General features: G+C 22.3%; 1 protein-coding gene across 6 annotated transcripts; it reads left to right on the top strand.

The window, feature by feature from the left end:
* The first annotated feature begins 44,051 nt into the window (after window positions 1-44,051).
* LOC129612868 (protein still life, isoform SIF type 1) lies at window positions 44,052-117,637 on the top strand. Of its 6 annotated transcripts, none has more exons than XM_055526669.1 (14): window positions 82,983-83,097; window positions 83,746-83,881; window positions 88,747-88,940; window positions 89,953-90,071; window positions 100,630-100,801; window positions 101,455-101,589; window positions 106,652-106,905; window positions 109,033-109,382; window positions 109,454-109,920; window positions 112,408-112,464; window positions 114,494-114,656; window positions 114,779-115,048; window positions 115,154-115,283; window positions 117,414-117,632. In XM_055526669.1, the coding sequence occupies exons 2-14, from the start codon at window positions 83,775-83,777 to the stop codon at window positions 117,423-117,425; spliced, it is 2,430 nt and encodes an 809-aa protein (XP_055382644.1). In that variant the 5' UTR covers window positions 82,983-83,097; window positions 83,746-83,774; the 3' UTR covers window positions 117,426-117,632. The 6 variants fall into 6 exon arrangements, with proteins under 6 accessions (XP_055382648.1, XP_055382644.1, XP_055382643.1 ...); XM_055526668.1 differs by having other exon boundaries at window positions 100,603-100,801; XM_055526667.1 differs by having other exon boundaries at window positions 88,756-88,940; window positions 100,588-100,801; window positions 117,414-117,574.
* The last annotated feature ends 26,542 nt before the right edge of the window (window positions 117,638-144,179 follow it).

Here is a 144,179-nt window from a genome sequence, read left to right as displayed (position 1 = left end):
TCGAAAACTGATCTGCGGGCTAATTTTACATTTTTCACCATATTTACGGAACGAATTGATGGAATTTCTTGAAATTTGAAATTTGAGTTCTGGAATTTCTTGAAATTTGATATTTGTTCTGGTTGATTCTGATGTTCTAAAAATTGGAAAGAAGTATTTAACAGACATCTTATAAAAAACGTAAAAAACCCCTTATTTTACATAAAAACGTAAACAACTCTATATTTTTGTCATAGAACCTAATATCCTCAAACCTTTTCTACACAACATAGAATACTTAAAAGTACTCTGGTATCCTCCGCTAAAAATATATAAATCCCGGAATTTTCCATATCAAAGGAAAAAAACTCCATATATATTATAAAACGTAAAAAACCCCTTATTTTACATAAAAACGTAAACAACTCTATATTTTTTTTTCATAGAACCTAATATCCTCAAACCTTTTATACACAACATAGAATACTTAAAAGTACTCTGGTATCCTCCGCTAAAAATATATAAATCCCGGAATTTTCCATATCAAAGGAAAAAAAACTCCATATATATTAAAAAACGTAAAAAACCCCTTATTTTACATAAAAACGTAAACAACTCTATATTTTTGTCACAGAACCTAATATCCTCAATCCTTTTATACACAACATAGACTACTTGATAGTAATCTAGTATCCTCCGTTAAAAATATATAAACTCCGGAATTTTCCATATCAAAGGAAAAAAACTCCATAAATATTAAAAAACGTAAAAAATCCCTTATTTTACATAAAAACGTAAACAACTCTATATTTTTGTCATAGAACCTAATATCCTCAAACCTTTTATACACAACATAGAATACTTGATAGTAATCTGGTATCCTCCGCTAAAAATATATAAACTCCGGAATTTTCCATATCAAAGGAAAAAAACTCCATAAATATTAAAAAACGTAAAAAACCCCTTATTTTACATAAAAACGTAAGCAACTCTATATTTTTGTCATAGAACCTAATATCCTCAAACCTTTTATACACAATGAAAAAGAATAATCTTTTAAAATTGTATACATTTGTAAATAAGTATTTAGAACAAGGACTGCAATCTGAACCACTACAATCAAAATTAAGAGTAGAATATTTACCGACCGTATTGTGTATACAATAGGTAGGTTATGTGATGGCAAAAAATTTTGCATATCGAGTTTTCGGTGGGAATGCACTTCTCCATAGTAGGGAAGTGTAAGTAAACTATTTTATAGCAACCTGTCGGTCTGTCGGTCTGCCGGTGTGTCGATCTGTGTGTGCACGCGTGTATCTCAAGTTCTGAACCGATTTTGATGAAATTTTATATGTAAGTTTATTTCCACCATGGCACGAATTGATCAACTTTTGGGATATATCAGGACTCGGGAAGTGCACTTTTTAGCGGGGCTGTTTTATATTTTTGACCATTTTAAAGAAACTGTTCAACCGATTTGCTTATAATTTCATATATAAGCTTCGCTCGATCATCCGCGAAACCTCCTAACTTTTGGAAGAAATTAGGCATCAGCAACTAGACGTTTACTACGGGCCAAATATACATTTTTGCGTATATAAAGAAAAATAATCAACCGATTTCATTGAAATTTAATATTTGAATTCTTCGTATTCAAACAATGAATATATAAATGTTTTGGAAAGATCAGGAGTCGAAAACTGATCTGCGGGCCGATTTTATATTTTTCACCATATCTACAGAACGAATTGATGGAATTTCTTGAAATTTGATATTTGAGGTCTGGTTTTGACCGAAACTAACTGGCGAGCATTTCAGGGAATTCGGGTAGCGCAAAGCAAAATTCTACTAAGAGCCAAATTTACATTTTTCTAGGTATGTTAACTATAAGCTTACTAATGTTCTAAAAATTGGAAAGAAGTATTTAACAGACATTCTTATAATATTCTCTTACATTTTCACTTAACTACACAATACACATTGCGGTCGGTTATGTGCTGACCACATCAGATTTTTTTCTCTTATTTTACTTTTATAATGAAAATAACGAACAACGACCGATAATGTGAATATTTTGTACGTGTATGTGAATTAAATTGTGTTTATATTGCTTAAAAATAAAGGAGATTTTACATAACATAAGAGATCTACCTACATAACATCATATATACATTTAATATTATTAAAGGGAATGAATGTGACTCACATACTTATTTAATTCTGATTTCCGTTGGGAATTATAAGTAAATTTTCTTCATCATTTATTTTCTACGCTCCTTTTTTTTTTGGTTATATACAAGGTTAAAAAGAATAACTCTGCTATTATGTACACCTATATGTTCTGTATATTTATATTATTTTCGTATTAAGTCGTTTATCTAATGCATTGAATTTCAAAATAAATGTAGAAAATAAAAAAAAAATTAAAAAAGTTTAGAATTAAATAGCGTTAAATAAAAACGTTTTTCACTGTTTATACGCGAAAATTTTCGCATATTACACACACATTATATTACGTACTTAATTTTAACCATTTATACGTACGTGATTAATAATAAAGAAAAATTTTAAAGTACAATGTGGGTAAAAAATTTTTTTTTCCTAATATGAAAACATTATTTGAATTGAAAACTGGCAACGAGATCCTATTTTGTTATTCGTGTATTTTTTAATTTTTTTTCAAGCTTGTTTGTTAATTTATAATGCTTCAGTACTGTTCATCTTTAATGTTTCAGTACTGTCGAAGAAAGAATATTAATGATATTTAAAAATCGTTTTATCATTTAAGCAATTAAGTGCATAGTATGTAAAGTGGTTAAAATTTTTTCATTTTGAATACAAAACTCTAGAAAAATATTTTATAAATTAAATTTTCATTTTACACAAAAATTTTAAATTCCCACTTTTTCGGCAAAACATTGCCGATTTTGAGTCTTAAATACCGGATACAATAATATGTTAAAGGGTAACCGGTAGTATATCAAGTATATTTCTATTTGTTTTTGAAAATTTTTAGTTAATGGCTCCTAATTTTACAGCTATATCCTGCTAAAAAAATTTGGCAAATTGAACAAGTTTCAAATTTTATAATTGAAAAATTAATTTAATTTCATTCCTTAAGCTTTTTAATCTCGTTTTCTCCCTTGAGGACTCAAAATAAAACTTTGAGCTTTTTAAAACAGTATAGACCTAATAATTCTATATAGAGATCAAAATTCACGTGGCTCTAATGGTAATATACCTAAATTGTAATCTCATAATATTTAATTTCAAAAATAAAACTGGTAATCTGTTTCGGAAAGGAATATTTTCCTGATTTCTTACAAGAATATTTTAGCCATTAAAATCTGAATATCAAAATGAACAAATTCAAAAATATCGTAATTCTCACATATTATCCCTTACGATTACATGCTAATTAATGACATGCTAAATACGATATTATTTTATTGAAAATTTCAGAAATTTATGATCCTTCAAAAATTTTTTTTTAATTTGTGAACAATTTGGAAAAACATTACAATTTTTAATAATATCAAAATTTTATATAATCTTCCCTTTATCACTTACATATTTTGTAATTTACCAAGTGTTATAAGCAACTTAATATTTTAAAATTTTTTTTTAATAATAAAATTGTAACCAAAATTTATTAATTTCCAATATGTTTTTTTCTTAAAATTTTCATCAGAAAATGACAAAAAACCATCACTATAAAAATGATTCTAATTCCTTTAAATGAATAAATTATCCTTAAATTCTTATACTTTTAACCTACAAAATATTATGACTTATAAAAGCTTTTCACTGAGTATTTAATAAACCATAAAAGCCTTCTTAAAATTATAAATTTTACTTGAATTTTGAATTTTTTATTTTAAACATAATTTCAATTACACATGCTTTCTTACATATGTACCTTATGTATTTGTTTAAAGGACAAAAATATCCTTAAATAAATACACAAAAAGAAAGCTCCATATGATTTACTATTATAATTCTAACGACTGCCCAATATCACATTGTCGCATAATACAAAAACAAAAAGAAAAAATTCAAATAAAAAAGAAAAATGATTAGATTTTTTTTTCACATTTCTATTTTAGATTCTTTACAGTTTCCTTTATGATACTGCTGTTTACTGTGAACATTTATATAGTCAAAAGAATAATTTAAACTTGATATTTAGGTTATGCTCTACATTTTTGATTTTGTTTGTTTTTTCTTGTCTTAAATACCTACAAAAAGAAACATGAAAAAAACACAAGAGAAAAATAATGAAAAATGGAAGAGAGAAAAATTAAAATGAGACCTTTCATATTTTTTAATACAAGATTTGTACTACGTGTACGTACATACATTGCACATATAATAATAATATGAAAAGGAGGCAGGCCCCTATGCGATAAAATATTATTTTAGAAAAAATGTAACTACTGTTCTGTTCTGTTCTTCTTCTTCTTTTCATTTTCTTATAATTTATATAAGTTGACATAATGTTGATAGTAATATGATGAGAAATTTGTTTTTTTTTTTTGTTATGGTGGTATGGCAATGATAATAATAATATAGAAAAAAACAACAATAAAAATGATGACTACAATAATGGCATGTATATAGTGTATGGCAGTGATGATTATGATTGATGAAGGTAATATTTTTATTTAAACATACTATTATTGTAATTGTACTGCTGCTATAATATTGTCATGATATTGATTAAAATTGCATAGCGGATATTATAATAATGATAATCATTTATATATATAAGAATATTGTAAGGACAATCATATAAGGACTTTAATCGATAATAGGGAAAAAAAATATAATAGTTTCTCATATTTTTTTTATAAAATAATATTCTGATGAGAAATTCAATAACTCTCATATAATAATGATGATGATGATGATCTGATGTTGATGATGATAAATGATAGTTACAATATGATGATTTTAATATTTTAAATTATGTGTATATGGAAAATTATATATGATTATAATATTATTATAATGATAATGATGAATTTTTATATTTTAAATAAATTTCAATTAAAAATTAATAAGGTTTGAAAAATAGCACATTTTCCTTTAATATAAGACTAAATAATATTATTTATTCCAGAGCTTATAAAATAGTGTTATATAACCTTTTCAAATAATTCTTGTAATTATTTTAACATAACCATTGCATAATTTTAGGATAAATCGCAGTATTAAAATTTTACAAAAATTTACGTTGGTACAAAATTGAGAATAAATTTCAATAGTTTATTGAGTTAAAGCACAATGAGGTGTATTTTACGATAAGGGAAAGACTAATCTTGCATTTTTGTACTTATTAGACATTTTGGTGAAAATTATGTACAATAGAAAAATTGACATTTTTTTAAAAATTTTTAAAAGTGCTCAGAAAAATAGCTCAAGGTGCAAAGAAATTTTGTTCTACAAAAATTAAAGTTTTCTGTTCGAGAAATTAAAAATTGGAAAAACTCGAGACTAATTCGATTTAATGCTGTGTAATAAGAAAATTATTTCAAAAATTCGTAACAAACTGGACTTGAAATTATTGCCAACTTATTAAAGACTCAATTCTACAACCTGAAATTTGTTAATTTTCCCATATTTTGAGAGGGATTTTAGTCAGAGGGAAGGTATGTCAAAATATTGTTCTAGAAAAATTTTGTTTGCATTTCTAGCTTAAAGTAAATTTGAGCTACTTGTTATATTAGCCACTTTTCGATTTAAAGTTGTAAAATTTTTTTACCTTTCTATACCTTAAACAATTTTGAAATTTTGTAAACAAATGCACAGTCATACAGAATGAAATTAGTAAGTACGTTTTATTTTTTACAAATTTTGTTGGAATAAGAAAATTTTTTTAAGATAAAAATTATTAAGAAAATGTTTTCTTAATAGAATAATGATTTATGCATAATTTTGAATTTAATGATGAAACATATACATATTAATATTTTTTGCCCTTATTATCATTACTTATGTAAGGCAGAGAAGTAAATGTGAGGCAGAATATTGTTGTCATTTAGAAATTTATTTTTTTATATGAATATATTTAATACTACCATTTAGTACTATTCTCGCATTTTAAGAATTAAGATTTTGAATTAAAAATAATTTCTGTAAATGAATATTGTTGTTGTATTTTTACTTCGGTAGAATCATAAATATTGTGTAATGTGAAATTGTAGTAATGATTATTATTGAAAATATTAAAAGTTTTTGCCTACTCCCCTAACTTTTATATAGAAAATATTATAATAAATTAAAAATAATTAAAATTTGTAATTTAAATAAGAAAATATTTAAAATTTCTTAAATAAATTTTATGAATTATGCTGATTATATTTTCTTTAACCCCTTTTCCTCTTTTATGGTAAGCATTTCGTTACTATGGGTTCAAAATATAGTTACCATATGGGTTGAAAATCAGTATGATATATTTTATATAAAATAAATTTTTTTCTGATAAATTTAATTTACGTTCAAAATATTGAGCCCCCGAATATTAAAATTGAATTTTGTTTTGATAACTCAAAATTATTGTTAAACAAGTTTTTGCTTAGACTAGTCTGTTTGATGCTTTAATGTGATGTTTCAACTTTAATTTACAATATTATACCTTGATTAACTAGAAAGCAAATAAGAAATATTTAATTTAGAATAGTTTGGTATTTCATAATAAATTGGAAATGAAAGGGTTAATTGTTTTAATAGTAATAACATTCCATTACTAATATTTTTATTTCAAATCGAAATTTTCAAATTATTTTTGAATTGAAATTCATATTGTTTTTGTTCTAGTTTGCGCTTCCAAGAATAATTTTCAAAATACTCGTCTTTCAGCATTTGTATGTTATAAGTTATTTTTTTTTGCGAACAGATATGACTCATTTCTAAAATGGGAACTTAATTTTATGATAGAGTAATGAAAAATCATTCAAAAACTTTAATAATTAAATTTGTTTTAAAATTTATATTTTCTATGAGGCTAATAAAAATCGTTCTACTTAATTTTTTTTTATTAACTTGTATTTTTAGAAAAAATACCAACTAAAAGTATGTAGTACAAATTTTTAATAAAAAATGCTTTTTAATAAATTGGAACTGTTCATCACTTTTGGATAAGCTCTTCTCCTTTCGGTAAAACAAGTGAAGCATACAAAACTTATTTAATTTTCACACTCACAAATTTTACATTGAATTAAAATTGAAGTCCAGAAAATCTTTACAAAATAAAAATTTGCATTTCAAAATTTTCAAAAGAATTAAACTAAAATTATTTTGATAGACGACTTTATTTAAAAATTTCAAAATAAAAATTAAAAATTTTTATAAATACCACCTTTTTTACCTACAAAAAACAATGCTTTGTTATGGAAAACAAAAAAAAACCATCATTATTCAACACAATTTTCTCTATTTGAATGTACCAGTGAATATTGAAAAATTTCATTTTCAGGAGGCAACAAACACACTCTAAAAAAAAAAACAAAAACATTTTGTAATGACGTAAAAATTTCTTAAACGATCAAAGACCTACAAGATGTTTAAATAAAAAAGAAAATTCTTTAAGAAATGAAAAATAAAAAAAATAAAAAATTGAAAATGAATAGGAAAAATTTACTATAGAAATGTCTTGAACAAAACAAAAGGAGAATAGCAAAAACAAATTTAAATAAACTCTCCTTGAAATGACGCACCTTTTTAAAATGAAAAATGAGAAAATGAAAACAACAATTCTAATTTTTTTTCCATTTTCTTCATTTAAATATATACAAAGAGAACATTTACAAAACAAAACAAAAAGCAGAACAAAATAAAAATCTTAAAAGACGATTTCCATTTTTTTCCTTTTCTCATTCATCCCGCATAGTTTCTTGGCTTTTCATTTTTACTTTTTCCTCTCTATCTCTTTTTCTACCACACGCTCTCTCACTATTTTCATTATTAAAAATTCTTCTATTATTTTGCTTTTCTTATTCATATTGTTTTTTATTTTTCTCTTCTATTTTTTCTCCTCCCGTTAATTTTTCTTACTAAAATTTAATAAAAAGAGAGAAAAGCGTAGGTTAAAAATGAAAGCAAATATTAAAAAAAACAAAACAAGTTGTACGTTCAAAATTTAAATTTAAAATAAAAAATTATTTGACATTTATTTTATTCTTATTAAGCGAGTGACTGAATGTTTGGTACATAAAATTTGTCAAAATTTTAAAATAAAAATGTGTCGAAGATTCACTAATTTTTTAAGCTGTTATTGTTAAACTATTATTTGAATAAAATTATTGTTGAATATATAAAAAATCTCCCCTCCTCCCCCCCAACCCCATGGAGGACGAGGGCCACTTATGTCGACATGTCGAACTATGTATAAGATCTTTTGTTATTCCTACTTATATTATCACTCTACCTAGGCCTCTGACAAATTGCAGTATTGCAGCCAGTTCAAGCCGCGAGACCTCTTTCTAGGTCAGAAGCCATTTCGAAATCATATCAGCCGTAGATGAGCCATCATTTATACAATATGTACTTCACCATTTCTTCCTCTTTCATTTTTTTCAATATCATGTCCATTGGGTATACCCACCGTAAGTTCTCGTCCCTCAAGTCTATACGATAAAGTGCTGCCAGCTTGCACCACCTCGGCTCCAAGGAGATATTATATTTTTTGGAATAAGATAGACCCGAAAAATTGCGTAAATACTGGGCCCAGGCCAGTTCCTCTCAATAATTTAAGGCGTGCAGGATCGTTCTCTTTGACACCCTAAAGCTTTCTTCCGGGTACGATTGTTATTTCTCTCATTTTTGCATATAACGTATTTTCCGGGCATCTACATTAAAGTTAATTTGTTATACCTAGACAGGATTTTGAGGATATCAACGCATTTCAGCCAGGATGTTAAGGATATGAACGCATAGCAGTAGAAGGAATCTTCAATTAATTTAAAAATTCGTTTCTAAAATTGTTTCTGATTTTCGTAGAAATTTTCTTTTTTTTTTTCGTTTTTGTTCCTTGTCAGTTCCAGAATTTTTTTTTCTTATTATTTTTGTTTCCCGTATTTGTACCTTTTGTACTATTGCAAAATAAAATTTTAATTTGCGTTATCATTATTATGAAAAAGAAAATTTATCCATAAGAAACAACATTTTTTCTTCATAAAAAAATTATAGAAAATTTTAAGTCGGAATCATTGCTTTATAATAGTTCTAATAAGATCTTCCATTTTTTAACACTTAATGAACAAGTACGATGACTATTAGAAATACTTTGCTTTTCAAATTTTCTTTTAAATTTTAACATTATTTAAAAATTAATTGCTTTGTCCTATGAGTCTTATAAATTGTTTACAAAAATACTATTTTCTTCAAGGAAGTTGACCGAACAAAAGCTCACTCCTTTCTTCTCTAAAAACACTCCCTTTTCTCAATTTATTTTTTTTTATTGCTAATTTTAATAATAAATTTCAGTAAAACAATAATTGCTTCTGCTTTTTTTCAATACTATATTGCTATAATATTGATTTGTATGAGTACATATTTTTGAATGATATCCTTAACAGGATATTGTTCTATATAAAGTTCAATAATATAACAATAAGAAAAAAAAAACACTGAGTAATTTTACTATATAAAATAAAATATATAAAAAAAGGAAATATATACGTGTATATATATTGTAGCAATACAAATTTATGTACAAATAATTTAAATACAAATTGTTTTCTCGGAATAGAAATCAGATATTCATTTGTTTCTATAGCCTTATTTGAGCGTTTCTATAAATCTTAATAAACATTACTTAATAAAGGTCCCATGCAATTATATTAAAAAATTTATTTAAAATTACCTTGGAAATTCATAACTTGTTCGTAATTCAAAACTCTTCTTATAGTTCAAAGCATTACTCAATGCCCTCATTAATTCTTTGATAAAATAATGAGGTTATTTTTTATAAATAGCTGGATGCTTTATCGATATTTTTATAATTATTGAAATTCTCGAATTTTTGAAATTTTTAAAAAATTTAGTGATTTTTACTATTGGTCATATGGTCGCATTTATTTTTTATATAGTCGCATTTCAATAACACTACTTTCATCTCTAATTTTCTCTTTCAAGGGGTATAGGCGAGCAAAATCTGTAATACTAAAAATTTTTTCTGAAATTTTTAAATTTTGTAAAATTATTCTAAATATTTCCTAATGGTGCTAATTATAAAATAATAATGTTGATTTTCATTTTTCAATTTCTAACAAAAAATTTTTAATTTATAATTTAATTTTTCGCCATCTATTGTCACAAAATATACACAAAAAAAAAATATTAGAAATAATTTTTTTGTAATTTGAGGACACTAACTATAGAATTCTAACAATTCTTAACTTTTTCATAATTGTAATTTAGAGCAAATAAAATTATAAATTCCATTTTGTTATATATAAAATTTATTTTTCCTTATTCCTCATCTTCTGTCGTCGTCGTCGTCATTTTCAACAGGATATCAAGCATTTTATTAACATGTTAATTAAAAAATAAAATTAATAATAAAGAGTAAAGTGTAATTGCGTCTTTTCTATTTATCTTTTGTTTTTGTTTTTTTTTTATATTACAATAAATGTGCAAAATGTGTAAAATGAAATGCTTTTAAAGTAATGAAATGATTGCAATGATTTTCGCTTTTTATTCGCTGTTAAATATTAAGGTTCAGTTATGAATTTTACTAATACAACATCATAGTTGCGAATTAATAAGAATGTGCTTATTACACTACTAATTTATCTTAATGGAAATTTCTTCATGCAACTGCCGAACAGATGGATGACATAATCAAAGGAACGAGTTAAAGGCAGCAAAATTCATTAAAAAAATTTTTCTCCTCGAACTGGACTCGAACCAGTGACCTACCGCTTTCTAGGCGGACGCTCTACCAACTGAGCTACAGAGGCACGTCATCCATCTGTTCTGCAGTTGCATGAAGAAATTTCCATTAAGATAAATTAGTAGTGTAATAAGCACATTCTTATTAATTCGCAACTATAATGTTGTATTAGTAAAATTCATAATTTAATTAGTGCAATAGGCACAATCCTATAAATATATATGTTCTTGTTATTGTGTGTTTCAATAGTAGATTGTATGTAGCAATCAATGTAAACAAAACAAATACTTAGTAATCATGTGAATTACAGTATAAGCAATGTAGAGAACATTTCGTCGGCAATTTCTTCATGCCTCTCAAAAATTAAATAATCGGAATTCTGAAATTTTTTGTAAATTGTATATAATAGGCTTGAAGTTTGATTTAAATTGTGTAGGATATTCGTAATTATATAAATATCGTCTCGTCATTTTTATTCTAAAATTCTCACTGTGTAGATGGTGAATTTTACAAAAAATTATCAAATATATTCCAAGGAATAGTGATTTGAAAATTTCATTGATTTGAAATTAAAAATAATTTTTCACAAATTTTGAATTATCACAATTATTATTAATCGTAGTATTAAATGAATAAAATTTTACGAGTAATATCCTTAATCGAAAAATTGGGGTGTAAATGTATATTATTTTTAAAGCATTATAATATCCTTATTATCCTTATATTAACATCACATCCATAATATTCAGCATCAGTATGATATTCAACCGATTCAACCGTTTTAAAAAAAAAATAAATCTTAGCATTAATGAAGGTGAAAAAAGTATTCTTTAAATGGTTTGTGTCTAAGCTTAAAATACTGTAGTCGCTATACAGAAAAATTTGTTTTTTTTTGGAGATAAATTTTATTGATACAGATAAATTGTGTGAAATTGTGTTTTTTTGTCATACATAAGTAAGTGTATGAAAAATTTATCTTAATTCATTTGAATTACAAATATCCTAAAATTAAATGGAATATGTAGGAAAAAGGTTGTTGTACTAGATTAAATCTTAATATTTTTTAAGAAAAAATTTAAAATTTTCATAGGATAAACATTTATTTTCTAAATTAACTAATACTGAAATGTTAAAACCTATGATTTTTAGATTTTCGTTAAGGATAACGAATTAAATTTGGTATATGACGATATAGAATTTCGTTAAGTACCATTTTTTAATAGTAAAACAAAATTATTCTATACAGCTTTTTTATATTTTATAGTTTTTGGAAAAATTTGGAGATTTAGAAAGCTTTTCTTTTCATTCTTTTAAAGTTTTGGGGTATCCATAGGAAATTGGAAATAAATATTTTTTGTTTTTTTTTTTCTTTTTTTAGTTTTAAATAATGGGATTTTGATTATTTAGAATAAGATTTTTTAAATTTTAATAAGACTGAATTTTAATGAAATTAGAAAGGAATACAATTTTGAGAATTTCAGATAATTACAACTATTACCATTAATGAATTTATTAAAAAATTTTTAAATAAAATACCATTCATCAGTATTACAAAATTCTGAATTAAGAATTTACTTAGAAAAGTTCAATGATTAATAGTAATTTTAATATGATAAAAACTTATAAAATTATTTTATCAAAATTAACAAAGGAATAAATTATTTAAATCTTTTCCTGAATTTTCTTAAAAATTTCAGCAAATGTCAAATAAATTGTAATTTTCACTCTCTATAACTGCACTTCTACAATAATTTTAAATTTTCATTAGAAAATTTTTAAATATAACGGTATAATTTCCCCTTTTATTCCGTTCAAAAATAAGAACAAAATATAGAATACTATTTTATATATAGAGAGAGAGAGAGAGGGAACACCATTTTATTATACACATATTCATGTATACACATTGATTCACACAACAAAAAAAATTTTAAACAAAAACTTAAAAAAAACAAAACAAAAAATAAAAAGTAAAAAAATTGTGTCACAACGAAATTTTATAAAAGTTTTGACCGAGAAAATGTCCTGTATAATAATATTGCAACTTTTCTACACAAACATCGCAGCCACACCCTACCTGTAACCTAAAAACAGATGAAAAAAAAAAATAGAATATAAAAAATTAAGGAAAAATAAAAATAAAAATTAAAAAATAATAATAAACAAGTCAAAACTATAAAAATCAAGATAAACAAATAAGAAAAACAAGAAGAAAAGCAAAACAAAGAAAAAGGATATAAGAAAAAAATTTTACGAAATGAAAAAATTTTTAAATTACGACGTTTGAAATTTTTTGTTTGCATTTTAATTTGTTGTTGCTATTGTTGTTTTTTTTTCGTTGCTTTTAATTTTTGTGCTCCAATTTTTTCTCTTGTTATTTTTGATATTATTATTTTTATTATTATTTTTTTTTCTCTCTCTCTCTCTCTCTCTCTATACAATTCACTTTCGTATTATTTCAATCTAAAAATTTGTTATTATAAGTGTGCGTGTGTGCATGTGTGTATTCACTAATATTTATGTATTTAAAATAGATGCAGTTTTACATTATTATAAGATCAGATGTTTTTTAAAAGAATAAAATCAAACAAAAACAATAACAACAACAGCAACAACATGAAAAACGTAGAAATAAATAAAGCAAAAGTAGAAACAAGAAAACCAAAAAATTATTCAGTCGAAAAATAAAAACGAAATTAATGCGAAAAATAAAAAATCAAAAAAAAAAAATTAAAAATGTTAAAATAAAAAACCGTTGAAATACAAGGAATTAAGGATTTAACATTACAATATTGTGTGTATGTGCATTAAAATAAACATGCAATTTTTGTATCCTTAAAAAAACTGTTTTTTTTTCTAATATGTTCCAATACATACATGAATTTATGTACGGGCACTGTATTATTTAAAATGCAAATACAGGCATATGTGTTTGTCACTTAATGTAAATTTTATAATGCACACACATTCACTTTCTCCTATATACATAATATGGAGATAAGGAAAAGAACGGGTTAAAAAAAATTAAAATTTTTTTTAATGTAGTCACTTAAAATTTAGGTATTTTTTTTATTTTTGATCTTTCTTATTTTTTGATAATAAATTTTCAAGGGGAATCGACAATAAAAAAATAAAATACTGTAGTTATACAGTAGTTGTGTTAATATAGAAGAGAATAGAGGGGTTGAGAAGAGGAAATACATGGCGGTTTGGTAAACGTAGCGTAAGGTGTAGTGTGCCTGTGGAGATGATAAAAGTAAAAAAAAAATTATAAAAACGCTGAGAGAAACAGAAAGAAGAGTAGAAAGAGTAGGAAAAAATATTGATAGGAAACGTTAAAATAATAATGAATGCGTTGTATAATTGGTAGTATTGGGTACAAGGGAGAGAAGGGTGTTAATTGAAATAAAATATTCTCATGACGTACATTATTACGTATTACGTATAATATTTTTACATACACGCATTTATATGTATATATTATTAATATACGGATTTTATGTAAAATATATAAAAATTTGCATAATTTAAATATATTTATTTTTTTTTTTTTTTCAAATTTTTATTCAATAGTTAAAAATTTTAATATAATATATAAGATCTACAATATATTAATATATAGAAATGTATATAGTAATGCATATAATGCTATTTATAACATGGATACAAATATAATGTTATATAGAGACATAAAATGTGTCGTAAATGTTAATTTATTCTTAAGAGATCATGTTATACAAATACAATATTATATAAAGAAGGAGATAGGGAGGAGGAGAGAAACAGAGAGAGTGAGATAGAGAGACAGCGATTTGAACATGAATTAATGCATCATATATATGTATAAGTGTTATACTTAAATATTTTATTATATTTATTATATACACATTATATTTTAATATATATAAATATGTAGGTATTAAAAAAATTCTTAAATAATAAATTATACATACATACACACATCATATATATTAAAATATATTTGCAAAAATCTATATATATAAATATACTTTTATATTATAATGTTATATGTTATGTATGTATGTATAATTATAATAAATGTATAGAGCATGTGAATTTTCTAAATTTTTAAAATAAAAAAGCAAAACAAAAAGAGAAAAAAACAATTTATTTATTTAGAAAAATCTTTTTTTTTTCTATTTCTTTCTTCTTGTTCTCTTTTCTATTTTATTTTAAAATTTTTTATATTGTCCCCATGTAATACATCAGCCATATAATAAAAATGCAAAAAACAAGTTAGTTTACATATGTTAATTGGAAATTCTTTAAAATGTAAATGAGAGAAATTTTATTTTATTTTTTTTTTGTTGAAAAATTTTAATTTTAAATAAATAAAAAAAAAATAAAAACAAAATAAAATAAGAAAGAAAAAGAGAAATTTTTTTTTTGTTTTAATTTTTTTTTTTTTTGCAAGGATATTAATAGTTACAATATAGAGAATTGGATTTAATATATAAATTTCTGGGTGTATATAAAAAAAAAAAATTTCTTCATATTGTAGTGGATTTTGGATTCTGAATTTAAATTAAATTTATATAAAATAGAGTTTTAATAGATTTTGAAGGTTTATTTTTCTATTGTTTTATTTATTAAATACAGGAGGAGTGGAATTTAAATTTTATATTCTTATTGCCCAGGAATTAAAATTCTAGAGGATACAAATATTAGTTTTAATTGAAAAATATATTTTCTAAACTTATTTTAGATCTGGATGCTTAAAAGTTATCTTATAGTTTGTAAGTTATTCAGAAAAGCTTAAATTACATGCAACAATTGCTGTATTTTACCCTATAAATTGACTTTTATTTATGATTTTCTCATACCAATTTTACATTTTATTTTAGTTCTGTATTTAGGTTTAGATTTAATATTCTTAATTTGTATACAGAGTAATGGAAATTTTATTATAAAAGTTACATCATTAAGCCAACAAACGTGGCTATCAGTAACTACAACTAAAAATCATCATAATTTTATAGATGGGAAGGTAAGAAGAAAGAAAATGGGGAGAAAAGCAATAGTATTAGTAGTATTAGTTCAATATTAATAAGTACTTTATAATATAAATAACTAAAACCAAACGTATGCGACTAATAAACGGCAAGCCAATAGAAAGCGTCAAATAAGCTAGGAATTAAACAAACTTAATATTATATAATATAACTATATAGTCTGGATTTAAATACTCTCCAACTTATATTTTAACAAAAAACAAACGAATACGTGTTAGTTTCTGTTCTCCTTGTAAAAAACCCAAATCAGTAAAGTCGCAAAAATCACGTTACCCACAATAAGTTGATGAATGAAAACTATGTCGGAAACCATCCTACAACAAAAAAGGGATCTTAAGTCGAAAAGATGAAGACTACTCTTATAAGGGCACAATCCATAAATATTATAAAATTCGTTTTAAAATTTGAGACTGAAAACCAAAAATTTATTACAAGCAATTTGTATCCTAAAATTCTTATTATTAATTCAAGAATTCCATTATGAAAGAGTTGTATCAGTAATCTGTCTTGAGAAAATAATTGTAACATGATACTTTTGCTTCTATTTTGCAACAAATTTCTGTTCGTGGGAAAAGATGCTGAGTTGACGATTTTGCTGAAATAATATTTACGTTAAATTTGATTACTTTTATGCACGCGCAGTTTTTAATTGAGATATTTTTCTGGAAACGAAGATATTACATGTAGTGCAAAGTAATTTTGCTACGTAGCTGTTACGTGATACCTTCGTACTTATATAATATTAATAATAAGGTATTCCAAATTTATTTTTTTTGCAATATTCAAATTAGAAGTTGGTTGAAATCACTAGGAAATTTTCCGATTTTAGGTTTAACTAGCAAGCGTTAAATTACATTTTATTATAAGAATAATAAAAGAAAACATTCTGAAAAATTTAATTTTCAGCAGAAGGCAGACTTTTGCTTTTCCTCAACATTTTCAAAAATTTTGAGAGATTTTACTAAATTGAAATATATAAATTTCTACAGCCCATATTAAATTTAAAGCAGAACCGAATAAAACATGTCAAGTAATTTTTTGTTCTCAAATCCAAAATTTTAAGCAAAATCTGGAATATTTTAAAAAAAACTCATTTTGGAGTAAATTACTGTTTAAATAAAATTTCGGGAAATTTGCTGTTTTGAGCAGTTTTTCAACAATTTTTAAACATATACCCCTAAAAATATGCAATAAATTGAATTTGAATGAAACTTAATTTATAATTATTTTAATAAAAACTTTGCAAATTATGGTGAAAATTCTGACAATTCAAAAAAAAAACCAAGTTGAAAGAAAGTTGAGCCTATAATTTTTAAGCTTATAAGAAAATGTACGTATAAGCGTCCACTTTTGCAATAATTAAAATTTAAAACAATAAAACAAATTTTTTTTTTTTTATTATAATTATTTGTCATTATAATAATATTGTTAATTTTACACATATATGGTGATGTGGTCCATAAATTTGGTTTTTATTCTTTTTCTGTTTTTTTTTTTATAAATTTTATTTATTTACGCTTCTATTTCAAATATTATTTTTCCTTATTTTTTTGTCATATTTATAAAATTTTCTTGTATACCTACGTAATTTTTACTGCAATTCATAGTCACTAACATGAATAAGGGCAAAGTTCAAATCATGAAGCAACATAAAATACAGAAAATAAGAAAAAAAATTATAATCCAAGGTAACATTTTAAGTATGGGGAACAAAAAAAAAAAAAGAAATAGAAATTCCCAGTAGTTTTTCTCTTTTTTTTTTTTTATCATTTTGTAACATGAATTTTTACTATATACTTAAATCCAAAAAAAAAAAAAAATTATTTTTATATTCTTGTTGTTGTTGTTATTATAAATTTCATTGTACTTTTCTCATTGCATTCCCATTTCATTCGAAAAATTTACGTTCATTCTAATATTGATATACATAAAATATACGGTTAACTTTAATATATAATGTTTATAAGTACGTGATAATGGTTTTATTTTTTCTCATTTATCGTTTTACAGTTATAAGTAAGAGAGAAAATTTAACATGACTGCAATCGCTGCTCGGCAACACTTATTTTTGCATTTTTATATATTTTGTTTTTTAAATCATACTCGCTCTACAACTGTTTTTATATTTGCAGTTAACGGTGTTACTTGCAGAAATGTATAAATAATACAAATAGTATTAACAACTGCGAGTAATAGAGAGTAAAAATGCGTACGGAATGTTCATAATGTTAATATTTGCTATATAAATATAAATTAAGAATAATAATTATCATAAAATGAGAATATGAAAACTGTGCCTTGACAAATTAATTTTTGTCATTAGATTTCTATCTTCCTGTTATACAAAAATGATGACACAATGATAGTTATTGGATTGGATGTTAATCTACTTCTATGTTCTCTTCTCTTTTTATTAAAAAAAAATATTTTCATTATTATAAAAATAGTATTCTGATTACAACAAAAATTATATGCTCACTATATGCGAGAAGAAAGACAGAGGAGACAAAAAGATAGTTAATTAAGAGCTTAAACTACAATATAAGCTTAGTTTTTAATATTAAATTTTATTAATGTTTGCATTATAACAGTTTGAATTCTCACTTCTCACTAAAATTTTTGTAATTTTAAATTTGTAACTTTTATACACTTTTAATATTTCACAATATTTTAGTTCTATTTTTTTTTCTGTTTCATATTTTTTCTTATTATTTTCTTTTTATATTAATATTTTTAGGATACTCTAATTATTTTTGTAATACAAAAGTATTCCAAATATACTGAATCAAATTTCAATGAGTGAATATAGAATTTGATTTATACTATTCTAATATTGAAATTTATAATGTAATATGAGAAAAGGGAATATGTAAATTTAAAAATTATAATTATACATACATTAATATAACATATCTACTTATTGGATATTATAATATAATTGTATAATATATTATATAGATATAGTGCAGGGAATATAACGCAATAATTATAATATGGATATTTTCATTGTAAGAATAGTTTTGTAAAAGGAACACTATTCTGTTATACTTATTGTTATACTATGAAAATTTTGTTAAAACTATGAAAATTCTGTTATACTATGAAAATTTTGTTATATCATTAAAATTTTGTTATACTATGAAAATTCTGTTATACTATGAAAATTCTGTTATACTATGAAAATTTTGTTATACTATGAAACTATTATACATGTATGTTTAGTTCATACACATTAGTATAAATAACATCTTTATAAGTTTAAATAGAATTTATATTATGATGTATTATAATTTCGAGTCTTATACGTTTAGAGTGTTATATTATACTCTTGAAAGGAACGCAACCAATATCTTACCGATAATTAAATAATTTTTCTGTCCAATATTCATATATGTATATACTTTTGCACATACGTACATACACAATATTATTGTGTTTTTAAAACTTCTGTATAATAGTATAAATGAAAGGACAATGCAAGACGCATAATAAAAAATAAAATATAATAATAATATGTAGGTGAATTGGTTAGTTGTGTGTAAGATTAGAAAATTATGGGCAAGAAGGAAAAAAAAAATCTTCTTTTCTTTGTGTTTTTTTTTTTTTTTTTTTCTCTTCGTAATTTTTTTCCGTGCTTTCGTTACATTTTCTTTTAAGTTATGTTATTGTTATTGTCATTTTTTTTTACTTTCAAATTGTTATATTTTTTTTCCTATAGTTAGATTGTGTTTTTGTTTTTTTTTAATTTTTTCTTTTGTTTTTTGCATGAATGAACACCTACGCAATATTAAAATTGTTTTTATGTTTGTTTTTGTTTTTTCGTATTATATGTTAATTTTATACATTAATATAATTTTTTATATAAAGAGGAAAATATATACTGACATATATACTCATATATATAAGTAGTTATAAATAAGCATGTCATGAATTTTATTTAACAACTTTTTTAAAGGTACATGTATAATTACATATACACATGTGCATAAGATGAAATATGGTATGTATATAATATGTAGGTACATATTGTATGACTTGTTTTTGTACATAAAATTAATATCAGAACTCAGGTATGTGTTCAATATTGTATGTAGTTAATGCTGTTGCAAGAGAATCGTATAATATAGAAAGATGACCTTTTATATTTTTTTTATATTTCTTATATAGGACAGTAAATTTCGAATTTTTTGAATATTCATATTAAATTCGATAAAAATAATTGGTTTCTGGTCTTCACCTAAATTGCATGTCAATTAATATATACAAGGTGTCCGAAACTCATTGGCACTCCCGAAGTAGGATGATATTGAAATTTTCCTTTTTGCGGCATTCTTCTCAAGTTATTTGGGAGTGCTATCAGTTCCTGATTACTAGTAGTAATTACTGCTTATTTTCTTTTTATATTCAAAACCGGCAGTGTATTATTTGATGGCAGTGCCATAATGCTCGTCAAGGATTTGAATTCGATATTGGAAATCAACATCTTATTTCTAATGAAATAAAGCCGGAATTCTTTGGTAAATGTTTGGTGGTTAATAATTGGGGTTGTTAATTTCCCTAAAAATATTTTAATTGTAAAACGAGTATGACTATAATATAAACTATGAAGAATAGTAATGGTATACAAAATATTTTGTAATAGTTTTTTAGTTTGTTTTATTCTTAAATTTTTCTTTCTTCTTCTTCTTTAATTTCTGTTGCTGCTGCTGTTCTTGATTGCAAAGGAGTTCTTGTTAGGTTTTTTTTTGTTTCTTGATTTTTTTTGTATAATATAAGAATCTTTGTTTCAAAAATGTTTTTATGTCCCTTTTCTCTTCTATATATATATATGTATATATATTATATATGTATACACTTATGTGTTCTAGTAAATGTTTAATGAATATTTTTTTCAGAAGTCCTTTAGAAAATATACACAAAAAAAGCAAGAACGAAATAAAAAGAAAATTAAGTTTTAACGTTTATACACTCTGCAATGAATAAAACAAAAGCAAAAAAGAACAAAAAAACAGAAAAAAAATTAAAAAAATTAAAGCAAACTAAAAGGAATGAAAACTAATTTTTATAGTTAAGGATATTTTATATGATGATTCATATACGTGCTTATTATAAGGAAAAGATAAAGAAAGAAAACAATAAAAGAATGGAAAATATACACACAATTTAATTTACATATACTTTATACATACGTACACATATTATTATATTTGTCATATTTAGTGTAACGAAATAGTTTCAACAATAAGGATTCATTAAAATTCCATTTCCTTCAATGAAAGAATTACATAATTATGGAACAGTATATAATATAAACTGATTTCTGAAAATTCTATAATGCATTATTTGGGAATTCTTTGCAGCTTTTAATAAAAACGCAAAATTTGAGAATGATTCGTGGTGAGTTTTAGGCAATAATTATTGTATATAATAATTCCAAAATTTCGCTCAAATTAATCACTTTAATTTTTAGCTTTAAGCTCTTAGTCGATTAAATTACATAACGGCAATTAATATTTCCGCTTTTGATACAGTTTTCTGCCGTTAAACGCACTCCTTTCTCATAAATGATGAGAACGTCACTTAGTATAACACTTTACTGTCTTTGAATGCAGCCCTTTCCCATAAGTGATAAGAATATCACTTAGTATAACAGTTTACAATCGTTTAATTTATTTCTTTCGTATAAATTATGAGAATGTTACTTCGTATAACTGGTTGTCACGCATTATGACCGAATAATGATTTATTTTGTGGCTCGAAAGGAATATCTTGTGTTCTAAATGTTTTATATGAGTAAATCATCTGACTATAGAAAATGCATCTTGAAAAGAGAATATTTTGGAATAATATCATACGCCATGATTAATTTTATCACTCACGAATACTTTTTTATAGAAGAGTAAAATCTTAAATTTGTTCACGATTTGATTAAGGAAAACTTATTAAGCTATAATACAACAACAATGTAAGTTCATTACTTATTCTTTTCAATTGAATTTAAAATATTGATAAAATTCTAAAAATAGTTCTTAGATAATTGAAGTCATACAGAATCAATTCAATTCAATTCAAATTAAAATTTTCATTCACAAGAGATTTAAATTTGTGAATTCTAAAAACAATAGGAACAACTTCAATTGTAAGTTCAGTAATGACAAATCAATTAGAAAATTTTTAGGGAAAAAATTATTTTCTATTTTTTCTTCTCTCAGAAAATTTCCTGTTCAGAGAATAAAAAAATATGAAAAGAAAAGAAGAAAGTTAAAACTCAAAAACTGTTTAACAAGTTTAGTTTAGCATAAAAGTGAATAAGATAGATAGAAATTCTCTTTTACGTAAAAGAGAAATGACAAAAAAAAACAAAAATAATAAGAGAGAGAGAAAAAAAAAAAATATTAACTAAATAAAAGACAAAGTAATAATGACTTATGTATGAACAATGACTTAAAGGAATAGTTGACTTTGAGAGCTATAAGAAAAAAAAAGATACACAAAATGTTTGTAATGTTATACGCTTTCGAATATGTCCTCGTATATTTACCTACATATATGCGTAATAAGAATAAAAACAAAACAATGGAATAATTGTAAGATGATAATGAAATAAACAATTTGAAAAAAACATGAAATGCAAATATAAAAATTAAATATTAAAAATATAGTAATTAAAATTTAAAAAAAAATAATAATTAATATTTAAAATATAAAAATTATTTACATATGTGAAAGGATGTGATACATCCTTTTATGTGAATGTAGTTATATAAAAGGACTGGGGTTACTCAATAGTTCAAAAAATAATACGACGTAATCGAAAATCATTTAAGTAATATAAAAATTCATAAATTTTTGTGAGATGTTTACGAAAATTCATTATTAGTCTAGGTTTGCACTATTAAATATTGCATCTTAAAATGAACACTATCAACATATTGCTTTTGTGTTGGTTTCTTTACTGAATATTTTGATTTGTAAAACTTTTGCAAATTTCGCCTATTAGAAGGTAAAAACAATAAATTTTTGTTTCTCGTTCAAAATTCTATTAAAAATATTAAAATCTTTGGTTTGGCAGAACAATATTAGCAATCTTTCAACAAAACGTATGATCATACCATTGCAATTATTAATTTAATGATATTTATAATGACGAAATTTTAAATAAGTATTACATATAATTTTTAGAATAGGACACAAATTGGTACAAAATTGATAAAAGTTGATTCAAAATTTGTTATGGGAAATAGTTCGGTTGGTACATAGTGATTTAGCTGAAAACTCACTGATACCTATCTTTGAGTGATTTATTTATTACATGCCTTTAGAGGATTCATTCCGCATTTTTATATTTAATTTGCACGTAATTACCCACACTCTCGTTTATGCCTAATTACTTTGAATTTGAGTAATTACCCGTCAGTATAATTACGATTCCACATGGTAATTTCTCGGAAATTAGTGTCTTAAATGTTCCATAATTTAGCTGCTCTCTTAAATTTTTCTCACAAAAGCATAATGTCACTTGTGCACATGTTTCATAGTCCTGTTATTGACCATTACTACTACTTCGTAGTCCTAAAGAATATTATTGAAATTAATTTCAATTAAAAATCTAATTCACATTTAAAATATTAACAAAGTTTTTTTAATAAATAAATGTATAGCAAAACAAATAATTTACGATATTGTTATACCAGTAATATTATTTAAATTGTCAAAAAAAAAGAGAAAATTAATATTTAAGGAATTTTTAAAAGTAAAATATTATACTGATTTTTAGATAAATGAGAAAGTTCATGCAATTCAAATTTTATTTAAAAATCTTCAATTTTCCTTTATAATAAACAAAAAAAACAAACTGATTAGTATTTTATTATAAGACTTGCAAGACCACAATAAAAATATATATAATAAAAATATTGTGTAAATTTTCAAAAAATTTATTAAAGGACCTTTTACGTTATACAAATAGCAATAATAGTAAATCATTTTTTTAAATGTCATCATTCTGTGTCAAATGAAACAACTCAAGAGAACATTTATTACTGGCTAAAAGATCATTTGTCTTAAGAGTTTTTTAGCTTTTTTTTTTTGTTAAATTTTTGTATATTTTATTTATTTAATATACAAGAGTTAAGTTATTAATTAAAGGACAAAACAAAAAATAATGGAAAAAAAAAGGAAGAGAATTAAAATATTTTTTTTTGTTTTTTGTTTGTTAAAGGAAGTAGATACCCGTTATTATGATAAAGAATTTGTCATCAGAAGTTAAAAGAAAAATATTTTTTTCAGAATGTGTCCGGTTTTCTATTAAAATTCGACATTAATGGTACAAGAATATTTTCTAATTTAAGGTTTAGCCCAATTGTATTTGATTGGTTTTACTTCCAATTATATTTTTATGCATTTTAATCCCTTCATTTTGAAATGTGATTGGAATTACGGCTGAAATTGGAAAGAATTGATCAAATATTCGGATTTTTACTGAACTAATGATTTGCAATTACAGAGAGACTGTAAATATTGTCCAGCATCTTTTATTGTTAAGCTTCTTAATAGAAGTATTTCGACAAAATAAGAATCGAAATTTATAACGCACCCCTATACTCAGAAAGATCTATCTTTTTATTCAAAATATTCCGAAAGATTTTTATTATAATTTTAACAATAAAAGTTTTGGTATCACCTTTGATGTAGAAAATTTTGAATAATTTTTTCTGATAGTTGTGTAAATAATAATTTTAAATTTTATTTTAATTTTATAAAAATTTTTATTTTATTTAAACGTTTCTTATTTTTGTTTTTGTTGAAATTATAATTTTCACCAATTTCTCATCATACGTACTCCTCTTATATAAGAATAAATTAAAAAAAAATTCTTTTTAAATGAATAAATTTTCTGTTTTTTGCTTTTTGGTTTGCTCTTTAAATTTTCATCATTAAAACTATTCCCGAAAGGATCTAATAAGGAGAAAGTTGATAAAAAGCATAAAATAGGAGACAGGGAAAGAGATGAAGAAATAAGTAAAATATACCACAAAATTAACTAGCAAAACTGAACTGTATATACAAGGTAAAAAAAAATAATATAGGGACAAAAATTATCTCTTTATTCATTACGTGCGTATCTCCTTATAATACAGTTTTTTTTTGTCGTATATATATTTAATTTACACACAATATTATAAACATGAGCTCAGATAATGATAATCTTATAAGTCTGAAAACATATTAATACCAGTAATGAAACATTTTTAATAGGTGCTTCTGTTACATTTCATTTGGAAAAAATATGAAATTTGGTGTACTCGGCTTCATGACATTGGCTGTATTACATAGTATCTCTCAATTTTCTACCTCACACCTTTTCCTTGTTTTAATTTGTTTCATATTCTTCTTGTATAGGTACGAAAATAATCATGCATATATTTTGCTCGGAACACCCTCCCAATTAATTCGAGGACGCTGTGTGATCGGGAAAATCGTAACTTTATCGCTGTGAGAGCATAATTCTCCATGTAAATGGGTATATCAATTTCACTGCTCATGTATACTCTTGTAATAATGGTTCCAATGTGTCTTCTATATCCGCAACTCTTGCTCGAAGCAGCTAATTCTCAACTTCCAATTTTCCAGAATTTATTCTAAGACGTTTATTTAATTCGTTTCTTAAATCATTTAATAGAAGAAAAAATCAGAAAATGCATAAATTAAAAATCTGACATTTTAAACAGGTTCACACGCCTTTTGGCGCCTAAAATTAAATTCACAGAACAGTAAAACTGGTTTGAGCTGTAAAAAGTCTTTAATTGTAATTATATGGCTTGCTAATGGGGAGAGTTTTCACCTAAATTGCTTTTATTTTACACAAACGTCTAGGACACAATTTACTTTTGAAATACTTGTAAATTTTTTCTATAAATTTGATTTTTTCTCTTCCCAGATCAATGTTCAATTATAATTTGGTGTTGGAGTCAAACCGATTCGTTTTAATTTCCCCTGACTCTTGTTATTCTTTTCTTCCTCTTTTAAAATGTACAATTGTTTCAAATTCGAAAAAAATAATAAATTTAACTTTCGTAAAATCTGGCGTCCACATATCAGGCCCTTACAATCTCTTATGAATTGATATATATATTATGTGTATTTATATGTATGTATGGATTAAATAAACGTTTATATTATTATGTACTTTATGCTCAACTATATTCTCTGATTAATACTACAATAATGTAAGTATAAATATATTTCATGTTTTTTGTTTTTCTTAATTTTATTTTTTTATGAAAATTAATTCAAATTATTTTTAGTTTTTTTTTTATTCACTTTACTTTAACAATTTTTCTTTTTCGCAAAAGCACGTACCAAAACCCCAAAATGACACAAAAAAACCCTCCATTTTGTTCGTATTTTTCATACATTTTTACCATAACAGGTTTTTTATCACCAACTTGAGTAATTTGCGCAAAATTATAAGAAGAAAAACAAAAAATGGAGAAAAAAAAATTGCAAAAATGTTAAAATGACAACACAGGAAGAGAAACTGTAAAAGAAAAAAATGTAACAAAACAACAACAACAACACGAAACACTAAAAATGAAACAACAAGAGCAGAAAAAAAATCGAATTTTTTCTTCTCTCTCTCTTTCTCCTTTTTTTTACTTTTATCATGTTTTCTTTGGTGCTTGTATCGTGTTTTTCTTGTTCTTTTGACTGGTTCGTTTTTAATTTTTCTTATTTCTCTTTTATTTGTTCTTGTTCGGTTTTATCTTGTTATTACCCGAAACATAGATATGTGGCAAGGTAAGAAAATTAACAAGGTAATAAAAATGAGAATATATAAAAAAAGTAAGCAAAAAAATATTTAAGGAAAGGCACAAAATTGTCAGCGAGAAGGAAAAAGACAGAAAAAAAAGTGTGACGATAAAATGAGTAAAGGAACAAAAAAGAAAAGAAAATTAAAAGAGCAAAAATTAAAACAAAAAAAAACCATTCTAATGAAAGGTAAACAAATTCCAATAAGCTTTTCTAATATGCAATATTTTCATTTACCACATACAAACACACACATTCATGTACACAATTAGATATACCATATAATTTGTATTGTAGCCTGTATATATATTACATTTTATCGCAAATTCATATTATACTCGTACATACATTCATACATGCTATTCACAATTACTCTGATACGATTTTTATGCAAAACTCTCAACAATATTGAAATTCGAATAGTTGATTTATTTTTAAAATTTGATATTCGTATAACATTATGCCTATACTACTCGTTATATCAAAATTTATTCAAAAATTTCCGAAATTTTTTTGCTTTTGTAAAAAGTGAAAATTTAATTAAAGTTACAAATGCTGCAATTTTAAAACAGAATATCAATAAAAATAAGTCAAAAGGCAATGTTGAGGTCCGGGTGTTATCTTCTTAGCTTTACTAAGTTGCTTTTGATTGTATTTAATCTCATTTTAAATATTAATAATTTTTGGTAGATTATATAGCTGTTTTTTATTTTGACGTTACGTTCCAATGATACCTTATTATATTGCATATAATTAGGAGGAATTTTAAAGCAATAATTTTAATTTAAAATCAAATTAATTTGTTGATTAACATGATTTAAGATATATATAAATAGCTATATTCATAAAGTAACCAACAATTTATTATTCAATAAGACGTAGAAGTAGACGATAACTGTTATACAGTTACTGTTATGGGATAGGATGATGATTTTTTGAACAAGAAATCGGTGAAGTATAGGAATAATAACAGGAATTGTATGTTGTCAAAAAAAAAACGGGTGACCGACAATTTGTAAATTTTAAGTGGTAAAAACTCAAAAATTGATTGAAATAGAACGGAAGTTTTGGTATAGAGATCAGTACTAATTCTGTATAACTTTGCCTTATAGAGAATTTTTGATAAGGACCCGATTCTGATTTAAAATTGTAATAATATATTAGTTCTTTAACTGACAAAATAATCATGTGATTCTTGATACAATATTGTAATATTAAACATATACATTGTTTTTTACACATGTATACCACTTTATTTTAAAATATGTAAATGTATGATATTATATCTGTGTATGTGAATATTATGTTTGTATAACAGTATAAATACAAATGACTTTTATGTGATTAACTTATTATTAAGAATACATGTAGGTAGAATATCTATATATCTAACACATTCATGCTTTAAAAATTTATAATGATAATGAAGAATGTGTGCATATGTTCGCATAAATTTATTATAAAATATTCTTTATTTTACGATTTTCAGTACTATATAGGTGTAATACAAATATGAAAACTTAATAATACATTCAAAATATGAAAAAAAAAAAACGAAATAATTTTTCTTTACCTTTATAACAACAGCCAGCATCTTCATTGATGGTTTGAATATTCTCAAATGGTAAATACATTTAGTATATTAATATAGGACAAAATGAGTAAGAGAAAAATTTCAATATAATGTAACAAAAAGAACAAAAATCAAATAAATTTTACAGAAAGGCGATATCGTCAAGTAAATAAACTTTAATTTTACGAAAAAAGTTATTGAAAAACAGAGAGAAAAAAAAAACAAATTCAGTGTAGGTTTTCGTACACGCTTTGCATATATAAGTAGTCATACGTGTAACCATGCGTATATATATGATATGAAATGAACTTTATAACAAATACAATGAAAAAGTTAAGTTAAAAACTTTTATACAGAACAGAATTGTATAAAAGAGAATGAACCTATTCATAATATAATAAAATAATCTATAATAATATTGTTATAATAATTATTATTGGACACAAGGATTATAACAGTCGCAGATAACGTATTCCAATATAAATGGAAAGTTTTAAATGAAAATTATAATACCATTTCTAATATTTTAATTGTTATAAAAAGCTAATTGTTTTACAAAAATCTTATATTTTAATTGTTATACAAGAATCTTAAATATAGATATTTTAAAATTACATGTAATTTAGTTGTACAAAATTATTGTGATTGCAATTTATTTTTAATTATTTACAGTAGAATATGGCGTCTACTTAATTAAAGATTAAATTTTAATTTGAATTATCGTAATTTCAGTATAATTCCGGTGACTGGATAAGTATTTCACTTACTTCTATAAATGCTTATAATAATTATTATTAAATAGCAAAAATAAAATGAAAATATTTTACATCTGTTATAGGAGATTTAAAACTGTTATACACCTAATTTGAAACATATAAAACGAAACATATACTGCCGATAAATTCGAATATCATGTGGATTTCGATTCATAATCAAGTATCTATTTGGATTTCAAAACAATTTACTCATGTTTTTTGTTTCAAATCATAACAGAACGTGCAAGTATAACAAATATTACTACTATAAATATTTTTTAGATGAATCGCCTATTTGTAATATAAATAATATAAAATACTTATAATTAAATTGTACTTGACAAAGCAGAGTTCTGAGTTACTTGTTTGATTAATTGAGTATAAGTAGGTCATTTGACTAACCATAATCTATTATTCTTTATTAGTTAAAGAGATATTTGTAAGGTTAATTGAATTTGAACGGAAAAATAAAGTTCTCTAATACTATCTTCATTCTAATAATATAATTCAGAAATACTATCTTCACTCATGTCTGGGTTCCTTTTATCTATATTTAACTGTATGTTTTACAAATGGCTTGTGATTTTTATGGCCCACTTATTTAGTAATTTCTCATTTAAACAATAGCTATATTGAAATCATTAGAAAACTGAGAATTGTTTCGAAATTTTTAACTATATTTTTTTTTATCTAAATTAGAATCATTTCATGATTCAAATTAGATTAGTATAATATTTCTATTTCAGGTATTCTATTTCTATTTCTTAAGCATATTATTTTAAATATTATTGTAATGGTATAAAAAACTTTGTTTTGCTAATAAAATTACCTACTTAACATTTTACGTAAATTACAATATTCTTGTCTACAAAAATAGAGAATTTTAAATTCTCTTTAAAGGTAAGAGAATTAATTATTTCTCTTTATCAACAAAATAATTACAATAAAATAAATAACAGAGAAATTACTCAAAAAATATAAAAAATTTTCTCTTTAATGCAATTATCCTTATGTTTTTAATAAAAATGAATTATTCAGAAGTAAGAGACTTCTGCAAATTACGATATTCAAAGTATTATTATAAGAAAAATTTCTCTTAAATTTTTTCTTAATTTTTGCATATTTATACTCGCAGCTATTTGTTTCATTTTGGTCCTGAATTTGTATTTTTCGTTTGTATTGGTTTATTTTAAATTTTCTTTTTATCAAACTAAAATTCTTAAAAAAAATATGTTGGAGAAATAAAGTGAAATAATTTTATCATGTATAATATTCTGTATTCGGCTTTTTCTTGCAATTTTATGTGAGCGAAATAGATTTGCAAGTTTAATATAGTATGTTGCTCTATATTCATTTAGAATTTCAAATTGAATTAGATTAGGTATTGAAAATTATAAAATATTTTTAAATGCATAGAAATTTTAATCAAAATTTTTTTAAAATATCTCTCATTTTCATTTAAAGAGTAGAAGAAGAAATGTTGTACTTTGTATTTGAAACTGTTAAACTACAAAACTGCAAAAGAATTATTGTTAAGAGAAAATTTTCAAATAATGTTATCGTATTTTTGTTTTTATTTTGTAATATTCTCTCAGATTTTGAATATCTTCATCTCATCTGGATGATTATTTCGCGGGAGAAAAGGGAGAACGAATTTTTTTTTCTGTTTTGATTTTATTTTTATATTTTTATTCCATTTCTTTTTACGTAAATCGGGAACTTTTTTTGACGTTTAACATTATTTTTTTTTTGGTTTTTGTTTTTGTTCTCATAAAATAATCATAAATATATATATACATTCCTACATAATTTTTAGAATGTTCAGGTATATATGTATACCTACAGATAGAGGATAAAAATGTATCCAATAAATTTGAAAATAACAAACAAAAAAAAGTAAAATGTAATAAAAATCCTTGAAGCGCCGGCTCATATACTTGCGCATCATATTCGAAAAATAATTATGTAGGTATATGTATTGTATATTATATATATGTATATATATATTAAACAAAGTGTGTGTTGTAATTTGTAGGTATACACAATTATAATGGTATTTTACATGTATGTACGTAAATTTGTGTGTGTTTATTCACTTAACATTATTTTGTTATTCTTTTTTAATTATTATTGTTTTTCTGATTGTGTTTATATTTTCGGTTAAAATTTTTATTTTATCCTTTTTTTTCCTTTACACGAATATAAATGTCAGAATTTTTCTTATTATTACTTTTGTTTTTTTATTATTATTCTTGGTTTTTAGTTTCGATATTGTCGGTGTATCAGAAATAAATTCAAAATATTAAAAATATTTCCTTCGTGTAGGATAAAAATTTTTTTTTTTTATGATTTTTCATTATTTTTTTCTTGTACATTATAAAAATATATAATGATAATAATAATAATAACAATAATGATAATATTATATAAAAAACAATAAGCAAAAATTAATAGGAGAGGAAGAGATGAAAAAAGAGAAAAAAGAAAATATAGAATAATGAGGAAAAGTAAAATTAAAGGAGAAAACTGAAAACTATTTTTTTCTTTTCTGTTGATTTTCTTACTTCGTATGAAGTTCCTTTATCAGATTATTAATTGGAATCATCTGTGTGTATTTCATTATATTGAAGGATAATATTCTTGTTCTTTTCTTAAAATAGAAATACAAAAATATTAAGAATAAAATCTTTTTAAAATTTAGAAATTTTTTTACTGTAATATTCTCGATTTAATGTAGAAAATTTGTTACCATAAAATTTGAATAATTTGTATTTATATTTTGATGTGCAATTTATAATTAAAATCAAATAAAAAAAATCATAGTTTTAATTTAATATTTTTTTTATCCTGAAAATACGTATACAAAATTTTAATATTGTATATATGTTTTTAGCATAATATGAGATTTGTAGAGTAGTATAAATTCCATTTTTTAATGAAAGGATACGCTATAAGGATTAAAATTTAATAATATTTAATACAATATAAATTGTAGTAGGGATGGATTGCAAAAAAATCATTTAGATTTCAATTATTTATGTTCCATTTTTTGCTAACTTAAACTACTCTAAGGATTTTATAATAATAATAGTTATTTTTGTGCAAGAAGTTTTATTGAAAATTTATTTGAATAAAACTTAAAATTTTATGAAATAAATTCTCGGTTCTCTATAAAATTGTAAATCTTGACAATATTGTAAATTGCACAAATAATAACACATTAATTTTAAATTTAGTGAAATTCTTAATTAATTTAATTATTAATTTAATTTATATATTATAGTACCTTTGGTTACATGATTTCAATTAGTTGTTTGAGAACTGGCACGTAAACTTATAATACAATCTTGACTACATTATTGATTTGAATAGAAGGTTTTTTTTTTTTCTGAGAAAATATCAAATAATTTTTTATAAATTTAACACTAGTTATATTCGAACTACTATCTTTATTGCACCAATTGTGAGAGGCGGTTGTTTGATATCACACAAAACCATTGCTTCAGTCAGTTTTGTAAGTCATTTATTTTTAGCTAGGATGACCATCCTATCATAGTTTTCCTTTATGTTAAATATTTAATTGGTTTTATGAAAATGATGGCCGCATCTTAGCTACGTATATAAACAGTAACGTATATGTGTATTCATATGAAGCTTATATGAAGCCCGTATCTTATGTTTACATTATATTCCCATAATATACGAGAATGTTTTTCTTGACCACGCTTTTATGTTTGATGATGGTCGTCTTTTTTGTATGAATTTATAAAATTTATTTTAACATTGTCTATTTTTAAAAGTTTTTGAAATATTATGATTAAACAATTTACAAAATTGTATGATTGACTTGCTTGTATGATTTCCAATTAAGTCCAAATATAATACAGTTCAGGCAGCAATAATTTGTATAAGTATAAATATTTTGTGAAAATTTTATCAATATTTAACTTAGTGCATTTTAAAGTTATCGCTAACACAGAGGTGGATATAATGCGAGTGAATTATATTCGTATGTTCATCGTATAATAATGATAATATATTTTTACATTTTGATTCTAATTTATTATTTCTTATATAAATTTATTTCTTATTTTATAGACAAGATAAATTATTGACAATATTATTTATTAATTTCTACTACATTAAATGCTATCTTTGATATTAACACCTTATTAAACACTCGTACCTATTATATCAAAAACCAGGTGAAAAATCAGTTGAAAATAATATTTTTAATTCACAATTTAGATATTGTGAATGAATAGCAATTATATTTATATATAAATAATACACCTATTAATAAATATATTGTACTGTATGTTATGACAGATAATAATATGAAAATAATTCATAATGTTATATAAATTGTTATATTATATAATATTATGATACATAAATTGTGTATGCTTATATTCATTAAGAATTTTTAAATATTATAATTATATGTATGTACGTACATTATCAGATCTATAATTCAAATAGTATAACATACAGGTATTTTGTTATACAGAATATAAAATAAAATATGTGTATATATGAAAATATTATATTATTGGTATCTTACCTATACATGAATGTAAAACATATTTTTTGATTTTTTTTTTTATAAATTATTATTCACGTGGGTTCAAAAGATAAAAATATAATAATAAAAATAATAATAATAACAATAATAAGAATAACAATAATAATAACAACAACATAATATAATAATAATAATGTAAAGAAGAGTAAAAATATAACAAAAAAAAAAACAAATCATTTATGCTGTTATCAAACTGTCATTTTTCACAAGATGGAATCTGCATATAAGCTTATTACAAATCTATATACTATATTATATATTTTATTTATATGTATAAAAATTTTAATACATAAAACAAGTATAAATTTATATGTATAATTCTTATCTTGTCCTTTTTCTAAATTTTTGTTTTTTTTTTTTTAATATAAATAAAAAATAAATGATTCTAGTATACACACATATAAAAATTTAATATTGTATTTTTTTTTTTCATCTTCTTCAATATTTTTAATTTTGACATTGACAGTTTCATCTACATATACAATAATGTTCTAATACTGAAAATATTGTAACAAAAAACAAAAAACAAGAAAAATTTTAACAAACAAACACAATTTGTATTGCAATAAGAATGGTACATTAATTTTTACTATCCTTAAAATTTTGATTCCACAGTCTTCATTGCTGTTTACCTTCCTATCATCATAATATAATATTTTAATAACAAGATTTTACATAGTATTATAATGTTATTGGAATAACAGTAACATAACAATAATAATATTAAAGAGAGAAGAGATACCAATAACCACTTACCTTCTTTAAAAATGCAATGAGAATATGAAGAAAAGAAAAGAGTATCATAATAATAATATTCAATTTTTAGGATATGAGCATTATACCATTCCATATGATATTGAAGAGAATACTCGTAATAATATTGATAACAAATTCATTTAAAGAGAATGTATTATTATAATTTTAAGAGAATCACAACTTATACGTAATTTAGAATTCATTTTCTAATTTATGAAATTTTAATATTAAAAAATTAATTATAAGCTGATATTAAATAAAAATATTATAATTTTATGAGAAAATTATTTAATTTTTTAATGAAAAATAATTTAAATATAAGTAGAAATGCAATTAAGAGGGAAAATGATTAAATGGGTACATATTTAATATTTTAAGATTTGCAGCCTTAAATCTACAGTTCTTTTTAAAAAAAAATGAGAGCATAAAATAACGAAAATTCTCTTTTAATATTGTTTGTTTTATCAACATTTTCTGTATTCTCTTTTTAATTAACTATATACGTATTCAAATTAAGGATGTTTTTATTAGTTATTTACATTCTTATGAAAAATATTATAATAAGAATTCATACCTATGTGTTTAGTATTTAAATTTAAGTTTCAAATTTTCTTGGGTTATTTAAGAATAAATATTTTTTTAATTTTAAAATAAAAATTCCCATAACATCATAAATATTAATAATTATTTTATTGAGTATTTACCTACGTAATTATATTAATAAAATTTAAATTATACATTGTTCAAAATATATCTGAGGTGAAAATCTCCTCATTTTTTTATTGTCTTTAAATATCATTCCTCATACAATATATTATTATATGTTTTTAATATTAGTATATGACTTTTTATTGATAATAATATTTTTGACAGTTTTGCAAACGTCATTGTAAAAGAAAATTTTCTTCTCCCCTCTTAAAAAAATAACAATATTGTCATTTCTTCTATTATAAACAACAGAGTAGCATAATATTCGCTTTCTCATTATATTTTCAATTTAAGAGCATAAAAATTTAAATGTTAAAAGTAAATTCTCTTTATTTCTAGTATAACAGTTAAGTTTAAGTATTATAATTTTTGTTGTGCGTGTGTGTTATCAATTTCTTTTTCATCAAACACAAAACAATTCAACTGTAAAATGTACCATATGACATCCTTCAGGATAAAAGAGTATTATAATAAAGAGAAAATTTTAGTATCAGAATATTTTTGATTATACCCACTCTTATTTTATTTTTACTCTTAAACTATTTTCCAGATGTTTTTTTTTCGAGATGAGTAAACACAAGAGAGTTTGAATTTGAAATGTTTTTGTTTCGTTTATTGTTGTATAACATGGCATTAGAATATTTTCTTTTCGTATACCATAATATCATTTATATCGTAAAAAATAAGTTATTATGAATTTTTAGGTATTAATATTTTTTTATTCTACTAAATTTTATTTTCTGTTTGAAATATACACAATGAAATCTTTATAACATGTGTTTGTATAATTTGTAATAATTTGTAAAAAAAAAGACAAACAGAATACATCTGCATATCTGTAAAATGCAAAAATTAAAATCCTCTTATATTATGTATAACAAAAAAAAAAAAAAAACAGCATGAATTAGATAAGAAAACAAAATGAGACAAAAAACCGAATTTCATCCTCGTCACATTTTTTATATAATTTTCGTTATTTTTACGGTCGTACATATATAATTATTATTTGTCTTGTATGTACAAACACAGTATTTTCATTTTTCATCTTATTTTATGTATGTATATGTAAATATTTATGTATATATTTATTCATTTTATATTTGTATAGACATATACATTTATACGTATTTGTATTTATAATGAAACTACAATAATAATAATATGTATAAGATAATGTTATGGGTAAGAAAATAACAAGAACAGAAAAAAAAAATAATCATCCATTTAGAGAAAAGGGATGAATTTTTCCAAAAATAATACATACATTTGCAAGCCTCCATCCGACTGAATAAAAAGCATCCATTGCAAAAAAAAAAAAAGGACAGAAAAAAATCGTGTGTGAAAAATATTTAAAATTAATTTTTAGGTAAAAATCCAATTGAATAACCTTTTAAAATAATTTTAATTTCAATATTATAATTTACTAAAATATTATTTAATTTTTAAGTAAAATGTGTGTATAATATTACAAAAAAAAAAAAATATTTTACATAGAGAATCAGAAAATATTATTAAAGTACAGAGCAAGAAAAAATTACCGAAAAAAAGACAACGAAAAAAAAAATAGAAAACAAAAGTATACTGGAAAATATTTAGTATATACGGTGTTGTTATACATAGTGTTATACATAGTGTTATACAAAGTGTTATACACTGTTATACACTTTTTATATTTAATATTATATAGTTATCTCTGTGTATATACAAAAGAATAGAAAAGAATTTTTTTTTTTCGAAATAATCTCGTCGTCGTCGTCTGTGTATAACCCTGTTGTTGTTCGGTACAAAAAAAAAATTATATATTTTTTTTTTTTTTTACATATTATATTAAAGTTTTTACTCTCTTTGGGTATCGATCCAAAAAAAATACACAAAAATTTTTTTTTAATAATAATATTTTTGTGTTTATAATAAAATTGAATAAAAAATATAATATTTTTAAAAATTAAAAAATTTTTTTTAATTAAAAAAAAGACTAAGACAAAATTTCATATTTAATTTTTGCTTTATTATTTATTTTAAGATTTTTTACCAAAAAAGTAGAGAAAAAAAAGTCAATGTGTTTGAAAATTTTTCAGATTTTTGTTTTTTTTTACATTATTGAAAATGAGAATTGAGTGTGTGCTTTAAAAGACCAAAGAATAAATTAAAAAATTTTTAAATTGCAAAATTAATCAAAAACCCGAAGAATATTTTTTTCCACAGATATATAAAAAAGTTTTTTTTCTTGTGTATAACGAACGAAATTTTTTTCCTTTATAGAAGAAAATTTAATATTTATTTTTTTTTATCATTCGCATAAATTTTGAGCAAAATTTTAATGAAAACCACAAAAATTTAAATAAAAATATTTTGTATAACAAAAATGATATAGTTATATTAAAAATTTACTATATATATATATTTTTTTTTGTATAATGATGAGTTGTTAAAATAATTTGCGTTTAAAACCCTGAAAAGGACCTACACTTAAATTTCTGGTAAAAAAAATTTAAGAGTAAATCTAAAATTTTCAATTTTAAATTAGAAAATTTATAAATTTTTTTATATGATAGTGAAGAAATATTTACATTTCACATGAAATTTAATAATTTTTAGTATAACAAATTTAAGATTATATTAAATTTTCATGAAATCAAAATAATATACTAGCATATATACATAAATATAATTACATTATGTGTTTGTACGAATATATATATATATATATATATGTATATTTGTATATGACAACGTATGTATATATACATGTATATTAATATGAAATTTTCCTGTATAATTTTAATTGTTTCTTAATAATTTTTGTATATTTTGTTATTTTTTCTTGTTCCTTTTCAATGTACCAGAAAAATCTGTAATATTAAAAACAAAAACTAATGAAACCATAACCAAAATTTTAGATATAAAAATACCGAAAAAAAAAACAGACCAGAAAAAAAAAATATCCTTTAAAAGCATTTTTAAAACGATGTCTGCCTTTTCTTCGAACAACAAAATTCAAGACCGAAAAAAAGAAAATTATTCTTATACGATGTAAGAGGAAAAAAGAAAAAAAAAGAAAATGAAATTTTAGAAATAAAGAAAAACACAGAATTTTCTGTAATATTTTGTTATTCCCGTTTTCTTATTCTCTCGGCTCTCTCTCTCTCTGTTTTTCTTTTCTAAAATATTATGTAATTAGAAAATATTAAATAGAAAACCTTTATTTAATTTTTTTGAAAATTTAAATGAAAAATTAATTATTGAAAATATTAAATTAAATTTCAAATATAATTTTAACATTTTCATAATCTATTTTTATAAATTAAAACAATTTTTTTAATTGCATTATAAATATATAAGAATTAGAAAATAAAAAATAAAAGAGAAAATTACAGTAGAGATAAACGTTGTAAATAGATAACATTAAAATTAAATTGAACAAAAATAAGAGAACAGAAAAAGAGAATGTTATTATTCTAAATTTTAAAACATAACATTTAATGTATATTAATATAAACATTAATATCAAGAGAAACAACAAGGAAAATTTAAAGAGAGAGAGAGAGTTTAGCTTATAAACAGAAAAAATTCATAACAAATAAAATAAAACAAAATGAAAAACAAAAATTATAAGAAGAATATTTTTTTATCTGCTGTTTCTCTTTCTCTCAATAAGTGAAAAGAATTATTCTTGTTTTTCTCATAATATTCACAATACATTCTCGTATCGTATAAAAATAATATACACAATTATTAACTTATATGCCTAAATCTATATTACAATGTATGTACAATATTATTATAATTATATTCAACTATTCTGTACCGACCGACACTGAAGAAGAACAAGAAGACCGACCAACCGACCGACCGACACAACGAATTAAGGACAAGAAAAAAAAAAAGACAAAAAAAAGTGAGATAGAAAAAAAAAAGAAAAAATTCAATTTTTTTTTTTCATCTTCTTAAATTTTAATAAAATAAATAAAAAAAAATTGAGAATATAATTTTGTAGTTTAAATAAAAAATAAATAAAATTATTAAATATAAAATAAAAATAATTAATTTTGATTTTAAAATTTTCTATTCTCTGTGGTTCATTTTTTTTGAATATTTTATAATATTCAGGATAAAGGGTTTTTCTATATATATATATATTTTTTTTCTATAGAAAATATTTTTCAATTTATGTTGAAATAGAAAAAAAATAATAATTAATAAACTTGCTATTTTAAAACAAAAAAGGATAATAATAATAATAATTAAAAATATATTTAAAACTTTTTCTGAAATATTAGACAAAAAAAAGTAATAAAAGAGAAGAAAAAGAAAGGTTACAGTCGGGAAACACCTTAAATTGAAAACATATTTTTGATTTCTCAAATATATTTTAAATAAATTTTTTAGTAATTTAAAATATTTTTAAAATAAATAAGAAATTTTTTATTATAATTTGAATTTTATAAGAATTTTATGTGTTTCTGAAATATTTATAAACATTATTTGTGTATGTGTAAGTGTGAAAAATGAAAAATTATATATTATAATATAAAAACAGTATATTATAATATTTTGATAAATTTGAACAGTTTTATTTCTTGAGATCCTTAAAATATATTAGTAATAAGGATTAAATAATATTTAGTGTGCAAAATAATGTTAATATAAATTCATTGTTCTCTTAAAATGCAATAATAATTAAAAAAAATAAAAATAAATAATTCAATTAATTATCAAAATGTTTTTCCAAAAAAAAAAAATTTTTAATTTTCTGAAATTCTAATATTATTACTTGTGATATATTTTCATATAATAAAATAATTGGGAATTTTTAAATAAAATTATTTTGTTATGTTTTTGGTAAATCTTATTTTCGGAATTGAAATTTTTTAATATTAATAATTTATTAATAATTTATTAAAATTTTTGAATAATTTTTTTTAATTTTTTTACAATAATATTTTGTACAAAATTTAATTTTACCAAAATTTAAGCAAAAAATTCAATTAATTTCAATTTTAATCTTTTGTTAAAATTTTTAGTTTTAATAAATATTTAATTGCATATTTTCACAAAATATATAATTTAAATATCTTAAATACATTATGATTAATATTAAATGGAAGAGAAGCTATATATTTTGATTAAAAAATTAATAATTCATATTAATAATAAAAAAAAAAATAAAACGACGACGATAGAAATCGATTTATTCTTTTATACCTTCTTTACACCTTTATTATATATTTATATGTACTTATTGTCCCCATATTTTTGTGTAACTACGTTGTTCTTTTAATACTCATACAATATGAGAATATAAAACAATTTCTTAATATTTTGCATTCAACATAAAATTTTACAAAAAAAAAATTTTTATTTATTTTTTAAATTGCCATAAAATAATTAATATTAAATATAAGAATAATAAAAATATTTAAAATGAAAATTTTAATTTTTTTTAAAATATCCTTTGTGTGTGCGAATATACGATGTTATTTTACAAGGATAACGATTATTAATATTATTTTAACTAAAAAATGTAATTGATTTGAAAATATTATCAAGAGTGATTTTAACAAATTTCAAAGTGAATTAATTTTATAAAATATACAAAACAATATTATTAATTAATAAATTAAAATATTTTGAAAAATATGATGAAAAATCATTTAAAAATAATATTACTAATGATTTATAATAATAAAATTAACAAAAAATTTTTAAAAAACCAATTAACATGCAATAAAAAAATTTAATATTATTATTTGAAAATATTAAAGATTTCAAAGATAAAAGTACCAAAACCTTTACAAAAAAAAAAAAAAAATATTAAAAAAAAAATTTTTTTTTTCTACTCATTTTCTTCTCAAAAAAAAATATCTTAGAAGTGGGTGTGTTTGACGCATAACACCAGTACATAGAAATTAATGGGCAAACAAAAAACAAAAAAAAAAAATAAAATAAATATATACGAAGAGCAAAAAAAGGCAATAATAAGAATAAGAAAACAGAAATATAAGAGAAAAATTATTATTATACTTATAACAGGAGCACATTTTTATATATACTTACACCTTAATTTATATATGTATACCTTTACACAATATATTATTATATATGCATTATTATGTTATACATTTCTATGCACAAATTATAAATTCGTAATATTTTATTGAAATTTAATGCAAAATATGAAATAATATTGAAAAAATGAATTTTATAATTTTCTTATTCCATTCTGTATAATTATAACAAAAAAAAATAATAAAAGTGTTATACAAAATTTTATTTCAAAAATTAAATATTAAAATTCATTAACTGTTTTATATTATTATTACATTTTATATTAATTATTATTGCAATATTTTCCTTGATTTTCTAACAGAAATTTTCTAACAGAATTTTATTACATTTTTGTTATATTATTACATTTATTTTTTTTTTTTGTTTTATAATTGTTAACTTTTTAAAAAAATAATATGCAATTTATTTATACCTACATTATAATAATACTTATACATCAATTCCAATAACATAATATTTTTCTAAAGTTACATTACATTTTTATTCTTTATATTATAATATACAATCACATAGATAGGCTGTATATAATATAACACAATATAAGAATATGTAACAATACTTTAAAAAAATATTCAATGACTTTCCATTTGCAGAATTTTTTTCATGTTTAAAACTTCAAGAAAGTATCTATATTTAACATCTCTATAATATGTATATGTATACCATTATAATGTATACAATATACAAAAATAATTTAGAAAATTTTAAAGCTTAAAGTGTTTTTTATATATTAAATTTATTTATATACAAAAGTATACGTGTACCTATTTCACAAAAAAAAATAAATAAATTTATTTTAATATTTTTAAAATTATTTTTATAAAAGAAAATTGCATAGATTAAATGAATTATCCTATTATTTTTATTATTATTTTTTCTTTACTTTATGTGTACATAGATAATAATGTAAAAATATTAAGTATACCAAGAGTAAAAGTATTATATTAAGAGCAACGTGTAAACAGTTTGTATTTTTTCTGAAAAATTTTATAGAAAAAAAAAAAATCCAATTCATTCCAATATTATTTTTAGAGTTTCCAGTAAATAATATAAATGCTAATATAATATTTATACAGAAATTTTCCCGGTTTCTCTTTAATTTTGTATACTCATTTTTATCTACATCTAAAAATTATAAAATTCTCCTATGTTTCATAATATGCATCATAATACACAAAACAAAATAATAATAATAATGAAATTACGATAATCTTTCCGAACAAAATTCTCTTTTTTCCTTCAACTTAAAATATTCTCTTTATTTTTAAATACAAAATTTATACTACTCTCTCTTTTATTTTCATATTATATTCATATTAAATTCCATTGTTATTTTTACTCTCCTAATTTTTCCGGCATTTTTCCTTTACTTTAAAAATTGCTCTTTTTTTCTTTTGCCTCTATCAAATTCTGTTCTTGTTCATTTTAATGACACTTTTCTCTTACATTTTCTCTTTCTTTTCCCTCTTGAGAGAAACTCTTTTATAAATTCTTTTTTTTTCTGTATTGTATTTAAAAATCGTAAACAGCCGCAAAATTTTTTTTGACATTATCGTAGATAAAATTTAGTTTTCTTTTTCGTTCATATTTTTCTCATTTTTCTACAAAAACAAAGAAAGTGTAATAAAAAAACAAAAAATATAATAATAACAATCATAAAACGAAAGTAAAATATTACAATACACAAAACGATAGTGACGTATGTACGTATATCAATGAAATAAAATAAAAAAAAAAATAAAACGAAAAAGTTGGAGGATAATAATAACTGTAAAAGTAAGAAAACAAGCAAAACATAAAATAAACATGAAAAAAAAAATAATAATAATAAAAATTAATAATAGAAAGAGAAAGAGAAGATTTTTACAAACTTATTAAAATACAATAACACTGTTAAAACTAAAAACAACAATAAAAATAAATGTAAAATAATATTGGAGTATAGCTATATAGAAATAACAACAACAATAATAACATTTTTGGTATTTTAAATTAGAATATACGGGGATTTACGTAAAATGAAATCATAAAATAATTAAGAAAAAAAAAATTTTTTTTATAGTTTTCTCCGTTTTTCATAACTTTTAAAGTTATTTCATTTAAATAAACCTACCTATCTATAATTACTATAGTATTTAATAGTTTGCTAATGAAGAAAATTAATTCTAATAAAATTAAAATTTATAAAAATTAATTCTATTGTATAAAAATTAATTAAAATAATAACAATAAAAATTAAAAGAAAAATTAATTTTTTTTTTTGTTGTCTTCAAATTATATTATGATTTTTTGTTTTTGTTTCAGAATTAAACCACAATATAAAAAATAATAATAATAATTAAAAAAAAGCAAGGAAAATTTAATTGAAAATTTATAAAAGTTTTAAAGGGAAAAAGTGAAAATCCGTAGATATACATAAAAAATACATGCATATAGAAAAAGCGTATATGTGAATACCTAATTTAAGAAAAGTGAGTGAGTGATATAGAAAAAAAAAAAGGAATAGAAAAAATAGAAGAAGAAAATTTCAAATTTAATCAAAAATAATAAATAAAATTTTCTCGTCAAAATTTCACAAACAAGTGAAATTCTCAATTTAAAAGTAAAAGCATTTCATATTACAAAAAAAAAAAAATTCTTTTTTCTAAAAATTTATTATCTCTTATTATTAAAATTACATAAAAAAAAAAATTCAATGAAAAATAAATTAAAATTAAAAATTAAGTTTTTAAATCAAAAGTGAAATAGTGGGAAAAAATTTGAAAAAATTTCAAAAATTAAATTAAAAAAATAAAATTTAAAAAAGAAAATATCATTTAAAAAAAAACACTTATATTCTTACCTTATCAAAATTATAATCAAAAATCCCACAATTTAAAAAAAAAAAAGAAAATTATAAAGGTGAAAAAAAAAAAGAAATTTCTTCAATCAAATCAAAAATAATATTTCAAAAAAAAAAAATAAAAAATTAATCATTTATTAATAGCAAAAAAAAAAAAAATTTCAAAAATATTTGAATATTCTTAAAAATATTAAACGAGTAAAAAAGTAGCAAAGAAAAACCAAACCACACAAAAAACAAAAAAAAAATCCAAGATGGGTGCAAAAGGTAGTGTTGAAGCTGCAAAAATGAATGCAGATGGTTGGGGTCATATGGAGGTTAGTATTTTAAAATAACATCTATTATACATAACTATTAATTCTTGGAAGTAATGGAAAATGGTTATTGTATTACTAATCACTTATATACCATAAATTAAAATACTTTTGGTATTAATTTTCTAATTAATACTGGGTAAAAAATATTCATGTAAATGGTAAAATTATTGTAATTATTATTGTTGTATTAGTAAAATTATTGGAATTCCAATTAAACCAGATTTTGTTTCAGTAAATTTTAAGTATAAGATATAAGAGATATAATATTATACTAGACACATAATATATACTAGATATATTATTATTAGACACAAAACTTAATTATCTCCCTTTTGGAGGTATTTGTGCCTAGTAATAATACTTGTGCCTTAACAATATTGTGTAAAACCAGAAAAACAAAAATTAATGGATTTTCTACTTAAATTTTAATAAGAAGTAAAAAAAATTGTCTCCTTGAATCTGATACATTTTATTCGAATAAAAACCAAAAATATTAAAATTTAACAGGACTAAAACAAAATATGAGTGTTTTTAGAAACAACTAAAAATTTTTTTAATTACAATTTAATGTGATTTTTTTATTTTGTGAAAAATTAAGAAATTTATGAAGAAATTTTTAAGTTAAATAAAAGCATATTCCGCAATTAATCGAGATATACGTAATGTAATTGCTACGAAAAGGAAAGATGAACAAATAAATCGCCTATAAATAGGCAATATTTTTATAAAAAAAATTATAAATAAATAAACTTATTTCTATTTAGATTATTATTTGCTTACTTTAAATATTAAATATAAATTTTTTTTTTTTCAAATTAAATTCAATAGTTTTAGCTATTATAAAATAGACTTAAAAAATTTACATTCCTAACTATATAATAATTTATTTATTTATTTTATATTTCGTTTGTGTTATAACCATAGTCTATAAATTTTATTTGTTTTTTTTTTTTTTTATTACAAAATTAATTTTTATTGTTCTCAATATTGTTTTTGATTTTCTTGTATATAAAATGAAAGATTAAATTTTTTAACGAAATTATGTTTTCATTTTTATGGTGTACATATTAATTATCATATATATGGGTGTGTCAAGGATTTTTTTTTTTTTTTTTCATTTCAGATGAATTATTTTTTCGTATTTATTTTAATTTTATTCTTATTTTTTCTTCTTATATATTTAATGTTTTTCTATGTTTTTACATATTTCATATCATATAATTATAAAATAGGTATATAATATTATGTGGGAATATATATGAATGATGATAGAATGGGTATATACCCATAAAATAATTTAAAATTTTTTTAAAAATTTTAATATTAAAATAATATTATGTAAATTATTAAATATTAGAAATATTCTATATTTAATATTTTATTTAATTGTGAACAATTAAAAGAGTACAAGTATTGTTATGTGATAATAAATAAGCTCAATAAGCAAATATTTTTGTGCTATGAAAGAATAATTTAGCTGAATCCTTAATATTATAGTCTTCATTATAAAATTTAAATTCTGACAATTCTAGAACAAATAATAATAATATAACAATAAAAGAAAAATTTAGATAATTAAAATCTTAATATTATAGTTCAACAATCAATATATAACCTTAATATCGTAAATGATTTTTTAAAATGGCAATGAATTTCGTCATTTATAATATTAATTATTTTATTGTACTAATAATTTTAATATAAATATTTAATTTTAATAATAATGATAATTTTATTTTAATTTAATTAAATACCATATTGTATATTACAATTAATACAATATGTACTAAGTAAATCATATTTTTTAAAATATTTCTAAAATATCTTAACGACATCTGTATATTATTTGCTGAACTGAGGTTTTTTTGTTAATTAGTGCAATTTAATGGAGAGGAAACAAAAGAGAGCAATTTAAATGATTTGGAAAATTTTTTTTTTTCTTTTGCAAAATTTTGGATTAGTGTTGTCGTTTTTAAAATTGCTTTTCTTGTTGTTTTTAATTGAATTTTTTGAATTATTATAAGCCTAGGATATTGAACAAAAAACAAGAACTAGCATACTTTCAGGATAACCTATAATAGCATTATAATAATAATTAAATAATATCTTACAACTAAATTCGTATAATATCACGAAATTTTCCTATTCGTTTCTATATAGGATTATAACAGAAACCTTATTTACTTTTTATTTACTTATAATTTAAAGAGAATATTTTATTTGTATATAAATATTATTATGTATTACATCTTTATTTACATATTATTTTACATATTATTATGCATTACATCATTACTTAAATTTTTTTATTTTGTATAACAATTTCTTAACAATAATAATTCTCTTATATGAACGATGAATTTTAATTAATTTCAATTTTTATTTTTTCTTCTATTTTCTATCTATGTAATAAAAAAATAAATATTAAAATTTATTACTTTATATAAAATATAAAATGTATAATAGTTATAATATTGAGTAATAGTGATATACTTAAAATGAATTTTTAAATTTTATTCTCTTCAAAAAAATAGTAAAATTTTTCTTTTTTATAATATCTAATTAATGCTTATACGATGGTATAATAACCTTAAATCTTATTAGTCTCATGTGATAGAAGCAAATAAAAAATGTGTTATTTATTTATTTACTACTTACTTACTGTAATATATGCATATATTATGTATGTATGTATATATATCTATAATTCTATATATATCTAAAATTTGTATAGTACTTCTTTTAATATCATTTTTATGGTATTACAACGTATACGATTTTCATATAGTAAACTAATGATAATTATATAAATACAAAAATTTACGTAATTCTTTTAATATGATAAGTCTACATAATATATATGTATCCCAATTTTATATTCGTAAATGGGTTTATAAATTTTACATAATGTTTTTGCGTTCCATTTAAGTATTTTATAATACTCAATAAACATTTTAACTGATGAATTATTTAGACGTATAACACTTTTAATTACTAGAGTAGTAGTTGAGAGAATGGCTTATATTTAATCACTGACGGTAAGCATTAAATCTTCAATTGTATTTTAGTATAACTTCAGCATGAAAGGAATATTCGTGTAAAAACAGCGTTTTATTTATAAAGTGCTCTTAATTTTAACGGAGCGGAGCAAATGAGAATATTGTATAATCTCTAATAGAACACAGGTAATTGTGTATTACTGCTTAAGTATAGAGTTCGGTTAAGAGCAAAATGATACTCTACAAGTATAACAATTTGGCCATATAACATTTTCAACTATAGTGGCATATATAAAAGAAAACTTGAATTAATTAATTGTATATAATGGTTGTATATCCATAATAATAATTATTATAATGAAAATCTGAAATTTTGGAACTTATAAGTAATTTTTTGCTCTTTGCATTTTAAAAATAGGCTTGTAATACACAAAATAGAGTTCCATTTACGTATTCATCACAAATTCTCCGAAAGAATTTAAAGAGTGTTACATATACCCTCAAATGGAACGCAAAACAATATTCCATCCTTATAGTATCATGTATAGTGTCGTATAATTAAAAATTTTGCAAATTTAAACTGAAAACAAAAAAAAAAAATGTTAAAAAGACAAAATTTACTAATTTATGTTATCGTTCTGAAAACCTCATTTCATTTTTATACTATTATTTTATTTTTTTATCATTGATTTGAATTTATTGTATTCTTTTCAACACCATTGATTATTATAAATGCTATGTTAACCACATTTAAATATATATACTTACATAAATAACTACAATATAACATTATGTTAAACTTATATATTTATATATATTGTATGTATTTTTAATAGTAAGCGATTAAAAGGCAAAAATTGTATACGATTACAATAAAGATAATTTTTACCTATACATAATATATACATACATAATATACTTACAGAATAATAATAATATATTGCTTGCAATTATAACGTATAACATTATAATGCACACACACAACCATTTAATATTATATAATAAATTAAAATTCAAAGCATATAAAATCTTTTCAACATACTCACGTTTCATAGATAAATTACCTAGGATTAACATGTGTCAATAATGCAACAAATTACAAATACCAATAACAACAAAAAGAAAAATAAAAGAATAAACAAAGAATATATGTAATATTAAAAATAAAATAGCAAAATTAGTAGCAGGAGAATGTAAATAGGTAGCAGTTGAGCATACAAACTCTAGGGAGTACTACCATTTAAAATTTTGTATAATTTCAGATCGAGTTTTGTCAACCAAAGAGAATTTCTTAAAACGATAGTTCTTATGAAATTTGATCAGTGTGTAAATGCAATTGTTTTCGTAAAAATATTTGTAGAATTTGCATACACTGCTACAATCAAATTTTTCTCAAGCTTACATGATATAGTGCTATTGATACTGTATTACGTCACGTCCCACCGAGATAGCATTCTAAAAATAGGATTAAATAAAATTTCGGTATTGACAATTTTAAATTCTTTGTAAAAATTAGGGGAAACTTAACAAAATAAGCTTTATATTTTGCACCTGAGATGGACATTAAATTAAGAATTCTTAAATGAGTTCAATTAAAGTTTATGTTGAATGTTAATTTCAAATATTTTCAATTTTTTTATATTCTTAACATTTTAAGACACAAAAGTCTTTCGATTAATCTTAAGTACTGCAACGTTCTATAGCAGAAATTAAACAACTATTTCAGCATGACGATATAGAATAAGCCTACATCCAATATGATAACTGTGGCAGATTAAAAATAAATTTTGAAATGTGAAATATAGTATAGAAGGTCCTTTGGCTATCAAATCCCAAGATAGTCTTCTATGTCACAAATCGCTGGACTATAATTGTACAGTATTTGCAAATTGTAATCTTTCCAAAATTATTCATTTCAACTTGTCTAAATGCCGTAAACCGTAAAGCAGTTCCATAACAACTTTTAAATCTGTTACATGTATTTAGTTTGTTTGTTCATAAAAATATAGAAAATAATAAAGTAAGAAAATGGTGGAACTAAGAACAAAAATAAAACAAAATCTATTGACAGGAGAAAATTAAGAGAATGTTATACAATGATAATAATATATAATGTGAATATATACAAGTACATATACCCACACATGTATATATACATAATGTAAAAGTCAATGTATAATGAATTTATTGCTCTATATGGTATGTTAATTGTATATTATGTATATACAATCATGTAGATGTACTATAATGTGTGTATATAAATTGTAGTAAGCGAATTTAGTGTTAAAATGTTATTTATTATAGTATTTTAACCACATCTTTTAATTACGCCAACCTCAACATTTATAAAATTTTTACTGATTTTTATTTCGTTTTTTTTTCCTTGTTTTTTATAGTTTTGTTATTTGCCATTTTGCTTTTTAATTTATATATGGTGTTTTTTATTTTAATTAAAGAATTGCCATACTACAATATTTGAATGAATTTTTAATTATAAACTGAATCTATATTTAAGCAAATAATTTTGAAGGGTTAGCCTTATTTATCGGATTGAATAGCAAAAACTTGAGTTGTCATAGTTATGACTTAAATACATATTTAAAAATAATTTCAATCACATAATTTATTTTACCACTCATCAGTTAATTTTTCTTTGTCAATTATTGCTCTATTGTCTATTCGTTCCTCTACTATAGCTCTGGTCTAAATATAAGTTGGGTAAGATGTATGATAACTATAGACTGATACATTTGGAAATTAGCCATTAATTTATATATAATTATACTTACCTTCTGAAATAAATACTACTAGCAACTAGGTGGAACAATTTCACATTAAATGGGGAAAAAAAACTACAATTTTTGCTATACGAGTACTTGTGTTTTTGAACAATTTATATTTAAAACGAGTAAACCTTAATTTGAATCTATTATATCTAAAATTTTATTAATCATTTGGCCTAGTTAATTGAGTAATAATATCCTCCAAATTGTTTGAACATAAAGTACATATAAATTTTATTACCATGCAATTAAAAAGGTATTTGTATAACAGTTATTAATTTTGCTTTTTTGAAAAATCTTATTGGCAGGTATGGAATCCTTTTTACAGGTTTTGTTCTTGCACCGAAATTATATTGGCATATAGTGTTTCTCTATCTTCCTGCACTGCAAGAACATTTTCAAAAAACCTGTGTATTTAAGTGTTCATTTTAAAAACCATAATTGATAGAACAGTTTTGTGTATTTATCGACGCACAGAAGATGGCAACCCTATAATATTTTTATTTACTAAATTTTAGTATTTTTTTTTTTTTTAATCAATAATCTCTACATTCTTAAATTTTACGGTGATGAATTTAACATTTTAATTTACTTTTTACCAAAAAACAAAAAAAAACGAAAATTGTTCAAAGCTTAAATTACTTAAATATTGACAGTTGAGGTTATGTTTTCTAACATAACCTCTAAAAATTTTTAATATGTTTATAATATTAAAATATTGATTTCATACTATAATGTTACATATAAATATTATATATTATATATAATGAATTCAATTATAAATTATAGGATGTAAGTATATATCCCAAAAATTTTATTATTCACACAAACACACAATATGTATAATAATTAATAAAAGTATAACAAAAATTTTGCAGATTTCTTCTGATAGTGTTGATACATCGTCAACATAAATATTATTGATTTTGTAAAATTTTTTGTGAACAGAATTATAATAAAATATAATTCAATGTAAATAATAATAATATACAATAACACGTATAAACATTCACACATACTATGTAATAGTTATAATATTATAGGTATCATACATTTTCCATGAGTTAGTATGCATTTATAAAAATATCATTCAAATTTTATATTATAAATTATAATGAATTTGTTAATGTCAGAAATTTTGACATAAATTTATGTTTGAAAATATTATTTTTATTATATTTGATATGTAAACAACCATCATTAGAGGATATCCATACATACATTATATAAATGCACACTCTTAATATAGTGTGTATCATAAATAAAAAGGATATCATAAAAATCACTGAGCACTATGACTAAATTTTTATTAAAAAAAACTAAATATAATTAAATTTTAAAAAATTTTCAGTAGACAGAAAAAAATATTAAAAAAAATTATTATGGATTGACTTCAAACAATTCAACTGGTCTAATTGCGACTATGCTGTAAATTTTACTATGCAACCTTCTGAAAAAAGTCCCATTTTGTATCAATGTTTTTTTACACAAATTTTTTAATGAAATAAATTGATTCCGGATGAATAAATGAAATATTTACGGTTGAATTTACCCTGTAACTTGACTCAATAAAATAATCCTCAAAAGTCGCACCAAAAACTCCCCCGACAGGTTCCCTAAGCCATCGTTAAAGAGAGCTCCCATAATGTACTGCCTTTTCCATGTCAGGGACACTCAGGCACAAAGCATATGCTCCACGTCCTTCACCTTCATAATATCCCGACATCCTCGGCAGACAACCGTTGTAATGAGTCCAAGATTCTTGGACTCTCTTCTTGGATTCTCTTCTCGTATCTACAAGACCATAGCCACCCTAAACATTTAAGCCCCTGCCCACAAGACTTTGCCCCTCATTCTTGTTTCCCAATGACAATCAATTCTTTGAGTAGCAGACTCACTAATAATACTTACATCTTTCAAAGTATTAGTAATATTATAATAGTGTTTAGATATATAAATTGCAATTAAAATCAATAATTGTATGAGAGAAATGAATTATTACTTAAATTTTGCAGTTATGCACTTTCAATTTTTGCAGTTATGTAGTAGGCTTAATATAGAACCATTAAAACATATATGTACAATGTACTCCTACAACTGACAGCTGTATTTCTTAGCCTTTTTTTTTAACAGCATAACTACCGATGTTTATAATGTATAGCATATATAGCTGGTATATGAACATTAATAATTTTATATTACTATACTAATTTATTATTATATTATTCTATGAGTATAATTTTTAGTATAGGTATGTATAGATAATATAAATTTAAATTGTATACAATATATTTACAGGTAACTAACAGGTGTATTATTCATACAAATATATTCATACAGAAAATTTTCAAAATTATAGATATACAAAAAATTGTAACAACAACTCAGTAATTGCTCATGATGATGAAAAAAAATAAATATAACAAAAACAAAAATTTATTGTATTAGGTAGCAAAGAGAAAAAATGAAAAATAAAAGAGGAGAACAACATGATCTATAAGGTATACATGCACAAACACACATGTATTTTTGTAAAATATATTATTGACGTTCAAAAACTAAAATAATATTATGTATACTATATATGTATGAATGTGTATATAGATTCATCTTTTCTTTGAGTATAACATTTACAAAAAAAAAAAAACAAAATTTTTTGTATGTACCCTGCAATGTAAAAGTTGCATAAAATGTTTTTTTTTTGTGTATATCTCATGTATGCATAAAAGAGTGAGCATATAATGTATGTGATATACTTATGTATGTAGGTCACTAGGGTGGCTGAAATATCAAAATACATAAAGCATAAAAATCAAAGTTAGAAAAATGAAAACATCATAAAAAAAAAACCAAAAATAAAAGAAAAATTAAAAACTTTAAACACAAAAAAAAATTCTTTGATGTTTGGCTTTTTAATTTTTTGTTTTTTTTTTGTATGTTCCATTTTTTGTTGCTTTTCTATTTTCATTTTTTCTTCTTCTAATGTTGTTTTGTTATGTTAAGAAAAAATATTGAAATCTTCCTTTTTTGTCTTTTGATTTTTGATTTTTATTATTTTTTTCTAATTCTACTCCAAATATTTTTCATAGTGTGCTTATCTTATTACTAAAACTCATAAGAATTTGTTTTGGTCTCCTTATATTTTTTATTACCAGCTCAATTTTTATCATAAAATCTGTCAAAAATTTGTTTTCGTCATTGCTATTGCTTTAGGTACATGCTTAATATACTCTTACACTTACAAGCGATAGGTAAATTAAAATATTGGTTATAAAATTAATGTTGATTAATTTATTAATTAGACTAAATGAGCCTCAAAAATTTTTCAACTTCAAAATTTTTTTAACTTTCTTACGTTACAATATTATTCTTATTTTTTAAATTCGGCTCATATGCAATTAAGATATACATTAGAGTTTAAAAGCGCCACCTGTCTATAATTTTTAACAATTTAATATTGTTAGTGTTTTATACAATAATATAATATATTGTAAGCATAGTAGTGTCAATTAAAATTAAATTTTAAAATTAAAATTACTCTAAAGTATGAGGGTAAAAAATTACCCATTTTTACCCTCGATTGTGAGTAATCGTTTAATCTAATTACCCACGACCCATAATTATGTTTTACTCCCAAAAATACTTGTTTAAATGAATTTTCTCGCTATTTTGTTTAAATGGATAGCTGACCGACTGCGAGTGACAGTAATATGAGTTCAATTTTCCAACACAATTATATTTTCAATATGTATTTGATGAACAAGTTTATCATGAAACTTTTGCTATATATGGGATATCGATTACTGTAACACTGCAATTTGCGATGTTACGAAATTCAACCGAGTTATATTCTTTAGTGTATCTAATCTACATTGTAGAACGAGGAAAATTTTCAACTCACATTTTAATAGAATATTTTATTAGAATATCACATTTTAATAGAGATGTTTATAATATGGAAATATTTCTGTTATACTGACAAAAATAAAGCACTGCTACTGTTATTATCCTTATTATTATTAATATAGAAGGATAGAAACACTGGTAGTGTTGTTGATAATAAAAATGAGCATCTTGTAACACAAAAATAATTAAATAAATTTGTGAAAATTTTTAAATAATTTAAAACTTTAAGAGTTATTTGAAAATTTTATAAAATAAAGATTTTCGACAAAATACGATAACAATAAAAATATTGAAATACATTTTCAATTGTATTTTATGACAATAATACTTGATCTAGTTAAGATATACTTTGTTATTGTATGATAGATATATTGTATGATTCTTTGTTATTGTATGTTATTGTATTGTATATGTATAAAATTTTTAATAAAGTGCGTACGTACTCTAATATAACAAAACATCTCTCATATTATATGTTATGTATATTGTAAAAATATAGCCTTTGTAATACTCGTATTTGTGAAAATTCAATAACTATTATATTTACTGAATTTACATACAATACTCGTATGTATAATACTTTATAAGTAGACATGTGTTATATTGTAACATTGTAATATTGATGATGTTCTAAATAAATAAACAAAAGGTAAAATTTAATTAAGTTTAAGTTGAATAGAAAAACCCATTTTATATATTTTTGAAAATTTTGAAATTCAATTATTTTGTAAAGTTTTCTCTTAATTTTCAAATTGAATAAATGAATTTTTTTGTTTTTCTTTTTATATTTTCATATTAACTTTTATATTGTATATTTAATATTTTATTTTATAAACTTAATAAAACTTTTATTCATAAAAAATTTTATTTAAATTATAAGAGAAAAGATTTTTGTATTTTTAATTAATTTTTCTATATTGTTTTTAATTGTTTTTACAAAATACGAGTGTTACTGCGTGTGAAAAGTCTTAATATAACACTTATTCCCTTAATTATTCTATTATTGTATTGAATTTTCGAGGAAAAAATTAATTTAAAATTTTAAATACTGCGCATATTTTCGATCTTTTTATATAATAATTATTAAATTATGACTAATTGCAATTACCTACATTGATTCTTCGAGAATTTTCGTAAAGTGTATGCGTTTTAAGGCACATTACACGTTAACTAATTCGAATCTAAATATTAAAAATTTGAATTAATGAAAAAAATATATAGGGCCATCTACAAGAACAATGTCACTTAATAATTTTTTAATTTCCAAACTATTTAGAGCCTATATAGGGGCATATGTTTTAAATGAGTTTATACCCCTAAATGGAACCAAAACAATCTATTCATGGAGCCTTTCGGAAAGCTATAGAGGGAGGTGTTGTCGTTGAGTAGTTCAAACTTCAGGTTGTTGGTAAGAGCTCTCACTGGACATTGTTTGAAAAGAATCAGCATAATTGTAAGTGAGTTGTGTTCTATCTGCTTGGAAGAAGATGAGACATCTACTGTATGAATCTAAGGTTGTGATCCACCCATCTAATCGCTATAAAATACATTCAATAATATTTTTTATCTAACATTTTGAATATAAATAACTTTTCGGCTATCCTTTCTATAAGTGTTATACTACTCATTATTCTATAGGTGTTGGCATCTCTATTCTATAAGTGTTATACTCCTCATTAAAAATTATTTTAAGTTTAACACTAATTAAAGATAAATTGAATCGTAAGTAAAAAACATAATCTTATCATAAAACTTTCCATTTTATCTTTATAACAGTTTATTTAATAATTCATTTAAATCGTTTTTATTACACAATATTAAAAATAAATGTAGGTGATGTAATAAATCACCTTCAATTAAGTGATAATAATGAAACCTTGCTTACAAAATTTTTTTCTAAAAATAAAAAATTATAAATTGTGTATTACAATATTTAAATTTACGGCGAGAAATATTCAAGTTTTTCATATTTTTAAAAAGATTTTTCTTACCACCTGTTGTTTTGATTAGCATTTGTGTACTAATGAGAATACAATTTCGATGTACAGAATTTCATTCACTTTTCTTAAAATATCCATTTTTGAAAATTTTCTGTTACGAGTATATCCGCACTCTTACATAAAACAAAACAAAAAAAAAACACAAAATTGTTTGTAAACAAAAGTGTCTATCCAATTAGTATCGTGTTAGTACACCTAATTTGAACTACTATAAGCTAGAAATTAAAAAAAAAATATTAAATATATAATATTATGCTTTTTAGGAATCATTGACAATATTTTATTGGAATATTTGCTGTTGTCTATCCACTATTTATCTACTCATTATTATGCTAATAAGTATAAAATTTACGATATAGAAGCACTTAATATTCTTTGAGAACAAAATTTCTAATATTGTTAAAATAAATGTTTTAACAATTTAGAGAAAAAATATTGGGGGTTTTTAGATTTCGACAGTGAGTACGGTAGAACTGCAATGAATTGAATTTGAATGTGTAGAAATTGAGGCTCAGTAACATGATCTTAGTATTTTGAATTAAGTTATCGTAAAATTGAACTATCTATGCGATATTACTTGATACAATTTCATTAAAATAATCTTAGACTTTTCACTTCAATAAAATACTATAATGAATATATATCGTAAATTTTATTTGGACTCGGATTATTATAATGGTTTTTGCCATTTTTACGATAAATATATTATTATTTAAATGATATTTGCAGAAGAGAAGAAGGAAGAGAACGTATTATGAGCTATTAGTTTTTGCTCAATTAAAATAAAAAGCCAATGTTTGCGTTCTATTTAATAACAATTCAAACTGTACTAGCCTATGACTAAGAACAGTTGCTATCACGGTCAGTAATGGTGATACTGCAAATTATTCTGTGAATGATCATGATTTGGATATTCAATTATAAAAATGATGATACGTCATTTAGTGATTCGTTGCCCAGAATAAGCCCCACTTATTTTTGTTAAAGGTCAAGAATGTTGATAAACCGAATTTAAAAATTTATTATAGACAATATAATTTATTTATGCATTTTACCAGTTGCACTACAGTAAAACAATAGTAACACTTAAAAACAAACAGAGGAAATCAATAATATTTGTAATTTCTACCTGTTAAAATATTTCATCAACTTAAAAAAAATATTATTGAGTTGAACTTGTTGACTAAAAAATCAAAACAAAAAATAGTCTAGTTATAAATTTCATACTGTGAAAATTTCATTATCATTTTATTTTTATTTTATTATTGTAAATCATATGACACCTTCATAACAAATTTATAATATTTCTGATATAAAAAGGTGTTATTTTTAAAGTTTCTCGTTTCAGACTTATAATATGCTTCATAATAAATTTAAAAAAAAAATATCTTATAATAATAGAGAAATTTTCGATGAATTTTATTTGTAAACGCACGTTTAACTACATAAGTGTTATAATACTTGTGTGTTACTCAAGCGTTTATAAAAAAAAAAAACAAAAAAAAAAGAATGTGTGTAGGTTGAACATTTTTTCAATGAAATTTTTTCGTATTTTATGTAAATGCATCTTCTTTTTTTGATTTTCAAAACTTCACAACACATGGTGGGTATAAATTTTTATTTCTTATTATTTAGATTGTGTTTATCTTGTTATCTTTTTCGTATATGTCATTAGAATATTAGAGTGCACATAGAGAAAGAAATAATAAAGTTGGTCCAAACCAATGGTTTGTAAAGTAGCATTTTTCTCTTCAACAAGTGACTGTAGCACTTTTAAAAACAATATATTACAATAATTTAAACTATTTTAATATTATATCAATATATTTAAAATTATTGCATACATCAAGGATGATAACAAAAGAAATTTTTAGGAGGCGTTAATATAATGGTTGAATTCCAGAGGTTTTGCGTGAGTTAAGATAAATAATTATATTTTGTTAATAATGGCATTTACCGTTGGCTTTCTATGCATTTATAGAAATTTGGAAACGCTTACAGTTTTAGAAATATATGTGGCTACAATTGAGAAGAGATGGTGGTGAAAAAAAATCTTCTTTAAGCGAAATCTATTAGTATTTTAAAAGCTGTTAAAATATCAGATTCTTGCAATGAGTAGGTAACGGTTAATTTATTGTACTGTGCTGCAGTAGAAGAAGTGTGTTCACCTTTCTGCGATTGCGGAATTAAAAAAAAAATGTTTGTGTTTTAGCCACAATAAATGGGCAAAAAATGGTGTTTTTACGACTTTGTGGGGTTTACAGTCGGAAAGATAGAGAAATATTTCGTTTTTCTAAAGATCTGTTTGTGCATAAAATTTCAACTTTTTCTTTTAGAAATTTTGTCAACAGACACATTGACAAATGGACGAATGGACAGAATTTAAATGGACTAAGCACTTTTTTTTCGGTTAGTTTTTTTGTGGAAAAGTGCTAAAAAAGGAAAAAGTGGTTGTTATTCTGGATTGTTTTTTTTTCTTGTTTAATATTTTTTTTTTGTTTTTTTTAATCAAACACTTATTTAATAATTATGATGTACGAGACATCTTATGCATTCATAGCGTAATAAAATCTAAATACTAGATAAGATTGTAGTAATTTGAGGGGAAAAAATATTTTTACAGCATAACTAAGTGTTTTGTTTGTTATTCTATATTTTGGTTTAAAAAGAATGTTTCGTAATGAATTTGAAATATTTCGAAAATTTTTTCAAAGGTATAGAGAACGTGTGCACGTTTGTTTATATATTTAGTTTTTTTGAATACTTTATTCAAGAAAATGATATTTTTAAATTATCAAATTTCCTAAAAAAATATATTCTATGCCAATTACAAGACAAGAGTTTGTAAATGGAACTCTTTTCTGCATTAGGTAAATCTTTTTAATTTAAGAACAATCGAATATGGATGCAAAAAAATGCCGGCTAAATATTTTGATTGCATCTATGCGGATTCGATATCTAAGCCAGTTTTGTTGCTCACATATACGTGTTCCACTGTATTAGGGGTTGAACATTCATTTTCCATATACTAAAACATGAAATCATCGGAATATAAATATGAATTGAATGCCATTCTTTCAAACTGATTCTAGACTAATTTAGTCGGAGTCTTTTAATTTAGTTTAGAGTATTCTACAACTAGGAACTGTTAAGACTTTTGAACAGTAGTTCTGATATAATATCAATAACATTTTAATTTAGAGGGTAATTCAAATATTAAACGGATGCAGAATCTATTGAGAATCTGTTTGTGCTGTTGTCTGAGAATCTGTTCTCAATGAAATTTTCAAAAATCACAATAAAATATTAAAAAATTTCATTAAGTTTCTTATAATTTTTTGAATATAGAAACTAAATATTTCCTATATATCTAAAATAATAATGTCGTCCTAGTATTATTATAAATAAAAAAAAAATTTCTTAATAATTTTTTTCATTATTTTCTGGTTTTTCCTAATTGTTTTTTTTTTTTTTTTTTACAAATTTTCATTTTAGAACAAAATAATTATTAATTATAAACAAAAAAAATCAATTTTCTTTAAAACATGTTTGTCTCTTGGCGCAAATCTTTATTGTGTATAGTTTTAGAAACCAAATTACAAAAGTGGCAGGCAGACAAAAAAAAAAACAAAAACAGAAATTGAGAATAAAACAAAAAAAAATTAAGAGAATTTTTTTCATTAAGTTTAAGAAAAAAAAAAAACATTTTTTTTCTTTTCTTTTTATTTCTCTGATTATTTTTTTTTTTTTTGTTTTCATTCAAAATTTTGATCTTGTTTGTGGTTTCATCGCTAATATATTTTTTCTTCATCAGTTAATTATTTTTTTATGCCGGGTGCGGTATTTCATTCTCGTGCTTCGATATTTATTTTTTTTTTTTTATATTTTTAATAAAATTATTTTTTAAACTGAAAAATTATTGGATCGCGTGCCAATATCAATCATAAATTGTGCTTTTTAATCTATCATAATTTCTGCAATTTTGATTTTATATCGTATACAATATAATTTAGCATAACTTCATTATAAAAATATCATTAAAAAAAATTTTATTGAAAAAGAAGAAAGAAAAAACAGGAACTATAATATTAAAATAAACTATATTAATTTAATCATGTATGTTTGTGCGTTTTGTTTATAATTGATTACAAATTTTATTTTTAATTCAAAAGAAAAACAAAGCGAAAAAAAAAAATTTTGTTTTAACTCACCACACTCACCACAATTCACCACAACTCACCACAATGTTTACAAAATAATTCTACATAAAAAAATGCGGTGTATAACAATTATTTTTTTTTTTACGATAAATAAAAAAAAAAAAATTTTTTTTCTAGAATTTTTGGCATAAATTATTATTTTTAATGCTTACATTTACATACGCTATAAATTAAATTGTTCGTATGTATGTATATGTAATAGTAATATAAATTATGTATATAATATGTTAACCTATTATGTTTGTACATTATTTACCTACATAATTGCAATTCGTATATTATGATAAATTTGGAAAAAAAATTGTAGGGTATTTCAATTTTTCCAATTAATAAATATCGACGAATAAAAATATTGAATATTAATGCAATAAATAAAATATAATTGAAGTAACTATTAATATATTAAGTAACAGTAAATAATAATGGTGGTATAATAAATAAAAAATAATTTTTATATTTTAAAAATAATTGTGCATTTATTTATTATAAATTTAATATTAAGTGTGTGTTGCCAATAGTATGTGCTGTCAATTTATAAGAGTAAAAAATAAAAATTATTTAAAATACATATTTGGTGTGGTTTTTTTTTTTCTTGTTATTTTTTTTTTTTTATAAAGTGCACTTCATTAATTAATTAATAAATCGGTTGCATAAATATATATAATTTATTTAACATAAATATGTGTATGTTTTTTATAAAATTTTAAATATTCAATATTTGAATGAATTTTTAATAATTGTTATATTTTACGATAATAATTAATAGACCACATTAATTTAATTATATTTTTATGGTAATGATAATAAAATAAAATGTTGATATTCACCTGTGTATATGGGTATACGTAAAATGTTAGATATTCTTGTGTTATATATATATACCCTTCTATATAAAATATCAATAGTGTCCGAATTATTATCGTAATATGACTTTTTGCATTATAATTACGTCATATGTTTGGTTTCAATACAAGATTGCTAAAAATTATAAAAAGAATTAATTTTATAATGTTATAAACGTTAAGTTCTTTTATCATACTAAAGGTCTTCCATCCAAATGTAGCATTTCTACTATAATAAAACATATTTGAACATAAACATATAGATTGTTGACCTTTGTATAAACAAGTAGCTTTACTCATACTATACGTTTTTAATCCAACGTGCCTGTGAGATAAGTATGAGATCCCTTTTCAATATCTCTGCAAATATCCAGGTTTATATGAAGCCAAAATGTTCTGCTTGTTTCGAACGGACCTACTAGCTGATTGTATAAACAGAATTAAAGTGGTGAATGTTATAAACGAAAAATTTCCTTTGTTAGCCCAGAACAACAGCGAAACTCCAAAATCAGCTGTTCAGTATTCTGCATTTGATGGAAACAGATGTAAAAAAAAACCGCAACAAAAAGTATTTGAATTCTTACAAGACTGCGGCTATTTATTTATAAAATAGGCAAATTTCTGCTAGATTTTCTGAAGTAAATTGCTATCTATTGTGTGTGTGACAGATGTTGTTCTAAATACATGCCTCATAAAATTCTTTGATTTGTTCTGCAACATTGTTTTTAATCAATTATTATAACATTTTCTAAATTATTATAGCCTCATACAGAATGCATTGCAATTTTTCGCCAAATTTCTTAGAAATTTTTATTTTAATAATTATTTTTCTAAAATAATTCTTTGAATAATAATTATTATATACAAACATAATATTATCATAATTATTGCGTTCTGAGTAAATATTTATGTAATATAATTATGATGACGATTGCAATAAATTCTTAGAAATTTTAAAAAATTTATTAACAAAAAAAAAATCTATTTATTTTTAAAAATAATTTTTTTTTATAACACTCAAAATGTGACAATTTATCATAATAAAATCAGAATATAGAAAAACAAAATAATTAAAAAAAAAAACTTTACTTATTTAAGAAATTCCGATTTGTATAATAAAATCAAAGTATGTATAACACATGAAGTCTTCATACTCGTGTGTTCATATGAAATCTTCATACTCATGTCTTCTTAAGATTTTGTTTTATGTGTACTGGGTATACTTCTATATAAGTATTTACAAACTTTTATTAATGTACACATCCATAAACATATTTATGATAAGGTATAAATATTATAAATATAACAGAACATAAAAATATAAAATGCCTGATATTGAAATAACGCAAGATATGTGTGCTGAAATTTAATATATGAAAAGGAAAAAAATATTTTATTACTTTATTTATTATTCCCGATCACTTATGTATAACAGAAAATGTTCGGCCCGATCACTTATGCTATGAGAAAATATTCGGCATTGTACATTCTTCAAAATAAGCACTTCGATTTTCAAACTCAAATTGTGTAGCCTAGTGTGACATTTTCAATTCGCTAAATTTTTGACAGAAAATGAATTTGAAGATTCATTTTCGCTATTTTGGGCGATTTTTTTTATACAACTGCAAATTCATGTTCGAAATTTTATATAAGTTGCTCTTATGCATTTTTTGTTCATATCACGTTTTACACGTTTTCATTGATCGCAAATTACCAGCAATCTAATTGCAAACAATTATGTATTTGAATAAATGGTTGAACAATAGATTTAAGAATACTGACTCGGTACACTTTTGTATAATACAATTGTATGGGCAATATTGTATTGTAAGATATTCGAAATTTGATTTAATTTACTGGAATCTTTAATAAATTCATTCTTTCTTCATACTATCGAGAAAATAGAAAAAAACTAATCGTATGTCTATACTATTTATATAAAATATAAACGTATATGTATAAATACATTTAAATAATATTTTTATTTTTACCTGAGCTATTTTTGTTCCGTTTCTAATTTAGTAATCTGTCACTCTATTTTATAGCGCTATTATAGTGGCAGTGGGTGATTATTTTTTCTCTTTTTTGTTCGTTATTATTGTTTTCTCTTTTTTATATTATTATCTTTTTATTTATAATCTCATATTCATACAAAATATTGTTGGGAAAAATCTGTCTAGTGTACATACACAAAAAGAAAAAAAAGAAATTTTTATATTAGTTTGTACGTTTATGAAATTTTTTACTATTTTCGTTTCTCTTTCTCTTCCTAATGTTCAATCTTCAATTTGTGTGTTTTTCCTTTTTTTTTTTTTTTTTAAATTTATGTAGCGATAATCTTAAGAATTGTCGGTGTTTCAATAAAATTGAATTAAAAATATAATTCGGTGTTGTTTTTTTTCTTTCTCTTGTTTTTGCCTTTTAAAAATCGTGCGTGCGACACTGTAAATTTTATACATTATGTTGTATGTTTACCGTATATGGATGTATATATGTACATATTAGGTGTATTAGCATATTATTCTGTTTATAATGTAAATTATGCTGTAATATGCCCGCGTTTAGTTTTTAATATCATTTTTGTATAATAATAAAATAAATAAAATGGTGAGGGTGTTATTGTATTTGTATTATGCTTTATAGTTGAGTTTTTGGGATAGAATAAATTTTGTATTAATATAAGAGTGTATAAAAATTAAATCATTAATGATAAACATATACCTAATATATTGGATATTGAAGAAAATTTTTGAAGTAGGTATAGCAAAAACAAAGACAGAAGAATTAAAAAGATGGATAAAGGAAATTAAAGAAATATTTTATACTTTTATTTATGTTATGATTTTAATATTGACTTCTAAATTTGTATCTATTTTAAAATTTAATTTATTGAGTACATATAGACAATTTTGTATAATTTTGGAATGGAATGTATTTTAAAACTATATTAATTTTTAATTTAAAATGTGGTTTGTTAATATTATTGTTAGATTTTAAAATGTTAGCCCTTTTTTTAAGAAAATAATTTTCTGATTTCTTTTTGATGTAATTGCATATCAAAATATATTTTATCTTTGATTATACATCGTGCTTCATTTATTGTATATTTATGTGGTATACAGGAGAAGGGACATATTGTTTTAAATATTAGAAAATTTATTAAAGTACAAAATATTGAAATTATGGAAAAATTTCTATACGATTCAAGCGGTTGAGATACCGTCCTGGACCGCTGTAGAAGAAGCGTGTACAACCAGAAGTCGTAAAAGAAAATAATAGAAATGAGTAGGAACCATTGAAAAATACTGACGAGATATTGACCCTCCCTGTAGGCAATCTGACAAAATTGAGCTAGGAAATCAAGGGGATTTGCATGTTTCGGTTAGAAATAGAGAAAACTTCGATTCACTTTCTCTATGAGGGTGAAGCGTTCATTAAGAGGGAAATCTCTTGGTATCTTACTCCTGGCAGAGTAAAAGTTGTGACAAATCAATCGCACACGGTATTCGATTTTATCAGGAGGACAGATGACTTTTGGCGGAAAAGGTGGATTGGGGCAGAATAGCTCCACTTCTTGGGCACGTAATTCTTGTAATCTAATCTAATCAAATCTAACGAAAAAAGTATTGTGGAAATGAAAATATTTTAAAGCACGGTTTTGGCATACAAGGAGACGATAGCTGGTGTTGATTTTTAAAAATAGCACAAAACTACACAAAATGCATAAGTGCTATTTCTAATATACAAAACTATTTTAATTGCTTAGAATCGAATTATTTAAATTTTAATTGTAGCATTTTATAGAAAATATTATTACCAAAATAATATTTTTCAATTGATTCAAACTTGGGGTACTTTTTTTCCATTATCCTTGATTCAAAAAATTTCAATATCCTTAAAAATTTTGTAGCTATATGATTGTAGCTATATATGTATTTTGTATATAACAGGTGAATTATGATACTAAACGTTGTATTATATAGGTGAATAATAATATAAAAAATTTTGCATATAAAAATAATAAATAATAAAAATTTTAAAAAATATTGAAAAAAGAAAAAATTATAATGTACCATCAAACAAACATACATATAAAATTTCTTTATAAATTTTTTTGTGCATATACATACATATATACAAACTAAAAACAAATCAATTGTAAATTTATGATACTTCATTTTTTGTTTTCGTTTGGGTATATACAAAAAGCAAGTTAAGTATCTCTTTCTATTATGTATTAACGTACATTTATAGTAATATGATGCAACATAATAAATTCGAATTAAACTAATGATTTGTAAGGTAGCATATTTCCAAATGGAAACATTTCCTTGAAAGAAATCCATTTTCTGTATTTTTTGTATTGGCCATTTAATAGCATATTAATATGGTATACTGTTTAGAATTAGAATAACATTAAAAGAATCTGTACCAGTCCAAAGGGATCAGCTGTTGTTAAAAATTGAAAAATTATCGAATTAACGAAGTGATAACTAGGCATGTGTCGGGAAGATAAAAGAAAATTATTAACAAAATGAATATTTTATTAATGTCTACAGGTTTGAAAAATTTTCAACTCCTACAGCTTGCTCTCTAAGAGGAAAGAGATATAAAGTATGAGAAAAAAGGGTTTTAAGATTCGCAATAATTTCAAAGGCTATTTTGTCATTACAACGCTTATCTAATGCAGTTGCAGACCAGATATAGAGTTTGCGGTTCACATAACACAGTAAATTGTTAAAAAATCGCCTTTTTAGAATATTTATAGATCATAAGTTTATTACAGCTAGTGAGAACCTCTCACACAGAATTAATTTCACTGCAAAATCAGTTGATGTATATAATTTGTGCTTCTCATCTCGGCCATAGAATATTAGTAAAAAGCTTTACTAATAGAGGGACGAACGCACGAACCGAGTAAAACTATATTAAGCACATAATTTTTTTATATTTTGTGAGAAAAAATTTAATGTACATATAATAATATGCATATAATTATTAACATTCTCTATGCAAAAATATAGTTATGATATTTATTTTTATTTGCATATACATATACTCAATCGTTGTGCTCATAGATCTTGGTATATGTATACATGTATTTAAATACTTGTAGATGAAAATTTACATTATTATGCTAGACATGATTCTTATATATTTAAAACTATATGTAAGAAAAGAAAATAATAATTATTCAAAATATTATTTGAATAAAAAAAAAAAATTATATTATACAATACATATAGATATACATAATATACTAAATTTTTTTTTATATAAAAATACGTAAAGGTGCCTAGTACATTACACTTGTTTGTTTACAATTCTACACTCATTTTTCGTTATAAACTATTATGCATTAAAGGTATACCATTAATATTATAAGAAAACGGATAACAATAACCGAATAAGTGGTTTTAAAGATTTTATGTTATGAATATTTTTAGCATATAAATGTAAATACATATAAAAACATACATACATATATACATATACATATAATATTCATTGATTTTTATTTTTGTTTCATTTTACATTTGACTTTCTTCGATTTCATTCATAAAAATTAAAATATTTTGAAAAATAAGAAAATTTATTGCAATACCAATATTATTTATTATTTTGTTCAGTGAAGATTAATAAAAAATTTTCGGATTTAAAATGCCAAAAGAATTGTATGAAAGAAATAATTAAAGTACCTAGTAAAGGTGCCTAGTACATTACACTTGTTTTTTTATTAAAATTTTTATTAAAAATTAATTAAATAAATAGAAATCCAATATTATTAATTTTAAATTGTGAAAAATTTAAAAAAATTTTATTAAAAATATACTACTAAATTTACAATGCAGATGGCGGACAATAAGCACTATTATGATGCTGAAAAATTTTGAAATTATGCAGTATTATTTTTAACGAATTATTAAAATATTTTAATCGATCACATTTATATAAAATAAAAATATAATTGGGTAATATGTAAATTTCTATTTAATAAACCTATAAAATTGGTTTTAAATTGAGGTATAATAAATTTCATTTAATATAGAGGTATATAACAAGTTCAATTAGTGGTATAACAAGTTCAATTTTTATAAAAAACGAAATCGCGCAAAGTCGAATTTTAATATTATTTAAGATAAATAAAATTTTAATTTTAGTGTATCTATTTATTTTAAATTAAATGTGAATATTTTAATAAATTTAATATTTTTAAAAATAATATTAAGCAACTTAAATGTATAATATTAAAATTTTAATTTAAAAAATATTGAACGTGACTATTAGGAATAATTAAAAAATACATATTGGTTTTTAGGCCATAAACTAATAATGATTAATTTCTATTGTGAATAAAATTAATTTCTATTGTGAATAAATAAAAATATTATGTATGTACTATTATTTTGTTTGCTAAAATTTTTATTAAATGTCTTGTTTATAAAATTGCAAAAATTTGATATCATTACCCTTAGCTTTCTAAAAAAAAAATTGTATTTATATAAATATAAAGTCAAAAAACGTGAAAGTGGCGTATGGATCAAAATAGCACTCAGCCGACGATTTGTTATAAATAATATTTTGTTTTAAAAAATTCGTATTTGTATTGAATTTTCTAAAAAGCATTTATCAAAATGATATGTAGTGTATATTAATTCATAAATAGTAAATTGATTGTGATTTTTAAATAAAATAAATTCGATATTAAAATTTCCAAATTGCGAATTTTTTGTAAATATTTCATTTTCAAAAATTCTCGATATACTTAATAGAAAATACTTAATTAGTTTGTACATAAAAGTGAATTATGTTTCTTTTAAATTGTTGTAAAGATAAGGTAAATTTTTTTTAAGTATATACCCACATTATAACTCTTAGTAAGATTAACAGTAGATCACTAACACTAATTTAAAGTACGATTATTCAATACATTTTAAATTGGTAAATTTTACTAATTTTGATTAAATTTTTATTAACAAATTTAGTATTATGATATTTTAATAAAATTTTAATTCTGTTTTCTGGATAAAATATAGAAGCTACAGCTACAACTTTCTTAATCGGATTTTCGAAATAATAAATATAATTATAGATATATGAAAATTTTTTAAAAATTTAAAAAATTTGTGAACTTAAAATTTACTTGGTTCGGTGTATATTAGATAGTTGAGAATTACCCTTCTACTCTTTGTTATATAATCTTTAAATGTTAATAACACTGTAGGTTATGCATAAAATATTAAAGCCGAAAATTAATCAACCTTACTTTCTGTATATAACACTAAGTATTACAATTTTGTATTCACTTTATAACACAGTTACAAGAATATTGCCAATATTTGTATAATTTTTCTAAATTACTCTAATATTTTTATTAGAAAATATTAGAAATTTATAACAGCAAGTCCTCTTATATTTTGTAAACTATAATCGTATTTTATATTCAAAAATATTACAGTTTGTATAATAAAAATTGCAATGCTCTTAATATTTTACATATTTTGATGAAATCATTCAAATTTTCTTCATTATATTAAAATGGAAAATTTCAAAATTGACCAATTATTCATACAATTTTTTGCTCTATTTTCCTTATAATTCAATCAATATAAATTTCTATTTCAATTCAATAATGCGCTGCATCCATTTTTCATTTTTACAAAAAAAAATTTCCAAACAAATAAGTTTTTAACGATCAAAATAATAATAATATGGTCTATAGATTTTTATTAAGTGCTTTGCTATATTATTTTTTGAAATGGGTCATTCCACTCAATTTTTAAAATTTATTTTTATTTTTATAATTTTTCATACAAGTAGTTATACGTATATATCGCTATAGCATAGTACAGCGATATTCTTAATAATTTAACAAAATTTTAGATTTTTTTTTATTTGTTTCTAATTTAAAAATAATTTTTTTTCTTTCCTAAAATTTTATTTGTCCTAAGTGTCAACAAATTCACAAACTATTTCTACTAATTTTTTCTTCTTCCACTCTTTTTGTTTTAATACTTTGTAAAATAAGTATATTAGGCGAACTGAGATGATCTTGCCATTCATTATTTTCAGTATCATTAGTTCAAATTCAGTATATCACCTATAAAAATTGTTGACGCATATTTTCTATAAAATTTCTTTTCTTATGTGTTTTCAAGTAGAAAAATGAAAAATTAAATTTGGAATATATCCAATTTTTCCGCTAATCAAAATGATAAATGAAATGAGATTTCAATTGAATAAAATAAATAACAAAAGGAGCGGGAAAATGTTAATTGAATTTTATATCGTAATTTTTTTATGTGTACATATGATCACTTGAAATGAAAGTAAAGATCAATTATATCGGTTGAGGAAGTCTATTAATTACAAAAAATTTTTGTTTGATACCACTTGTTGATTGTTTTTTTCTATTTTGTTGTTCACTTTTTAAAGATTTTGTAATATTTTTGATTTGTTTGGTGTTTGAATATAAAAATATACAAGCTGATCAACAGTACTGCAAATTATTTAGTACAAAATTAATGTAAACAAAATAAAAATTCATTATTCAACAAAATAAATGTAAAATATTGTGATATAGTACAAACTCTCTGTACGAATTTCATGGTTTCATTCAAACTTAAATATGTCTGACTTCATACATACGTTAGGGTCTTAACAAACGCAAGTTGAATTAGTTCATATAACAAAACTGGAGTGAATGGAAAAGAAAATTAAAATTCATTTCAATATAATACTCAATTTCCCCAAGTTTTCAATAATACATATGTACATGTTGCATTCAACATATTGTTATGATCATGTTGCATCATTCATGTTTGTTTTAACTTCGTATTTAATTTGAACAAATTTATTAAGATGTTGTATATTAAGTACGAGTAAAGTGTTGTAATTTAAATTTATTGTTATTTTTGTTATTTTCTTTATTTGTATAATTTATAACGATATTACCCACACATATAGAAATTACCCACATATTGGTGGGTAATTACCCACATGACGTGTAACTGTGTTCAAAACGGTTAATTATTCCTGCAATAAATAATTACCGGTATGGTGGGTAGTTACCTGTAAGTATGCATTAATTGCAAGCAATTTTATATTCAAAACTTCAACTTCATTTGATAAGTACTTGCTTTCAAAAACTCTTAATGAAAACAATATTAGGAATTAATCGGTTTTGAACTCGTTGATTGTTTTAATTTTGATTTTACTCGTAATATACATAATTACAAAAATTTACTTGATTGAGTAATCACTAAAGTTTCAAAATTAATCTATCGTAACTGAAAACAGCACTATACAATAATTGCATTGGAATATTAAGTAATAAAAATTCAAGAATATAACTTAATAGCATCCTTTAAAAATTTTCTAGTTCTATCATAATCTTAAACTCGTTTTCTAAGTAAATTTTGTATTGCACAAAAGAAATAATTACGTTTTAATGATTACATTTAAGGAGTCAAAACTGAATATATTTTTGTAACTTTGTACAAGTACAGAAATAATAAAAACCTCAATTTTTCTCTAATGGTGTTCATTCATGTTAATTTTTTTTTTTTAATTTTGAAATAATGAAATATTGTAGTTCAAAGGATTTTAGCTGTTTTATACTTTATTTTACATTTTTTTTTTCTCTATTTTTCTTTTTGTCATCAAAGTAGAAAATTTTATTTTATTTTTTGGCAAACAAAAATGATAAATGAAGAGCTTCATAATCTTTTATAAAATATTTTTTTTTAGCTTTTGATTCATTTAAAATTATAGGTATGTACATATATTGTATTGTGTGTATAACATTAAATTATATATTAAAAATATAATACAAAAGTAAATGTACTCGTATATGTATATGTGATTGTAGGAGAATAGGGTAAAAGAGTAAAAATTAAAGGAATATTCTAGTTAAACATAATTGTATACATACATACAAAAATATTTATAGGGTAGATTACCGGGTGACATTTTTAGAGAGAAAGGAATTTTTTTTGCCGTGTATGTAGGTATCTGATTTGGCTTAGACTTCGCATTTTAAATGACAATGCCTTACGATCAAAATGAATCTGTAGTGTTGTCCCCTGTCTGAATGTTATACTTCGTCTTCCAGCGGAACATCCGTCTAAGAGCTAACATTTCCTGGAATTTATGGTATCTAAAAGATAGTATATCCGAAGCCACAAGTGTGTAATTCCCCATAGTTTTCCGTCTTTTATGATCTTAAAAAAACCTTATTAAGCTATTAGGCGTATGGAAATGTTTCCTATTTGCACACAAAACTTGTTTAATTGTAGGTAAAATTGTTACTATTATTAACAGGTGCATTGGGTATTCCAGACAATTCTTTTACTTTATAAATAGCTTTTTTGAACTGGACGCATCCACGCCAGTTATCATTCTTTTTAATATAAGAATAATTATCACATTTTGAATAATATTTTTTATAAACAATATTGTTATACGGTGTACATACGTATAAAATCTAGTTCTCCTCAACACGTTAATACATTGAAAAATCGCAATATCGACATAAAAATTCATCATCATTTATTTTACATTAAAAATACATAAATAGTCAACATTTACTGTTATACGTATATAGAAGAAGAGCGAAAAAAAAAATATTATAACTATATCCTTTCTCTGTATATTCTCTGTATACCTGATCCTTTGTGATTATAATATAAACTTCTCATATTATTTTATTTTATTTTTCTTTATGAAAAGTGGCAACATAATATTTATAATGCACTAGGTGTATAGGTGATGATGCTAAAACAATGCTAAAAATTATAAGAAGAACAAGAAAATCAAAATAGAAAAAGAACCAACCAACAAGCAACCAACGAAAACTGTTTATTCGACATGTTGTTGATAAAAAAGAGTAAATTATGTTTATATAAAGTGAAGGTCCTAGTTTAAAAAAAAAAACATATAATATCCTAGATAAATATGTTTGTACACGATAAAAGGAATAAAAATGCAGGATTTTTAATTTTTGATAACTTATTTTGTAACCTAGTTGTATCTCAGCTTATTTTTTTGGTATATATAATAAAATTGTATACACATAATACTATATATATATATATATATTATATAAGTACAATGGATATATAAAATATTTTTAATTCAGAAATAATAATGATGGTAAAATTTTATCGTTAAAATGTATATACATATGTTTGTTTATAGAAGATAATGAGTCATTAAAAGTACCTTAATTTAATGCGTTTTATATTGAAGTTTGTCATTCTGATGAGATTTTCTTGTTTCAAGTTATATTTATTTATTTACCCTTGTAACCCAAATTATTTGATAGTATATATCGTAAGTATATCGTAGCTCATATTGTTTTTTGAACATTTTGAGTGAAAATTGAAATTATTGTTCACAGATTATATGGAATACAATCGTTAATTTTGTTCATTATTAGGCACTAATCGAGTCATCTTGAAAAGTTCAAGTTGTTTTTTCACGCTTTTTGGAATAAAAAATTTATATATATAGGTTTTATTGAGATCTCTTGATTTTGTTCAGAGGCTTTCTTATTGATTTTATTGGAAATTAACCATTTTAGACGCTGAGTCTAAAAAAAAATCTTCAAGAAAATTTCATATTACACCGTATGAGAATACACCGTATTACACCATAAGAAAATCTCATCAGAAATTAACGCTATTGTCAATTATTTGCAGGTGTTTACTATATATATAAGGCTGTAATTTATTCAGACAAAGAATTTGATTCACAAAGCTGACTTTCAATGATTTGTTTCCTTATTCTCGGGAGAAGATAGCTTTCATTCTGTGGTGAATTTTAAATGAAAATTAGTTATATACTTATTTTATCAGTAAAAATATGAATTAAATGTTAAGTGCAGAACTAGAATTCAAACAATGGTTTTTCTCAGTAAAAAAAAATCTGGTTCACAATTAAAATTTCCTCGAATATTGCTCGAATTTTAGTTCGAATATTTGTTATTGAAATAAATTTCTAGAAAATGGAAAATCGCTATTTAATTATGCACAATTTTGTTTATTACTTCTATAATGAAATTGAAAAGATTTTCCATTTTCAACAGAAATCTTTTAAAATTTAATTATTTTCCCGTTTCTTTAAACCCATAATTTTATATTATAATAGAAAGAGAATATGTTTCAATTGAAAATAAAACCATACTAAATTGCCATTTCATTTTAAATTGAATATTAAATTTTAATTATTTTGTGTGTATATATGTGTGTGTAATATGTTATACTCATATAAGTGTTCTAAATGCATTTTTATATTAAAGTGTAAAATAATTTTTGACACAAAAAATGCAATTTTAAGAATAGAACACTTTATTTTACTTACACTTCCTTATTCAAAAATATGGGGAAAAATCAACAAAAGGTAAAAAATCAGAAGATCCTGTGCATTTGTACAGGTATATATATGTGTATAATTTTGCAATACTTCATTTTCATTCCCATTAATTTAAACATTTTAAAAATTCAATTCATATAAAGTGAAATTAAAATGAATATATAGAAGGGATACAAAACTGAAGTAATAAAAAGGGTAATAAATTTTACAAAATAAATGAGATCCCAATTTAAAATTACATAATATAGAGACAAGAGTTACCATAATTAAAATTTCAAAAAATTCAAATATAAAAGTATATGAAGGAAATATTATTAAGGTAAACGTACAGGAAATTGGTTACAGAATATACGAAAATTTTTTTAAAATTGAAGAAATTTCCGCGCACATGTTTAAAATTTAAAAGAAAATTTTTGGCTTAAAGAAAATGAAAATATTTAAATATTTTTGGTTGAATATTTTTACTTTAAAATTTTTACAAATTTTATTTAAGAGGATAGCGAAAAATTTAAACCACATATGTAATATTTTAAGGTCTGTTTAAGATGTGTTTGCTAAGTGCATAATAAAAATTAATCTAGTATGTATTTAAAAATAAAGTGTAATTCATAGCTGTGTTAAAAATTTAAAAAAATTAAATCTAAATTTTTATATAATTTTCATGAGAATTCTAATGAGAAAGGAATAATTTCTTGAAACTAATCTCTAATATCAAAAATTTATTCAATAAGAATTTACTTCTACTACCTTTTAATATTCCCTAATCTCTCAACTACCACAATATACTTGATAATATGAAAAATTTGAGGTTCTTGGTACGCCTCTGTATTATAAAGGAATTTTATATATTTACACATCAGCTGTCGCCATTCACCATTTATCCGTTCAACTAAAAAATAATCTACATTTTAATATTTACCAGCTTATGAAATTAATTTAAAAACGCTCAAATTTTGTAAAATTTTACTAATTTATCACCTATTACTACCCTTTTTTAACTTTTTCAACTTAAATGAAAATTTGAATTTGACTTTCCCTTGAAAATAAATCTTGAAATTCTGGAACAAATTCGACCATTGGCAACCTGAAATCATAACAAGTTTTGAATTGAAAAAAATACAATGCATTTTTTTTTTCAACCCCTTAATTTGTTTTGGACTGCCTTTTCTTTGTTTTTTTTTTTTCCTTGAATACTAATTTTCACTTTGTAATTATTGTTTTTTTCCTCTGCTTTCCATTGCAAGTCAATTACTAAACTTTTTTAACATAATTGACGCACCCCAAAAACCAGTTTAAATATTTTGTTTTTTCTTGTTTTTTTTTTGCAATTCGCAATATTAATAATTAAACAAGAAATATGCATATAAATATAATTTAAATTCTAAGTGTATATTGTATATGTATTTCCTATTTGAAATTTCAGCTATTCATGGTTTTTTTACTCCTTTACAATATTTTTTTGTAATAATCATCGAGATGGGAGAAAGAAGAAAGTTAAATATTGTATGTTAAGAGAGGGTGAGAGAGAAAATTGAATATACATATACACACTTTACTTGTATAATTATGCTTAATGCTGCTATACTATACGTTGTACACAAAAAATATGAGTTTTCTTCTTGTTTCTCATTTCTCACAATAGCATTTTTATTTTATACATAATATACAAAAGAGAGTAAATTGAAAAAAAAAAAAGAAAGTTAAGAAAGAACGAATAAAACGAAGTAAAAATGAGAAGAAAAAGATGGAGATGAAAAAAAAAAAATATACCTACTTCATATTTTTTTCACCGTGTGTTGAAAAAACAACAATATAAAGGAGCAAAAATTATTTCTTCTGCATAAATATAAAAGAAGTAGAAAGAGATAAGAACAAAACCAAAAATAAAAAAAAAAAAAATAAAATTGAAATAAACAATACGGCTATTCAGGAAGCAAATTACAATAATAAAAATAAGGGTGTAACAAAAAGGAAAAGAAATAAGAAATAAAAAATATTACACAAAAAAAAAAATTAATTGGGGCAGGATATGATGCTGCATTTGAAATTTACAATAAGGCGAATATAATAATTTAATGGAACGTTACAATTATTATTATGTATTTTAATTTTTTTTCTCGTTTATTTTTTTTCGCTTTCGAAGTTCCGAACACCAAGGTGATTTAATTTTTATTTTTTTATATATATTATAATATTCAATGCTAAGAATAGAGAGCATTTTTATTTTTGCAAATATTGACAATAAATTTTTTTTTCTTCCTTATATTTTGAGTATAGAACTGTGTAAATTATTCATATAAGAGTATTATAGGTAATTCATAATAGATATTATGTAGATATTTGTATAATAATAATAATATGTTGTCGTGTATTATTGTGCTTAAGGGTGGACAATAATAGTGAGAAAATTAAAGCATCTTTATGATAATTTTTGTTTTTTGTGTAATAACAAAAAAATATATAAAAAAAAGAGGTCAATAAACTGAATAAAATTGATATTTATAATTATTTTATAAGTATTTATGTCCTTTTTTATAAATAACGTAATATTTCTAGAAGATATTTGTATATTAATATATACGATGTATAGAGAAAAGAAGTACAAAAGAAAATTATTAAAGACAATAGCAATGTATAATATTGTTTTTTTAAATTATTCTTTTAAGAATTCCATAATTATTACGCTATTAGAAGTAGTAAAGATTCAGTTCCCGAGACATGACGTGCCCTAAAAGTTGATCAAACCGTAACTTAATTGATTCACCCGAAATATAGAGATCAAATTTACACAGACAAACTCTACTCTAAAAATAGTTTATTTAAGTTCTTTAGGATTTTTTTTTGGCTTGGCATTTTTAGATCTCTTGTTCTCTTTCATCATCCAAAGACTCGTTGTGTTTCATATTCTAAGAATGGTTATACGTTTTATATATTTCGAAATCATCAATTACCCTTTGTTCATCAATTTCCCATTGACCACTTTATCGAGCAATATTTTGCTCAAGATATACTTGGCCTTAGAAAAGATCTTCTTAAGGATTTGTTTGCTTGTTACGATGTTCACATACTGAGTTTTTTAGTACAAGAAAATTTAACCGTCTACTGACTGGAGGGCGGTATTTCGTCTTCAGACGCAGTGCTGACTGGTTCTTGTCAAGGCTGACGTTGATATTGATATTTTATTCTTATTCCGGCACTTACCAAGTTAAGGCACTTGTATAATCGACCTTGTATGGGCAGCGGAAGGAGCTCCTTATTGACTGGTTTTAACTCCAACCTTTCAGACGAAATGGAAGCTCAAACCAAATTGACTTAAGGTTGCACTAGTCACTCGTTGCCTTTAATCTAGTCACCATCGTTGTAACCAGAACTTGAGAGTAAGAGGGCGAAAATCACCAGACCTAGAAGGCTTTGAACTCATTCTTCCACTCACTAAAGGCGACCCCACCATGGAATTCTCTTAGTTGTACATTTACCTCACGATTTTATCAGCATGGTTGAACCTGCCAGATACTGTCGAATTTCTCTGCTCTCATCGCTCTCAAGATAATCGATCTTACTGAGCTCCTAATAATCGATCTTACTCAGCCACGGCAAAGTGGAGTTCCCCTGAGGAACTTTTAAAACGTACTAACGTTTTCTTATCCTTACGGTCGATTCTGCAATTTTAATCTAAGAAGAATATCTTAACACTGCTGGCAGAGTTGAATAATGCACCTCTCTTGAAATACTGTCGTATTTAACTTAACAAACTTAACAAATCACAGAACGCCTAATATATGAGATGAAACTAATTTCTTTCCTTAAATTTTTTAAAATTTCCATCAAAATTATTCAAAAAATATATTATATATTTTTATTAAAAATATATATATATGTATATATTTAATTTCTGAATCAAAAATCTTTATTTAAGGTAAAAACTCTTATATTTTATTTTTACATACATTTTAATTTACACAATAGTTGCTTTCAAGAATAAATCAACGAGCATAAAAATTAATTATTCAAATTATACAAATTATCCTTTTTTTCTCTTTCTATTTTATAATATAAGTATGTTATATAAAATAACCTTAACTATATGTAAGGTAACTTTAACAACATTTATAAAACAACAAAAGTAAAACGTTTATATCTTAATTCTATTTAATTTGTATGTTTCCTTTAAAACATATATACATACTAGGTACAATTATATACGATACATATAATTTAGCTTGCCTTAAGATATGTGTTTCATTTTATGTAGATATATACCAGAGTATAGAGGTAGAAAATGCAAAAAAAAATTTAAAAAATAAAAAGAAAAGAATTCAAAATTTTCTACTTATCCTATTACTTAAATTATAACATAAAACTAACAAGAATATTATGTTATACAACGACAAACTAATAATATAATAATAGTGTATATAGTAAGAGAAACCCGACGTACGACAATAACAATTAAACGAGGTAAAAAATAGTTGAGAATAAGAAAAGGATATGTTGAAGGAACCTATAATCGTATATATAATATCTATATGAAAATATCAGGTCATGATCAAACTACTTAACATTATAAAGGCTTTTTTCTCTTTCATTAAAATTTTCTTTCTCTTTTCATTAAATCTTATATGCCAGTAGATATTTAAAATGAATTACGAAAAAACAAAAATAAAAATAAAAATTATGCAATGCCTTTAGTTTTTATCTTAAATATTGACTTAGTTTACTAAGGCAAAGAAATAGAATGAAAAGTTTTAGGTGGAAAACGAAGGAATGAAAAAAAAAACTGTACCTCTTCTACACTTATTACGTAATGTAAATTTTTTACATTAGACGTTTCTCAAGCAATATTGATAAAGTTAAAAAGAAAATTTTTAATTACAACAATAAAGAATTTAAATCTCTTTTAAATTAGATATTAATTGCTAAGTTCACCTCACTTGATGTGAGATTTAGTATGGATGCAAGAATTTACATTATGTATATTGCGAATTGAAAATTGGTAATAAGAACGAAATTTTCCAAGTGCCAAGTATTTTAACAAAACACTTCCTGAATTCCGTTTTGGCTCTCAAGGAAGCGTCTGAGTAGCTCTTCTAGGCAAGTGTCCTGGAGGAATTCCTCTTTTGGTAAAGATTCGCAGAAAAAAATCCCCTTTACAATAGATTAATGGTTTGCCGTTGTTAAGAAAGTGCATTGTGGTCTTATAACTTCTACTTAGCTTAATACATACATCAAACCCTTAGCCAAATTTAGAAAACTCTTCCTTTACTTTATTTAAAAATATTGATCAGCATACATTACATCCTAAAATATTTTGCTGCTAGTATAATTAGAAGTGCATATTATTTAATATACATATGTACACATATGTATATGTATTCTGAACATTACGACAACTTCAAATTGGATTATATACGTACTTAATTCCTGAGTTATACTTAAGAAATCTTGAATTGAAATCTTAAAATTTAAATATTCTTATGTTGAGTAAATTATTAAATTTTTTAATAAGAAATTTAAATTTTATTTATTCATTTTTTATAATGTTATACACATACTCTTATTTTATGTAAATCAATTCTATTTCAAAAAATTTCATCTGCCAACATTATTATTATAGCCTCCTATTCACTTAAATATATATTACATGTACATATTTGTGTATATGTCTTGCTTTTGCAAGTTTTATTTCTTATAACATTTATGTAATTTGTTTTTATTTGCTATGAGTTTTATGGATTTTATATTATAAAATTTATAGCAAATGAACTCTTATATAACATTTTAAATTTTTCTATTTTAAATTCATTTAATTTATATATAGTTTTTATATTCTAAAATTATTAGACGTTTACTACGATATTTGCAGTATTGTAGAGAGTAAAACATTTTTAATGATTACATAAAGGGTAGCCTTCTATTAAGTATGCACATTATTCTATAGTATATGTTTGTGTAATGTTTTATGTACATTATTTTGCACACAAGCATATTTGTATGTATAACAGTTTAATTTTTTTGTTCAATAACATTTAAATATTACACAAGGTGGCCGCAATTAAGGTACTACTTCATAAATTTTTTTAGTATACCCCGTATTATAACTCCACAACTTATAGTTTATTATTCACCAAACCTTTGACTCATTTTAATTCGGGAATCATAATAAATTTACTCTAAGTACTAAGTTTTTTTTAATAATCTGACGTCAGGTTCATTCTTCGTACTTTACAATTACTTACAATTTTGTTCAGGAAACTTCATTCATCGAAATGACGCTCATTGGACTAGTTTACAGCTTTTACTTTACATTAAGGACATATTAATTTTGTAATTCAAAGCAGGATTTCATAGGCTATATGTTAAAATCTTTTTGTTGTAATTATTTTACTAGATGTAAACAATAATATGAAAGAATTTTTTTCGCTATTCAACGGTCGCCTCCCATATCACTTTTCAAAATTATTAACAGCTGGAGTCCTATTTCGGGAGTACCAGAACCCCATTAGTTTGGTTCTGTAGTAGACACTCAGTACAACATGGAATATGTGTATTTGCGAATATAAGCAGCATTTAGTATTATATATATATAATAAATAACTATCGTATTATAAATAAAATTATAAGTACATATATAATTTTAGTATAGTACTATCAGTACTATACAATAAGTACCATAAAATTATTTATGGGTATGAATTCTATTAAAATAAACAAGAGTAGAAATATTATTTTTGGCGACAGTATGTGTATTGCAATAAAAATATACGAAATATTTAAAATAATTGCAAAAAATATTATGCATTTGTCTTGTTTTCGAATTTCTTGTATAATATTATATAATAGAAAAGCCAAATGTTACCTGGGGAATTGATTTCAATAATATAAAAAAAAGTTTCAAACTAAACGAGAATAAAATATTTGAGAACTGAAAATGATCGTCCATTTATATTGGTTGTTGACGTTCGGGCTTAAGGAAAAGTACTTACATATATGACTATTTTTGTTTTCAGAAACAAATTGTTCGAAAAACTTTTAAGAAGAATTTTTAAGAAAAGTAAGTCAATGAAATTTAGTTAATATAATTAAGAAAATGAGAAGGCTGATAAGTTTTCAAGGTTGTAGGCGGTGGCTGACATAAGGAAAATGGATCGTTCGCTGTTTTCGTGATTGGAAGGGTTTAGTAGCATTATTGACGAGGAACAAGTTAGAGTGAAAAGGATTATGTGGAAAAGGAGCAAATATCTAAGACCGCTCCAGTTTGAGATTTGGGTGATCTGTCGGGAGAATGCGTTCGGGATACGTATACGGTTAGTTTAAAGGGGGGTAATTTGTTGTATAGAATTCACGATGGCACCACGCCCTTTCTACTACCACTGCTACTATTAAGTCAATGTAATTTACCGAAATGCTGATCTATGCTAGTAATTTAAATTAAAATATAATATAGTTAAATTATTTTATAACTGCATAATAATGTTGACTTTTGATTTTGACGAATTACTTGTGGTTCATGTCACGAGTATTTTATACAATCATAATTATTATTTCCAATTCCATTTTTCTAAAATCAGAAATTACTTTCAAATTATACCCTAGGTGACCTCAGAAAATTTTTTACAATCTGCTCATGAATTCATTTTATTTATGCATTCAAGAAGACTAAAAAATAATAAAAAACGAAAATTAAAAAAAAAACTTGAAATATTAAATAATATAGGGAAAAACACAGATATGTAGAGCCCTTCCCCTCTAAAATATTAAATAAAAGGGTACATAAATGTTGTCATTTATTATTATTATTATATTTTTTTTATTTTTTTTTTTTTTTGTATATAATCTGTAGTGACATTTACTTTAATTGCATATTCTCATATGAACATAAATTAAAAATCTGAAAATTGCAGACAATTCACATACATACATATACATACATATTATGTGCATACCATGTTATGATAATCGGTTGAATTTATTCAATGAAGTGGGAAGGATATAATATCCACATGCATATGTGCGATGATATGGAGGACTCATGATTATGATTAAAATTTATTATAAATTTTAAGTATGTACTACACAATTTTATGTTAATCTATATATAAAATATATGTACGTCTACAAGTGCATGAGTATGTGAATATTTTAAAATTATATTTATATAGACGGTGTAGAATGCATGTAACATGTAATTACTTTGCAATTGGTTGTTTCCACTGTAGAAACAACTTTGAAGGAAAAAATTTTTTTATAAAATAAAATAAGAACAAATAGAAAATTGATTTTTGAAGTAACATAAGTTAAGAGATGAAGAATATCTTCCAGAATCAACGGGAAAAATATAAAAATTAAAGAATAGAAAAAAAAATAATAATAGATTTTTTATTTATACATGGAAAATTATGAAAAATATACTTAAAGAATACAAGAAGATGGCTATTATGATTATTATTAAAAATTATTACCCTGTAAATAATTTTTTACTTTTAATTAGATACAAAAATTTTGTTGATTATCCAGATCCATTTTCTTCAAGTTTTAATTTCAGGTTATAAAATATTCTTAATCAAAATAATTTTCTACTAAAAGTGTTCAGTGTTTATTCGTAATCACAATTTCAATAATAAATATGTAAGATATAGCAACAGTATTACATAAGTCTCAAACTTTTTATAATAAATTTGATGTGATTTTAAAAATTTTAGAATTTACATGTTTAATAAACATACCCTAACTGGATTTACCGCAAATTTCATTAACATTTTTTCTATAGAATCGTCCCTTTAATCATATGAAATGTCGCAACTTTTTAAATTTACCGAGCAATACCGTCGGCCCTCGTAGACCTTTGTAATTCCAATTTTAATACCTAGCGGGTAAAAACTGTGCAAAAAAAATCAACTTTAATTATAGCTTAAATTTCTCCTTTTTTAAGGTGAGCTTAACTTGTACAGTTAATGTCCCCTATTTTGAATCTGAAATTTTCAGAGAAATAGCTCCTGTAGTTGGTTAGTGTTATGAAAGAAAAAATACATATCAACAAGACTGAGCAGACCGGGTTCGCTTAAGGTCAAATTGTGTTAGTCTTGCATTGTAGCGTTATTGTTCTCTATAGAATTCTATACAATGATTTGTCCGAAGAAATTTGCTTTTGAACTGTTATGAATTTATTGTATCTCTCATACATTGAATAAAATTTAATTACAGTCAGATTATCGAAAAGTTTCCGTTACGTAAAACAATCGCAAAAATTTTGTTCTCTTAATAGGTAAATAGAACGGGGAAAAGTTCTTCAGAAAGAAAAAGAGTTTAGTTTCTACCACGTCTAATTTTGGTTGTATTCTCTTTAAATCTAAGTCGCATAATCAATTAATTTTATGAATTTTTTAATCTTCTAATTTTTTACTAAATTTTCTAAATAACTTTAGCTAAAATCTGAATGTTAAGCCAAAGCATCCTATATGAAGTAATAATACAATATGAAATAAATAAATATAAATTAATAATAATTTAATTATTTTTCTATTTTAATTACAGAGAGGCAGTAGACATTACGGTCACAGACATAACCAAAGGTCTCAGTCTCTAAACCGCGGTCAAGCACTTTCTCAAGCAGACGTTAGCGGTATGTGGTGACAGCGGGGAGCCTCAGGTAATATCTTTTTTTATTCTTGTTTTTTTGTTTTGTAAAATATTGTTAAATTAAAATGTGTGTAAATTAGTTTAAGTTTTGCTTTGACTGCTAGGAGATACAAGTCATTACAGCGGTACTTTATCCCTATTAGGAGAGGGGAATGTATATAAACGAGCTCAAGTTCTCTATGTATCTCTAGCTCTTTTCTTGAGGCCGAGCTAGTATATTATATAAACATGGCTGCGGTTGTAAAAAAAGGAGAGATATTAACTTGTCCATATTTCTCTTCGAAAATTTAAAACATAGAATAGATTTTTACATTAAAATCATTCAGTCATTGAATGGAATCGTAAAGTCAAAAATTTTCTATTTAAGCGTAATTGATTAATTTTATGAATTAGTAAGCATCTTATCTTATTCGAGCCATTTTTGCTAAAATTATTTTGCGTTAAAGCATTTTATTAATTGTAATTATAATTCAACGATTCCCATATAATACTAAAATTTAGGGTACTAGTGAAATGAAATGAGATTTTTCCTAGAAATGCAAAATGAAATTATTACAACTTTAAAACTAATTTATCCATTACCTTTTAAATAACCTCCGGTAGTATTTTTAATTTATATTTAAAATATGAATATATTTTAATATTATTTAAATAATAGGAGGTCAGGCTGGATGTGCTAGCTGCGCCATGGGAAATAAATTGAGTTGTTCATGTGCGCCGCTTATGCGCAAAGCTTACCGATACGAGGATTCTCCATGGCAGACTTCTCGTCGACGGGACGGCCATCTCCTGAGGTAATTTATTAAATTTTTTTTTTTTTTTAATTTTTTTTATTTTTTTTTTATTTTATTTTGTTTATAATATTATGTATGTATATATGTATGTTTATTATTAAAAAATAATTTTGATTGAATAAAAAAATATAAATTATTTGACATTTGAGTTAAAAATGAAATGAAATTAAAAAATAAATGCTAGCTAGATAATTTAAATAGATTTTGAATAAAACTTTATGCTAAAAGTTCAAAAAAAAAAAAAAAATGGAATTGATTGCTATTTAATAATAAAAAAAAATTACAAAAATTTTAAGCTAAAATAAAAAAGGAATGCAAATCTCTTTAGAAAAAAAAAAAAAATGGAAATAAATTTTGAATTTATTGCTTCGTTTTTATTATTTTATTTTTTTATTAAGGATATCAAAAAAGCAAACCCGCTTTGTAGATGAATTTTTCATGGTTCAATAAGCGCTTAACATATTATTTGCTTTTCTTCTTCAATAATAATAGTCTTTGTTGCCTAAAAAAATTTTTTTATAAAAATCAATTTTTAAAAATCATTCACAGTCTCGTAGTTTTCATAAGAAAATAAAATTTGTTTAGATCAAAAATTGCATCGCTTGTTCACATCAAAATAATAATAATGTTATTGGTTCTTTGAGAAAAATTTTTTGGTTTAATAAAAAATTCAATTTTGCTAAAAGATAATTTGAAATTATAATTGAACACATATTTTGAATTCGTGAATTGCGGGTCTGCATCACTAAAAAATGTCTAACAATATTTTTTATAATATGGAATAATAAAAATAATTATGAAGGATAACTAATAGAATTTTAATGAACAAAAAAGCAAAAATCTCATATGCTTACAGTTTTTCAAAAATTCCATCGGAATATTTAACACTCAGCCAGTGTTCCATAATAAAGAACGAATAGCTTTTACTATTTTGATGCATTATCGTAAAAATTATGTTTTTCACTTAAAATTTATTCTGTTGTGTTGAATAAAATTGCTTCAATTTTTTTAATTAAGATATCTCATCTTCCCTGGAGCCCTCATCTCATACTTAAGTTTTAATATTTTATTTTGACCGTAAAGTTTATGGTTTGGAAGAAAATTTGTTTTTGAAAAGAACAGAAAAAGCCTGAGGTTAGTGTTATTGTGTATAAATAATTCTACAACTATTCCTACAAATTCTACAACATTTTACCAGTTCCGATAATATTAGAATATTTTTCAGTATTTTGTAAATTGATCACATATCGAAAATTAATATTTAAAGCTGTAAACCTTAAACATAAAAATTCTGTAATAAAATAAAGCATTTTTTTAATCTGGCAGCTCTGAATAACATAAGTTACATTAAAGAACCTTTCCAAATGAGTTAAGTTACATAAAATTTTGTATGGCTATCATTCATTTAATAATTCCAAAGTCATTACAATTATAACATTCAAACTCATATTATGAGTTTGAATGTTATAATTCTATCAAATTCTATCATTGAGCTCAATCAGAGAAAGATCATAGAACATGGAAAACTAATAAAAACAGGGAGATTTTTGTATTCAAATTTAAATACAGAAATTTTTCAAAAATAAAAAAAAAATTAATAATTTTCTTTTTTTACTGCAACTGCAAAAATACTGCAAAAATAAAAATGTATACACATGCCAAAAAGATCTGCAGTTAATTAAAAGAGTAGATTTGAAAATGAAAAACACAAAAAAAAAAGAAAAGAAAAACGCAAATTTCCCAACTTCATTTTTATTTTCATAAAAAAGAGAAGGGGAAAAAAAGGACTCACTTTTTTGGCATTTCCTATTCTTTTTTATTCCGTTTTGCCTCACTTTTTTTTCAATTTATTTTTTTTTCTTTTTACTTCGGATTTGACCTGGTTTGCATTCCTTTATTTAAAAAATTTTTATGTGTTTTTCTTTTTTTTGTTTTCATTCTTTTGCACGAAATGAGTAAAAAACAAAAAAAAATTTAAATAAATAAAAATAAATGAAAAAAAAAAATATTTTTTTTTTTTAACAAATAAATGATAAAAAAAAATTTGTATATATATATATATATATAGAGAAATGTACGTATTGCGTAAACAAAAATAAGAAAACAAAAAATTAAAATCAGGATATCCGAATTCGATTTATTTTGCATTTCCCACATTGCATGCGTATTAGTTTTTCTTATTACAAATATTTTTCTTTTAATTCTTTAAAAAAAAAGAAAAGCAAAGAAAAATATTAAAGCATTAACATTTTATATACAAAGAATTTAAAAATAATTTTTTTTTTGTACATTTTTAATAAAGCAACAAAACAATATTGCAAACATTTTTTTGCTGTTTCACATGTTCTTATTGTTATTCCAATACAAAAATCTTAAACTAAGAGTGATTTTATTCAAAATTTTAATTAATTGTAGAAATGAAAGCAAGTTTAATATTATTATTTTTGTCTTTTTGAAATGGTATCTGCAAAACTTTCAGAATGTCTTTATAAAATAGTAGTATTACCCACAGGATGTAAAAATTTACACCAATTGACAAATTTCCAGCAAAAAATTGTTTGAGTAGGGGGTAGAAGAGCAAATATGATTGTTTTAGAGCTACAGCTTACTGATATAAATCTGTCCCTGATTAATTTTGGAATCGCGCAACATAGAGTATCAACTTGTTTAAAGATAATAAATTAATAGAGCAATTAAGTATATCTGACTTTTAGTTTTTGAAAATAAGATATCCAAAAATGAGAATTTTGAATTTTTTCTTGAAATATTTAACAAAAAAAACGCAAAATTTCTCGTAAATTTTTTTTCACATTCAATTAGAGCTGAAAGTTCTTCACACAATATTTTCTTCAGTCTGCTATAGTATCAAGAAACAACTTCTTGTTTTCGACCACCTTATAGTTCATAATTTGTACATAATAATATAATGGCAACTTTTTCGAAATTCGAGCAGTTAATGCAAGTGTTAGGCTGTTACAGTAATTCTTTCTAATAAGTGCTATACTGCGTTCTTTATAAAACTTATATAATATTATGGGTAGCAATTTCTGAAAGATTGGATAAACGGAGCAAATTCTTATTTTAACTTTCATGTATATTTTATTTCACTGTAATTTTAAAAAATTTTGAATTATATCACTCTACATTTATACACTTAACACTATAAATACAATTTCTATTTCTATTCTATATAAAAATTTATATAATTGGATGTTTGTAAATATTTTTTAATTTTTTAATTTTTTTTTTATTTTTATTTATTTTTATTGTACTTAAATGAAAATTGAGCATAAATTATATGCAAATAATTGATTGATAAATGTTTATAAATGTGCGCTTAGAATAATTTTTTAATAAGATCATTTTATTATAAAAATTTTGGAAAAAAATAAGCTTTATAAAACAAAGCTATAAAGAGGATGTATTATATGAATTTTGATTAAAATACTGAATAGAATAACGCGATTTTCGTATATTCTAAATACAATCATTTTAAATTCTTTGATAAACAATATTTTTCTACATTAACAAAATTTTTCGAAATTCTTTTTTCTAACAATATCAATTGAATTCTGTACTATTATCAATTATTTTCACTCTAGTTAAGAATTAATATGCATTAAAATTTATGTGAATTTAAAAAACAAAAATGTTTTCATGCAAGTAAGCATATTTTTGTATAATAATATTGTTCTTATACTCAAATTTGGTAACAGTAATAGTTTAATATTGCTGCTTAAAAATAAAGAAATTAACAAATAAAATAGCAACAATAGTGACAAAATTCTATTCGAGAGATAATAATGAAATTAATACAACAGTAAAAGTAAAATGATCTTATCAAAATTTTGCTCTCATATATTTTTCAAAATACTATCGAGACAATTTCTATACTAATGTAATATTAAAATTTAATGAGAGTAGAGTAAGTGATTAAACTCTTACATTTACTTTCTTTAATTTTTAATTTACTCTTAATTTAAAATACTGTATGACGTTCAATAAATTTAGTAACAAAATTGAAATACAAATTTTATTGAGATTTTTAATAATAATATTTTTATCTTGGTAACATTGTCAGTATTTTATATTATCACGATAGTTTTTGAAGAATATTCAAAAGTTTCTTTTATTATTTTAATTGTCAAAATTTTTCACTAAATAAAAATTTAACAAAAACTATTTTTCGTTTTTTTTGTGAAATTATTTTTAACTAAACAAAACTTTTCTTTTGTTTTTTTTTTCTATTATGGTTTTTTTCCACATATACGTATATCTAACACCACTAACTTCCAAAAAAAACCACCACCATAAATAATATGAAAATAATCAAAATTTGTTATACAAACCTTAAAATTGAACCAAAATGCACAACCAAAAATTCTTAACCACTTCAAAACCGTATATAATAAATATAACAATTATATAAAAATATTTAATTTTCATGAATATTTGTATGTAAAACAATAATAATTTTATAAAATAATCATTATTAAATTAATTAAACAATATTTTTATAAAACATTCTTGTAAAATTAACCTACTACTATCAAAAAAATTCTCTTATTATAAATCCATAACCTTAAATTATCCAAAATAATCAAAATTATTCTTCTAAATTTTTCCAATATTAAAAAAAAAAATTCGAAAAAAATATCAATTAAAAATTAAACAAAAAAATTTTCAAAATTCAAAAAAAATCGTTTGTAACTCAAACGCTAAATAAAATTGTTTTAAAAAAAAAAACATTTAAAAAAACTTAACTGTTATACATATAATATTTATTTTTATATAATGTGTGTGTGTATAACATATATAATATAAATTGTAAATGATTTAAAATGTGGGCATATAAAACAATCCAGTTCATTCAGGTTGTGGGCTGAGGTATTCCATGTATCTGCAAGCGGTGCTGGTACCGTTAAATGGCAACAAGTATCTGAAGATTTGGTTCCTGTTAATATTACCTGTATACAAGATTCACCGGAATGTGTATTTCATATAACAGCATATAATAGTCAGGTTGATAAAATACTTGATGTTCGACTTGTCCAACCCGGTAAGTAATATTTGAATATTTGAATATTATAATTGCTTTGAATAAAATCTAATTGCATAATAAAATGCGACATTTTTTAGTATTTTAAATGCTATAAATTTTTTTTGTATAATAGTTTTATACATACCTATACACATATATAGATATAATATATATACATACCTATACACATATATAGATATAATATATATACATATATGCATTATATACACATATATGAAACTGTTATACAGTTTCTGTATGTATATGTAACTGTTTCATATATACAATTATATACATATTTTAAACTGTTATACAAAAAACAATATGGAAAATGGTCAGATCAAAATTAATATATAAGAGTTTGATATTTTTTCTGAGTGTACTGCAACCACATTTTAGAGTAGAAGAAAGTATAATTGATTTATTACTCGTAATATTATATGGAACGTTAATTTTAATATATTTAAATATATTGCAGTAAAAACTTTATTAGGATTTTATACGATAATATGCAACAAATGCGATAATAATAGAAGAACGGATCAGAGAAATATTTATTGAGAACAAATTATTTTTCGTAATTTTAAAGCTTTTATTCATGATTTATGTTTTTTGGACAAATTAAAGTTTTTGTATGGTAACATAAGTAAATTATGTTTGTTTTATGACAATAAGTGTTTAATCAAACATTATGTTCGCTATCAAACATTAACGAACATCATATTATGTGAAAAGAGATTTTAGAATTTTAAATTCAATATAACGTTGAAAAATCAATAGATAATTTCTTTTCAGAAAATTTTATTAGATACAATTAAATAATATTGAAAAATTACTCAAAAAGAAAAAAAAAATGATAAAAATACTAAAAAATGTTCGAAACAGTTCCCATTTCAATGCAATAATAACTAAATTTTTTCTATAATATTGTTTATCGTAAATTTTTATTTAAATTAAATTTAAAAAAATTAATATTTTAATATTTTTATTTAATTTATATATTTTTTTAATTAAAATTAAAATAAAAAAGGTACACGTATTGGACAAGCTTCGGAATGTTTTGTATATTGGAAAGATCCAATGACAAATGATACATGGGGATTAAATTTTACATCCCCAATTGATGCAAAACAATTTAGAGAATGTTGTGTAAGTATTAAATTGTACAAATTTTTTTTTTTATTTAAATAATTAATAATAATCCATAGAATTGAACAAAAAGAAAATAATAATAATAATATATATGAAATATATACCTATATATAATTTGCTCTAGGTTTTAAAAACAAAACAAAAAATTTTTTTATAAAATATAAATTTTCTTTCCGTTATTTCTGTTTTACTATCATTACATTTGTAATTTTTTTTTGTTTAAAAAAAAAATTGAATTTTTTTTTTCTAAAGTAAACTTTGCTTTAATAAATATTATTATTTCGCTTTTCATTTAAAATTAAAAAAACTACATTAAAATTTTTATTTTCTAAATTTTGTTTTATATTTTATAATTATTGTATTTCTTTTGTTATAATATTATGAACCTAGAGCATAAGAACTCTCTATAACATGAGCATAATTTAGTAATTTTTTTAATTTTTTAAAAAAGTATAGGATGATTTAGGTTCTTTTTTTTAATTTAGTTTAGTATGAGAAAAGCAAAATATTTTGTAATTCGAATGTAATTATAATACATTCGACAATAAAATAAAAGAAACTTAACAGATCCTGTTATTTGTAAGAAAAATTAGAATTATTAATTTTGTTATTATCTAAAATGTAATCTCTTTTCGGCTCAATTCACACATTTTTACAACACCCTATTAATTTACCTAAAATTGTTTCTTGTCTCCCTAAGAAATTTTTGAATTTTCGATTCGAAATGATATGTTGCAAATAATAGAGGCGTCTTTCGATAAAGGCAAACTTAAAAATAATATTTAAAATATTATATGCATAGTGTACTAATATTATAAATACTTGAGTAAAATCCCACTTAAAAATCGTATTTTACTCTAATGCAGTCATTTGAAATAAATGTATAATTTTCTGAGCTACAAGGAAACACAAAAAAAAAACTTACGGTACAATAATAAATTATTGTGGCTGTCTCCTAATATCATGAATCCTCATGAGAAAGTTGTGTACCGTATTGTTATTTAAATACTCTAATTTTTTCAAATTTTAATATTAAATCTGATGAAAATTTATAAATATACTTATGACATACAATTCATAGTGATATATGGTTTTACTTATGACATACAATTCATAGTGATATATGGTTTTTTTTTTAAATTCTACAATTTTTGCATACTTTTAGGGATATATTGATTTCAGTGCGGTATTCAAAAATTTAGTAAATTTATTTGATTCCTGATGAGATCCTGTCCTGAGTTATTACATTATTTATTGTGGAAATATTTTGATTTTGTCAGAAATATACAAAAATTAAGCTTTTACATGTACAAAATTTAAAAGATCAGGAATTTTTTTCAAAATTAAAATATCTCTCAATTTGAAATTAAAACCAAATTATGAAAATATTTTGCATTTTTCATACAAACTATAAGTAACAATTATACACTAGATTTTCTAACTTAAACTATATAGCTAGAAATTATACAAGAAAAATGAAAAAGAAAACTGTTATACTATATATACTTATATGGAATAATTTGATTAAATTTCTAATTTCTTGTTTTTTTTTTTTTGTTTGTTTGTTGGAAAAACAAAATGTATATTTTCTTTATGAGTCATTTACATTAAAACATAATATAACATTTATTTCATATAAACATTAAATTTATCTCTTGTATAACAATATATTCATACTTTTATAATAATCATTTTTAATATACTATTATAAGCTATTCATATTGCAGTTTAATTTTAATTAGTAAATTAAATATTCACTAATAATTGGGAATACATAAGGAATTCATAATTTATTCAAGTAAATCATTTTATTTCAAGAGAGAAAAATTCAAACAATTCAAAACATTTACATGCATTTTTACATAATTTTAAGTATCAATATAAAATTTAATATAAAAAAAAAATATAGTTAAGAGAAAAAAAAATTTATGATATTGTTTAGCTTGCAGTTTGATAATGCTGAAAAAAAATAAAACTAAAATTTTAACTATTCATTGTGCTCTATAACTTATTTTTACTGATTTTAGTGGTAAAAATTATTTATTTTGTATGCAAGTTTTTGTACTTAAATAATTTTAAAGCGATATTACCATCAATTAGTCTTGAAATTTTTAAATTGCAACTTTATTGTCCTGATGATAAAGTGATTATAATGGCAAATTGCTAATATGTAATATTGAATTTTATTGAATTTATTATAAGAAAGACTTCTTAATTATTTTCTCAATTAATTTTAATATGGCATTCATTACAACTCCAATTTCAAACCGTTTTTTCAAAATTTTTATGGAACATTATGGAATGAAACAGGTTTATGATAAATTCCCACTTGAATACATAGCATTGCTTTTCCAAATGTTATATTATTGAAGATTGCTTTCTCAATATTGGCTGTCACCACAAAATAAATGGGGCAGAATGGGAAAAAATGCGAAGAAATTTTTCATTTGATATTGTATAAGAATTGATCTCAAAAATTAATTATTACATGAAAACATTATTTTTTATTTAAAAATGTGGTGACTATTAATTTTTAGTACTCTTATTTCTCTTACATATTATTAACCTTAAATTTTAATTAATCTGTTACTCATTTCATCTGTAACGTAAATAATAAATAGCTGCATAAATTTTTTACTTTTACCACTACATAATCAGTTAAAATTCTAAGGTTCTTTAAAAATTTTTCTATAATTTTTAAATTTACTTAAAATAATTATTGTTTTATTTTTAAATTTTTTTTTATTAATTTAAATTAATTAAATATTTCGTTTGTTTTTAATAAAAAATTAAATTCATATTGATTTATTTAATAAAATGTAGTTTATTTTAAAATTAATTTGTTTTCGTTGAATTGAATTTAAATTAAAAAATATTTTAATTATTTAATTTTATTTGAATTTTTTAAATTAAATTTTTTAAATTAATTTATAATTTTATATAATATGATAAAGAATATGAAAATCTAAAGGTATTATAATTTTTGAATATATTGTTTTTCATTTTTTTAACCAATAAATTTTTTAATAATTATTGTTTAATAAAATTCAAAAATATATATATAAAAAAATTAATTAATAATAAAGTATTCAAAACCAAAACAAAGGTACTTTGTCTTAAGTTTTTTTATAAGAAATAAAAAAAAAAAATAGAAATAATATTATTTTTATTTTATAAATAATTAATTTAATTAAAGAAGAAATACTAAAAGAGAAAAATTATCTAATTCTTTAAGAATTTCGAAATATTTTTTTTCAAAAAAATAAAATTTGTTTAAAATTAATCTCAATACAAGATTACGTATAACAATTATTATAGCAGAATAGTCACCTGCTCAGTAAAAACTTGAAAAGGATGAATATAGAACAGAAGCATATAATCTATTAGGCACTGAATTTGACTTTTATACATTCCTTCTGGATGAACAAAAAAAAAAAAATAATAATAAATTCAATAATTTTCTTAATTAAATTTAATTTTTAATATTACAGCGTTTTAATGAAAATTAAAATTTAAAATTTTTTAATTTTGCTATATTCTGAAATTAATTTTCTGAATTTTCAGTAGCAAATATCAAATATATTTTTAAACTGTTATATTTTATAAAAGTTCATAATACAAAAGTATGTAAATACCGCAAATAAATGTGAATAATTTATAAATTTTTCACAGTTTTAAATATAACTAAATGATTATTCTTAAATGCTGCTAATAAGTAGTGCATTTACATAGGACGATTTTTATATAATAATAGCAAAAAATTTTTTGAATTTATTACTTATATCATTAAATTATTTAATATTCAAATCTTTAAATAATGCATAAAATCCATAAATTCTCTGTTAAAAATTAATTCCTCAATTTGCTACTTGGGTATCGGTAAATAATGCATAAAATACATAAATTCTCTATAAAAAATTAATTCCACAATTTGCTACTTGGGTATCGTAGCAATTTAACATATGATTAAATTAATATTACACTTTATTGTATAAATGCATTATTTAGTTTTATTACTAATTTCACTCTATATATGTATATAAATATTATGTTCGTGTCTTATATATATGTATATTAATAATTATACTGTAAAAGAATTTTCTTTTCTAATTAAAATATTAACTCGAAATTATCGAATATGAAATTAGTTCTTAAACAGAATTGAATGAATTAAAAATAAAATTTAATATTCTTAAAAAAATGGAACTTCTTTCAATATAATTTGTTTGCCTACATTAATATCTAGCTGTAACCAGAAAATAACAACTACTCCTTCAAAAAAAACAATTATTAAACTTTCAGAGAATATTACATTGCCATTTCAATTCACAGAAAATTCACAGAAAACCATGAGAATTTCAGTTTCTTTTCTTAAAATGCTGTGGAATTCATAATAATTTTAACAAAAAATAATTTTACTCAAAAAATTGTGAGAGTTGCTTAAAGAAAAAATGAAATCGGGTGTAAAATTAATTTTACTCACAAAGAGATTAACAGCGTTATTAACAATAAACTCTCTTAAAAAATATAATTGGAGTAAATGATGTAAATGAGTATAATTGTGATTTTTCTCTTTCAGTATTTCCTTTTTGTATTTTTGTTTTCATAAAATCATAATAATATCCTTATAATTATAATATTAAAATATTAATTTATTATTATTAATTATATTGATTGTGCAAGTTTTTTTGATTAAAAGAAAAATATTATTATTATAGTTATTATGTCTATATACATATTTTTTTTCATTATGAAAAGCATACATATATAAATACATATATGTATATAAATATATATAATTTATTTATACATTACATAAAAAAATTCATTTTGCCTTGATATATTTTTGATTTTATGTTATCGGGAGTTTTTTTTTTATTTTGAAATTTAAAAATTCAAATTTTTTTTTTTTGTTATTCATAATTGGTATTTAAAAATTATTAATTCTAAGGAACAAAAAAAAAATTTAAATTTAAAAGTTGATTTTGCAATTTAAAAAAAAAAAAAATTAAAAAAAAAATTTTTAAGTTAAAAAAGCATTTACGAAATAAAATAGAAAAAAAAAAAGGATTCTACTTGTCATGCGTAAGAAAATTTCAAATTCTTTTGTAAGTTAAAATGATTTTTGCATTTTTGAAACTTTTTTTTTTGTTTGGTAATTTTTTTGGTTTTTTCTTCTAAATTTTTAATTTCATTTCTCATGAATAATAAATTTGGTTTTTTTTTTTTTCTTTCAAAATTCAATAATATTTTTTATTATAATATTAAAAATTTTAAAATTCTAAATTTACTGTTTACGTATCTTAAGTGTAATTTTATAGACCATTTGTCCCTATAATATTATAAAATTATTATTTTCAAATAAATTTCCCTCATTAGATGAGTTAGTCCTTTTTAGTCCCATTCGTAATTAATATACAATGTAAATAATTTATTAATATAATTTCTCAATATAAATTTATTCGATTAATATAAACAAATTAAATTTTTCTAATATGTACGGTAATATTAATTACACGATATATATATATTGTATAATACACTTAAAATTTTAATATACAAGGAATATTATAATTATAGGTTCCTCACAATTTAGTTAAATTTACACAATAGTTATGTAAATAGGTATAATATTGTGTTATACGATTAATTAATATTTTATTGTGAGAAAATGTGTAGCGGCTATAAAATGTTGATTTATATTTTTACAAGATCGAAATATTTAATTTTAAAATAACATGATTGTAACTTATCAATTTTAAACTAACAATTATTTTATTTAAATAATTCACATATACAAGCTGTATGGTTTATTTTTTCTATGTTACAGCACGATCACTGTGCGCTTTGTATACAATTGTTATTGTAGATCTACAAAAGATTTTTTAAATTTCTAAAAAAAAAAATGAAATTTTTTATTTAAAATAGAAATATTTTCTTGCAACTAATTAAATCTTGCAACTAATGAATCATTTCTTCAATATTAATATTAATTATTAATATATTTCTTTAAAGCTGAAATTAACAATTAATTAATTGTTTAAAATTCATTAAATACCAAATTTAATGTTCAGTTGAAAAAAATACCCTTACATAACCCTTAATCAGGGTTAAAGAGAATTTTTTTATTCAGAGTAATAGTCTTTTCTTGAATTAAGCTATGTTATTATTTCTATTTTCCACATTCGATATATAGTCTTGAGTTTTGACTAAAAATAGCAACGGTGGCCATATAACATTGAATTTGATTTAATGAAATTAGAATAAATTGGAAATGCAGGCCAAAAACTCTTTCTCTCTCACGTTTTTTTTATCTCTATTGATAATATTTTTGAATAAATATTTAGAAGAACTTGTTGGTATTTAAAGGAAAAGGATATTTTTTATAATATATAAAAATAATTAAAATTAATTAAATTTAAATTATATATTTTTGTTGGGTTTTTCCTAAAAAATTTAGCATGCACAATTTTTTTTTGCTATAAGTTTTATTTAGAATATTTTGCTTTTTGATTAAATGGTATGAAATTTTTTTAAGTATATAGTTGAAAATTTTAGGATAATAAATTTTATTAACCCTTGTGTGGTATACTATAACATAATATTCAAATTGAATCAATTACTAAAACTAAAAATGTAAGATTTTCAAAATTTATGCTGATATTCTGATTAAAATGCTAATATCTTTTGGTATTTAATATTCTAATTAAAAATTTCTAAAATATGGGCTTTACAGCGCACATTTCTTAAACTTAAACTAAATTATTAAATTAATATTAACTACTACTTATTCAAAATTTTTAAAATATATAATAATTTTAATATTTAAAAATTTTGATAACAATTTTTATGCAAAATTTTATATTATCTAATGCAAAAAATCACAAAAGGGTTAATTGAAATTTTACGAGAATTAAGTTTTCATTTATATTCTTTCATTCAAAATATCTCCTAAATAATATAATTTTCATCATAATAATCATTGTCTATAATCATTAATATCACAAACATTCCCATTATATATCAATTCCTATATCATTTTGTCATTAATATTGTACAAAATTTACAACAAAATTCAAATGAGTATTTAAAATTTTCATATCACGTAATTTTTTTATTTTAAATGTAAAAATTAAAATAAATAATTGTAATATTTAAAATTGTTTTCTTTTTTTTTTTATTAAAGAAAAATATTAATTTTTTATAAAAAAAAAATTTAAATAAAGAAAGAAAAAAAAAAATAATGAATTTTTTTAATTTTTATTATCTAATTTTATACATAATTACGTATACATATTTAACAAACGTATACAAATAAAATTGGTGAAATTTGCTTGAATTGTAATTAAATAAAAATTTTTTTTTTTTAAATTGTTGTATTTAATTATTATAAAATTGTTTAATATTGGTCTTGTCATATGTAGTATATGTTTGTATAAGAGTTATGTATTATATGTATAAAATTCAGATATTTTTTTTATTAATTATGACTGTAACAAACAATCGCACGCTAAAAATCCTTTTCTCTATTTCCCATATTTAAAAAAACAAAAAAATAAAAAATTATTTAAGAAATTTTATACACCTATAAATTTCCTACACCTTTTTCACTAAATGTGTACTAATATAACTTTTCCTTATTCCAAAAAATCCCATATTAAAAAAACCTGAAGTCTTCTATTATAAATTTCCCAATTTTTTTATTTTTTAAAAAAAAAAAAAAACTCACATGTATAAAAAACGTGTCTTGTTCTCTATAATGATATTTAAATTTAATTGAGAGAGAATTCTTAAATAATAATGTTATTGATATATAGTTAATGCTATATGAATTTTGTTCTCTCATGATAGATCTAGGAATATTCTCTCATAAATATCATCTACTTTTTATATAATAACTATGTAATAATATTGAATAATGTCTCGCTCTATTTATACTCTATTTATGTAAAAATTATCTAATATTGGTGATCCGTATTATAATAATTATGAACATAATTATGTATATATTTACATGATATTTTTGTTCTTTATACTCTCTCTCTCTCGATCTCTGAATCTGTGTACTGTTATGCTCAGTGATGTAACTATAATTTTAATTATGACCGTCACAATATTAAGTACATGATCATCATTATAAATATTATGAAAAATTATTTATTATTGAAAAATTTAAAAAATTTATCAATTTAAAAAATATTGAAAAAACTATAAAAGGGGAGATGTTTTTCAATATAATAAAAACCGTAACGTTTTACCGTAACCGTGTTAAAATTTATAGCTTTTATTTAAAATTGAAAATAATATATTTTCACAGCCATTGTAATCCTCTATTATAACCAAAGTAGTTTTAGCCACGACTCATTGAACTATTGCTGTAATTGAACTAAAAAATTATTACTGTAATTGCTGACCTGTAAACGTAAATTATTGTTGAATTACAGCTTAGTAGTAGTAAATTTTCGCTACTTGTGGTAGCCTTTTTGAAAATAATATGAAAATTTTTTGAATTTTTATTAAAATTATTTCAATTATTTTATTATGAGCGAACAATTCTTAAATAAATTCTTGAAATTTTCAGTTTCTATTAATTTATTAAAAATAAGTGAATATTAATGATATTTAGACACTTTATACATGATTTTTCCTTAAAAAAAATATTTCTAAGACTAAGGTTTTTTTTATGTAAAATCCAAAATAATTCTGATATTTTGTTTTTAAGAAAATAATGATTAAAAAGAAAATAAGAAACAAATAAAATGAAACCAATTATATACAACATTACTAATATAATAATTTGTCCTTTTCTGTTTCTTTTGAGAAAATTTATAATTTTCTTAATTTCTTTTAGAATTTTTTTCTTGTGTATTTTTTATTTTTGATATTAGTTTATAATATAATCCGAAAAAAAATAAACCATTTATCAAAAATTAAAAAAAAATTAAATTTAATTAAAAATTTATTGTTGTAATATTTGGTGTTTAAAGAAATTTTTTTAGTAAAACAAAAAAGAAAGAAAATTTTTTAAATTAAAAAAAATATAATTTTTAGTTTAATATTTTTTTTTTTAAATAATAAAATTAAATAAATATTTAAAAAATTTACAAATTATGATATATTCGATGTTTTTAATGTCTTTTGTTGCTTTTAAAGCTTGTTAAATATTTTTGTATAATAATTATAAATTATTGGTGTTACCAAACATTTTTAATTTTGTATAAAAGAAAATAATTTCGAAAAATTTATTTTAATATTATATTTTGTTTTTTCAATTTGAATTTTTTTATTTATTTAATTGTATAAATTATCACGTCACAATTATCATTTTTATGTGATTAATTTAGGTTTGTTTTTTTTCAAATTTTATTGAAATTACACAATTGAATTGTTTAAATAAAAAAAGACTTTATTACAATTATTATTAATTTATTTTTTTTTTTGAAATTACGTTTATTATATAGGCGGTATATTTCTGTTAAAAATAGTATATATTATACCATCAAATATACCCATTTGCCCAATCTACAATTAAAAATATTACTTGATTACTGATGTGATAAAAAATTAATATAAATTTCTTTTCTAAATAGAAAAAATTTTGAAAAAATTTTTTTTTATATTCTACAATATTTTTGTGTATAAGTGAATTTTTTTCAAAACAAAGAAAATTAATATAAAATGTACTTGTATGCGAAATTTTTCAATATACTCGTATAAATATTAAAATAAAATAAAAAATCTGTATACTATAGTTATTATTTTATATAGATTTTAAAAAATCTCCCCTTCCTTCAATTAAAAATCCTTAACAAAATATTTATAAACGCCTTAATAAAAAATTAAAATTTTTAAGAAATGAAAATATCTTAAAATGTTATAGTTATTTACTTACTTACTTACTTACTTACTTACTCCCTTTATCATAATATTACTTAATGGGAAATTCAATTTTTTTACTAGATATTTATTATGCATATTTCCTTATTATAAATTATACAAATATATTTTTAATTATTCTATGTCTCTTGAGCCCCTCGTCCCTCCACCCCCCTTCTAATATTTCCCATTTACAAACTTAAATTAATTTTTAAATTTTTTCTTTTATTAATCACAATACAATAAAATTCAAATTTAAATTAAAATTTGGAAAATTTTAATATAATTTTTTTTTTTGCTGTAAAAATTTTTCTCTGTGTATGTATTCTATGTGTCGTGAATATTAAAAAAGAAAAAAACAATAATGTCTTCCTGTTTCTTATTTAATTTTACTCTAATTTTTCGTTTTTTTTTTTATTAAAAAATTTTTCCTTTTTTTTTTTGTTTATTATCAATTTATCATTAATTATTTTATGTTTTAATTATACTAAATGAAAAAAAAAAAAAAAAAATATGCAAAAAAAAAAATACAAAATTAAATTTAAAAAAAAAAATATGAAAAAAAAAAAACAAAATCAGAATAAAACCGCACAATCAGAAAAACCTTGTGATTCCCAACCAACTAACCTAATGATAGTGCGACGTTTTACAGTCGCCTTCTTTCAAATTTTCACGAAAGGCCTCATCAAGTTATTCATTGAAATTGGATCCACCTGGTAAAGGTAAAATAAAAGCAAAAAGAAAGCCACTTAGTACACCGGCTAGCCCATCAAGAGCACGTGAACCACAATGCACATGTATGACAGCTGAACAATACGCACGGCTAAGGGCACAGGATCCACGTTACAGAGGTAAAACTATAAAAATAAAATGGAAAAAAATCAAAAAAATTATAATTATTTTAAATTTAATCTGTTATTTGAATTTAAAATTAGATTGTGTTTTATTACCGAGTTCTTTTTTATAATTTTTTTCCTAAAATTTGGTAAACAAAATATTTAAATTTTGAAAAAAAATTTGCATACTTTTAGGGGTTTTAGACAAATGTAAATTTCCTGTTCAAAACCTATTTTTTTTAATAAGTTTTTTAAAATATTAAAAAATTATTATTTGGTTAAACTTTTAAATTAATAAAAATTTTAAATTTAAGAGTCTATTAGAGGGAATTTTCTCTTAAATAATATTCGTAATTTGAAAATTATAATTGTAACACAATCTTTAAGAGTATTTCAAACTTATTGCTGCTTATCCAAGTACTTAATTTATACTCTTATTCATATTGTTATCATTATAGTTTACAATATATTGAAGACAAACATACTATCATGCTATATAACATTATACAACTTTTTTTGTTCTAAATATAACACATATAGTATATAGCTCTATTATAATTAAAAATTAAAAATATTATAATTAAATTTTCCAATTATAATCGATAAATACAATTTCCTATTAATTTTACTAATATTCTTTAACTAATTCTTATTTACTAAATATTTAGGTTCTTCAACATTACCAAGGACAACAAGTAGAGCTACAGATACAGATGGACAAAAAGTAGCAACAGCTACATCCAGCACATCATTATATGATAATGTTGCTGGTAGTACTCAGCCAATGCAATCAACTGGACAAGGTATTAAAAAAATAATAGAAAAGAAAAATAAAAAAAAAAAATTCAAGAAAAAAAAAAAGAAAATACCTTAAAAAAAATAATTAAGAAAGAAAGAAAAAAAAAAATTTGATAAAAATTGTTTGCGATTGGCTCTGGCTCTGCAGCTCTTATTCTGTTATTCTACGTATTTGAAAACGATTATAGCTGTATCTTCTTATTCATTGGATATAGTTAATAATCCTTGATTTTTTTTAAATCAAATTTTTGATCAATTTTGAAAATCGATAATTCGATTTTAAATTGATCTACTATTGTAAATATAATGAAATGGTATGGTCGACTGATTTGGTATTATAATAAAAACTAATAAATCATTTCCATTAAATCGTAAGTTTATAATTACATAATTTCATTTTAATGCAAGTAATTCAAATTATATTTATGGATATTATAACATAAAATATGGTTATCACCTCCTAGTATAAGTATATTATAAACAATATGTAAATTGTAGATTGTAGATTGCAAAGAAGGGGTAATAGTGCACTGCGACCGGAAATTTAGATCTATTGTCCCCCCCAACTAGGTGTGAAACAAAGCCCTACAACACTTTCTCATGACTCACCCTTTTGATGAGTTCGAGCAACTTTAAAGAGCCGGTAGACCGTAGCTTCACAATATAGTGAGCACGTACTTTCTCAGTACCTCCCCTTACATGCAGTCTAGTCCCTGCATTAACTCAGAAAGTGTGCCGGGGATTCCTAAAAAATATTATGAAAAAAGCAAAAAATTGGATTGGAATTGAATAAGGGAAAAAGATTTGTGTTTATTTTAGTGTTGCTCTTGTTTGTCCTAAAAAATTTCTAAAATATTTATATATATACATATTAGTATATATGTACATTATTATATACATGAAAATATGAAGATATATTAAAGGATATTCAAGAGAAATTGCAATGAAATTAATTTTACTCTTCTCAAATTTCTTTCTCGGGAATTTTATAGCAATTTGGAAAAATCCTTAAAATAATAGGAAATAAAAAAAAGCAACAACAATGTATTTTTAATATTTTTTCTAAATTTCAAGTTAATTTAAATATGAAGACTTTTGATTAAAATCAAATTTTGTTTTACTTTTTACCTTCTTCTTCTCTATTTTTTTAACAAAATCATTTTCATTGACTCTTTTCTTATTCACTAAACTATTAAAATATTTAATTTTGCTATGTTACGTACATCATATACACGAAAATATCCTTAATATATTATTTATAAATAATATAAGTTGAATATTTTATAAATCATAAAATGTACATAAAATTTATATAAAATTTATTTACTATATACTTAAATGTTATACTAGTATATAATTTTAGTATATAACATAAAAGATTTATTCAAGTTTTTGTTATTTTTTTTCTGTGTCAGGATACAAAACCAAAAAAAAAAGAAAAAATAGAGAATAAATTGAGAAGGACAACTTATAGATTGCACATGAAATAAAATAAAAAAGAAAAACAATAACAAAATAAAAAGCAAACAGAAAAAGCAAAAAAAAAAATCCCATAAAACTTTTGACCTATAAATGATTTCTATACCATTATTATAGAAGTACCTAACCTAGTTAAGAAAAAACAAAAAAAAAAAAAAACAGAAAAAAAAAGAAAATTTTTCCTTCAAAAACAGAAAAAAAAAGAAGAAGAGAAGAAGCAAAAAATAACACGACGAGTTCACCTTTGACATTATTTGTTTTTTTTTTTTTGAATACAGAAAACACAACTTGCATTCATTTAAGGGAAGAACGAAGAAAAAAAAAACAGAAAAAAAAACCAGAATAATTTTTTCGTCCTTTAGTTTTTTTTTTTTAAATTTCATTTTAATTTTTTTTTTTTTTTTGAAAAATTAGTTCAAATCTAGAGCATAAAAATTTTCATCTCTTATTTTTTTTTTTTTTTGTGTTTTTATGTATACACACGAATATTTTCATGCACACATATACATACGTTATAATATATAATATAAAATTATATTGTGTACGCGGTTGTAGTTATTACTTAAAAATTTTGAGCTTAACTATACAACATTTTATCCCAAGGACATTTTAATATAACATGTACATACACATCAATATATATATTTTTAATTTTTCATTATATATACATACAATTTATTATTTAATTTAAATCGTCTATATAAATTGTAATTGTAAAAATGAAAATTTTTAAAGTATCCTAATTTCAAAATTCCAGTAATACTTGTATACAATAATACACAAAATTCAGAATTCAGCTTATAAATATCCTAAAATTTCTGAATTGTATAGGGGTATACATACGTTAAATATATATTATATAGAGTTCAATATAATTATTTAGAATTTAGTTTAAAATTCGACTTATAAATTTTAATTTCTGAACTGTATAACAATTAAGCAGCAAAACAATTAATATAAGATTTTAATTAAGTATTGTTGTAAAATTACTGTAATGTTTTGTTAATAATAATTAATATTTCATAGTTAGTAATAAATTTTAGCTTATTCCAATAGATGTTAATAGTAGTAGAAACTGAAGTTGGTAGTGTTATCACTACAATTTGAAAGTTAAAGGGTATATGTAAGATTTTGTAATAGTGTTATACATTATATGGACTCTATTAAGCTCAGTTTTAAGAAAGAAGGAATAGGTAAATTTTTTTTCTGTATAGGAAGCTCTTGGTATCAATAATAATAATAATAATTTAATAAATTATACGAATATGATTTATTAAAATGTAATTCCCGATTTCATTTGACCAATTTATGGTTATATGAGGAGTGAAAATTTTATGGAAGAAACTCTTATATTTATATACCTAAATTAAAAATTAAATTTTTCATTATACATAATTTACAAAACAAAAAAGAAGAAGAATAAATTCTAATTAAATTTTTTTTTTTTCACTTATTTCATTATGTACTTGGCATATGTATAGCCTTATCCCCGTTTAAAAATTTCAATAATATATTATAAAAAATTTATTAAAATATTTATAAGGTTTCTACCTATATATTTTGCTTTTTTTTTTGCATGTATATATTGTGTATAACAATATTAATATGTGTATAAGTAATAGGTATATATTCAAATGTGGTATACATGTATATATAAACTTTAAATATTATTAATTTTATGTATTCAATAACAGCATCATTCTGTGCTCATTTTCTTCTCAATTAAATATTGTATATACATATAGGTACATAAATATTCATATATAACAATATTCGAATATTATAGTATACAGAAAAATATGTTTGATATATTTTATATTATATTGTTATATACAATAGTGTGTTATACATATTATATATGTATAATAACATGTTTTGTTTAAAATAAATATAAATACAAATACAAATTTTATGTTACATACATACATTATGTATAATATGTACCTGTTTTTACGTATATCAATAAATTAATTCTCTTGTTATACGAAATCATTATCACACATGCCTACAATGAAAAAGCGTTAGTTATACAATATTATATGTATTATAAAGTATAATAATGTATGTATATATTTTTCCCCAACTAAATGTCAAGAGAATTGGGGTAATAATAAATGAAAGTTTTTATTATTATATTGTACTATATGTTTGTATACCTTGTCTTTTCATATATGCTACAACCTACATGAAAAAAATATAATAGAGAATCTTTAATTTTAGAAAAAAAAATTTTCTACTACATTTATACAAGTAATTTACACATATTACAATATATACAATGACATACAAAATTAATTCCCGTAAAAGTTTATAAAAGTTTTTCCTTTTTAATTTTTATTTTTTTTTACTACTTCAAATATATTCCAACTGTAAGTTCCAATTGCATCTCTTCCATTTCACAGATATTCCAATAATATTTTTTTTTTACACACACAATAACATATTTTCAATAGAATATACCTGTATTTTGTGTCTGTAAACTGCAAAGTAAAAATTTTTTACAATGTAAATTTAACAAAACAAAGAATCATTTAGATTAGACACAAACCATATTTAAATATTTTTGACAGCTGCTGTTGAAATTATATTAAAATTTTGAATGACGTAAAATTACCGCACCAGTCACTGACCGTATACCTATTTATTTTTGTACTCTGATGGTTTTAGTTTTTTATTTTTTTTTTTTTTGTTTATTTTGGGTATGATGGACGTATGATAATGCTTTAAAGAAAGATACTAAAATTATTTCTGTGAAAATTTTCGAAAAATAATTGGAAATTAAATTTGTATATGGGGATAATTTAGAATGCAATGAATATTATGAGAAATAAATTAATAATTATCACAGAATCCCAAAATAAAGTTTTAATATTATTTTGTTAAAAGTCTCGAATACGCATTTGGACAAGGAAAAATTTTATATGGTATAATTGTATACTTAAGAAATAGTTAATGAAGTTTTATTCGAGCTCTTTACATACTGACCTCTTGTTGAAATCAAACTTATTTTTATTCAATTTTTTTCAATAAATATTAAATTATGTTTCCTCTAAGCGAATTCACTCATAGCTCTAATATTATTTCTAACACTTGAAGTAGTGTATGTTCTAAGATTTTCTTAGTTTATCGACGGCGCTGTTTGAGCAATAACAATTAGAGATAGTTCGGAATGTAAATTTGAGTTGAAATCGAACTCGCCGGTAGAGTTCAAGTAAATAAAAAAGTTTTGTCAATTAAAATCATTTGGGTTTGAGCCATACTTCAAATTATCATAGACTGAATTAGGAAACATTTTGTTACAATCGAAACTTGGAATGGTAAAGAACAATATTATTTAAGTAACCAGACATAACCTTAAGTCTAAAAACAATTTAAATTTAATCTATATAAATCGTTCATTCTAAAAATTTAAGTAGATAATTAAATTGCTAAAAAAAACAAATTAAAAAATGAGCAGGCCAATATTTTAACTTAATAAAATTAAATCGAAAATATTTGAAATTTTTTATCAAATTTTAAAAGGCATAAATGAAAAATAAATTTTCATTAATTTTGAAAAATATTTGATAATATTTTGAATTTTTTTAGGAGATACACTATCACGGCAAACGAAATCTCAAGAAACAAATACAATGACAGCAACATCACAAATAAGCGGTGTTGGAGCACAAAATCATGTTGGATCACAAATTGGTCAAGATGAAATGGCAAATCAAATACGGTCTGAAGAAACTTCAAAATCTGAAGCTGTACAAGCAGGTGGTACACTTCAACAAACACAAATATCAACAACGAAAACAACTGGAACTGGTACACGCACAAAAGATTACAACGATGAAATGGTTAGTTAGTGAAATGCTAAAATGGTTAATGTAAAATTACTATTTAGGATGTAAGGACAGATTGTTAAGTTAGAATTTTAGTTAGGACAAATGAAATTGACATTTAACTAGGGCTTGTTCTGGATGTTATTTCAGCAGGCATTGTATTCAAGGAAGCATTTTAATTCCAATAATAACAATTTATGAACACCAAATTTTAGCCACAATCATTTTCATTAATTATTATTTGAACCTTTTTAAGGTATCATGCTCACTTTTACAAAATAAATATTCAAATATTTGCAGAAAAAGAAAAATTCAAATTATTGTACAAGTCAAAGGTTATTCACCTAATATAATGTACCTACCTTTCGTTTATTGAAGATGTCACATTTAAAATTCCATTTATTTATAGTGCCATTGTAACCTTGTGTTATACACTTGCTATATGTTATACATTCAATTATAAATGTACATATATGTGTTCCTAATGTATGATTAACGTTTTTATAATTGAATTTGCTTTAAAGTGTTTTTCTTTACTCTTTATTTAAAGATTATTTTTAACTCTTTCACTTCTAAATTTTCCATTTATATAAAAGTTAGTTAAATGGTATTTTAATCGATATGTTTATAACCTTAATCCTTTGATTTTTAACTTTTTAAACAAATTCATTAAAATGTACAATAAATGTACAAAGAATGTAAAATACGATTAAAAAGAGAGTGCATTAATACAGATTACAGTAGAATTAATTTATTTTGACCCGATTTTGTAAATGATAGTTATTTGTTCCCAATTTTATTGCAATAATCAACGTTTTACAAGTCAGTGGTGTTGATTTTTCTGTCGCTCTTTTAAACTTGGTCCTTAATATAATTTCAAAATCTATAATTTTTGTTTTAATTCATCAAGTAGAATATCGCATATTTGCGAAATCAATGACATAGGTCATTAATGCAGAGTCGTCAACTTACTTTTATTACTAATGTACTTTAATATATAAAGCTTTTTTGTAACAAAATAATACAGAAAATTTGTTCATATACTTTTAGAATAGCTCTTAAATTTAAAGTCCGGAACATTGCTCACATTCTAGAAGTTTATAGCCTCTGTTTAAAGAAATTATCATTATCATTTTCCATATTATATCGCCGTGCCAACTATATCTTGCAGGGTTGTGTCAGGGTATCACAGGGTCGTATGAACTATACCTTCCATGGTTTTTCGTAATTCATTAAAATTTTGTTAATTTAGATATACACTGTAACTAATCCTTGTTTATCAAAAGATTTTACATGTTCTTTTATTTCGCTTTACAATAAAAAAAGAAAAGAAAAACAAGATTTTCTTTTCCAGCCGGCTTTAATTTTTGTTTTGCTTCTAACCAATATAGAACTTTTTGGTTTGTAAGGGATATAGCATGTCGGTCTGTTTGTCGTTGCTTCGTTTATATTTTAAGTTTGTCGTTGTGAAACTATATTTGTTTGCCAAAAAAAATACTATATCCAATTTATTTTGGAGGGTTGATTTCATTTAAACCCTGGCATAAAAATATATTTGGAATATATTTGAAAATATAGATGTAAAAATCTAAAGATGTTATTCGTCTATTCGATTTGCTTTCTTCATTGTCAATTCTATTGCAGCAAAAACAAATCTTAGAAAGATTGTACAGGATAATGCAGAGTTTTACAAAAATCACAATATCAAAATTTATTAGAGAGAATAGCCGATTCCGTGATTAAATTTTACGCTTTCTATATTATTTTGTTCTTTCATTTTTGCTTCAGTTGATTTCTGCTATACAACTTTTTCGTCAATTCAGTCAGTAATATTTGCCTTTACTTCTACATTTTCTTTCCCCGATTTGTCAACCATTGTACAATTTTCATCACCCTTTAAAAATGTAAAAAAAGGTAATTAAAACATATTTTTGTTGTAGTTTTTGTGTAAGGAACCGTATAATATGTAAAATGTAAATTTTTTCCTTAATTGATTATATTTTTTTTCTTTTTTAACATTTTTCATTTGATATTTCCTCATATAGTCCAATACTCTCACATATCGGACCATTCTAAAATTATCAATGGCTTTGTGTTTTTTTAATTTTATTCACCACATATATTTTTATATTGTCGTTTTAGACACGCGATATTCATGACATGCATCACAATATAATTAATAATAATACAAGACGTAAAACAAAAAGTACCGAAAATATGGCAATTGATGGCAGTGGTATTAATATAATGACAAGCGGTGGTACTATGAAACGTGTATTAAAAGCAATGCCAAGCGCTGAAAGTCCAGTAACATCACCAGAAATGGGTAGACGTCGTTATAATTATTATAATGCTAATTCAAATACTGGAAATAATATAAATAATATACAAGGTACACCATATTTACATGCACATGGTGTACATCATATTATGAATAATAATAATACATTAGGAAGGTCATCAAATCAAACATCAAGATTTTCAGGATCAAGGTATACACCTACATACATAATTTTTATAAATATAAGAAAAAATTTAAAAAAACTATTTTTTTTGTTTTTAGATCTTCACATGAAATTGGTAGAGGATATCCACAACAACGTAATTTATATTTGGAATTAGAACGTGAACGTGGTTGTATTGAAGGATCACCACCATCTGATAATGTAATGTTTGATAATCAATGTTATGCAACAACACCAAGCTCAAGTAATGGTAATTCTGATCAGGATCAATCATATGGACAAAAAGGTAGTGGTGGCGGTGGTCCCGGTGTAGGAAGTGGTGGTACAGGTGGTGGTGGTGGTGGTTCTGGTCCTGGTGGTGGAGGAGGTGGTAGTGGTGGACGTCATTCACATTCACATCATGGTAATCAACCGAATGTAACACCAACACCTGGTAGTCCAACATCAAGACTATTATTGGAATATGAAATGCATTTACGTAATACATTAGCTAAAGGAATGGATGCTGAATCATACAGTTTACATACATTTGAAGCTTTATTATCACAAAGCATGGAAAATTTAGGTGTGTATATTATAAGAGTATGCTGATAGAAAAAAAAAATTTTTTTTTTATTATCAATAATGGATGACCATTATGGTAATAAATTCGATTTTTTTTTTTTTTTATTGTGTTATTGAATGAAGAGGAAGAGTGCATCATTATTATTTTATAACAAAAAATATAGGGTCATTTTTATTCTTAATTTTTTTTTTTTTTATTCAATTGTAAATGAAACATAATTTTATATTATAAGGCTAGAATTTTTTTTTGAATAGTTTTAAAGTTAAGCAAAAAAAAAAAATGTTATTTTTGATTACTTAACTCTCTTAAAAATGTAAGAAAGAAAATTTTTTAAATCTTAAGCTAAAATTCAAGCTTTTACTTATTCCTTTTGATTTTTTTTTTCTAAAATTTCCTTTTTATTTTCATAATATTTAAGGTTTTGTTGATGTGGTCTTTTGCAATATTTCCTCTATTGTAAATTAATTGTGTTTCATCTATTATTAACTATACTTATTAATATTTTTTATGTTTTTCTAAAAAAAAAACAATAGTAAAATTTTATTTTTAAATAATTTAGAAAATTTTAATAATTTTGGTGAACTTTTCATTGTAAACTTAAAATTATTAGTTTGTTAGGGAAATTTTACAAGGTGTTAGTGATTTAATACTTACCTAGAACTGAAATTTGTCCGTAAATGAAATGTAATAATTTTTAAAAATTATAAAATTTTTATATTAGAACTGTAATCTCATATAATTTAGAACTAAGATATCTAAGCCATTATTGTTTTATAATGACAAATTTAATTAACATATTTAATAATTATACATAAGAACACTTTTTTAGAATATGTATTCCGAATACTAACTATTAATCTGACATAATAATATTTTGTTATATTTTTAATTTTATTAAATTTTTTTATAATTCATATTTTATATTGTAGGTTATCTAAATAGATCCTGAATTTAATTAAAAAATTATTTCAAACCTTGCAAAATTATAGTAAAGTCAAATGAATAGTCTTATTATATTCAATTTCATGAGAAAAATTTCACTCATAATAACTAAAACTGATTAACTATACCCGCTATTTCAAAATAACTCACTATAGGCACATAATAAGCCTATTAATAAATAAAATTGAATGACAATATTTTTATTGTATTAGTTAGGCACGCTCCTTAATAAGCTATTTAGAATTTTAAGATTTTTCATATATTTATTAATAGAACATAATAGACTTGAGTATAGTTCTCTTATTCAGATATAGAATTTTATATAAAACAGAGATATTTTATGTATAAAACTTTATATAAAATTTGCACTAATTTTATATAAAATTGGTGCAAATAATTAGAAAATATTTTTCAATTACGGATGACACTACTACGCTACTACAGCTTTAAAAAATTAAAAAATTTAAATATTTTACTCAAAATTATATTATTTTCATTAATTGCCCATTCAAAATATCCTTATATTTTTATGAGACGAATTGTATGAAAATGAGAATTATTTTATTATTACTATTCTAGTAAATATAATTCTAAATATAAATTTGATAATAATGCAAATGACAGAACATATTATTTAGTAGAAAAGAAATGGAAATAATTTCTAATTACTAAGTATGTAAAGTTTATAGGTGTATTATGTTAAACTTGTATAACAGTTTTATAATATTTTGTATATTGTGCAAGTTTATAAGTAAAATAATTTTTAAATTAAAAATTAAAAATTAAAAAAAATAAATGTTTTTAACAAAATATAATAGAAGAAAATATATGAAATATAACAGAATTTTTGTATAACAGATATTTTTAAGAAATATTCAGAATTATTCGGGTTAAAATATGATATGATAATATTATTATAAAGATTTTTTTTCGAATAATTAAATTCTTTATTCCAATAAATCAAGTGTAATCAAAATTAGAAATATTCAGATTTAAAATTTGTTCTAAAATTTGGTTTTTCAACCATATTTTTCAATCTCTTAATAGAAAATAAAATTGAAATAGAAAGTAATGAACTAGTTCACCTTAATTAATAAATTAAATTTTATTTTCTTTTAAAAACTTTTGATTTCTATTTTGATTTGTAAAAAAAAACAAAATTTTACATTTTCTTTAATCTACTCTTTTCAATTAACATAAACAATGCTATTATTCTCAATTAAAATTTCTATTCTAAAATTTTTTAATATAAATATTTAAAATATTTTTAAAAATAAGTAGTTTAGAATCATTTATTTTTTTTTTTTTTATTATATTTATTATTATGCACTCATCATAATTATATTCATTTTCAATTTCATTCAAACAAAAAAAATAAACAAAAAAAAAACAAAACAAAAACAAAAAAATTAAAAAAAAAAATTCATAACATTGCAAATGCAAAAATAAATAAAAACAAAAACAATACAAAACAAAAAATCATAAAAAAATCTTCAAAATTAAACAAAAAAAAAAAAAACGTAAAAAAAAAAATTGTAAACGCAGAATTAGCTGAAAGCTTGCCAGGATCAACTCAACGTAGTCCCTATCCAATGCGAAGACGTAAGTAATATCGCCCATTTAATCAAAAAAAAACAAACAAAAAAAAATGTCACAATATTATTATCCTTGCAAAATTGTTTTCTCAAAATAAAACCTTTAAAAAAGAAAGAAAAAAATATTTAAATCCTTAAAAATTCCTTTAAATTTGGCATCTATGTGTGTGTGTAAAAAAAATTTTTTTTTAAATGCAACTTGAAAACAAAATAAACAAACAATTTTTTTTTTTTTTTTGTTTTCTCATTAAAAAATTGTTTTTTTGTCATGTATTTTACAATTCCGCTATTATTATAACAGTTTAAATAGGAAAAATTAATTTCAATTCATTTGGCAACAATATTATGGAATTAAAAGTAAAATATTTGCTATAACTGTGCGAAATTACTTTAAAATTTAAGTTATATTAAAAATTTATAATTAATTTTAGCAAAACTGTAGTACAATCATAATTACTTTTAAACATTAATAATAAGATGACTAAAAATTCCAAAAATTATTACTCACTTTAAATATTAAAAATTTATAACATTTGTACTCATTTTATTTGTACAGTTTTGGATTCTCTTAAAATAAGCAATAATGTCGTACTTGAGCTAGTTAATAAGCAATAATTATTAATAAGAAGAAATTTCTGAGTTTCACTCAAAATTCAAGAATATTATTAATCGAAATATTAATTAAATAGAATAAAATTAAATTAAAATAAATTAATTAATTAAATAAAATAAAATTATTAATATACCAAATTTTATATAGTATTATTGTCCAATCAATGCTTAACAATAATTGTAAATTACAGAAATCGTAACAGTGTCATTTTATTATTAATTTAATGTTACATTAAAGAAATGTATATGTAACTTAATACTTTGAGTTAAATTTAGGTATTTGCATATACAATAATATTCAAGAGAAGAGAATTCATAATATTATTATTATTAAAAATGGAGTGGTAAAGTAAATTTTCTCATTTCTCTCACTCATTTCTCTCTTGTCATCTCTTGCTAAGTTGAGTATTAAATAAATTTTTCAATATTAAATAATTTAATGAGTATTAAATAGATTTTTTAATTTTCAAATTAAATAAAAATGCTATAAAATTTTTAAATAAAATTTTAAAAATTAAATAATAGAAATGATTTTGACACAAAATTTTTTTGTGCTTACAGAATTGAAATAAATTTTTTCTATTTGCATATTAAAATATTTAAATCAGATGGTAATCGAAAGATGAAGGCATCAATTAATTGAAAAAAGAAAAAATTTTTATAAATTTTAATAAATTTTTGTAAAAGCAGCAATTAAATTTTAAATCTATAATGTAGTTTAAGAATTATATTAATAATTTTTATTCACAATATTATCTAAATAATTACTCAAATTCTAAAAGCTTCAGTAAAATTCATTTTGATATATTTACTACTAGGAAATTTGAAATGATAGATGTAAGTGACAACTATAAATTCAAAAATTTAAATTCTAATTTGTTAATGTTTGCCATTTTAAACTATTAATAACTCGGCTAAATATCATTGATCTTGTTCAATTGAATCTTGTTCCACAATCAATTTCTGATTTAAATATTCTAATAATTTTATATTCCATAGTTAATTTCAAATAATAATATAAAAAAATACTTTTCCTTATTTTTCCAAAAAAGATTTTAATATTAGAATAATTTTTTTATTTATCAATTTTAAATTTTTAAATGACTATTTTTGGAAACTCATACATCATAATTGAATCATGCTTGCTAAAATTTTATTTTATTGAATAATTTGCTTTGTTTTTTACGTTCTTATAAGAAATCATAATTATAATAAAAAATATTTTTTAAAATTTATAAATAATTTTAAAATAGTATATATTGTTCAATATTATTATTTTATATGAGATAAGAAAATTGAAGGGATAAAAACTAAATATTTATTTCTTTATTTATTGTCCATTTGATTAAAATATTTTTTTTTTTTTTCAATTAATTTTCTTTTTCTACTATTATTATTTTTATTATTTTAATTTTAAAATTTAGCTAATAAATCATCAACATTACCATTACCACCACATCGACCAATAGCTGGACGTGATAGAGATCGTGATCGTGATGGTTATTATAGTGATCGTAATGAATTAAGTCGTGAACGTGAACGTGAAAGAGAACGTGATCGTGGCTATTTAAGTGATCACAATTCAAGGTATTTATGATTTTTAATTTAAATTTTAATTAATAAAATAAAAAATTCATTTAAATAATATTTTAATTCAATGAATGATAATTTAAAAAAAAAAATATATAATTTTTATATTTATATAATAGTTTTACAAATTCACGTTGTGCATCATGTATTGGTGAATCAGCTCGTGCTCAATGGTTCCGTCATTCAGATGGTTGGCGTTCTGGTAGTTCAACACTTGGTTCCGGTTCTGGTCAAGGTTTAGTACCATCACAATCATCAAATACTGGTGGGGGTGGTGGTGGTGGTGGTCATAAACGTTCACCATGGGATTCATTACCATCATTAAGACAAGATAGTAGCTTAAATGATTCTGGTTATAAAAGTGCTCGTGCTGATTCCCTTGAACAAAGGTTTGTAAAAAAATTTTTTTTTTTTCACTTTCTGAAATATTATTTTCATATAAAAATATCGAAAAAAAAAATTATTTATTTTTATTGTTTTTAATTATATTTTAGGGCTGAATTTGTTCGTCAAGATAGTTTACGTTCAGATTATTTGAGTGATCGTGAAACACGTTATGGTATTGTTCAGCAAGCATCAATTGATAGCACTGATTCAAGATTATGCTATTTAACATCATCAGAGGTAAGTGAATTCTTTTTTTCTTTCATTATGTTCCTTTATAATATATATTTTAAATTTATTTATTGTTATTTTAATAAAAAATTTATTCTATTTTTATAATCAATATGAAAATTAAAATGCAAAAACAAAAAAAAATTTAATATTAATTTTTAAAAAATTTTTCATGATTTTAAGTTATTTTGTTAAATACGCTCTAAATACATATTCCCGCTTAATATATTGAAATTATTATTATTATCAAAAATCTCTTTGAAATTATTTAAATCTATTAGTCATCTCTACATTCAATAATTGAATATAATTTATTATTTGATGGCCTTAACATTTATTGATTTGCTCATAATTTAATAAATGAATAGCTACGACTTTGACCTCAAACAAATTGAAAATTGCATATATTTCCCAAATTTTTCCAATTTTCCGTAAAATTTTTTGCTTTTCTGATATTATAATTTTTGTTGAATAATAATTTATATTGTTCCTATATTATGTGGAGAAATTTTGATTAGAAAAATTTTTTCTATGGAATAGTTTGAAAAAATCTTAATTTAGTTAAATGAGTGATTAACACCATCCCATCAGTGTTTTACCCCGCTAAATTTTATTCTATAAGTAATAACTAATTTTCACATATTGAAAAATTTCACATATTGAGAAATTTTCACAAATTTTGTTTGCTCCTTTCGAAATTTTAAAGATTTTTAATAATTTTGAGTAGCTCTTTAGGAATTAGGCATTTCTTAATTCTATTACAATTTACCAAACACAATAACACCTTCTATAATTTATTTATAAATAATAAACTTTTAAAATTAAAATTTATATGAGTAAAAATGTAAAATTGGAGCGAATAAATTTTACGTATTTGAGAAATTGCAATCTATGTAATATAAGAAAATCAATACATAAATCAATTTTTGATATTTTTGTATACATATGCAGATACCAATGTTTAGAGGAAAAATTATTTTTAATAAAAATTTGAATGAAATTATTAATCAAATTAAAGTACGGACTCGTAAACGTATACAAAATATTCGATTGTGTTATAAATCAGATTTTCATTTTTTTTACGTTCTCTGCAATATTATTTAAGAAATTCTCTCTTCTCTCCTGCCCTTATTATCGCTTGTAAATATAATGTTACTGTAATATTACAGTGAATTGTTGTTATATTATGTAATAATAATCATGTTTTCACTACGTAAACAATATACATAATTTTATGGGACTAAAGCAAAACAAAAAATTAGAATAGAAAAAATTTTATCCCGATGAATTTGCAAAATGATTATATGCATATATATACATATGTGCATATTAAAAGTGTATATGAAAAATAATATATTTGTACGTTTTTGCAAGTTTATTGCAAGAAAATTAATAATTAATGTGCAAAATAAGAAGTAATATGAGTAAGCAGTAAAGATATCTAATACTTTAAGATTTGAAGGAGATGATATTTGTATATTTCGATATTTATTTTTAATTTTGTTATATTAAAATTTAAAGTCAAAGTTATTTATAGTTGAATTTGTTTCTTTAATTTGTTGTACACTGTTGAATACAGAAATACTTAATGTACCTTGAATTTTGTAATAGCTCTTGCCTTACTGACTTATTGTTATACACATATTAGGAAGCATAATGTATAGTATTCCAGAAATTTCCTAATTGACCAAATTTGAAAATTTTTAATATAGTATTCCAGGGCATTCCAAATATATTTTCTTTTCAAATTTTTCGCTTAAATTGTTGCGGGAAATGCATATTGTTCAAAATTCTTGAGCAATTTTCATTTGTAATTTCAGATACTTTAATCAGTTAAAACTTATCCGATTATACGAATTAATTATAGAGAGAACTGAGCACTTTCATATTAGAATAGTCTCATATATATCATGTTTTGATGATAAAATGACTCTAATTACAATTTGGTCAATACTGTAGAATATTTGAAATGATGATAATTATTATGATTAATTTTATTATTATTCCCAATCCTTCTATTATTTTTCACGTAGATTGCATTTTTTTTTTTTTTAATTTACAAAAAAAAAAATCTTTTTTAATCTACGAGTTTATCTCAAAATAGTATCGTCTATATATAATGAAATTTTTTGTTTTTAGATTTCTGTTTAAAAATTACCAACTTTCTTCAATCACACTTTTTTGATGTTGCGATGTCTCTAAAATTTTAATATTAACAACGGCGATTACACCTCTACAATAACAATAATAATAATAATAATAATATCAAAAAATTTTTATTTCTTTTTCAAAATTCATTTTTAAAAAAAATTTTTTGAAAAACAAAATTTAAATTCAAATATAATAATAATATTGTGAAATTTTTAGAATACATATTGGAAATTTAAAGAAAAATAAGACAAGAAAAAATAAAAATATTGTAGAAATTTTTTGTTATGTAAGAAAAAAATTCAAATTATTGTATGATTCTTAAAAATAAAACCGGAATTTAAAAATAATTTTAAAAAATTTTAAAAATTTACGAAAAAATTTTAGTATGTATTTTATCAATTTTAATATTTCATTGTTAAATATTTCCATTTTTTTCATTTAAAAAAAAATTTTTCAATGATCATCATTAAATATACAACGTAGGTACCCTATAACGAAATTCGTGTTAAAAGACACATTTTGACTGATAATAATGATTTTGTAAGAGACAAAATGTGATTCTGGTAGCCTTACCAAAAAGAAATCAAAATGTAAATTAAAATCAAAATTCTGACTTCTGACTTGTTTAAACTAAAAATTTAAATTAATTTAATACTCCTTTTTTTTATAAAAGTTATCATAGAACTATTATAATAATTATATTATTATTGTATTTTATAATAATTATGACTGCTTCCAAATGACTACATTTTTGTTATATAACGTAGGAACGCAGATTATCTTAATGACTATCTATGAGAGTAATTATCGACTTGGAATACTTACCCGTTCAAATTATGTATCCACTTAGAGCAATTACCCATAAAGGAAATCTACCGCAGGGAAATTACCCACATACCAACATACTGTTTTTCTTATAGCACGAAATTATCCTTTGTCTGTGTAATTACCCTCTAATTTTAATGTATGATTATCAAGTTTCTTTTAATACAAATTTTAAACATATCTCCTATTATCATCTATTTTAATCACTTACACTCTCCAAATGAGGGAAGCCTATCATTTGAATTCGGTAATTTTATCCTTTTTAAATTATCTTGTAAAGAAAAACAGATTTTAAGAAAGATGCCAAAATTTTTAAATTTCCTATATTGTATTCCGAAAGAGTTACAGTGCATAAATATTTGATAATTAAATTGAAAATTCCATAAAATAAACATTAATTTTTGACAACATTACAACTGTGATACGAAGTTAAAAGTAGTCGGGAATTTTTATATACAGAGAAGTGAACTGAAACTATGGGTAGCAAATCAGTATTGAACAAATTATATTTTTATGCGAATCTTCATCAGAATGCATAAATATTGTTTGGTAATACTAATAAGTGACCAAACCGTTTAAGTTTTCGCTTCTTTAAGTGTTTACCATTATGAATTTATTTAAAAGGTTTTCTGTTTTTTAAAAATGTTAAGATTTTTTTGCAAAACTTTTCAAAATTATCTGTTTTTATAATTATGATGTTATTTTTAAAGCACTTATTATTACATAGAGCGTTCACCAATCGTTGATAATGCAATATTGAGATAATTTTAAATTTAGCTAGTTATTCTTATTATATTTTTATTTAGAATAAAATTATAAAGGAATTCATTGCCGCGATATATTATTAGTTTTGTCATCTTACAACGACCAGAACCAAAATACTCAAAAATATCTTCCAAAAATTATAACAAAAAAAAAAAATACGAAAACTATAGATTTTTTAAAGAAAACTAGAAGTAGCACTTTTCGGGATATCTCTGGCTTCTATTATATTGCTTAATATATTTTAATTTGCGGCAATTTTAAATTTTAATAATAATTTTATTAAAATTCTGATACACCTCTGTAACAAGTGAATTTTGCATTCTATCACATAAAACGGCAATAATATTCTTAAAATCATGACTCAGTGAAATCTCTATATTATGGACGAACAAGTAAAAACAATAATTTTGTGCAAAAACAAAAAAAAAAAATATTCCAAGGGAAAAAAAGTGAATTATACAAAATATAAGAGTAAAAATACTTTTGAAATTTCCCAATATACATTTTAATAATAAAAAAATATAAAAGAAAAATTTATGACTTGTAATTTTTCGATTATCCTCTTAATGAAGATTGTAATATCCTTACAAAATGTTTTTATGAGAAATTCAAAAAAACAGAAAAAAATAAAAAAATTAAAAGTCCCGTATATGATGACGACTACAACGGCAACGACGTAACAAGTAAATTATGTGGGCTAGCTGTACAGAAATTTGGTGTTGGATATTTTTCTGTTATTTTTTATTACCGCTCTGTACCTATATAGAATATAAAAGTTCTTTAATGGTATACAAAATATAATATAGAAGAAATTTAGTCATATTATGCGATTCACAAAAATAAAAAATTAAACACAAATGGCCCCGTTTTTCGCCGGTTTTTATTTAAAAAAAATACGAGTATAATATAAAAAAAATAAGTTATCAATGAGTCAACAAAATTTCGATTTTTAAAAATGATGTGTATAAAAAATTATTTTCCTTTAGTGGCATTAAATTATAATATCCTGTAAGGACATAACAGGCATAATAGGAGATAAATGATTTGACAAATTGATTCAGCAATAATTTTTTAATATTATCATGGAAAATTTTTCTTTTTTGCGGTTTTTGTGGAAATATAATACTCGTAATAATATTATTAAGATCTAGTGGTCAAACTTTAACCTGTATTATATTTTATTATAAGAAGAGAAATATATGAGTACGTAATTATTTTAATAATAAAAATGGGAGAAAAAGTTTGTGTAAATAAGCAGTAAATTAAACTAATATCCGCATTAAATTTTTTTGTAAGAAAATCGTTGGGTTCAAAATTTTTAATTGTATAGGTAAAATTTTAAAATATTTTCTATATATACGATAATTTTATTAGGTATGCCAATAAATTTTTAAAATTATTGCTCTTCTTCAAAATATTTTAATCTCATTAATATTAATTTGTAATCGAATTCTAAGCAAATGAAACTAATCATATTCTTTAGCATTAATTAATGAATGAAATCACTTACAACCATAATAGCTTTGATTATAAGAATAAATCTTAAGGCCATTTAAAAATTGAATTTATTATTCAAATATTGAATAAATTTAGTCATATCAGTTATATTATTTTTTATAATCATAGTATAGCTATAGTATAATTTTACAATTTTACTTCATTTACAAGCATTTACAGTTGGAATTTCTCTGCAATTGCGTTTGCTTAGAATAATCTCAACATATTTTAAGAACTACTCGGAATATGATATTAGAATTCCGTACATTAATTTTACAGAATCAATATACATAAATCATATATTCGTCAATTTTATTTATTGCAAATTTTTCTCAAGAGTGGTACAATATTTTCTTTAAGAATTTATATTTAAATAATATTATTAATAATTTAAAAAAGAAATTTTTTTTACCAACAATAAAATAATAATTTTTTTAAAAATTTAAAAATAAATTCATAAATTTATTTCTTCCTTCTTGTTTTCACATAATTACCATAATAATTATTTACGTTAAAGAAAGAAGACCCTTTACATGTACCTATATACACTTTATACATACCTACATAATATGAAATATAAATTGATGACAATAAAGACTATTATTGTTATTATTGTTTTTTTTTACCTTATTTAATAATAATATGAGAAATATCCTTTTTATTACATTATTGTATTATCCTTCTTATCTTTGTATAACACATTGAAATTTACACTATTAATACAAATTTATATTAATAATTGTCTTAAGTATAATCGTTTCACATATACAAAAACAACAACAAAAAATTAACAAAAAAAAAGAGAAAAATAATATTTTAATAATCGTTAGTTAATTTACTCGACTTCCTTGAGTATAAAAAGATTATGTACGTCTGTATGTATATATTAATATTTTTATGTATAATTATTTGAAGACTCAAGATTTATTTTTGCTATAAAAATATACTTCAAGATTTATGAGTTATAATATATACAATTAGTATATGTGAACAGGGTGACCCTGTAAAGAGTATGTCACCGTGTAGGGAATTGAAAATACATAAAATTTTAGTTAAGAAGTAATTACTTTGAAAGAACTATGAACAAGTGATGCCAAATCGTGGAAAACTACCCATGTTGTGGGTATTTTGGAGGGAAAAAGAAATTTTTTCGAAAATTTTTGGGCTCACAAATAATATGTTTAGCCCGTTGTAAGTAGCATTATTATTTTTATTAAGCTTGTTTTCCTTTGTTCCGTTTTCTTGTTCTGCAACACTAACATGAATATTATCTTCTCTTGATTGTAACAAATATTGGCAGTATAACTGGTAATTGATACTGTGTTCGAATTTTACATTATTATAAGCATTGTAAGCTTAAATAAGAAGATAAACTTAAATTTTCCAACAAGTTATTATAAATTAAGAAGGGAAATAGTTGGCAACACTAATTCGGGGCTTGTAATGTTTTAACATACCTTATATTCTTACAGATTCACCATGTGGTTATAAAATTTTCCCATATAAATTTCAAATTTAAATTTAAAAAAAATTTGCTCATTATCCTTATACTAAAAAATCCTTTTATAACATTATTATATTCGTCCTATATTACTACATATATTATTATACGTATTCTTATAAAAGTCGTCATATATAATATTATTGTATGTATGCACATATTATTGAATAAATTACATACCTTACATATTACATGATATAATGTATATTACTTATATCACATATGAAATTAAAAGGTAGTTATAAATTCTTTCTTTTAAAGTTAGTATATAAGACCGTGATATTACTATTACTATACTACTGCCACTGACACCACCATGATCAAAACCATTACTATTTTCATTATTGTTTTATTATTCGTTTACTTATTCTTTTAGAAAATCCTTCTTATAATTAAAAATCCCTTTGAAGAACAAACACATGCAAAAGAGGTGAAAAACAAAAAAAAACGCATCATTAAAAAACAGTAAAAGAGAGAAAAATTAGGCTTGGGTAAAAAATATAAAAGGAAGAGAGTGGGAGAAAAATATAATGAAAATTAAATAAATTGATCCTAAATTTTCACACTTCACCGTCAGCCGCTTATATACTGTTTAAATTTTTTCTATCTATATATTTTAAATTTTTACTAAATTTTTTCTTTACTAAATTCATTAATTTTCCAACAGTATTACGATGTTTTATCCTTTTTGTCCTTCCTATACAATAAAATTCACTATTGTCGATAATATAATTAAATACCTTGGATTAGAATAAGCGATACTCGTTGAATATTATAATTAACTTAGTTGTTATTATTTGTATATAATAATAATAGATATTAAGAGTAAATAATAAGAGTTATTGAATGACCTCGACCCGTATCCAATTATGTCTATAAGAGGGCAAAAATTTTGACAATTAAATTTAAATAGTATAAATTTTTTTTGTATTTTAATTTTGATAATTTACTTTTGTGCATGGCTTATATTTAATAAAAATAATCTTATGATATAAAATTTGAAAAAAATTTTGGGGGCTGGATAAAAAATTACAGAACAAGTTAATAATGACAAAATATATAACAGTTTTTGATAAATTTTTGAAGCGACAAAAATGGTATACTTCTTGCCTAGTTCTAAATTCATCTCTAGTTGAAAATTTTCACATGGAAATTTTTTCATTTGCTTGGTTAGTGTTGAGACCTGACGACTCGAAAGGGAAAGAATGTAAAATGAAATGAAAAGAGGCAGTAAATATTTCAAAATTTCATAGCTAAGCGTTTTAAAACAACGAAATTTTTTACAAAATTTAAAAAAAAATGGATTAAAATTAACAGTTAATTTAAACTGCTATTTTGTCATAATAAAGTCAAACGGGTACAAAAACTGATGGATGAACGGACAGATCGAAATTAATATGTACATTTGTAACATATTTCAGTATTTTCTCTCTCTACAATATTAACATATAAAAAGGTCAAGAATATTAATATATTGCGGAGTTCTTATTAAGGCCTTTGGCATGCTATTACAGCTATTTCTGTTATTCATACATAAAATAATGCATAAAATGTTTTAAAATTTGAAATTATTTTATACATGTATATACGTATTTATTTACATTCACAATTAACAAAATAATAATTTTGTTAGTTTATATTGTCCTTAAAAAGTCGTAATGAAATTATAAACCATGGGAAAAGAAGAATAACACTATTCTTCTGCAGTTACTTTTATTCTTAAATTTACTTATATATATGTATGAATAATTATTATATTACATAATATTATATTATATACTCGTACTTAGAGATTTAATGTGTTATAATATCTATTCACTATATTATTATACTCACATATTATTATTATACATTTATTATAAAAACACTATAAACAGTTAATTAGCCATGCGTAAGGATAATACTCAAGAGAGAATAATATTATATTTTCTATATGCTAATATATTAAGTTTATTATGTTGTAATAATATTGTTATACGTATACTTGTTTAGATATAACTCAAAATATAATATAAAATTTTGCAATTTATATTTTGCAATTTTTCTTGCATAATTATTATAGTGTAAGTAGGCACCTTCGTATAGTATTATTATATGTAATAATATTATGGCGGCTGAATATTTTATTAGAATAAGAAAAAAGGAAGACATAAATTTTCTATTTTAAGATTAGGTATATAAATAATATTCATTTTGATAAGAATTTGGATATTCACCTTTCTTTTAATGCTCTGTTAGTGCTGAAAACTTGATCTCTCTAATATATTCTTAAATTTGGAAAGTTGTTTAAGAAATTTTGGTACATGCCGGTTATTTTGGTTAATATCCTTGTTATATTCAATGTTAGGTATTTGATTTTAAATGTTGTTGAAACTGTGTATAAATATGAGTTATTGTGTCAGCGATATTCTGGCAACAATATTATTATTATGCGAAATTTATACTCAAATTTTCAAATATTTAAAAATAAAATCAAAATAATATTGAATTAAGTTTTGACATCATTTCAAACTGAAATCCAAATTAAGTAACATTCAAATATTTCTGAATATTCAATAAGCAATTGAAAAATATTTTAAAATTCATTGGAATTTCTTTAAAATTTTCAATAGTTTTTCAAGATGTTTAAAGCAATTCGAATATGTTTTTAATTGTGCAGTCCTTCAATTTAATTGCTAAAATTATTCTAATAAATTTTAAAAGATATTTCTAGGAATATATGGCATCACTACAGATATATATAATATACATATAGGAGTAATCACACTCTCTTAAAATAATTATTAATGGGAAAAATTTAAAATTCAAAGTAATTTAGAAAATATGTTTTCGAAGATTAATAATTTCAAAACGAAAATTTATGTGAGTTTTTATGTAAAACCATCCATAATCTATTAAATTTATAATGTAGTTCCGTAGTTCACATGATTTTTTTTATTTATGTGAATTACAACGTACAGAGCGTTCCACATAAGGTAGCAAATAATTTCATCGATGATTCTTTAATTAATTTCCTGCAAAAAATTCTATCGTTGGGAAGTTATGGGGTGCAAATATACCCGTTTTCTAACCACAGTTTGTTAAAAAAACATACCAGATTTTCCTTGCATATAAATAAATATTTATAAATTCGGAACTCCATATATATGTGACGAGAGTAACCGTTGGAAATTGATTTTATAAATAAATTATTGCTACTTATTTTCGGTATTACAATCAATTGAATTTGTGTCATTTATTCCGAGTTAACTCATATAACATTTTTATCTGTCTCTCATAGTTTTGGCAATAAAACGTGTTGTATAAAAAATGCATCGTTTTTTCTGCACTTTATGCGAAACACCCTGTATTTTGTCATATTATGCATATCAAATAATATTTAACTATTATTAATTAATTGATTTAATATGTCTATAACAATAAAAATACTATACCTGTGTGTATATTGTATAACTGAATGTACACATTTTATTACTATGTTGATGTGATGTACATACATATATACAAGTATAAATGAGGCTTAAATTAAGATTTAAATGACATTAATGGAATATAATAAATTAATTATATTACATAATTATAATAAATACAAAATAGTGTTATTGATTGGTAAAATATATAAGTTTAATATGAAATGACCTTTTCATTATTTCGAATTATGTGTACAAATAAAATCAATTTTAATTTATAATGTATTTTTAAACCACTGAACCAAATAATGATCTTATGCACATTAAAATATTCAGAATAGAACTAGATCCTAAATAGATTTGAATCGAAAATTATAATATGAGCACTGGGAAAGATTAATGAAGAGTATTAGACCTCAAATTGCTTTAAAAAATTCAAAATATTAAATAAATTCTTACAGATTTGAAATTTATGTCCATAAAAGTATCCTAGAGTAGATCGAATAAATCATGTTCATATTCTCTTTTTTTCCAATACGTTTTATTTCTTCATATTATGTACTCTCCCTTTTTTTTTTCTTATAATGTTTTCATTAAGAAAAAAAAAATCTTCTTTAAAAATTTTTTTTTATTGCTCTTAAGTCAATCAGACGAACATAATTGAATAATTGTAGAAAGGTTAAATTTGATATTAATCTGGTAAAAGGATTTTTAAAATATATATATATATTATATATATAAATTTTTTTTTTGGTTGGAGAATAAGAAAAATTAAAAATATAAGCAAAAATAAAAACAATACTAATTTGACTGGACATATTTTGCTATATTAACTAATTAGGTCAGACAAGGCTCAATTTGTTAATTTTTCCTATAAATTTTTTTCAAATTGAAAAAAAAAAAATTTATAAGGCGATTATTTTATAATAAGGACGTTATGTTTTCATTAAAATTTTATAAGGTAGCAAATAATATAGCGTAGTGTTTCATTTCGGAAATAATTAATTATTGAATGTAAGACAATTAATTGAATAGTAATTATTCGAAATTTATTCAGTTGGCCCAGATTGATCTGGTTATCATTTAAATGAGTAAGTTTTATAAGAATCTAATAAAATCTACTATATGCTCAAAATATCTTCCATTCTCCCTTACAATTTCAATTATATTGAATCAAATCAGTTGATTCTTTTTCAAATCTAATAATATTTTTATAGGAAAAGTATCCTTTTTACATTACTACATTAAATTTTTTCGTATCTCACGTGCTTATTAAAATAATTTATATTACATTTTCCTTATTTTTCGTCTCTCATTTTCCATTTTCCTATTTTTCATGAAATTATAGGACAATATAGGCTAAAAATTTTCATATAAGTAGAAAACAAACTTCTATCAACATGGAAAATTCAAAAATATTTTTAAATTTTATTTTGTATTAAAGATTATTTTTGTCATAAATCTGGTAACATTATTTTTGGTTGGTACATAAAAATTTTAATTTTCCAAAAAATTCTGATAACAAAATGAAAAAAATATTTTCGCGCAGTTTTTCTTTTTCACTTTTTTCTTATTTTTTTTTTTTCAGTTATTTTACATTTTTCCAAGTTTTATTTTTTACTGTTTTTACTACATTTATAACTGTTATTCTTGGTAAAGGCACAATGAAATATCTATTGTAAATGGCCTATAAATTTATTGCGGTTGTCTGCTCGAAAAAAAAATAATAACAAAAAAAAGGAACTTTTCCTTATTTTAAACTTTCGGTTTTTCACTTAATTTTTCCTTGTTGTTTTCTAATTTTTTTTCTTTTTCTTCTGCTTTTAATATAGAAAACACGATTGGCTTATTTTTCGTTTGTCCTTTTGTTTTTTGTTTTATTTTTGAGAATTTGCCCTACATTATAAAAGCTTTAAACTTTTTTGGAAAAGAATAAAAAAAACACAAAAAAAAGCTTTCATTTCTCGCTCTCTTTCTCTTTCTCTCTCTCAATATCTCTCTAAATACAATATTCCAAGCTATTCACAATAGCACAAATATGTAAAAATAAAAGTTTTAAATTGAATTTTGCATTTGTAAAATTATAACAATATAAAACACAAGATAGTTTTTAAACATTATACCAGTATAACATTATATGTTTATGTATACGAACTAATTTTGGGGTATTACCCAAGAGAGAAAAAGTTGTAATGTTATTTTTCATATACATGTATATTTCATATATATATACAAATACATAATTACACATATTATGAATTTTTTACCATGCGCTTTACAATGGAATGAGATAAATACTTTTATTTTGGTACATACAATGTGCGTTCGTTATATATTTTAGTTATTCTGATAATCTTAAAATCAGTATATGTAAATAGTAGCATGTTATAGCATCATTATGTAATATAATACTCCTATATATTATACACAATATGTAAATATTCGTATGTATATGCGTAGCTTTCCGTTTAGTAGGTTAAAAAGTTTTTTGTACCCATATACATATTAAATGAACATATTATATACATAATGTATGTATGTAGTACTTTTATTTAAAGTAAAAAAAAAAAAGATTTTTTTGTAAGTTGAGAGACATTTAAATAAATAAAAATAAGAGAAAAGGAAAAAAAGCAATAATTAATTTTCCCCAATACAAATAGAAAAAAATATGTGTATAATATTATTAAAATTTAAGTAGGTGTAGGTGGATTAAATAATATTATAGTTTTTGATTATTCTTGTATTATAATATATTTTATTATTATATTACAAAATGCAAGCATATATGCAAAGAGAGAGAGAGAGAGTAAAAAGAGTCTGTAGCAAAATTTGAATTGTTATATAAAATTACAAGAGTAATATGAGAAAGTTATAAAAAAAATTTTTTTTTTTTTGTACCATAAACACAGTGGTTTTAGTAATTTAAAAAATTTATAAAAACAGCATCAGATCATCTAGTAAGATGAATTTGAAATAATGAATCAAATTTAATTTGAATTCATTTATAACAGTATAAAGAATATTTATAATATAATGAATATTTATAACAGTTTTAATCTCTTCACCAATCACTTCAACATCAGCCTTTGTCCAGCAGTAATTTCGAACATTTAAGCCGACTTGTAGTTCAAATATTTTACCGGAATTTTTTTTTTTAATTTCCTAGTTTGTATAACAAAATTTTTGTATAACAGAATTTTTGTATAACAGAATTTTTGTATAACAGAATTTTCATGTAATAAAACCGCTCCTTTCGCAAACTAAATCAATTTTGGGTATGCAATATTGCACCATGAAGGTATGCAATATTTTGTTAACTATTTTGTAGCACGAATTTCTAGATAAACAAACTAGTTTCAGCTTTATTGTTATAATTTTAATAACAATGATAATAAATAAGTTCTTGCACCCCAGCTCCTATAAAAATTTTTTTTAATTTTTGTTATGTTAATTTCAAACATTCAATACTAATATAATTAACATACTAATATAATTAACTCATATATAGCTATGAATATAACTAGATTTCCATCTGAATATTTCAATTCTTAAGCATTAAAATATTGGACAGAATTTTAGGGACTAAATTCGGAGCTTTAAAATATTGAAAAATGAGAAAAATTTTGAATGACAATTAAAATTATAATGTTATTATAAAAATCATGGTATTTTTGTATATGTATGTAATAATAATAGTAATCATTATTGCATACATATTTTTATTGTATTCAAATACATACAAAATAACCATTAATTACAGATTTTCATACAACACATGCATATTAATATATTTTTATTTAATTAAAGTGTATAGTAATATAGCTATCAGAAAATTTCAGTTAACAAAATTAATTATTTTTTATTTTGGATATATATCTAATGTAGATGTACACTTTTTATACATACGAGTATATGTGTAAGTGAACATATTATTCAAATTTTTATAAAAATAAGAATTAATAATATTACAAACTTAGTATACAAATTAATATAAAGAATAATTACAAAATTATATTAATAAATACAAATTAATATAAAGAAAACTGTTATACACAATGATTATATGAATATTAATAAATGAGATAAAAATTTATTCCAAAAAAAAAAAAAATATTTCTATTGATTCAAGTACTAAATTAAAACAAAAATTCGACAAAAAAAAAAACAATATTGATAAATATTAGAAATTGTTATATTTAAATATACGGAATAGATATCACATTATTTTGTTATATTTTTTTATATATTATTGTGTATACTATCATCAAACATTTATAAATGTACAAAATTTTGAGATTATTTTTAATATTCACAAAAATTTTCATATAAAATAAGCAGAAAACCAAAAAAAAAAAAAATAATTTCTTTCCTTATTTTCATAACATTTTCCATTCTCAAATTTTTTTGATTCTCTCTTCTGATTTCATCTCAGAAAATAAGAAAAACAAAAACAAAAATATTTTAAAGCTTTTGATACATGAGACAGAAAAAAAAAAAGTATCCTTTTTTCCTCCATCAATTTTTTTTTCTGATTTTTTTCAATTTATTTTCTTTCTTCCTTATTAGAATGTTACACAGTATGCTGGTGGTAACTAACAGCGCTCCACTATTTTTTCTTGTTATTAGGTAGTGCTGATGCTCCGTATAAATCTGTACGATTCGCGCTTTATTCACGTTTTCAAAAAAAAAAATTAAAAATATTATCTACCAAAAAAAAACAAAAATTAAATATAGGAAAAATTAAAGTAAAATTTGTTTAAAAAGTAAAGTATACGAAAACAAAAAAGGATTATTTATCATTCCTCGAATTATTGTTTATTTTTCTGGTTCTTTTTTTTAATAATAATTTTAAATTTTTTCGTTTAATATTCGTTTACATTTTATAATATTGTCATATTGTCGTCGTCGTCGTATTCGTTGTTTTTCTTGCTGTTGTTGACTTTTTTTTTAATATTGTGAATTTTTTTTTATATATTTTATTCTACATAAAGTTAAATTTCTTATATAGATATATATATATATAAAAAACATGCCTATAAAAAATTCATTTTTGTTATACACTTAGTTTTCATAATTAATATTAAAAAATATAAGAAAACGAAAAATTCCAAATTATATGCTATAATAAACATGAAAGGATAACGAAAAAAAAATTTTTTTTTTTATATTAATTTTTTTTTCTGTTTTCTTGTTAAATAAATGAGAAAATTTCGAAAAATTCTGAAAAATAATAATAAAAATGATAATAGGCGTATTGTAATTAAAAAATAATAAATATATATATGTATATATATATATATATATTTGTGTATGCAATGAAAAGTTTAATTGTGTATATATTCTTTTAAAGTGAAAGCTATAAAGTAAGTGTTTTATATAATAAAATTTACAAAAAAAAAAACGAGAGCAAGAAAAGAAGAAAAAAATTAAAAATTTATCAGAAAACAAAAAATTAAATAAACAATAAGCGGGTATATTTTAAAGATATCAGGATATACAAAGAATTTTTATTATGAATGTTAATAAAATTCCAAAAAAAATTTTTTTTTTTGAAAATTTATTTTAATTTTTACTCTTTATATCTATTTGTGGTAACACTTACTTTATCTCTACTTATAATTACAATACAAAATTGTTTTATTAATAGTGAATTTAATATTAAAATATGTGTATATATGCTTTAATTCTAAAATAATTTAAAAAATTTCAATTAATTTTTAATAATAATTGCAACACTTAATTGCTTGAAATTCTAAAATATTTAAGGAAAATAAGTAAATTAATTAAATTAAATTTTGTGTATATGCACTCGTTCTATATAATATTATGAGTATTTTAATTGTAATTGTATAATTTCGAAAAGAAAAAATTTAATTAAATTTCAAATATTCGAATTAAATTTAAATTATAAAAGTATAATTTCTAAAAATTCTTAAATATTTGAATAAAATTAATAGCTTCATTAAATAAATACAAAAATATTGGAAATTTATCGTCATTATTATTATTATTATTATTACTATTATCGCCATAATTGTTATTATTAAAGTCATTATCACTTTATATTCAAAACTGTTATATGCTAATTATATTTTATTGAAGTTCATATTTGTATATATAAACATCATATAATATAAAATTTATGTAATTTAATAAAATGCAAATTGCAATAAAAAGTGAAACAAAAAATTATCTCATATATATACTAAAAAAATATATATAGTATATATGTTTGAAATACATAATCATTATAGTATATAATATTATATTTACATTTTAATACATAAATATTATATACTAAATATATACACAAAAAATAATATATTTATTCGAATACAAATAGAAATTTAAAGAAATTTAAAATTAGAAATTAAAAATAGTAAAAAAAAATAAGAAAATATATTAGAAAATTTATAGAAATAAATGATTTTTTAAATATTTAATTTTGTGCTCTATATATTTATATAAATATTAATAATATAATATTAAAAATATATTAATTAATTTATAATTAATTCTTGTCTTCTTGTTATTTTTAAAATTTTTTATTTTATTTAAAATTCAATTATTATTTTAATATATTTTAATGTATATTTTAATATATATATTATATGCGGATATATATTGTTAAAATATTACTTAAATAATAATTATTTTTTTTAATATTATAATTAAATATATTATTATTTTAGTTTATTCTTCAAATTAAGTGCAGTTGTAAAAGTGAAATTAAACGTAATCACAAAAATAAATTGTAATTTTCTAGAATTACAATTAAAAAATAAATAAATAAAATAAAATTTTTGAATTTTAATTAATAATTTTAAAAAATTCAATATTATTGTTTTAAAAGAGAATTATTTAAAACAAAAAAAAAATATTTTTAAAATGAATAAAAATTGAGAATGTGAAACAATTAATTAATTTTAAAATAATAAAATTTCCTTTCTTTTTTGTTACTAGTGGAAAATAAATTGTGTTCTATCCAAAATTTAAAATAATATTATAGTGAAATTATAAATTAATTATTTTAAAAATAATATTAATAATTGTTGTTATAGTCAGAATTTAATTGCAAATCCAAATTATTAAGAAGACAATTATATTAAATAGAAAATTAATTAGTTTACTATATACATACATATAAAGATAATGTTCATTAAGTTTTAAATAGTATTTATAGAGAAAAAAAATATAATGGAGTATAAATATTTAAGTTTCAAAATCTAATAAAATAGAATAATTATGTTATTTATAATATTTATGGAATAAATTTTATATAATATATAAAAAATTAAATAGTTCAAAATCGAATTAGAAAAATTATTGTACTTGTTTTCTATATTATATAGTTAATAATTAAAATATTATAGGTTTTTAAAGGTAATCAATTAAATTATTATTTTATGAGTTATAAATGTGCATATAATATATATTATGACTATTCAAATGATGGGAAAATTTAATTAATTTAAATAGATTTAAAAGCAATACTGGTATTTTAATATTTTATAATTAATTTAGTGCTTATACTCGTATAGTGTGTCTGCATACACAGAATATTTGGAAAATTATGGAAAACACTTTAAGATATCAATATTTTTCAATAATTTTTCAATTAATATTAATTTACAATTAACATCCATTATATTTTTAGTAGAGATTTGAGAATTTAGCTTACTACAACTTATATTAAGTTACGATTTATCAAAAACAAATAGTAGAGAGTTGTCTTGCAAAATTATATTAAACATCGGCTACTGTTATCTAGAATATTGAGTCTCATTCTATTGTTATATAATACAGTAATATTATAAATCACCGTCTGATCCTATTTGAATCTTAAAATTAATTTTTATATGATTAGTGAGAAAAAATTTAAAAATCATAGTGCAAGTAATTTTAATAATCAGGATTCTAATTTTAAAATTATTGAAAAAAAACACATAATTATGTTTTTATTATTAGGGATAGGGTAATTTTAAAAAAATGTACTATATAATTGACAGTGGATAGGAAAAAATTCGGGAAGTTACTCTACATTTCTTGTCTTTTCTTAATAGAATCTTATTCCTTTGACTTGTGGCTTCTACTTGAAAAAAATTAATTTCTATATGTATTTTTATAATGCAAATTATGTTAAAAGTAAATAATTACTATTACTAGTTATAACGTTTTAAAAAATATGTTACAATCGATAATCTTCAGAACAATAAATCGATTAAATTTATTGAAATAAAATATGTTAAATATTTTATTTAGAGGAAAATTACAAGAAAATCTAGAAGCCGGCTGAAAAGGTCGAGGAAATAATTCATATTCATGAGGAAACATTATGTTATCCAAGTATAACACTTTTACGAGCAACATTTAATTAAAGCTCAACTATAGTAATAAATTCTTACTTTATTCCTGAATTGTTTCTACTTTGTTATCCTTTCATTACTTTATGAAATATCTTTCATTTTTATATGGCCAAAATATACGTTGTTCTTACTTATATAAAATATAATAATATTATTAGTAGAATATTTTGCGTATAATAAAAACAACCATAACATACGTTATTGTTATAATATTTAAAAATGTGGTATTTAAAATAATAAAAAGAAAAACTTAAGTACAAAATTTTTTTCTGGTTTTAAGCCCTTTTCTAAAAAAAAAATTGGATAAAAATTCTTTTTACTTTACATTTGGCTATTCAGCCGCCCCTGTCCGTGTGTCTATTCTCAAAACCTTCTACACATCTCTTTCTAGACGAAAATTTTTTTTATTTCTTTTTCTCCCGCTTGCTCTCCAAAAGTCTTAGCTCTACAAAGTTCTAAAAAATATGGGTTTTTTGACTATTTCATTAGAATGCCCGTTGAAATTGCTCGTATCGAAAACTGGTTTTTTATATTTATTATTTGTCTTTAAAACAGCATATTGATTATTACGTATACATAATTTATTTCATTCGCAGATTTTTCCACTCCCACCCCTCAACCCAATCCAAGCTATTACATCTTAAAATTAGTTAAACTTTTATTTTTAAAAATGAAAGCTTTTCCTATTAACGGTAAAACGTAACGGTAAATGTCATGTCATCAAAAAATATAATTATTTTTCTAAAATCATTAACTTGATTATCGAATTTCAATCATTATTTTTAATATTTCTTCCAAAAAAAATTTCTTTGTCATCCTAAATGTATGCAATATTTTGAAATATTTTAGCATCTTAATGAAAGTAATTTAAAAATATCTTGTGGATTGCATTTTCATTTGGTTTAGGGAAAAGCGCTACTTTACAAACTAAATTTATTTATTTTTTTTTAAATTTTGTCATTTATTTGTATACAAAGCTATATATATAATAATAATAATGAATAGTACCTATTATTTATTTATAAATATAGTACATAATATGTATATAATGTAAATATAAATTTTTATTTCTAACCTACTTCAATTTTTCCCAAGTACATCAGACCTGATGAAGAAGAAGAAGCATAGACGAAGAAAATCTAGAGAGTAAAAATTTATATTTTTTTTTTAACAAAATGCAAATTTTTTTTTTTTTCGAAAACAAAATAAGAAAAGAAACAGAAAGAAAATATTATTTTAATACATGATATGTGTGTAGGTACATATATACCTACACAATGTTATATAACTATCTATAATATTTGTGCGTATTTTTACAAAACTACATAAATACATTAAATGTATAGTTATTGTTATACGAATTTTTATTTATTTTATGAAAAAATGTGTGCATATTTTAGTTTGTAGAATACATTTTTTATAGTTGGGTAGGTAAGGTAGGAATAGGGTATAGTTAGGATATGAGAGAAACTATATAGGTAAATATGAGAGAAATGAAAATATCTTATAAAAATAATATTTAAAAAAAAATGAAAATAAGAAAAAATATGTACCTAAGAATTTTTAATATTTTTCTTGATTTTTTTTTCTCTGTCTATTTTGTACATGTAAATATTGCGTATATATTGTTATATAGTTTTCATATCCTAGTCTTACCATAATATATACCTTCTTATATGCATAACAAAATGATAGTTATAAAATAATATATTGGAGTATAGGTATATACATTAATGCACATATTGTTATACATATTTTTACTATATATAATAATAAAATATGTGTGTATACATAACATTTTATGATTATGTAGTTAAAATTATAGGTATAGAATGCATAATATTTAAATATATTCGGATTAGGTATATAATATATGCCATATACAAAAATATTTTATTGAAAAATATTATTAAAATTCATGCTTTATTGATATGCTTATGTACAATACATATTATGTATGTATATGAAAATATATATATATTTCAAATTTATATATATATATATATCTACTACCTTATATTCATTGTATATATGTATATGTTTCGTAGGTATAGACATATTATTTTCTCTCTGAAGTAATATTTAAAAAAAAAAATATAAATAAAAATTTGAAAAAAAAAAAAATTGTTATTTTTTTGAAATTATAACAAAAAATCAAAAACAAACAGGAGAAAACAATAAAAATAATAAAACCAAAAATAAAAAAAAAAGGATACACGTTCATTGTTCTCTTTACGTTTCAATTACTAACAAGTTTCATATTATATTTTTTGTTGTTTTTGTTTTTATTTTAATTTTTTTGTGTTTTTAATATTTTAGTTTTGTTTTTATTATTAACATTGCTGCTGTTGTTGTTGTTCTTATCGTTGTATTTTATTTTTGTTTTCATTTTTGTTATTTTACATGTATTTTAATGATGGTATACAATATCCATATACCTATATATACATAAACATACTGTTATATTGTATAACATGTTGGAATTTTTAATTTTTTATTAAACAAAAAAAAAAAAATCGCACCTAGCCAATGTAGTATAATGTAATTATGCTTATATTTTAATTATTGTTATACAAGGTACATAAAAGATACCCGTATATTTCCTTTCAATTCGTAAATTGATTTGATTCAAGTATCGGTTCGATCAACTGCCATACAACTCTCAAAATAATAATTTATTCATATCATAGAAACCATAGAGCTAATAAAGTTATTAAATTTTGCATAAACGACTTTGTTAGCAGAGTCAATAAATTCAACAATCTTTTTTTATGTGGTTGTATAAATTTTTTATAGTGGCTATTATGCGGCTTATAAAAATTATTTGGAAATAAAATATAATATTGGAAACTATATGGCTTAAAGGTTGCAATGCTAAAAGAAATTTAATAACAGGACTAAAAATTATATCAAATTGTTAGCAGGAATTATAAAAAATTTTCGTATATACGGTTGATACGGTCAACTCTATGTTTTCTTGTATTGCAGTTCAAATTACTCAAATGTTGGAAGACTGCGTTATTGATTTTGGCCGTAATTAACTATTAATTATGATTTTGAGGAAAATAGCATGTTATAAAAAATTTTCTTATTAACAAGACGCTACAAATTAGGGTTAAAAAATTCAAAAAAAATGAAAAAAAATTTTTTTGTTACTTTTAAATTTTTTTGTTGTTGTTTTGTTTTTCAAAAAAATATTTTTAGTTTAGATTTTTTCTTTTTTCCTTTTCATCTCTTATAAATTTTTTTTTTTTCATACAGCGAAATTTTCTTGCTTTCTCTCTTCCTTAGTTTTCCCTTTTTTTCGGTGTTATTTTTTTTTTTTGGTACACTAAAACTTATATATTTTATGAAGTATACAGGCATACATACATTTTTAAAATTTGCATATTTGTATATATATACAAATTCACTAATCATGTATATTGCTATATAACTATAAAATGTTTCATTATTATTTAAATATATTTTTATAATAGTTATTTATTTATACATATATAGGTAACTATAGGTATTTTGTTATTAAAAGATACATTTTATTTATATAAAAGGTATAATATTAGGAATTAAGTCAATAGGTATACATTTATAGTTAGTATTCAGTATAGAGCACATGCATATGTATTTAATATCTACATACATATACAATATTATTGGAATATAAAAGAATATTGTTTTAAAAAAGTTTATTTAGGTAAATATAAAAATTTAGTTTGAATATAATGACGTGTGTATGTACCTTTAATGTTAAAATAGGTATTTAAGTACACTGGGTGGCTCGGACATGATATTAAAGTTCCGGGGGGTCGATTCCCTAGAGTCATTCCTAGAAGAAAAATTGTTCGATAAGGAGAATTAAGTCGCCTAACGGTGGTTTAGAAAACTGCCTGAGGCGAATACTTCAATTTTTTGCAATTTTTTTCCCAATTATATAATAGACATATTTTTCATGTCCGTCAATTTTCCGTTCGTCAATTACAGTGAAAATTTATGCATTATTTATCTTCTGTTTGTTAAAATTTTTGTTACAAAATTCAAGATTATACTTGTATTTTCCTTCAGCACAATTCTCTTACAATTCTTCCTAAATAATTATTTGAGGTATCCAACTCTTGGTTATATATCTCTGCTGAGTTATTAAGCTAGAGAGTTTATTTTTCTGGAAAATCTTAAATTTTTTTTTTGATCCTTGTACTGAAAGAAAATACCTTAAAGGTCAAATTGTGCAACCTTAATTTTGATACTAAGTATTAGGAAAAAAAAATCTTGGGAATAATATGTCCCGAAACACAATGCTGAAGAGGATATTATTTTCAGTTAAACAAGGATGCTTTTTTGTAAAGCTAGTTTTAAGACAAAATCACTCGAAAAGTAGAACAGAAAAAAAGCAAAATTCCCTTATTACTTTTTGTTCATTTATATGTCCCCTCTATTGTTCTAATCAACATGTAATGTAAACAAGAGTATTATCAACCTGGGGCTCCTAGTATATATGTTATAACCATTTATTTATTAAAAATTTAATAAAAATAGTTATATATAATATTTAAGTACATACATAATTATCATTATTATTATTGTTATTATTCAGAGAAAGTCAGATGAAAAGAAGTACTTTTATTGGGTTTTTTTGGTTTAAACCAAAAACACAAAAAAACCTACAAGCAAACAAAAAATTTTAAAGGATGACAATTGAAGTTTAATAATAAAAACAATAATAATAAAAGTTAATAATAACCAAAAATAATAACAGTATATTATATAACAGTATATATAATATTTATGTATATTATGTATAAAATTTAAAAATAACAATAACAAACAATGAAAATGATAAAATTTTGCTACTCTTATATAAATTATTTTTAAATACTTGCTTGCTTGCTTGTTATTTTTTTTTTTTGTAAAATATATATAAAAGGATATTCTTTAATAGTATCTATATATAGAGTATATTGGTCTATATGTGTATTATGATAATATTACTAAGTCTGTGTTAATGATCCAAAAGAATTAAAGGGAATAAGGAAAAGACTAAAAACTAAAAAAAAACTACAGAAATTAACTGGAATTTTTAATTAATTTTTTTTGTAATTTTTAAATATTTTTTTTCCATTAAAAAATTTTTAAGAAATTTTTTAACAAAAAAAAAAATACTGAAGAATATTATATAAGAAATTAGAAAATGAATGAATTTGACATTTTCATAATGAGTTAAGAGAATATAGATTTGTCTAAGCTAAAATATGGTATAGTTGTGAGTCTTTCTCTGCTTTAACAATTAAATTATTTTCTAAGAATAGCTTCTACTTTTATTTATATTAAGTAAGATATTTTATAATCTGCTTATAAAAACTCTGAGATTAAATGGATTAAAAATCGATTATAATCGAAACTTTATAAATATTGCAGAACTACTCACTGGAAGACTATTGATACTGCTATTTTACTTATCCTTCAAATTTGTAGTTCACTAGTGAATTATGGAACTAGTGAATATTAGAATATTTCATTCTAGAATTACTTTAATAATTAAGTTAAGATTACTTTTATATAAAAGATTTTTGTATAGAGCCTCTATAATACATTAACAGAGCCCTCAGTTTAATCAATTAATCAAAACATTTTTTATGAGGTTTAAAAAGTTAAAGCAAAAGTAATTAGTGTAACAAAACTGTGGTTCATAGTTTTACTTCAAATTTTTATAAAACAACCAAAAAATTTACGTACTATGTACATTATATACGACTGTTGTAATTTCTAGACTACTTATGCATTAAATTGGCTAAATTAATAAGATCTTCCAATTGTAATTTGAGTTAAGGCAAAAATTTCTATTAAAAAAAATTTAAAATAAATTTTCAAAAATTAATGCAGCTAATAGGTATGCTAAAGTCCAAATTGTGATGACTGATAAAGCCTAAATGTGTGTGATATTGTGACTGATGTATAATAAATTATTATTAAAATTTAGAATATTTTCAATATCTAAATTCTGTACCTGTTGCTATTGAGTATAGCCTGAACTAGTTTTATTTTTGGTTGGAAAAATAAAATTCAATTACATTTCCGTTAACAATCTTTCATAATAATCAAACAAATTTTGTATTACTTAAATTAAAGGGATCAAAGTGAGCTCGTAATAATTTATAATTGGCCATTTTAAAGTATGCCAATGTAATATTTAATAAATAACATAAAAATATGTAATTTACTCTTATATTCTTAACAAAAATGTTTTTTGAAAAACAAGGAAAAAAAAACATTTGAAATTCAGAATAATTTAATGCCATAATGAATTTTTTTTTCATTTTTTTTTATATTTTTCCTTATTTACTTTCGGTATTTTTCATTTTACATATATTATATAATAATTATGTATAACAACCCTATATAATATGAATATTACGCGTTTATATATAAATCTAAATTATTATGTACAATTTTCTAATTTTTATATAGGCTATTTTTTACATTTCGTATAATAATTACGAGAACCGTTTTACATTTTATATACCATACATTTATTATATAGCCTTTGTCTTATAATATTAACATTTACTATTATTATAAACGCGTATATATACAACGTATATTGAAATATGAATATAATTAGACTATAATGATGATATTATATGATATTTTTCGTGAAAATTTTAATGATAATAACAATAGTCATATAGTAATATAATAATTACGGCAATGATGATAATGATGATTGTGATGACGACAACTATGATGACAATGATAATAATTAAATAATAATCTTATATACATTTCTATAATAATAACGATTATTATGATATTCTGTTATTTATTTGTAATAAAGATATTATTTGTGTTTGGTGGGTGTAATATTGTTAATTAAAATCACTATCTTTTTTGTTGTAATTTACCACACTCGGTATGAAATTATTCGTAATAATTCGCAATTTTTTTTTTTGTTATAATAATGAAGCCACGCATACGTCTCAAAATTTCATTACAAATTTCTGCATTTCATTCTATAAATATTATTCGACTAGATTATAGATTGTGGAATTGGGTGTTGATGCACCGCAACCTAAAAGATTTATTATGGTCTATCAAGGAACGAGCGCCCAGTGTTTCGACTAGAGCACCTCCTCGAGACCCACACCTCTGGTGAATCCGAACATCTTTTTCGGAAAGATATTCAACAACGACATGCTCAAAAGCTAGGGTCCGCCGAAGTTGTACCTTCCCTTTAATGGTCTCTTCCACTGCCTTACAGTACCTGTAAGACCAGGCAGGCTAGGATCCAGTTTCCTTAGATTTTATTTACACTAAATTCATAGTCATTATTAAAAAATAATCTAGTCAGGTCTAAGAAACTTTACGTTTAATTTAAAACTAATAAACATTTCAAATTTACTACCAGGTACTTATTTATTAATTATTTGCAACAATAAAGCAACATGATACTTTTTTAATTTCTCAATAGAATTTTTACTTGAGTGTAATTTATGAGTGAATTTTAATTTATAACCACGCTGTTTTGTACTCGTATATGTCAGTAACTGTACTGTTTCTGTATGTCATCAAGATAATTAAAAATAGCATATTCTTAATAGTCTTAGCTCTAATATTAAGCATCCTGTATTACTTACTAAATTGCTATAATATTATTATAATATTTATTGATAATAATGAAAATGATGACGATGATATCTTGCAATAATGATGTTTTGTGCCCCCACATTAATTCTGATGATAGTAATGTAAAAAATATTGTAAGCTATAAGCTATAATATGATGAAGATAGTGATGAAAGATTGTCTACTAAGTACAATATTAATATGCCTCAACCTACAATATCATATTATATGTATGTACTTACTTGTATGACAATTATTATTATGATGTTATCGTTTTATAAGTCCCTGATCTAGTTTAATATGAAAATTTTTTTCTCTGTATATTTATCTAGTTTATTCGGTCTATACATTTGAAAATAGAAAAGAATAAAAAATTAGAAAAAGAACAAGAGAACATTTTTTTTTTATTTTCTTCTTCATTTTGTTTTCGTATGTCACTTTTGTTCTTGTTTTTTTTCATTTTTTAATTTTTATTGTCATAAAAAATATTTTCATGATTTTTCTTTAATTTTTTATATTTAATTTTTAATTTATATTTTTTATTTTATTTTATTTTTATTTCATTGTGGTTTCTTATGTGAATCACAATATTTTTTTGTTTTGCATATTCTTACAATAATTAATTTAAATTATAAAAGTTAAAGTGAAGAATTGAATAAAATATGAAGTCCTTCTATTACTTAATAAAATTCGTCCTTTTATTAAATTTCTTGTTAGTGCATAAAAAAATTGTTAAAACAAATAAGTATATTGTTAAATCAAATGTGGTGTTTTTTGTGATTACAAACAACAAAATGTGTCTTGTAACATGGTTGTGGAAATTTTTTAAAAAATTTTTTGTGTAATCTTTGGTTTGGAAACGAAATTGTCTTATCACCATTTGAAAAGTTTTCGGTTTAGTTCTTTTAAGTCAATATTATGCAAAGCACAAATAAATACCTTTTATTTACCGTTAATTGTTTTAATATTCTTGTTATTATTATTAAAATTTTTTATAATCGTATATTAAGATCAGAAAAGAATAGCCACATCGTTTTGAAGCAAAAAGCATTTTATGTTATTTTGATATAAAAATATAGAAAAAAATACCTTCATTCTACCGTGATTATAATTTTACCTTAGGAGGCGTGGCAATTTTCAGTTACAATAATAAAGATTTTTCACTAAATTATTATTAAAATCGAATTACATAACAAACACTTTCTCTAATATCATAATAGAAGATTTGATCGCAGCATACTGTTGTGAATGCTCACGGCACGTTATCTCTTAGAAAAAAATGACAAAGAGACTTGAATTCAATACATCGGATGTCTGTTATGAATTTCAGGGTATTGCGGTTATGAAGAATGTGGAACATGTTCTTTGTGCTTGCTCGTCTTTAATGAGGAAATGGATCCTATTGGCTTTCTTTTATGATGGCTTAAAGGATCTGTTGAGGAAATCTTTGGCGCGGTTTTCGAGATTTGCTAAGGTGGTTAGTGTTGGTTCCGGTAGATGGTTTTTTAAGACTCTATTATGTGGGTGTTCTGTGGTGTTAATTTAAGGGTTGACGATGGTTCATCTAGTTGGTCTAGTGCATGGGCTTCACGTGGGTGGCCAGTTGGGACTCCTTTCTCGTACTATTACTACTAGTTCTTTACAGTTATAATTATTTTTTCCGTACCTATTGGAATAAGAATTTAGAAAAAATTTTTAAAAATTTTTAATTTTCAAGAATTTTAAGAATTTTTTTCAGAAAATCAAATACAATTTGATTTATATATAGAACTTTATGATATATTTTCGCCAATATGCCAAATGACTTTTTTTTTCTTAAATTATAAAATGTGCAATAATCTTCCTTAATTTCTATAACAAATTTTTTAATTTCCTATAAAATTATGTGTGAAATTTCAATTTAATTCATTTTCAAATCTCTGTTTTCCTAATTCAACCTGATACTTTCTATGACTTTATTTAATTTTCATAAACAAAATTTTATTTATTTTAATTTATGTATAGCTACATTATATTATGTACATAAATTTTAACATACCAAATAAATTTCATATAAAAATTTTATAATTCTTATTAAATTATATTAAGCTTCAGTTAGTCAAGTCAAGGCCATTTTCTAAGTTTTTACATTTTTAAAATTTAGATTCATATTATAAATATGAAAAAGAAAATAAGAAGCAAAAAAAATTGCATACACTACGGCTTTTAATTACAACAACAACAACATAATATTATTATACTTAATCTTATAATGTTAATTTTCTTTAATGAAAATCTTATATATATAAAAAAACAAAAAAAACAAAAACCTTTAAGAGTTTTCTGACCTAGTTTTTTAAATTTTATAATATTTTATATGTATATTTATGTGTATGTAGCATATTACATACTATTATAGGTATAGTAGAAAAAATACTATCACATCTGAAATATTTTTGTTTTTTTGTTAAATATTCAGTGCAAGTAAAATTTTAGTGCAATTAAACATATAGAAATTTTCTTTTAAAGGAAAATTCTTTTTTATTATTTAATTTAAGTAGATAAAATAAGATGAAGGAAAAGATAATATAATTATTGTCTTAAGTAATGTTATATATTTTTTTAAAAATTTTGCAGTATTTTAATATTTTTGTATTTATACAATCATTTTGTAAATTTTTAATATACTTACCTTGAATTTTTTTAAATATATTCTTGTTACCATAATGAAAATTTAGGTCTCATATTATAACTGAACAATATTTAATATAATTATAATAACTTATAAAATCACA

This window comes from Condylostylus longicornis, unplaced genomic scaffold, assembly GCF_029603195.1.
Source record: "Condylostylus longicornis isolate FDR11 unplaced genomic scaffold, ASM2960319v2 ptg000077l, whole genome shotgun sequence".
In the NCBI taxonomy this organism is placed as follows: domain Eukaryota; kingdom Metazoa; phylum Arthropoda; class Insecta; order Diptera; family Dolichopodidae; genus Condylostylus; species Condylostylus longicornis.
Note: the sequence above shows the minus strand (reverse complement) of the source record. Positions and strands in the feature narration are given on the sequence as shown.

What these genes read in the sequence shown, in the direction of transcription:
- LOC129612868 (XM_055526672.1), top strand. Translation starts at nt 83,775, where the DNA reads ATGGGAAATAAATTGAGTTGTTCATGTGCGCCGCTTATGCGCAAAGCT. An exon ending in ACAGGATCCACGTTACAGAG is followed by an intron (nt 100,802 to 101,454) that starts GTAAAACTATAA and finishes CTAAATATTTAG; the next exon opens with GTTCTTCAACATTACCAAGG. An exon ending in ACAAAGCATGGAAAATTTAG is followed by an intron (nt 109,921 to 112,407) that starts GTGTGTATATTA and finishes TTGTAAACGCAG; the next exon opens with AATTAGCTGAAAGCTTGCCA.